The following is a 118062-nucleotide window of genomic DNA, read 5'->3' as shown; positions in this document are numbered from 1 at the left end:
TCTATAGGTAGTAAATAAAGCTGAAGAGTTTGTTTGAACGCGAAACAACTTTTGTGTTGGATAGTCGCATTTATCGAGGAAGGTTATAGACTATAATACATTACGCCAATATCAATAGGAGCCGAGCAGCGAGTAAAAAAACGCGCAGGAGTAGCTAGTATCTGATATTAAATTTGTCAAAAGATCAAGCAATTCTAGTCTCAAATGAGGTGGGCATTTATAATGTGGAGTGGTGCATTTTTTAAAATGTTTTCTGTCCATCATGTTTTACATATGTATTACTTACCACATTAGTAATATCTTACAAACCCAGTGTTGTGACGCAAACCCTTTCTTTAAAACAAATATCCTTGAACGGGACATGTTCTTACATCAGTCAATGGAGTTAGTAATTGTTTTTAGTTTACACTTAAATGGAAGTGGGAAGTATAATTGTATGTGAAAAGCATTGAATACTTTAGCTTATATAAATTAAGACATTTTTATTGTTCAGTTATTTCATTTCTAGAATTCAAAGATCTTCAAGGCTCATTCTTCAGTGATTATAGCTCTGTAACTTTTTTGAGTATTTTCAAAGAAAAACAATACTCTGCTCACTCTGGTTGCTTACAAAAGAAGGTAAAACAAATAGAAATAAAAAATAATGATAGTTTCAACAATATTTATTAGGTAGTTTCTACAATATCCTATACTAACACAGTACTTTATTATTCTACAAATAGGGGCGATTCATTTCCGTTTTCTTGGCTTTCTTGTCTCTGGCTCTAGGGAACCACCTATGTGGTGTAGTTAGGGTCAATGAAGACAGCTGTTTCCTTGCTATCTCAGGCTTTAGGTCCCTGAATACTCTGTACACTTCTTGAGTATCATTCATTCTTAAAATTGATTTGTCTGAAACTGTTTCTGTTGGTAGAGGTCTTGAGAATTCATAAGGAAATTCTTGATCTTTATGAAGTGCAACTATTGTCGATCCATCGTCAGTTATTACGATTTTATTATAAGATCTGGTCAATATATCTCGTGGTTTAAATGCTATTGCGCGAATAATATGCGCCATTTTAGTAATAAATCTTATGAAAATGCTTTTATTTACCAAAATTCCGTACTCAAATCATAACACACATAACCTCAAATATTTTGGATTTTGACATTAATCAAAAATGTTACCAGATATCTAAAATTGTAAAGTGTAGAAAAATTATGTAACGTTTTTGTTTTCACTTGGTGAGATGCCGTGCCCCCATAAATATTTTATAATTACAAACTGATAAATAATACATTTTGTCTTATATTACTCGATTTCATAATAATTTTGAAAAATCGACTAAACTTAGAGTGGTGTGCTGATTACTCATAAATAGTCTATGGCAATGACATGACAGTTGACTTATTGACATTATACGTTTCTTTGTTTGACAAATTGACAAAAAAAAGTCAAAACGAATGATTTCGTAATTTGTTATTATTTATAGTTACTGTTTAACGTGCAAAAAGTAAATAATGGATTTCCCTGCAACGCCCTCAAATGCATCAGACAGCAACGAATACCCTAGCACTACACGGTCTCCATATAATAACGTGCCAGACGATAATAAAAGACGCAGGTACTCCTAACTAGACTTTGTAAATTCATTTTAGTATCCCATTTGAATGTTATTTGATAATACGGGTGGTTTACATAATTTTCAGTTCATCGAGATCAATAAAACGAAGGCGATTTGACGATGAATTGGTGGAATATAGTGGATTGCCCGGATCTTCGCTTGGTAAAGGTGACAAGAGAATGCGAACACAATCGTATACGAGTCAAGTTTCGGAGATTCCAATGACTAGTGTGCCTACTCCTCCCGTTCACCAGCCTGCGGAGCGTCGTAGGGCTTCAAGTAAAGTGTCTGGTGGTGGCAGCATGGGTCGCAAAATCCGCCGTAAAGGGCAATTGAGTCACCTCTCTACAAAAGATCTAGGACGTTGGAAACCCACAGATGATCTGGCTTTGATATTAGGTGTACAACAGGTATGAATATAACTTGCTAATGCATTTGAGATTATGATAGGTTTACAAAACTGTTTTAATGAATTTAACTAATGATGTTTTTGCAATATCTATTAATAACGGAAGTGCAAGCCATATTCCTTATTTATAATTAACAGGAAAAGTAAAAATAGAACCATATGCTATTATATAATAATTGTTGTAATTAAAACCACATTACTAATGCCTATTTATTCAACAAAATAATAACAAATAATTCTCCTACATTTTCAGACAAATGACTTGCGCATCGTACATAGAGGTGTGAAGTTCTCTTGCCGTTTCACAGTCAGTGAGCTACAGTCTCGGTGGTACGCCTTACTGTACAACGCAGAGATATCACGAGTAGCTATAGCGGCTATGCGCAACCTACATCCGGACTTAGTAGCTTTGATTCAACAACAAGCTCTGTATTCTACTGCAGAAGAAGAACTACTTGCGACTATACCTGCTGTTCCTGTAAGTTATTAGGCATCAAGTAATTATTGGAAATGTCTATAAGAATATTCTTGAGGCCCTATTCATGAATGTATCATTTTATTACACTTAATACTTGTTTGAATGATTCCTAAACTGATATTTACCTTTATAAGTACAAAATACATAAGTGAAAAGCACTACTACCACAAAGTATTGCTGGAGTTGACTGGCAGTCTTGTTATTATACAACCTTCATGATTAAATTCTGATTAAAACTTCACACATATCACAGCAAGTACCAAAGTGACTTTTTCCGACTTATAAATATTTTCTAAGATTATTTAGACACCACTGATTGCCAACCCGCATTAAGTAAGTGTGGTGATTAATCAAAACCTTTTCTCTGATAAAAACTTAATTTACTGCAATTGTGTATTATGGTGGTAATTAAATAACACAATACTCATAATGTATTTTTTCTCAATTCCAGTCATCACTGCCGCCACTGGAGAGATTCCAAGAGTTACTAGACCAGAATCCACATGTGTTCTACCCGTCACGGAATGCAAAGACTTTGTTGGCACACTGGCAACTACTGAAGCAGTATCATCTGTTGCCGGATCAGACTGTACAACCATTACCGAAAAGTAAGTAAATTATCTCCTGAAGTAAGATAACTCCTAGGTGTATACATAATTTATTTTCTTAGAAGCGAATAATTAGTTGTATTTATGACCACAGAATAATGAGAAAGTTATAAGAGAGAAGTAATGCTTTTTCCATTCAAGAAAAGATAAGCACAGAAACTATTGAGTCCCATGTTATGTTATTTACTTATAATGGCATATTCCAGACGCATTTCTTGACTCCGTTTTATTATTACTAGAAAAAAACCGAATAGGTCTAATAACACTTTACCCGACTCTGAAATCAATTGTCTTGCTCGGTAGGCGCACTTGCGACCAACTAAGAAGTTCATAAATGGTATAACTACTCCATAGCAGTTGCTACATAATTTTATTCTAATTATTTCCAGATCCAACTGACCCAATATTAACATTCTCTGATGCTGAAGACACTATGAATGATAACGAATTACCAGATTACAAGGAAGATGGCATGGACTCGGAAATGCAAATGGCTGACAGGTATGTTTAAATTTATTATCGTTTTTATTTATTTACAACACCATTCAAATCTGCTATCAGCCATAATCAGATGTTGTTGAATTAATTCTTGCATCAACTTTTATTATCTCAATGACTCTTAAAACTTGGCTTATTTACTTTAAGAATGTGATGTTTTGCTGAACTTTGATAAGTGAATTCAAAATATTTTGTATGACACGTAATGAGGTGTGTTGTAATTTGATAAAATGAGTCAGTAACAATCATGACTTTGTAACTCTTTTGGCGTTGGGTGTATGAGCCATGAGCAGCGTAGATTACTTACCATCTGGTGATCCGTCTGCCTACCTATTTTATACACAAAATTTACCTGAAGTCAAATATTAAACAATTCTCCCTTATTTTTATAATAACTATCGTGAGACATATTAAATTAACTAAAAATCATGGTTTACTCACGTATATTAATGGACAAAAGCTCTACTAGTTTCGAGTCACAGAGGGACTCGCCATTACGAGTAGCGTGCGGAGACGCGGCGACTTCGCGCAGCCTGACGATGCGCGTGACTTTTAGATAACCAATCCTCCCTTGATGTATTATTACAGCTACTATATGTAGAAGCACACGCACATTTGATAACTCTGATAAGTTTTCAGTGACAAATACACTTGCCAAGCAATTTTAAACCTTAAATACCATATTAAAACACCTATAACATGTTACAGGGTGGACAAGAAGGACATTCGTCTCCTGGAGACTTCATTATCACGTTGGCAAGTGCTAGTACAGTCCCTATCAGGGACGTCAGTAGAGCTGGACAAGAATACACTCGCTGTACTGCGTGGCAGGCTCGTACGATTCCTCATGCGATCCAGAGAGGTAAGCTACTTTATTTTTTAACAGGTAACAAGAATAAAAGAACGTTGACGGTCAAACTGCGCATTGTCTTTATATCTTTAATCTCTATATATAAAAATCAATTGCTGTTCGTTAGTCTCGCTAAAACTCGAGATTGGCTGGACCGGTTTGGCTAATTTTGGTCTTGAATGATTTGTGGAAGTCCAGGGAAGGTTTAAAAAGTGGGAACAAAATGTTTGAGGCGGTACGAAGTTTGCCAGGTCAGCTAGTTAATAATAAAATGCTTTTTAGTTTGAAAATTAAACAGTCGCTTGTGATAAAGGATTTAATCTTAGTATAGGTAAATAACTTAGTAAGAGCTACTATGCGTAATTACATTTAACTTATGATGATTATTTAATACTGAGTAAAGATTAAAGTAAGCCTAGTACTCTCGTACGCGAATGTACTCATGCGCAAACAGTCCCTGACCACTCTCCTCCAGCGACTTTTTTACATGATGCAAACTATACTCCCAGAGTCGTTTCATCTATCCGAAGCTGCGGACTACCTAGCAGGTTCACTGGGGCTCCGTACGAAAAGCAGGAGTAGGAACGGGGTGGTTTTTAGTCAGTAAGAGTCTGACACTCCCTCTCGCTTCGCCTAAGACGGGAGAAGCAATTGGATGATTTTCCTCCCTTAAAAAAAGAGTCGTTTCATCTGCTACTCGGCTCCTGTTGATCGTAGATAAATAGACAAAACATTTTTTTCAATTTGCACCTGTTATTCTGGGGATTAGTTCGTTCTCTCTAAGAACCGAAGCCACTAGAAGTTTACTTGAAATAAATAATTTTGACTTTGACATTGAACACATTTTATTAAAATTTTATTTCCATGATACTTTACCCCACTCGATATTCGAACTCGAGACCTAACTCAACAGTCAATTACAAATTGAATAAACAAAGTCATTGCAGAAAAATTATTGATAATATAATTGCACATGCTTAACACATTTTAATTTAAAATTGATTATAATGATCAATTAATCTAAATAGCCACCTATAATGAACTTAATCATTGAAAGTGGAATAAAATTAATATTTATTGCTTTATGAACACACAAACAACATGTCTCCGATGACATTGATAAATTAAAAAGAAATTATATATATATTTTTTACATTACACCAAGTACTTTTTCTATGTACCTATATCTTTGTTATTTATATTTCAAGGTAATATAAATAGCTTTTTGTTACGTGTCCGATCGAAGCGATTAATCATGCATAATGTCAATAGTTCAATATTTATGTGTTTATATGTATTTTTTTTAGTATAATTTAACATTAACCGCCGTACTCAGAGTCATTTAATGATTACTTAAACTTTTCCTTAAAAACAGATTTTGAACCGAAAACGATTGCTAAGGACTGGGTTAAGTAACTATTAATGACTCTGAGTACGGCAATAAGATTGAAAATAACACAATACAATTCAATATATGATTATATTAATTTAAAAAAACGAGCGTTAAAAGGTTGCCAATGCACTTTTAAGCTTCTCTGGAGTTGAGAGTGTCCAGGGGCCGTGTTGATCATTGCCATCGAGGCTGACTCGTTTGCTCGTTTAAAAATACATAACAAAAAGTAGGCGTTTCTTTACGACGTATCTTTTATCTTCGATCTCCGGGATAAAAAAAATACCCGTTTAATAGCAGTTTTAGATAATTCTACTTATCACCAGTTCCTTCTCACAGTTTGGCTAGCGTACCCAAAATAGATTATGGTATGAGCTATCTGTATGCAAAGCTTTATACAAATCCGTTCAGCCGTTTCTGTGATTCTGTAACGAGCATAAAAATTACATTGGCACATTTTTTTGTAGTCAGATAATAAGATTGCTACAATATCATAGTGATATTAGCTTATGTTGTTATCAGGATGCTTAAATGTTCGTCATAGTTGACCAGGTTATGTGTTACTCTATCTTTATAAATAGCATAAGTACTATAGATAGATAGATCAATGTGCTAGATAAGATTTCATAGATACTAGAATATTAGGCGTAGCTTATCTAGTGATATGATTTGTATTTCATCAAAACTTGTCTGATTCGACGAGAGAATTATGACGCCAATTTTTTATCAGTAAGGTCAGGGTGGCATACTCCGTCTATGGGGCGTAACCGTCTACTTGAAATAACGCTCCTTACAGTCGAGTTACAGCGTTTGTAATACGGTCGGTAAAACAACATTACTTTTAACTATAAATAAAATTCATCAGATTGGCGTTAGGCGCTATAAAAACGGGTAAAACAGTCTACAAAGTTTACTTACGTTTTTAAAGTGAAATGCAAGTGCCCTACGCTCCTGTATTTTTGAAGATAAGTTTAAAATTATGTTATTTACAGTGTCGAATGAATTCAATATATATAGTGTAGGGTCGTTTTTTATCATCAGTGTATTTCTTTTCAAGAAGATAACGCTACCAATGATCAGATTATTTAACGTAACAAATTTGTAACCTCGAAATGATTAAGTGCATAATTCCGTCTATTTTGAATGGGGCAAAATCATCATACGACGAATTTGCCCCATTACAGAGATCGTAAATCTTTTTTGTGTGTAACATTTACAGAATAATTGCCACCACAATATTGTTTTAAAATACCATTTGATTTTGATAGGTTTTAAGTTTTTGATTGAATTAAAACGATTTGTGAATTAAAACGACCTTAACAAGACAATTACATATTTTTCTGTGTACGTTTATCTTAAGTTTAGTTTACTTCATCTGCGCCGTCTTCATCATTAATATGTTTATTTTACAAGAATATGTTACTTTGGGATGTTTTTAAATGTATATGTGTATATAAGTGTATACTCAAAAATCGAATCACCCAATGTTTTGTACTGTAGTATAAGGAGTAAAATCATAATTTTCGTAAATAGCGGTACTTATTTAACAAGTACCTATTTAACAAATGAGATGATAACGCTCCACTAAAATATGTTGACCACCCCTGTTGGCTTAAACATGCCGAAATAGCCCCTAAAAATGATTTTTACGTATTTAACCAGAACGAAACGTTATTTTAAAGATTGTGAAACACAGAATTCATTGTCACTTACAGAAGTATATTACAAATACGTATTTTATTAAAACAATTAAAGATTTCAATAAATTCTTCGATTATGACGGATTTTTCCGATTTTAGAAGGGAAAATCCGTCTACTGCTCAAATTTTAAAAAACAGTTAATATCCTGGCACTGGCGACAATTTAATTAAAAAAGGTCCCGGCATTTCAAAGCTTAATAGATTCTCATTTTGATGAGACCATATCATTGATCATACATCAACACGTTCATCCGATACGGAGACTCAAATGTGAGTAAAAAAATATGCCGGCATTAGCCCCCTGAACTTAAGTTTTTTTTTGCTATTGAAGTTCCTCCTGATACTTGAGGGGAACCAGATATGTATGTCTTAAAACCATGACGAAGCTGCCGTAATTGTCCCTTGAATCGCTAACCTAACTGCGATCCGCAATCCGTTGGATAAGCCTAGGTAGCTTTTTATTGAGCTCAGCAGTGTATGTACAGCTATAAGCCTCTATAAGTACGAAATCTACTTAATTCTGAGATCTCAAGAGGCTTACAAAAACTTCCTGAAGAGTGAAACAACGCTTGCGTTGTGTGAGTGAGTTTATCGGAGGCCCAATTACCCCCTCTTCCCAATCCTTGATTCCCTAACAACCCTTAAATTCCTAACCCCTTAAAGGCCGGCAACGCACTTGTAACACCACTGGTGTTTCAGGTGTCCATGAGCGGCGGTGATTGCTTATCATCAGGTGATCCGTCAGCTCATTTACAGGCTTGACCATAAAAAACACTTGTATTTTTGTGACGACCCTAAGTCAAGGACATAGAGTACGCTAAGTGCTACAGATTGCATGACAAGCGAAATAACTTCGTTACTTACCTTATAAGGCTTTGGGGAGCCTTTAAATACTCATAATATCATGATTACTTATCCAATGACCGATTGGACGAGACCTAGAATTGTCAGCAAACATTTTTATCATTAGAACTTGAGACGGGATATTTACCATGTCTATTTATGTCTATGAGTTTATCCGTGATCATGGCGCTTGCAAAAGTGCCGAAATATCGGAAACTCAATGTTAAAAATGGTAAATATCCCGTCTCAAGTTCTAATGAGAGTGTTAGTGACCATGTCAGTTTAAAAACTTAAACATTTTTATGTTACCGACGATTCTATTGCTCATTATTATTCATTATTAATATCCTTACAACAATAGTCGTAGATTATTCTTGTAATTAAAATTAATTTTTACATATTTATATTTTACTGTCATGTTTTTTTCATTTATCATACAAATCATATTTTAATTGAGTGTGTGTGATTCTTCTATAGTTGTTGTTTTATGTTGATGTAGTTGATGCTCGATGTTGTGTTGTGTAGATAGAGGGGAAAGCTATGTGTAAATGTCAATGGTAAGGTATGAAGTGATTTTTATATAAAACCTCTGCCAAAAGTGCTCCAAAATCTACAAAGGATGAACTTTTTTCTATCTGTTAGGGATTTCTTTTATTTGTTATCAGGGTAAAAAATACAACATTATTTATTTAACATAAATATATTCTGCAATAAACTTCACATACACATCGTGTAACAGCCTTAATAAAGTCACCATTGCTGACCAAAGGCCTATTTTCACACGGAGAAGGTTTGAGCATTAATCATCACGATTGCTCAATGCGGGTTGGCGATTTCAAACTTATAATTAGAAATTATAAGCCCAGGTTTCCTTACGATGTTTTCCTTCACCGCTTGTCAGTGGTGTCTAAATAATCTTAGAAAGTACATACAACTCGGAAAAACCTACTTTTATTTAATAAAAATTAGAAAATCTCAAAGCGGCTTGTCATTTGTACATACGTAAATAAGGTATTACCATACGTGATTACTGAGATTTTCACTCTTGATGTAGACGCTGTTTCATCACGTCTTTGCAGTGGTTCTGTGTAAATATAATTGTATAAATGAAATAATCAACCATTTAGAGATAGTGCAAACCCTACTTACACGTAACATCGAATCTTACAAAAAAGTGCCCGTAAAATAGACACAGGTTTGTCATATAATAAGCCCCAAGCCAAGCCACTTGTACAGCCTAGTACATATCAGTGAAAATGATCACATATTACATTTTCTTAGCACAGCTACATAACACATCTCTGGTGGAAAAGCACCCTTACTCCTCTGGTATTGGGAATATACCGGCGTCGATTGTTTACCATTAGATGATCCATTGAAATATACCTAATATTTAAAACAATGTTTTATTTGACATCTCGACATTACACGATACATTTTACTTTATAATCACTTACCACCAAAATTAAAAATTGCACCACTTACAGTAACTTCTTACATTTCATTCATAGACCATTAAGATAACTGAATCTGGAACACTTCACTTATTCCTTTAATGATTGCTCCATCAAAAAATCCACACCAATGAAAACACTGGGCGAAATTAGAAAAAAAAAACTGTCAATAATATAAAAAAAAAAACATACATAAAGTAAATGTAGTTGGAAATTAAAGTCTGTAATGGAAAAAAAAACAACATATTAATTAATTTCACTTGCATGTCCACTATGTCCACAAAATAGAAAACTAATTAGTTTTATGCACCGTAATTACGTATTTCCATAGCGCATTTCACATTTCCCCTTCGTCCGTCAATATCGGGGGCAATCATAACAAACCGACACGGGTATTCGTGTATTGTAGACCCTGAGTACAGTTTCAAGGACACCTCCCACCCCTAATGACACGGTCACCACCCGACGGCCAACATAAAAAATATCTATTCATTTCACTATCTAGCCCACATATCGTCATATTGTATCGATTGCCCTCGTTTCAATAACTTCATGCCGCCCATTTTAAACTACACATTTTCAGCTTTATCTTCAGAAGGAAGCTTGAGATTATGTTATCTTTCATTAACGTCTAAATACCTTTATCACCCGTTATGGTTCCGTATTTTTCCTTCCACTGCATAATATCTTGGTATTTCACCACCATTTGAAACTATGCAAATTTTTAATAATTGCATGCGCCATGTTTAATCATTAGCGGTATTTATATTCCAGACAAAACGGACGACGCAATTAATTCTACTATATTTGAATATCTATATAGGTATGAAAATTCTCACTCGTATATAACACTGCCCAGACAGCGATACGTACCGCTAATAACATTTATAATACGTACAAATAAATTAATTTCGTTATCTTAGTTTATTGTTTTCTCCGTGGGCCAGTTAACAATTCACTTGTGAGTTGGCAAATAATTACGTAGAGAATAAAAATCTTACTGTGGCATTTGTTTTGAGAAATGGCCGGTGGTCGCCGTCGACGTGTTTACATAACATTCTTTAAAACACTGCGATTGTTTGGCCACTGCCAGTGAATTGGATATTCAAAACAATGAGTGTCAATAGATGATCGAACGGTAAACTTGTGGAACTTGTCAATGTCCGGTGAATCTACTGAGCGAAGTTTCTGATACCTGACCATCTCGGTGTAAATATATTTTGTTCTACATATACCTATACTTATTTATAGTTGAATATAGATAGTGTCCAAGTGAAGAACATACCGTGTAAGCGTGATTTTACTTTACGTTCTTTTTATTTCTAGATTTTATTATAGAAGCTGCTGTTCTTTTTGCTAGACCTTATCGGTTTCGGGTGGGTTAGGTCCAGAGATCATACGCGTAGATCTGTCTATTCGTTTGTGTATAAACTTGATAGAGTATGAGAAGCCATTACTGTTCTTTCTATTTTTGCAATTATCAACTGCAACATACATCAAGGCCTTTCTTTTGGGTCATCTCCTATTAAGTGGTTCACTCCTGCCTACCTATTCGGACAAAAATACTTTATGTTATCTGATTTTGTATAGTTTCAAAAGAGTAGTAATTTATTTACTAAAGTGATCCCTTGAGACTTAGTCCGAACTGCCGTTGATCCTTCAAAGGCAGCCATTTTGTGTACGTCGCGTAGTGGAAGTGGGGAACAGGCCGATGTTGTCATCGTACTGCTTTGTGAGAAACTGAGAGAGTAGCTCTCTGGCCGTTTTATCAAGACATTCGCGTTTGCTAAAACAAAAAAAAAAGTAAAAAAAAGAAAAGAAGATAAGATTGTTTTTTTTGCACTTCGCGTTTTTTTCCTTCCTTCTTTTTTGCTAGTTTGCGTTGGTACTGCCTTAACGCTTTAACTCTTCATACATCTCCGAATTCTGATATGGCAAAAGAGGTCTAAAATATTACGAACGGTATCCTGCCCTTTACATTAATCTTTGCAGAATTTGAGTGCGGTTAATCTGCGTCACCCGTGAAGGCTATATTTTTTTATGATAGCACCACTTCGACGTTAATGCTACCTTTTTTTATTACGGGGGGCAATTTTCAAAAGGTGCCTTGCTTTTTGGGGATATAGACTAGGAAGTGTGGAAACTTTTAACTCACTAAAACGGGTGGTTTTAGTGAGGTGGCCACATTCAGCAGTGATAAGGGGTACTGAGTCCTCTAATTAGATCTGCTCCGGAGCCCATGGTGCAACGCCTGTTGCAGCCCATCCCTAGGGACGTTAGCCCTACCTGCTGAATAACTGTTATGTAGATTTTCAGATATTTTTGCAATCTGCAAAATTGGACGTAGAATGCAAGCCACCAGCAGAACTGGGGCTAGTTCAGTTCGAAACCAAAATAGAAGCATATGCGATTGCTAAAACATTTTATTTAAAAACAGATCAGAACATGCTCTTTTTGAGGTCAATGTATATAAAATAAGTAGACATTATAATAATTGATCACGGCTAAATTATTCAAACATGGTTGTCATTTTGTTTGATGGCCGTCGTGTTATCGTGACATTTATTTATATTGCTTTTCAATTATAAACGAATAGACTATGGCTCTATTTTCTTTGCAATTAGGCACTATATTTGACAGCTAGTAAAATCCCTCAAATTGGGGTGATGTGTAAGGTTTTGATGGATTTGTACCCCATTTTATCGAGTAGGTACTGTATTACTTTATTTCTGATTCTTCATAATTGTGATCCAATTTCAAAGTTCCATAAATAACCTGGACGTGATTACCCTTTTCCAGACTTCATTCAGACTTCTATAATTAGCAGAAACCATTTTTATTAGAGTACGACATTTCTGGTCTCGTCTAATGCACATCATAATTATAAGATAGCTAAACGATATGAATATGCAGAATGCTCGTCGTTTAGTTAGCTCACTACACTACATTCATATGGGTATCAGCATGGGTGCTGTTACCTCGGTGACAACGAAGAGCTCAAATAAGCGACCTAAGGTCATTGATCGGCTCTCAGCGCCCGGACCTTAAGCAATAGTTGTCAACGGATGGGTGCCCAACAGGAGCATTATTGAAGCATTTGCTTTAGATGTAGGTAGACTCTCGTTCCGCATATGCGTTCAGTCAGACGTCCAAAAATGTAAAGGTTAAATGACCTACTAGAGTACTTTAGCTTAAAACACCATTATAAAATTATCTAGTACATAAACGAAGGCTAGGTTTCTCTCTGGTACCTAGAAAACCATTTTAATTTAAGTGTTCTGGGAATAGTTTACCCGAAATTCGTGTTCAATCAACGGTAACTACGATACTGTCTATCACTAAGGAGGGCATTTAAGCTAATGAGGTATTACAATGACCTTGGATCACAATTTTATTCTAAGGGTAACTTTAATAATACGTGAACATCTTCTCAAGATGTATATTTATTTACCCAACGTCCTTTCGTTCAGTTTAGCACGTGTACCATCACTTATCTATGAGGTCACAGTTTAAAAAACCAATCGAGATTATCTAACTATTGGTAAAGCCCATAATACCATGCTTTGGGCAACCATTTCACCATAGCTCATGTCGAATAACGATAACACAGGAAACAGATGATATCAATGATTGTTTACGTTTAAAAATAACTGCCCTGACCCCGCTTTTGGAAGGCTAATCAGTAAGATGATTTTAATGTAATGTCAAAGCTAATGGCTTATTAAACAGATGTGATAGAGCATTTTTGCGCTGATACATGAAAGGTGATTGCGTTGTGTGCGGATTACTTGAGAAGGTAGCTAAGATCTCCTTACAAAATCTTTACATTGTGACCGACTTTTGATTAGTTCTTTAGGGAATAGAGAGTAAAGTTCCTTAAGAAAAGGAGGATCCTCCGACCAAGGGTTGGTGATTTTCTATCCATGTTTATTCGCATGTAAACTGTATATGTGCGATGTAGGATTTACGACGTTATCCGTTGATTTATTCGTGGTTGTCTATGTGCGACTGTCATCTATAATTTGTCATGTGTCATCACAGTTCTATTATAGTTTCTATATATCCCGAGATTTAGGATTAAGATCATGTATTGCTATTGAAATCGATAGTTTACCTATAAGTGCTGACTGAGTCTAATCGAAGGGCGAAGCGGCAACATCTTTCTTCAACAGGGCCCATAACTAGGTCACACAGGTCACATAGACGTACACAAGATCATTAATTATTCATGTAAAGTTTCGGAGTAGAAATACAAATTCTATTTTGTTACTTACTAGCTTTTTGTTGCATGTGTGTATCATTGGAACGGATATGAATTCGGTTTAATTCAGAATGATTACCTACTTATGTAAATTAAACGTATTTTAAAATTGTTTGTGTGCGTTTTGCACGTAAATAAGATTGTTTTTTTTTGTGTATGTCTAGCAAAATAGACGGTGATACTGATTTATATTTTACAAAATAATATAAACAGGAAGACTTACGATGTTAATGCTATGCATTTGACGTTACTTTTAAAAATAAATATAATTTTTTCTGATTCTTAATAAGGATTACGTATAATATTTGGCCACTAATTGGTACAAAATACTTGAATTTAAAAAGTGTCTGCAGAAAATAGGCAAAAAATTTATACTTATTTTTTTACCTTATTTGGAATAAATTATAATATATTTTTGAACAAAGAATATAAACAAATATGAGTAACATCCAAAGAGGTCATTACTGATTATGGCAATGCCAAACATGTGAAATAAAACGCGTTATCTGATTTTTTAAATGCATTTTTTTTTTCAATGTCGATTCGATATTATCGCGCCATTTTTGCAGACGTATGTACAGTACATTATAGGTAAATAATAATTTTTAGACGATTATAATCAAGTAGATATTATCCATGCCATTATTTTATCGATGATAATACTTTTTTAACGGCGTCACTCAAAATCTTTTCAATTATCAAAATAAAAGTATCTACAACATTTTCAAAAATACGTAAAGAAACCGGCCTTGAACTTCTATATTTCTTATTTCATGCTAGATAATTTTAAATATTAATTAATATGCATTCCCACTGTCAAATTTAATATGTAAGTAGATAATTGTTATTACGTAGTTAGCTATTACGTATTATTAATAAAAAACTATTGTCCGAAACATGTTTTCCTTGTTTTAAAAATAAATATAATATCTCTAGAACAGTGAAATAAAATGTTGAAATGAACTTACAATAGTAATATTATCTTAATATTCACAGCGACATTCCAAGATTTTCACGGCCCTCCATAACAAAATCACTTGTAGGAATTGTAGGCTACATACAATATACATAGTTACCTAATGTGTGAAACAACATTGAAACAATATAAAGATGATAATTACAAATCTTGTCCAAACATACGTAATTATGATTAAACAAGTTGCTCTATTAGTTCAGTTTCAGATACAACTTACAAGGTTAGAAGTAAATATCTGGCGTTGTTCAGCGTTGGGGGTACCTATATATAGTATATACTTGTTTAGTTATTTTACAAGGTACTCTAAACGTGGCCATTTTTTAACATAGCCAAGGCATCTTTTCGTTTCGGTTGTCTAAATATGTTTTGATTATTTAGTAACATGTAAATAATCTTCGTGAAAAAAATGGAAGTTTATTTAGTCCGTCCATTTTTATCGAATTACAGTTTTGGAGTGAAAATGGACATAGAAGTGACGTCACGCGATATTTAAAATCGATATATCTTCGAAAGTATGTTACTGGAAAAAAAAATATACGTGTCTAATATTTTAAAATAATCTACATAACCAAAAAAATATTTTATTGTGATTACTATGCAAAATACGTGGGAGAAAGAGATGAAAAGATTTACTTATACAATGCAACTAAAAACGTTCTCACTAATCAAGGGAATTAAAAAGACAACACAGTGTTGCACGTTATAAAATCATGTTCTTAAAAAAACTTTTAAAAAATAAAATTATTTTCATATTTCGTTGATATAAGATATGAAGTCAACATTTCTTGGTAAACACTTAGAATATCGCAACTAAGTAGGACTGTGAACTTACTATGAAACAAGTCGTCCAAGCAGGTGTCGTGTAACGGGTGTCGTATTTAGTACAATTTGTGCTATACACGACAGTAGTTACCGTTACCATCTCGCTAACTATGATAAAAGCACTAAGTAATATGTACTGTAAATATGAAACACTGGAAGGAAGGTTTACTCCGAGTTTTCAAGAGTAACTGACAAATTGTACGCCATGTTTTGAATAATATTAATATTTATACGATCCTTATGAATATGGAAATGTAGTTATGAATTTATCATTTTAAATTGGTTGTTGTCAATTTTGTTTGTTATCAGCTGTTTGTAGGGTAGTTGTGAAATTAGGCTCGAGGACACCGGCGCAGGCGCCGACGTGGCGTGTCGTGTTTCATTTCTTCAGGAATTAATGACGTTTTATGTGTAGCGTTAAATACTTTTTTTTTCTATTATTTTTATTAAATACACTGCAGAACACTTGTGACTTATCACAGTTTGTGGACAATGTAAAAACAAACGTCTTTATCATGATATAATTTATATATTTTTATATTTACTTATACTGTATAATTGCATATAATGATATATGTCTAATTACCTCATTTTGATAAGACAAGTAATGTTTTCTCGTAAGTGAATACGTACCTAGAGCAGCCATTGTTCTGTTCTGTTAGCAGTATGTACTAGGCAATCTGGTTATTCAATCATTTAAATGAGATGCTTAGGTATTTCATATTATGTGAATAGTAATTTCGTATTCGATTGTACTTATATAACTGTTCATGTCATCTGTCCAAAGATATTTTTTTAAGGGGGAAAATCATCCAATGTCTTCTCCCGCCTTGGGTGAGGCGAGAGGGAGTATCAAACTCTTACTGACTAAAAACCACCTGTTCCTACTCCTGCTTTTCGAGCCGGAGCTCTGGTAAACCCGCTAGGTAGTCCGCAGCTCCGGATAAAGATATTCTGTGTACGGTTGCTTTTAATAAAAAAAAAAAAGAAATAGTTATCATAGTACCTACCTATATGTAGTATGTATATGTAGGTACTGCTCACTCTTCGAAATTAGGTAAGTACGTATAGTTACATATAAATTAAAATTAACACAATTAATTTATCGAAAAACATTTTCCCTGTAATGATTGCATTTCTGTTGAACAAATAAAAGTATGTGTGGGTGAACTGAGGGACCACACTGGGAATTCGCGAAATGAAAGTTCTAGGATTTAGTAGTAGACCTAAAACAATTGTAGAACGAATCTGGGAATTTGTAAACAAATATATTAAAAACTACGACCCATAAAGTGTGGTCCCTCAGTTCTCAAAGACGATCAGTCAGATCTCGGAAAGTATCTTATAAAAGAAGGTTTTGTGAATACAGACATTTAGTAAATAATTTGTAAAGATATCTATTAAATAACAGACCACAAAGCATTAAAGATAAAAAAAGTATAGCAACTGAACTGTGGTCCCTCAGTCCACATAACAAAGATAAATATTTTAGTGAATATTACTGAATAAAACCGTTATAATTCTACATCAAGTTTTAGTAAAAGTCTTAATACATATTGTAAAAAGAAATGGATTTCAAATATCGAAGCATTTCGAAGATAGCGATGATTAAAAGTGGTCCCTCAATCCTCTCCTCCACTGACATTTAGACACTGCTAGCTGCTAGACGAGAGGAATATCAGCAAGTCTAGTGTACTTAACATTTAGTAATAGTTTTCTACTAAATAATAGGTATATAAAATTTTGGGTTTCTTACCTCTAAGCTGAGAAAATATTAATTTTTTAATCCTATGAAAATAGGTAAACCAGTGTGACCACAAAATCAAACAAAGTGTAGACAGTACTATTATTCGGTCAACGTAACTTGGCGAGTCTGAACGTAGGCTTTGCGAGTCTGAACGTACGGTAGGTTCGTTCGTTCGTTCGTTGGTATGTGAAATTTGAACGCACGTAACGTACGTTCAAATTCGGTACCTATATACATAAATTAAGGTTTCTCTATATACAATACAACAACAACAGACTGACAATAAACAACGTTTCATCTAAATAATGATATATTAAATAAAGAATAATAGTACTGTCTACATTTTGTTTGATTTCGTGGTCACACTGGTCTACCTATTTTCATAGGATTAAAAAATTAATATTTTCTCAGCTTAGAGGTAAGAAACCCAAAATTTTATATACCTATTATTTAGTAGAAAACTATTACTAAATGTTAAGTACACTAGACTTGCTGATATTCCTCTCGTCTAGCAGCTAGCAGTGTCTAAATGTCAGTGGAGGAGAGGATTGAGGGACCACTTTTAATCATCGCTATCTTCGAAATGCTTCGATATTTAAGATCCATTTCTTTTTACAATATGTTTTAAGACTTTTACTAAAACTTTATGTAGAATAATAACGGTTTTATTCAGTAATATTCACTAAAATATTTATCTTTGTTATGTGGACTGAGGGACCACAGTTCAGTTGCTATACTTTTTTTATCTTTAATGCTTTGTGGTCTGTTATTTAATAGATATCTTTACAAATTATTTACTAAATGTCTGTATTCACAAAACCTTCTATTATAAGATACTTTCCGAGATCTGACTGATCGTCTTTGAGAACTGAGGGACCACACTTTATGGGTCGTAGTTTTTAATATATTTGTTTACAAATTCCCAGATTCGTTCTACAATTGTTTTAGGTCTACTACTAAATCCTAGAACTTTCAATTCGCGAATTCCCAGTGTGGTCCCTCAGTTCACCCACACATAATAAAAGTTATTTGCCAACGTGTTCAAACAAACTTCAGCTTTATAATAATTATAAATAAAGATGTTATCGTACCTAAATACATAAAAGTAATAAATGTAACGCAAAAAATGCATTACTTAAGTAGTAGATTACTTCGTTTTATACACTTATCATTAATAATACGTAGGTAATTGTATGTATCTTATCTCATATATCTATTTTACCTAAAATCATATTTTAAGTAGTCACTGTTTTGTAAATTGTAACCAAAACGTCTACCGAACTAGCGTATTTGATAAGTTATTGTGAAATCTATGTCCTTGTTACTTTATCTATTTATATTTCAAATACAAGTTTACTTGTTTTGAGAACTAATTACATACTTGTTATGTTGCGACACACAATTTGTGACATCATGGTTGATGGTACCATTTCTTAGAAAGTAAAAAGAAATTATAACCGTTTTGATTAACGCTTTGTGTTCTTAGCGAAGAAGAAGCGCTCATATTCCATCTTGATGGTAAAATCACCCTTTTATCATGAATTTTCGGAAGAATTTCGTCACACGTTTAGTCATACTATGAAAAGAGTTAAAGTTTTCAGAAAAACAGTCGGGTAATTACAGCATGGAGTTCCTTAAAACAGACCCAAAATAGATATTTAAAGCATTAACTGCCGAAAGAAAACTGTTGAAGGCAAATCCTCCGCTAAGCGTCGGTCACCATTGTCCGACGTGGCGGTTAACGTGTTAAAGGTCGGTAGTCGGTAACACAAGTATCCACTCTATCTGGCGTTGCAGCCATTCATATCCCAAAAAAAGCTGGAACTGCTTTCAACAGGCTGTCAACTAGTAAATTTGACACTTAAAGACAAAGAAGTATTAAATCCACAATATAATATTAATCCACCAAACTCCAAATACCAAAAGAAAATACAAAAGACCACAGAAAATTCTTTCACATACAAGTACGAAACAGTTTTGTTAGTGTTGCACTAAGTTTATCAGTTTACTAAGAATGGTAGTACTTCGACTTCGACTGAATGCAAGCGAATGGAAATTCGAGTAACGACCGGTGCGCGGTGTCGAGTTTCCACATCGCCATTACAAGTCTTTCCGTTTGTTTTTGTGCTAATTCGCGAATTTAATTAGCTTTGATAGTGGTATTTAATTATTTTTTCCTTTATTATGTACATTAGGTACTTATTATGTATCTATTTGTTTTGAATTTATGTGTTGGTGTAGGAAATCGGAATTAAATGAAACAATAAATATCGCGACTGGGTGTTGTGCGTTGTCTGGTTTGCCGATTCTAAGCCGAAGATTTTTATTCTTTAATATCAGCTTTTATTCTTCTTTCATCATCATCATCATCAGACGAGAGATGTCCACTGATGAACAAAGGTCTCCCTCTTAGTCCTCGAAAAAAGGAACGACAAGCCGCCACCTGCATCCACTGGTTTTGTATTCTTCTTTAGGGACACATGAATTGATAGACAAATGTTAATGAGGAAATTATAATAGAAATTTTATCCACCCGTGGATCTCGTGGTCAACATTGTTATTAATGATGCCTAATATTGGTTTAGACCAAATACCCATATTATGACCAAATTCTTAGTCCACATTAATACTTACGATAGGCATCTATGCCTTGACTGTCCATTATAAAAACAGCGTGACGTGTCGTTTTTCTTTTACTTCTCTTGTCTATTACTTAGTAATGTTGTTACTAATTTTGTGTCACAATATATCATCCATATGTTGATTCATGTTTACAAATAAGAATGAATAAGAAAAGCAGTATTTTACCAATTGCCGGTAGTTCGAACCCCATGAAATAGGGGCAAGCCTAAAGTACCTGCGCTTGCGAATATCCCCATCTGCAGTGCAAAAACCTGCATGCTATCTTTTTCAGTAATATTGTGACCATTTTTTCAAAACACCTAAGTCTAATGCGTCTCACCATCCATCGTAAATAATTGTTGTTCTTGCAAAGGGGATTTGCAATTCAGGTGGACATATTTTATACAATCTTTTGATTTATTTAGTACCAAAACTTTAATGCTGCGAAAGCACGATATTGCTAAATGCTAATTTATAGAAACTTCAAGACAAGACTAACGCATTTACGTGTTTGGAGTTCGTTACCTTTGTAGAAATATTAATATTGGGGTAGGTATTTGGATAGCGTTTCCAATATTTGGAATGGACGAGCCCGCGGTATTTGCAATATTAATGATAACTGCAGTTCGTGTCGTGTTGTCATCTTAAAAATAAAAATAGAAATGTGGAGACTGGTTGAAATGTCAGACTTATTGTTAGTCGCTGAAAGGAAATGCGAAGTCATGGTTGAGGGTTCAAAAGAAGCATTATTATAAAGAAAGATACTTTTGATTTGTTCATTTCTGTTACTTTTTTCGCAATTAACACGTTAACCGCCACCTCTTAGGATTTGCCTTCAACAGTTTTCTTTTGTCAGTTAATGCTTTAAGTTTCCAATTGTCACGATAATTAACCAGATTCGTCTGTCTTGTTTTATATTTTACATAGAACGACCTTCTAACTTTTACAAACGATCAGAGGTGATGCGACATTTTTGGTTTGACCCAATTGCAGACTTCCGTGCTTGTGACTAACCCGTAACGACTTTAAATGTGAATATGGACCGTTGGATTTAAGTATATCCACTCCAGATGATATAATAGAGCCTTGTGTTAAAATTGGTCACTCATCCACTAATCGATGTTTCATGACTTAATAATAATAAGCACGTAATTTTTTTATGCTTCTCATAGGTAATTGCTATTCGATTTGTCTAAATTGCAAATGGTACTGAACATACCACATTCAAATTATCATTTTTTTGTACAGAATGTGCCAAAAATAACAACAGTTGATTAACCTATAGGTACCTACGTAGTTTACGGATAGGCGGATGCGGGCGTGGGCACCCATCTAAATCTACATATACATACCTACATTGGTATAGGTACTGTCACAATGACGTTTCACCCAATAATAAACAATGCTGTTCCTTCTACCGTTAGTTATTTAATTTATTTCTTTATTCTAATCGCATACGTTTTCTTGAGGTACTTATTTATTTTTCTTTTTCGATGGTGAAACTTATTGCCAATATTTTCGGTCTTCGAATTACTAAATCCAACCCCCTTTTAATGAAGTAGAACCCTTTTAATTCAGTGTTTAATAGGTGCCCAGTTGCCCACCTATAGTGGTTCATTCATAAATAAATAAATAATCAAACAATTTCTTCCTAATAACATTACTTTCAAAGAAAAAACAATGTTAACACTAAACAGATTAAGAAATAACATGGTTAACCACGAAGCTCATTACGTGTAATGACTTTCCCGCCCATTCGCAGTTATAAAGCCATGACAGAAATTGTCACGCCATCTTGCCTTTTAATTCTATATTTGAAGACTGCTGCGTTGTTTGGTGATTATAAGGAGTCTATTGTGATGTTTTGGAATCCAGCAGAAACGCATTGCTGAAATCCATATTCAATTCTACGTAGTGGTTTTTGTTATGCTTCCTTAGACAACTACTGAGTATCAGATATGTCAAGAAATTGTATTTTTTACAAATTAAGTGAAATTCTGAGGTTTTATTAGTTTTTCTTCATTTTGAACACTTATAGGCAGATTTTTATAGGTGCCTTTACCTTAGTAATTTAAAGATAACCTAGAAATGTCTGTCATTTCAGTCTTACCAGGTTTGAACGTAACGGTGCCACAGGTAATGAAAGTGCACATCTGTGTCACTGAACCGCCGCTACTGTCATTTAATGGGTTACCTACTGCAGATTTCTTAAAACAATACATTACTTTTACACAGATGGCAAGGAATTCACCTGTAATAACTTTTCTGTGACAATTTGAGACACAGTCTATAATAATGTTTACGAGATAAAACTATTACCTACACATCAAGTTAGGTTTAAATTGCTCAGTTTAATTATTGAATTTTCCGGAGGATGTGAAACCTAAACCGGTCGTGAATACCCATAAAATCTAACTATAGATTTACAATTACACATTAAAGGCAATACAATATTAAACTCACTGTGTATTAAAATAAAAATACGGCTCATTTGAGTAAGCAACCGTAACGAGCCTAAATGTTACCATGGTAATAAATATAAAAACGTAGAAAAACAAACCACCGTTCCACTTGCATATTTTGTGTTTAAGAAAAAAAACTGAAGTAGAACAATTTAGTATATTTTACACTTTAAAATAATTCAGCACTGCTATCAAGTAAAAGGAAAAAAATAGAAGTCACATATATACAGTAACGAACACAGCGAGGTACTTGCACATAATCAGCTTTACGAATAACTAGTTACTTGATAACCTTATCTGTTCAATTAGTATGTCAACAGCTCTATCTGCTTTGTTAATAACACAATACTAATGAACACAATCATTAAACAGTACAGTCGCACAAAAAGTTTAAATCGACCACGTCCACACCATTCTCTCTCCGACTGTGCTTTAAAAATTTTGCATAATAAATCTCATTAGTTTTTCTTTACTATAATTTATTTAAATATGAAAATACCGGTGACGCTATCTAAGATATTTCATATTTAATAGATTGTAAACATATTTAGTAGTTTTATAGTCACGGAATGTAGATAAGACGTGTGATTTCAATGTATTAATTTGTCAGCAAGCGATTGTCCGTCCTTATTACAAATTATTATAAGCAGGTATTGTTTTAAACGACTATTATCAACACCATTCGTTTCATAGTGCATTCGTTAATTAGTTTCCGATTTCGATTGTGTTTTAATTGCTAGCGTGCGTGTTTAATAAACGTCGATTTTACGCAAAACTTGTTGAGTGGTTTCAGTATTTTGATGGCTTTTGTTACGAACATGCGAAGAAGGATATCGTTGCGCATTATTACGACACGTGGGTAAACTATGTGAACAGTTTATTTATGGGGAAAACGTGAATTTTTATTGATAGCCGTCTACCCACCCACGCAGGTACCTACACTACGCAAACTGAAAGTAGTTTTAAGTCGATGTCTCACAAAAATTATGTCCAATTTGACAAAGCCTGCTTGGAAAGTTTTCTATCATTTAATTTAAATTCACCGTATTAATTAGTAACTGCACTGTAATTCACGGTCTGCGGTAATAATTAGCTCAGTAGATATACTGCGTAGTGGCGACGTGAAACGTATTGTTGTATAAATTAATTTCATAGGTTTTTATACTATCAGACTTTTAACAAACCAAGTATGATAATTAATTATCATCAACTTGATATTTTAGGTACACCTTACATGAAAAGTTAATTAAAAATACGATTAGATTTAAAGGCATTGTATGCAGATTATGTGCTACGTCAGAACACAATTTAAAAGTATAAAACTCCAATAACATTTGTATGGAATGAAGATTTGAATTAATGTTTTTACGTTTTTGTTTACTAGATCGCAGTTGGCCGTAGTACGCGGGACAACAATATCGATGTGGATCTGACTTTGGAAGGGCCGGCGGCGAAGGTGTCTCGGAAGCAGGCGACCATTCGGCTGCGGAACAGCGGGGACTTCTTTATGTCGTCGGAGGGCAAACGGCCCATATTCGTGGACGGGCGGCCAGTGCTGCCAGGCAACAAAGTGAAGCTCAATCACAACACCGTCATCGAGGTACCTACTTATATGCTCGTAATGTTTTGCGTGTCATTAGTCTTACCGATTATATCATGCCATTGTTGTACAACCCATGATTTCGGACGTCACCATTACTGCTGGATTATGGCAATTTTGGCATAATGAATGTTATGAGACCACTCAATAGTTTGCCCATGTTTAAAACTTAATTCAGCTTAATGCTTTTTCAACAAGCAGAATTTAGGTTGAATTCTTGGATCCGTATATTGATTGCAGTTATTGGAAATTATGTTGAAGTTAGTGGGCATTAGATATATTGATTGCAAAGCTATTAGATCAATAGTTAAGTTTTATTTTTTGTACCCAGATTGCCGGACTTCGCTTCGTATTTCTGGTGAACCAAGAGCTGATCAGCGCCATACGGCAAGAAGCTGTGAAAGTTAATATACCTGTGTAATAATGAATTTAATTGTAATAAGTAATAAACGTATATTTACTGCGAACACATTTATTTTGGTCAATTATAGAACAATTTCAAAACTAGGTACCACTCGAAAACGTAATACATAATAACATCCCATTAATTAACAGTATAATGTGTCACACTTGAGTTTATAAACCACTCAGTTTTAGAGCAAGTGTGTCCAATATTACGTCTATCACCATACATTATCACGTGCGTTACTGGCATAAGAAGATATGCATTAACATTTAAACGACAAACAAATATCTAATTATTAAATCATCAATAATAACTAATCCATAACCCTTAATTAAATAATTTAACCACAATAGAATATACCATTAATTAACTTAGTTATAACAATGGCCAACAAGTGCAGGAAAAAAAACAACAATCCACTCAATAGTGCATAACAAACATACAAGGTATCGAAAGTTACGATGAAATAAATTCTATGATAGGACTCTATGTGAACGTGAAGTAATCAGTCATCAGTCTGCGAGACTGCGCGCCACCCCCGGGCACCGCCTGCAGGCAGGCAGGCGCAGGCGCAGGCAGCGCGCCGCGTCTCACCATTACATGCACGTGTACCAGCAAACTGTCATTTTGGTAAATATCCAGCCTCAACGCTACTGAGGTTATGTGCCCAAATAAATCCAGGGCGCAAATCAACACATCTCTTAACTTTACCTTTGTACATTTATTATCCATAAAACTTACGACTATTACTTAAAACTACCATTTCTCATACAATATATTATGATCTATAAATAAATTAAACTGTATAACCGACCATCTTATACGGAATTTCAACACATTTAAAATATTATTTCAATTACTTGTTACACAATAACACTATGATGTATTTCTAAAATATTTTATCTACGAAGGCAACACTTTGCAAATACATGTATGCAGGACTTAAAAGCACATATATTTGGTATATTTATTGAACACCCTGTACATGATATCAAAATAGTGTATTTTAATAATAAAATATATTTATAGGCACGATAAGGCAAAACATGAATCGGTGAGTGCCTTTATGAGATCAACAGATATTTCCAAAATATTTAAAATGGCCAAAACGTATGTAGTAACAATTGTCCTAAGACATAGGTACACGAAGGTACTGCTTGTATAATATCAGCACTATGTAGAAGGCACTGTCAGCGTATCCTATCGCTGCTTACCACGTAAAACATGGACCTGTATTGGAACAATGTGTAGTAAAACTTCGCAACCTAGGTACGTATATGAAAATATGCCCAATAAATATTCTGGGTGCAATTTGTATAAATTATATTGATATTTTACATAGATTATTATGATACATCTACCTCTCCAATACGAGACGTATCGCATCCGGCAGCTATTTCGCCGTGTAGGTATACATTCAGTAGGTACCTACGTACGTACACACTTTCTCAACATCTATTATTTCTGAGTATTGGCTTTGGTTATTTCACGCTTTAATTTTATTACCTACCTACACTATGTTGTTTCACTGCAACATCATTACAAACAAAATTATTGAATGATATTGAACGAACATATTCTTACAAAATACACGTTACATTATAAGGTATTAACAATTAAAGTGTGCAAATTTTGTACTTCGCCTACACAGTAACATAGATACATGTTGCAGTCAAATCAATATCTATCAGACATGATTACACATGTGCTTAATATTTACTATACGTGAGCAATCTGGACAGTACCGAAGGCACTGGTCGTACTAACACTAATATATAACATCTTGTCAAAACCACACAGTGATTATTTCATTGCCAAGGTACATAAATATCATCAAAATTAGTCCACTATCTTTGTATCGACCGCTAGAACAAGCTGTACAGCGCTCTATCGGCTCTATGGACATTGTATAAGTATAATCAGGATATTTGCAAGCTGCGTTCATCACGGACGATATAACGATAATGAACCTAGCCGTGTACACATGGTGTACACTCGGGTTTCAGATTGAAGCACCACATTTATACATTACAGCGACGCTCTCAACTTTGGCGACGGAAGACAGAAAGAGGTTTACGACATGTTTCATCAAATGGAGTGGATCGATTTATCGATAGATTACAAATAAATTCTTTAAATAGGCACACAAAAATATGATTATCTATATCGGACTATTACCAATTATTATCATAGACTAGGTATAAGTACATTTTTATGTTAGGTGACCTTGATTGCACACACCACTTCACACATCAACTATATTTACAAAACATTTACTTAGGCATGGACTCCGCCGCCAATACGAATAAATCAACTTACAGAAAACTCATCTAAACATTATTCAAACATAAACATATTTATTAGAAATATCAGTATTATTTGGAATCAAATATTTAACGGAGATAATACTCATAAATTATGGCTAAATAAATAACTAAAATCTTGAAGGTGCAATTCTAAGAAATAAATAGTACTAATCAATAACACTAATAAAAATGGAATGACAGGCACAGCAGGTAAAAACGATTATAATAAAATTTGAAACTCTAACAAATTACAGATCAGATCAAATTGCACTATCAAACAATAACAATTCTTTTCTTTTATATCACACTTAGTATTGAATTTGGCTTCGTTATATAAACTATATAGTAAACTAACATGGGTAACTACTAAAAAACTAAAATGGAATCGTAGGAATGATAACACGAGACCTTCATTGGGGTGGGATCCATTAACACAGAAGCCAATATGGCTGTTAATTATTATACATAGACCCAAGGAACTGCGACACTCAACACAAACTACACTCAGTAATTATGTTTTAATCTTATCGTGTATTTAAGTCCCGAGGAAGAGGAGTTGTCAGATATCGGTGGCGATATCACAAACTTAGCACTGCTTGCAGACTTATACTTCTGAAACTTTTCAGCTAACACATAAGTCCTCTTCCTGTGGCTATATATAGCCTTGGTTTTGTTTCTAGTTGCCATTTTGTCAATAAAATGGTTTTTCTCTATAAACACCCATGGTTGCCACTTTCTACCTGTCAAATCCGGGTTGAAATCGTCTTTATTTGAAGTACTCGCGTAATGAGAACCGTTTTGATTTTTCTTAATAACTACTTTAGGAATAGATTTTTTTGGTTTTTTGGTCTTTTCCTTATGCATTTTAAATTGCATTTCATCTATACTTTTAAGGACATCTTCAAATTTAGGCTTTGGTTTCTTAGGAATGCGAGGAGTTGAAACATTTTGTTTACTCAGCTTTGGTTCATCTTTGGACATTTTTAATTGCTTTAGCTTCATAAGACTATGTTGAGGTAAAGAAAGTTTGACTTTAAGATCACGGATGGATTCTTTTAAAGGGGGAATATATTTTTGAGCTGCTTTAGTCAAAAGTGGTCGATGTGAGGAAAAATTTGCGTGAGAATGTAAATATTCCTTTTCTTCTGTAAACTTGCAACTAGATCTCTTATTAACACTACTAATATCATTAATTTGTGATATTCTAGAACCTTTATAGTTTGTTATTTTTAATAATATGCCGGAATTTTTCTCTTCCGAAGTGGTAGAGGATACTTCAGGTGAACTGGACGTATAAACTGCATCGTCGTCTTTCTGATTATACGTAAATACATCATCGACACTGGATTCACATGAATGCACGGCATCTTCTTGAGTTTTCGCAAAAAATTCTATGGAATGTCGATTTTCACGTTCATTTTTATCAACGTTAATATCTACAACAATGTCTAAAGCATTACTCTTATTTTGGAATGGAGATGAAGTTCCTTCACTAACATTCTCCTTGTCTTCTGGCGTTTCTTTAGGATTTAATTTCCCAGAATTTAAAATTTTGTCAATATATGGTGGAACGTAAGGAGACAATGGTGGCTCATTAGATTCTGATAACATTTTTTCTAAAGAATAGTTATCATAATATCTGTCATATTCTTCAGAAACACGAGTTTCTCTACTATACAAAGTTTTATTTACATCCATTTGTGGAGTATTATACAGAGTTTCAACGAATAGAGCATCATCGCTACACATTTTATCACCATATATTGACTTCACTTTATCGGTGTGTTCGCTGCTACTAAAAACACCAGACTCTTCATTATCAGACAAAATAACGTCTTTTGGGGACGAAGGTTCGCAAATTTCGATGTCTTCGGCAACATCGTCATCAATAATCGTTTCTTCACAACCCACATCTTCCACCCATGACTCTTCTAAGGCCTTTTCTTCTTCACAATCCACTACAACTGAATCTGAATAATCACAAGTGTGTTCTGGTTGTGGAGTTGATATATCTTCTGATAAAGTCTCAGTATTTAAGTCATCGTGTAGACAATCTTCCGCAAGTTCTGTATAACAAACTTTCTCTGTTTCTTCATTTTCTTCTTCAGTTATAATGCAACTATTGTCTATAAAAATACAAAATGAAACATTTTCTTCATTATAAAAAGAAGACACTGAATTACGTCTATTATTATGAATTATATTGCATAAATTTTGAGCTATAAATTCATTGTTTACTTTATTGACCTTTCTACGTTTAAATGGCCAAATAAACTGTACATTATCTTCATTTTCCTGTTTTGTCTGTTCTTCATTGTTGTACATGTTTAATGCAGAATCTGATAGGGATCTTTTAAGGCGGTTACACTTTTTATACGGGATTTCATTGGAAGGAAAACGTACATTCTCAGAGTCATTCGTTTCTAACGTTGTATTCTGTTTTCTATCATCATTCTGATCATTACATTGATCTGGTGGACATTGAATCGATTCATAGGCGACTTCTTCTTCTTTAGATGTATCTAATTCACTTACTTCAGATGCAACCTCACATTGATTATCAACATCACTATTAATCTGATCTTCGTAACTAGCGTTTACATTTTCGTCTGCGAGGGTATTTTCCTCAATATCGGACTCTATACAAGATTCAGTTACATCATTATTGTTGAGGCATGGCTCATCATCGGCAACAACTTCAGGAGCTACAGAATTTTCTTCCATTTTAAAATTATCCTCAGAGTCGATTTGGCTATTTAAATCGACTTGATTCGTAACTGACTCGTCGATGTAGTCGTCTAAAACAGGAGAATTTATAACACTAGCATTATCTGTTTCCATTTCTATATCACTATGGTTATCTTGATCCAGGTCTTCTGTTACACTTTTGGACATGTCATCTTCCAATGGTGGTGTCTCATCTTTAAATGATGGATTGTCATCTTCAAATGTTGGTTTGTCTTCTTCAAATAGTGGATTGTCATCTTTAGATGGTGAGTTGTTATCTTCAAATGATGGGGTTCTATCTTCAAATGCTGGTTGGTCATCTTGAAATGGTGGTTTGTCATCTTGAAATGATGGTTTGTCATCTTGAAATGATGGTTTGTCATCTTGAAATGATGGTTTGTCATCTTGAAATGATGGTTTGTCATCTTCAAATAATGGGGTGTTATCTTCAAATGGTGGTGTGTCATCTTCGACTGGTGGTTTATCATCTTCAAATGGCGGATTGTCATCTTCAATTGGTGAATTGTTATCTTCAATTAGTGGATTGTTATCTTCAAATGGTGGATTGTTATCTTCAAATGGTGGATTGTTATCTTCAAATGGTGAATTGTAACCTTCAAAGGATGGTTTGTCATCTTTATATGGTGGTTTATCATCTTCACATGGTGGTTTATCATTTTCAAATGGTGGTTTGTCATCTTCAAATAGTGGATTGTCATCTTCTAACGGTGGTTTGTCATCTTTATATGGTGGTATATCATCTTCACATGGTAGTTTATCATTTTCAAATGGTGGTTTGTCATCATCAAATGGTGGTTCATCATCTTCAGACATTGGTTCATCATCTTTAAATGGTGATTTACTCATATCTAAATCACAGTCATTTTGTTTTACTACAGCCACTGTTGAAGTATTTAAGGATTCCATCGAGTCATATAAAAAGTCATCACTGCTGTCGACAACATTTTCTGGTGTTACATTGTTACAATTTCCTTCGGAAAATGTGAGTAATTTTTGAATCCAAGGCGAATACAATTCTTTGTTGAAATACAAAAAGTCTCGTGGGATTGGCTTATACAGTTTGTCTCCTAAATCTCCATTAATTGTTTGGTCACAGTCATAAAGGTCCGATTGTTTTGTACAGGTTGGTGTATCTAGAAAGACTTCATTATTTGTTTTGTTTAAATCCTCTTCTAGATCTGATGACGATGATGAAAGTTTAGTCGGTAAGTGTGAGGAGTTATCATTTTCGATTTTGTCATCCTTCAGTAACTGTAAGGAGTTATCATTTTCGATGTTACCATCAGTATGATCTATCTCATAATCTTTGGGAATCTCTTCTGTAATCATCTCTTTTGTTTGTTCTTTATTTTCAGAGCGATCATGACATAAATCTTCATTTAACTGAAATTGTTTGTTATCAATTTGGTGTAACGGTGAGGTGTAAGGTGTTTTTTCTCTGATTTCTGGATAAGTTCTAGTATCTGATATTTCATTAAGTTCATTATTTAGTGAAGTGTCCAAACCAAGTTCTGTTTCATTAGGTATGGAATTACTTAATTCATCAATTAAATCATCATGATTTTCACAATTTTCCATTATCTCATCATGTTCATCTTTAGCAGCGATTTTATCATTAGTGTTTAATTCATAAATTTCATTTGAGTTTTGTGTAAGGTTTTCTGTATATTCTGAATGTATTTCTGGAAACATGTAGTCTGATTCTTTTGACAATTCACTGGGAGTATCTCCGGTGTCTAAATCGTTTCTAATTTCTTTTGTGTTATGATCACTAATTAGAACAGTCGAATTATCACTATCTGGCATTTCCGTTTCGGGTAGATTTGGTGACTCATTTTCATCTGGACTTTTATGTTCTGTAACAGGATCGTTTACTTTGTTTTCGTCTAAATCATTTAAAAGAATTTTATGGTCATCATCGCTAGTTGAAGTTTTCTCTTTTCTTTCACTGTTTTCATTATTCGTGATGGATATATTATCATTTCCTTCACTGTTGCTTAAATCACAACCTCTATCTCCCTTATCATCCTTTACGACATCATCATGTTGCTCAGTCAATGCAGGTAATAAGCTAATGGGATCAGATGAAACTTCTCTGTTTATAAATGTGTTTAAACAGGTTTCTTCTACATGTGTGGGTGCAATAACTGGTGATTCCATTTTTGTTTCTATGGATTCAGTATTATTTAGGTTATCTGCTTTATTTAAACTGAAGTCTATTGCAATTTCAGTAGGCAGAAGAGTATTTCTTTCTGCTTCAATAGAATGTATGTTTTGGGATGTATTAACAATAATTGAAAGATTTTCTTGTGCTGTTAAATTTATTGGAGCTTGCTGAACATCCACTACGTTTTTATCTGAACATTTTAATGAAATGTCTAAATTATCTTCGTATTTTTTTATATTCTCGGGATTTTTTATTATAACACTATCCGTTCTGATGGCATTAACATTGTGTTGTATTAGGATTTCTTTGGGTTCTGAGGAATTTATTTTAGTTTTACGGTATTTACTCAATTTAGAAAATTCTGTTTCAGATTCCATAATGCACGGCGATTTTGCAACATCATTTTCTGCCCTGGACGAATTAGTATGATCATATTTGTCTTTCATTTGGTTCTCTGGTGGATCTAATACCTCTAATGTTGGCAAATCTCTCATTGATGATGATAAAATATTGTTATCTCCTTTATTTGCGTTAATGAATTGTTGATTTACTTCAGGAAAGTTTAATTCAATGTCATTGTCAAGTCGAGGTAGTGAAGCTAGACATAGGCCTGAATTACTTTCGAGGTCCTGTAAACTGTAACTGCTTTTAATAGGGTCCATAGGATTAGTATTTGAAAATTGTGTATTGTTAATCATTTTGCAGCTGGGAATTCTTATGTTTTCATTCATATTCATTCGATGATCACCTCTTTTCATTATGTTGCAATCAATATTTTCATTAATTCCATTTAACATAGGAGACTTATTTATCACTGGATTTGCCACTTTCTCTATTGACCTTTCAGCCAAAATATTTTGAACAGGTGCAGCTACTTCTACATTGAGCATTTTCGGACTACAAGGCTTTATTTCAAAATTACAGCCAACCTCCTTGTGAATGACGGACTGACTTATTTTAGCTTCAACATCTAAAGGTGAAACAGGTCTAGGTGGTATCACTCCTGTCACCTGTTTCTGGTGAACTTTCATGGCCATGTGATAGTCTTTGGAGGCTGGTGTCTTGTAGTTACTCATATTCGATGATTCTATCACCTCTTCAAATTGATTGAGTAATTCAATACTGTTATATCCTTTGATATTCTCAGGTAACTTAGAGACTTTTTGAATATGTTCATATTTAGCAAGTTCTTCGCTAGGAACATTTACAAGACCAAGTACATACAGTTGTTCTTGGTTATTCATTCCGTCATTTGTCTTGTTGAAGTTGGTTTTCTCGCTAGATCCTGTCTGGATGATTATTTCTTTAGAGCCATTTTCTTCTTGCTCCTCATCTCCTTCATTCCACATTTGCAGGAACTGCCTAACATCTATTTGTTTTTTGTCTTTGGACATATTATTATTAGAATTTAATTGCGACTTTGACATCATAGGCGATGTTCTGACCATAGGTCCATACCTATTGTCATAATATTTCCTAAGGTATTCATTTGGTATTCTGTTGACACCAGAATCAATACTTCTAACACTTGCCGTAGATGATTGACTCACATAACCACAATCTTCTTGAGAGGTCCCAAGAGTTTGGGTTGTATCATTACTAGTATTAGAATCTGTGGGGGAAATTGCTAGTGTGTTTGGTGAAAACACAGGAGCGTGTCTGGACATAGGGTTGTGTACATTAATGTTAGGGTCCATGTTTCTAAAATGAGCCATATGCTCATAATTTTTCAATTGTTGGGTGTCTTTTTTGTAATATGGATTTGGAGGTAGGTTATGTACATTTATCGTGGAATAATTAGGCATTATAACTTGGCTCTTCATAGGCATCCTAGGCATTTCATTGACAAAATAGCTTTCAGTTGTAGGATAAATTTTGGGTCTATTATTATCATATTCAATATATGCTTTAGTACTGTTATCATAAGGTAGTTTGTTTGACGGTATTGTTTTCATATGAGCATCAGGTGGGTATGAATGCATTTTATTTTGGGGACAGTTACTTATTACTGGTCCGTAGTTTGGATGGATTACTTGATTACGATATTGGATGTTGTAGTTACCTTGGGGAGTTCTTTGGTATCCTTCCATGACAGGTTCTGCCACTCGGCTATCCAAATACTTGATTGGAGGATATGGAGGATAGGGATGTGGCGGTATAGACTTCTGTAACTCATATTTATGAGCTGGAAAACCAGGTGGTGGATGGAATGGATTAGAATAATTACCAATGTACTCATACCTTTGCTGGGGATATCTTTCCTTCACACTTGGATAAGGCTTGAAGCGAATGTTTCCCTCTTGATAGTAAGGGTCAGCATACACATAGCCCTGTTCTTCTGGAACAGTTCTATGAGGTCTGGGCACTACTGGTCGAGGGCCCGCACAGCTGGGGTATTCTTGATATTGGTACAGTTCAGGAGCACTATACATCCTTGTGGATCGTAAATTAACACTGCCTGGAGGCCATCCATGTGGAGCAGTCCGTGTCACAGTGGGATTCACATTGGGTAAACACATTTCAGAGTTCCTAACATTTTTAAGTTCACTGCTAGTAGGATTAACAGCATAAGGCACATCACAGAACTTTGCCTCTGGCGGCATGTTTAACTTGATATTTTTAGGTACACTGTTGTTTCTATCTGATATTTGAGCATAGTTGGTGTCATCATTTATTTTGATTGAGTTGTATGTGGGTGGCACCATAATACGCTGCATGTTTTCTTGGAATGTTTGTCTTGGTGATATGTTTCTTGTTGGATTCTGGAAATTGGCTAACTTATGGGGGTATTCGGGTAGACGTCTGTACGCGTTGTCCATGCATGGCCATGGCTCGGCAGGACCTTTCTTTATGTGATACGCGTCGCTGACGGCTGGCGGAGGCACGACTCGGTCGGGCCCGATGACGGCGCATGGCCGCGCGTTCTGTACCTCCACTTTACCCAATGAGTTAGATCCGATATCTTGATACGACTTATTTCTGTCACAGTGGAGCGCGATACCGCTGCTTTGACTGTATTTGCTGCCGTCATTATTGCGTTCACTCACACCAGACTCGGTCCTCAAGTCTTTAGCATCCATTGCCACGGTAACTTGGACACATATTCGTACTCGGTGTTCTCATTTTTCAATACTGGGTAAGCTTGAACTCCTTGAAATAACTTAATAACCAGAGGTGGCACAAAACCATTTCCATTCTGAAATATAAACAAAATATCAGATAGATAAAGTGACAACTGTCAAAACAATATGCCACATAGGCCCCTATTTATTTGGTACGTATAGTTAAACACTTCATGTAATCCTTAACTTAAATGATTTAATATACCTTTGGTAATTCTTCTAAATTTGTGAAACATCAATATTATTTCCAAGGAAACACCGATTTATTACGTTTTGAAGTCGTCCATGAGTTATGATGTTACCAAAACAAAAAATAAATAATACAAGAGAAAAGGGTTCGTTCCGTCACGCGCATTGGTGTCGGAAAGTGATTACATTTTTAGTACTTAAACATTTTCTTATTTAATTAATTAACATACATTTGCTCAGTTTGCATGTTCAAAATAGATTTGCCCAGTTTTATACTGAAAAATATTACATTATCCCAAATACGTAATAAAAGTTACTAAAGACAATTAGTCGAATAAAAATGAAAGTTCGTTAAACCGATTATTTGGCGGGCAACATTAAAAATATTTTGTTTTGAATTGACACTCTTGACAGATCTTGCTGTCATGTTCAGATTGACTGCTGTTGAGTGCGTGCACAATCGTGATTTTTTTACGAACATTTAATTATTTTATTTCATTAGAAGTAGTAAACGATCGTTCGTAATGAAATATATATCTGTTAGTTTAATATTGTCTTTAATTTTTGCTGTATATGTTGTCAATACTATTTGGACATTAGCTGAAATATTCATACCGCCAGAATGTAGTCGTGGCGAGAGATGTTTTTCATCTTATTTAGCTTCAAAACCTGTACAGCATCTAGTTTTGTATACTTCTGTAAAGGAACGTCCGCACCTGGAAGGTTCAACAGCGGATAGTGTTTCAAAAGTGCATACTTCTCTCAAGTTTGACTATTTAAATCCGGCGACTTTGTAAGTATAGTTACTTCTAAACGGATTCTGATGGATGTAAGACAATAGCTACTATTTCTTGGAGATGACATATTATGGTTTAATTTTCAGCGATATAAAGTTGAAAGTGCCTCGGAAGACTCGCAATAATGGGACATTGTTCATGCATGCTGTTTTGTTGGACGACAGTCGCTTGTACAGAGAGTTTGACGAGATCATTCGGACTGAATCTATACACACACTCCCCTTAGTGACACACACTGAGCCACAAGCGGCGACTTTCAATCTTCTTCAGCAAAACGTAAGTTATTCATGATATAAGGCACTCAGCCATGTATGTGGTTATGGTCTATTTATTTTCTCAACAGTATAAAGTGATGTTATCTGTGCATGCATTGTACTGCACATACTATTTTATTTACAACAATATTGTCCATGATTAGGCTTTGTATACACTTTGGCTTACTGAGATAAAGTGTGAGATAAACTCTGTGATATTCTAATCAGACACTAAAATTAATTAATGCTAATTGATTCCATCAATACTTTGTCATAAAAGAGAAATAAGTATATACCTACATTCTCATTTATAGTATGAGGAGGATAATATATGTAATAGTTTTTATACTTCTTGCTAAAGATGAAATGCTTAGTAAATTATAATTTATTTTCATTACAGAATGAAGGACAAAAAGTGCCAGAAAAGAAATCAGTTCATCCATATGCTCACATCACAACAGTGGCTCCACTATCAATTCTCACTGATGATCTCAAGTTGCCTAGCAATAAAATACCTGGGGAATTGTATCCTTATATTAGGTAATTAATGTTACATATTATTTATGTCTAAGTATCTTATTCTTATTATAAAAACTGGATAGATTCTTATTGGACTTATAGAGAGGTTGCGAGTCTGACTGATTGGTCAACTGAACTTTAAATCTCAGGTTAAAATCCTGAGTTAGTTAAGTATTATTGTTTTGTTTTGAGAAATTTTAATTGAACTTTTATATTAAAAATATACAGTTATAGTCTAAGCCTGTGTAATGAAAAAAGTAATTTCTTACACATTTGATTTCGTAATGTTTTTATCGAAACTTCGTTAAAACAGTTATCACTAAATTACTTCTTGTACTGTAAATACTAGAATATCAATTTAATTTACATTCACATTTTCTTTCAGAGTGCGGAGTGGTAAATTCCTACCGATACTACAACACAATGTCTTGAAGTCAAGACTATCACACTTTCAACTCTTGAACAGCAGTTCTACGGAAGTGAATATTACAGTCAATGTGGCTCCCACATCATATGGTTCCTTGCGGTTGTCTCTACATGTCCGTTTAGCATTGGAGCAGCTTTTTGCTCTTGGTTTCAGTGAGAAAGACGTAGATGATGTCAAAGGAATATTTGCGGACACCAATTTGTATTTGTTATCAGCTACCGTGTTGATTGCTAGTTGCCATGTAAGTTTATTTGTATTATCTTAGTGATAATTTATATTAAAATGTCAAAGGTTTATGTAGATATTTTTATAAAACGTCTTAGGGCCTATGCATACCACGTCTTTTAAACGCGCCGTCGACACACGAGCGATACAGGCGCGCGTTTGTATTGATACACACATTTAAAAAACGTGGTGTTCATAGGCCCTAAATCATTTGCTAGTATGCCTGCAGTTATACGAGTTGAGCTTAGTGTTCATGCTATGGAGTAAACTCAGTAGGGAGAATGAATTTTTATATTTAAAATAAAAAAAAATACTGAAGTATTTTTTATCCAACATGTTTGTTTTTTCAGCTGCTGTTTGACTTCTTGGCCTTTAAGAATGACGTATCTTTTTGGCGACGCAAGCGCTCCCTGGCGGGTTTATCCGCTCGCACTGTGCTGTGGAGGGCATTCTCACAACTCGTCATATTCTTCTATTTGCTGGATGAGATGACCTCACTTCTTGTTCTAATACCGGCTGGCATTAGTGCGATTATTGAGGTAATTATCGCTGATGTTATGGACAAAGTTTAGACTGAAAAAATTAAATAAAATTTCGCACAAATTCGACGTGTAACACGCGCTTGCGTTGTGTTTCGCTGTGTACGTGAGGTTACCGGAGGCTCAATAACACCTTCCTTGTAATGCTCTGGTGTTTAAGTTGTCAGTGTGTGGCGACGATTGCTTAACATCAGGTGATTATATCATGAACAAATGTTCTTTACAGTTATGGAAGGTGACAAAAGTCCTACATTTGCGGGTGTCATTCTCTGGATGGAGGTTACGTGTGTGGCGGGACTCGAGCGCTGACGCCGGAGAGAAGAGCACGGCCAAAGCTGATGCTGAAGCCATGAAGTATTTGTCTATGTTGCTGTACCCACTCTGCATCGCCGGAGCTATATACTCGCTGGTTTATGAGCCACATAAGAGGTAAATCTGCTTTCTGACGAAATTGTCAAGTAGAGTTTTAATCTTAATCTTATTGGGACGAAGATAAGGTTCAAAATCTATCAAAGGCTAGCTCTTGCCACGCGGTTTCATTTGTTGCTTGGCGCCCATTGATCGTAATGTGATGTGTTATAGCTTAAAACCTTCGATAAATTGACAATCCAACACAAATAATTTATTCAATTCGAACCAGTGGCTCTGGAGATTAGTGCATTCATATTGATAAAAAAAATGAAGGCTTGTTACCAGTCCATTTTTAAGCTTTCCTACATTTCTTCTGAGATTTTTGACTTGACAACCGATTTCTAAGTCATTGAGGGAGGCCTATATTCAGCAGTGGACGTCTTGTGGCTGATATGATGATGAATCGATTCCTGTCACACCTATTATGGCTATAGTAGCATTAAAACCTAAAATAAATTAACACATACAATTTCAATTCACAGCTGGTACTCCTGGGCGCTGCACAGCATAGTGAACGGCGTGTACGCGTTCGGTTTCCTGTTCATGTTGCCGCAGCTGTTCGTGAACTACCGCCTGCGCTCCGTGGCGGCGCTGCCGTGGCGCGCCTTCATGTACAAGGCCTTCAACACCTTCATCGACGACATCTTCGCCTTCATCATCACCATGCCCACTGCTCACCGCGTCGCCTGCTTCCGAGATGATCTCGTCTTCCTAGTTTATTTGTATCAGAGATGGTGAGTTTGTTTTTTTTTTTATTTTTATGATATAATTGCCGGTTAATGACGGATCACCTTATGGTCAGCAATCGCCGCCGCTCATGGGCACCCGAAACGCCAGAAGCTTTACAAATGCGTTGCCGGCCTTTTGGAGGTTAGGAATTTAAGGGTTGTCGAGCTGTTTTGTAATAAACATTATATTCTTATAATTGTTCTAACACAACAGTGATACAAGTTTAGTGCAAATTCAATTTTGCACATAACTTAAACATAGATGGCGTTAGTGTCTTAAGCGTTTATTATGCGTGCCGATAAAGGTCTGTATGCAGATATGAATCTTATAAATATATTTTTTAAATTTTACTAATGCTATGGATGAAGGTGAGCAGGTCGATGTCGTTTATACCGACTATAGCAAAGCCTTTGATCGAATCGACCATGGAATCCTGATCAACAAGCTAAACAATATGGGAATTCGTGGAGACCTCCTGAGGTGGTTTTCATCTTATATAGAAAATAGGTCGCAAGCAGTAGTGCTTAACAATTATATGTCCAGCTGGGTATCTGTTCCCAGTGGAGTGCCTCAAGGCTCGTTGCTCGGTCCTTTATTATTTGTGATCTATGTAAACGACATCGACCTGTGCCTGAAATCGTCTAAATTATTATGTTTTGCCGACGACATGAAAATCTTTGCTAAGATTTCGTCACTTGAGGATGGGGTGGCACTTCAGGCTGACCTGTTCAGTCTTGAGGAGTACTGTCAGGTCAATAAACTTGACTTGAATCCATCAAAGTGCTCAATAATTACCTACACTAGGAAAAGGGCAGTACTAGCGACAACTTACACTTTGTCAGGCCAGACCTTGCCAAGGTGTGACATTATTCGTGACTTGGGCGTTCATCACGACAATAAGCTTATCTTTGAAGCGCATATTGATAGCATTGTGAAAAAAGCCTATAAACTGCTCGGATTTATAATGCGTCTTTCAAAGTGCTTTAAAAACGTCAAGACACTTAAAATTTTGTACTGCACCTTTGTGAGAAGCCAACTGGAGTATGCATCTCAGATATGGAACCCGCGTTACAGCAAGTACATCGACCGCATCGAAAACATACAAAAACGATTTATCAAATTTCTCTGTTTTCATCAAAAGGTTCCATACCATTCAAACGATTATTTGGGACTCTGTAAAAAATACCATCTTTTGCCACTCGAATACCGGCGTAAAATTGCTGATTGCCTGTTTCTGTTAAAAATACTGAGTGATAACATCGACAGCCCCGAATTATTATCAAAATTTTATTTTAATGTACCAGATAAATTACTTCGTTTCAACCCGCCCTTACGTGTACCTCATACCTATACGAACTATAGGCAAAATAGTTATATTGTGCGAGCGAGTAAGCAGTTCAATATGATATGTAAGCAGCATGATTTGGATCCTTTCGCAACGAGTGTGACATCAGCCAGAAGGTGTTTGAGCCTCAAATTTTTCGAATAGCCTGCGAACTGTGCTTCAACCCTTTTTTCATAACTATATTTTTTTTTTTTTTCTAGTTTGCTGTAGACTTAGTATATATTTGTTGTTCTTTTTATAGCTTTGTGTGGAAAACTGTCTTTGTTAAAAGCTCAAAGATATCATATAAAAAAAAAAAACTGCGTGTGTTCACATTTTACTAATTTCTACTCTATATCTATAAGTGAGGACTTGTAATTGGCTTTCTGTTGTCTATAAAATATCTCCTTTGTTAAGTTTTTATATAGCTGTAAGTCTTCCATATTGTAATAAATAAATAAAATAAAAATAAATAAATAAATAAATTCATTTCAGGTTGTACCCTGTAGACAAGTCTCGCACGGACACTGCGTCCAGTATGGATGAGAACCCTGAGGAGTTGGAGCCAATCAAACAGAAAGAAGAGTAGGGTAACAAACCATTTTGAACTTTCTATAGTACCTTATAGAGGCTGTTTTACGGTGCTACTTGATTTAGCGCTACGACTGGATTATTGAAGAATTTTCTATGTGTGTTTAATCGTAAATAATGTTTGCATACTAGACTGTGTTATAACTACGTTTATTTAGGAAAATTTTTGTTTTCACAATTGGTGAAAATTGGATTATTTATACACTACCATTAGCGAATGATGAGTGATGCATTTACAAATGAACTAAAGTCTATAAAAACATTATGACATCACATCTATGTAACCTCGTTAAATAGTTAGAGTAGAACATGTTTCCTATTAATTTATTATGAAACGGTAATAAATAAATACTTGCTCATTTTGTGTTCATATAGCTGAAAGTCTCGACAGTGATTTAATTAAAAGATTTACAACTTTGTGACAAAAGAATAAGGTTAAAAATGTATAAAAAAATTTCACGACTCAGCTATCGTATTTTTAGTCAATGTCGGGACTGTCGGTTTCTGTATTTGTTTTCATACATATTGTTAGCAATAATTTATTGATTTACAATTTTTATTATGGCAACTTGCTGCAGCAATTAGTATCATGTAGGATTTTTCAAAATGTTTTTTTTTATGCAGTCTGGGGAAATGATTTGATTAAATGTTTTCATATCGCTCTAGATAGACATGGTCGTGAGGTGTCTTAAATTTATAGTATATTTTGCTCGAAGAGAAGAACAACGCAAACTTTTATGAGCAGTTGTGGCACAAGACGCCCAAGTGTTAGCCCATGTATTGTTACACACGGGCTAGGGATGGGACATGAGATCTTCCGGAATTCTAAACTCAATTTAAAAAGTCGAATGAGTTTGATATGTTGCGGATTAGAAGAGATGTTATTCCATAGCATTTTTGTAATCCTAATTTATTGATGAATTAATTTGTGATAAACGTTAAAATCGTAAACAATGAAATTATGTTGGATCGAAAGTTTTGTGTATTGTGTGTGTATGTATATTTGGACTATTTTGCGATTATTGATTTTTTTTAGTGTTTTTGTGAATTCAATGGAATTTATTTCTTATTTTTAATATTAGGTGATGAATATTCAGGGTATGCAATATTTGTCATTGGGTGACAGGTTTGTCTATGACCCAAATTGGCGCGATAGTGGCGACCTCTCCACTGAAAGTAGTGACAGCATAGGAAAATTTAATTTACTGGTTGTAAAATAAAAGACATTAAAATAACAAAAAAAAAACATAAGAAGAAGAATTCATACAATAAGAATAAATTGGAGATATTGGAAATAAATTGGAGAGAGAGAGGATTAGAGGTAATAAAAATTGATTGCATAATTTTAGTTTTGTTTTGCCTATAATAAAATACTCCGTGTGTTGCAAAATTAATAATAATTTTAGGTGAAATTAATTGGTATTTAGTCAAATGTGAAAATGTGTGAATTTTTAATCAATTTGGAAAAAAAAGATTGAGTTTTGATTCAAATTGAAATTTTGGTTCATATTTTTTACTGTCATAACATTTATTGAGGACACTGTGTATAAAAAAATACTTGATTGCAAATGTGTAAAACTTATATTTTTACCGATTCTACCTACGGTTCGTTCCTAATGAGACCACCTTACAACAAATCTACCACTTGAAAATATAAAAAAAATAAGTTTACTATAATTTAAAAGACAATAATTGTTATTATTATTTATTCTACCAATATTTAAATGTGTACGAACTTAAATGTAAATGTTTAGACTGTGTGTATGTGTATAAACAAATTGTAGTAAAGAAAATTTATTAGCAACATTATTATGAAACGTTTTACCAAACACTCGCTTCTTCGTCGACTTGTGAAAGCTGGAAGTCTCATTAATAGATTTTAAATTCTATGACAAAAGGATAGGGTTGAAAGTCTATTGAAGTAAATCACAATCTGGCGATCACCTCTTGTCGTAATCACGTAAGACTGTGTCTTAAAGCTGTTGAAATAAGGTTAAAATTTCTTTGCAAAGCGTAGTTATCAATGTTTACTCCTTTATTGTGTTTTGCTGTCGTATTGTTTATTTAGTTAATTATTCTGTATTACTTTCTCATCATCACAATTAGCTTTATATTATTGTGTAGACAGCAAAGTAATTAGAAAAGTTGGGCCATTACAAACATGCGAACTGTCATTAGAACTTGAGACGGGATATTTACCCAATTCAGACAAGTCAACAGACAATTCAGTTTTAAGTATCTGTTCGTACTCAATAATAATTATAAATATTTACTTTTTTAATTTGGTTTATTAATTTTTGTGTTCAACTGATGCGAGAAGCGAGTGTGTTGGTAGTTGATACTGTAACCAGTTTGATGCATTTTTCAATGATAGCTTATTTTGGTGACTGTATTTTTGTACACAAACTTATATTGTGCTAATGCCTGGAACTAAATGTAAAGATAAGTTTAGCTGCGACGCATTTTCTTAGGAAAATGTTCTGCGATAGTCAGCAAAATTCGTTTTCAATGCTTCTTGATACTTTAAATGTAAATAACTAAAACGTACGCACTCATAGTTCGTCGCATTTTTGCGCTTAGTAGATGGCACCACTGGCGAATAAAGTCCTATCTGTTTGTTTGAATTGACTACATTATTTGACCGTAAAGTCCTTTTTTTTCAGAGAGACCTATTCGTCTTTATACTTCTATAATAAATAAATTAGCTGAAATCGAATTTTGCTGGTTATAAAGATACCATCCTTATATAAAGTATACCTTGTACTAGTACATAAAGTGTAAAGGTTATTTTGTCGATTGCTGTTGAGAAACTATTCAACAATAGTTGTAATAGGATAATGTGATTAGGATAATTATTTATTGTTTGTTTATAAAGTAAATCAATTTATTATTTACCGATGTGAATGTTATATTGCGCTATTAAATGATGTTCGAATTACATTTCTTTTTTGTTTCATTTGCCATACCTTTTAGCTACTATATTTGAAGGTAAGGGAAAAATGTCGTGATTTTCGTCGTCAGTCCACCTTGATAGCTATTGAGTACCTACAAACCCACTAGGTACAGTATCTGGGTTATATAAATAAATAAAATACGTAGTTGCTATAAAAATGTTTTAGATAATACATAATCCTGCCTATTATTAGTTACATGAGTTGACAAATATTTTTCTGATGCAACGTCTAGATGGTAACTATAGTTTATCACGTATCAAACACGCAAAGATCAGATTGGCTGTTTTAAAATAGTATTATGAATCACAATAAGGTAAAACCATATAAATTGTAAATCAATAAGATTATAGTAAAATACGCAGTTTGCTGGTTTAGCTGAAGTCTCTTTATATTTGTTTTTTGAGGGGGAAAATCACCATTGGCTTCTCCCGCCATGGATGAGGCTTACTTCTAACTCTTACTAAAAACCACCCCGTTCCTTCTCTTGCTTTGAGCCGGAGCCTCAGTAACCGGTTACGTTGTTCGCAGCTCCAGAATAATTGTTTTATTCAGGTTATAAATACTTAAGCATATAAGATAATGGAGAAATGGCATAGGAAGAGATAATCTATATCAACAGACAACACGCTCATTATTCTCGAATGTGGGACGTTGAACTACTTGAACTTATATTCAGTTAAATGTTTATGTAGGTACTTACTCGTAGCATAATAAAGACGTAACCTATCGAAGTAAAATGAATTCGTCGCAAAATAATTACGTACGTTCCCGGTCTGGTTTACCAGACTGGTAGTCATGCCATACACTTTTTCAGGCGCGAACAGTGCCGGCGTAAGGCCACTGATATCCCGGGCGAAAATATTGTGGCGCTCACTTGAGGGAAGCAATATCAAGTGTTCGTTTTTTAAGTTCTGAGGGTTTGCACCAGATACTCCAACTTCAGACCTTGGCGCCCCCAGAATTTGTCGCCCTAGGCCTCATCACCTCCCCTAACGCACTGGGCGCGAATATCTTCAAATGGCATCTCTCGCCCCGTGATGCGTGAGGAAGTGTCAAACTCTTACTGACTAAAATCTACCCCTTCCTACTCCTGCTTCGAGCCGTAGCCCCGGTAACCCTTGCGGTTCTCCGCAGCCTCGGTGGGCGTGGTGCGTTACGTCTATCAACGCAAAGTCTGCATTCTAGGATAAATCAGTTCCATCGGTTGTCGGTTCTTTACAGTTATGGCTAGCCAGCCCTTTACGAATCCAGCTTACGGAGCCTAAGTACAATGTTTGAGTATTCTAGTGATTGGATGCGTGGCGCATCAAAAAGGCTTACCTACATTCAGTAGTAAATTGGCTAAAAATGTACCTACCTGCTCAAGTTGGTGTAGAAATTAGAAGTGTCTACGTCATCATTTACAATTTTATAGCATTCGATAGGTAGGTATTACTACGACTTTTCCCTGTACAATCCAGATCTGTATTTCATATCAATCTGTATCAACCTATTTATAAAGATTGCAAGTCACTCTCTCTTCGTATAAAGATTAACATTTCAATATTTTGTATATAAACCATGAGCAGGCTATATTCAGTATCTAGATTTAACTAAGATTTATTCGATTTACCACCTGTAGAAGTAAAATGGAGTTTTTAACATCTGCATTGTTATTATCAGTTGGAACTCTATCGATTTATTTTATACTAGCTTTTGCCCGCGACTTCGTTCGCGTGGAATAGTGACTTCCGGCAAATTTTTGGTTTTAACCACATAGTTCCCGATCTCGCGGGATCTCTTCAAAAATGAGATGTGGAAGATATTCCAGGGAACTCTTCAAAAATCAACATAATGAGCTCTGCGTTTGAATTTAATAGATGTATACTCACTTAGGGCATTGAAAAAATAGTTTAAAAACGGACTTAAACTAACTTAAAACTAAAGAAAGCTACGAATTACGAATTTATAACAATTAAAAAAGAAACTATATTACAACCTATCCTCTATGCTATAATAACCAAGCTTAAACTAAATAATTTAAAAGAAACGACTTAAATCTAATCTAATTAAAAAAAAAATTAGACTTACAATTTTATTAAAAAAACTAACTACAGTAACTACTAATAATCGATATCAAACTAAACCTACGTTAAATAGTTTAACCAAAAAACCAGGAAAACCCAACAAATAAACTTATTAATTGACAAATACAACGAAACCAATTTAGAATATACGAAACAGCAGGACCACTACAGACAAATAATCATACGACTGATAATACACTTTTTCTACGATAGTACCGAAGCGCTCGGCCGATACCCAACCAAATGAATGTAACGAAACCATAGCGCGATCTATTTCGATCCCAACGCCATCTATCGAGGATAAAGACAACTTGGATTATTTATTTATACTCCGTTCGGGCATTTTCTTTGTACTAAAAGTTTAATTATATTGATATTATTTTTTTCATACCTTTTTACTATTTATTAAAACAATAACATGAACCGAAGTCGTGTAACGATCGACATAGAATTATTTATAAATAATTTATTTCTTATTTTTATTTTTTGATTTTTGAAATAAAAATATATCTATGTCCTTTCTAAGGTTCTAAACTATATCTGTACCAAATTTCAACCAAATCCGTCAAATAGTTGCGGAGATTAATGGTATAAGCATAGAATGTTCGACGTGATTCTTTAATTTGACATAACTTTTTTATTTATGAACCGATTGACATGAAACAAACACTAAATGTAAATTTAAGCATCCCACAATATATTCGTGAAAACCGCATCCAACTCGGATCAGCCGTTTCTGAGATTAGCGCGCACAGACGAACAGACAAACAGACAAACAGACAAACAGACAAACAGACATACAGACAAACAGACAAAAAAAAAGTTAATTACATTTTTGGGTTCGACATCGACATAACAATAACCCCTGCTATTTTTTTTATTTTTATTTTCAATGTACAGACAGCACTTTTCTACGATTTTATTATATGTATAGATTTTATTTTTTGATTTTTGAAATAAAAATATATCTATGTCCTTTCTAAGGTTCTAAACTATATCTGTACCAAATTTCAACCAAATCCGTCAAATAGTTGCGGAGATTAATGGTATAAGCATAGAATGTTCGACGTGATTCTTTAATTTGACATAACTTTTTTATTTATGAACCGATTGACATGAAACAAACACTAAATGTAAATTTAAGCATCCCACAATATATTCGTGAAAACCGCATCCAACTCGGATCAGCCGTTTCTGAGATTAGCGCGCACAGACGAACAGACAAACAGACAAACAGACAAACAGACAAACAGACAAACAGACAAACAGACAAACAGACAAAAAAAAAGTTAATTACATTTTTGGGTTCGACATCGACATAACAATGACCCCTGCTATTTTTTTTATTTTTATTTTCAATGTACAGACAGCACTTTTCTACGATTTTATTATATGTATAGATTTTTAAAGAAACCTGCATCGAATAAAGGGAACAGGAACAATGTTGGTAAGTAGACATTTGTAGCACTTATTTACCGATTTACGTGAACAGCATAACATATACTTAGGCATAACTTCACGCCTGTCTCCCATGGAGGTAGGTAGAGACAATGGGATGCCAATTGCTACGAATCTTACATCTTTCATCAGTCATCAGTCTTTTCATGCATGCTCGTCGGCCCTTCTTTAATATATCGCCAATCTGGTCTATATAAGTCCATTTACATAGACATAATATCATAACTTTGCACTGTAAATCTTTGAAATCGTTAGCTAACCCGTTGTTTAATTGTCCCTGGAAATGGTCAACAATGTTTAAAGTTTGATACAATGAACAGCAATGCATTTGTGATGCCTCTGGAGTTGCAAGTGTACTTAGGCTACGGTCCTGTATTGACTGCTTACAACCAGGCAGTGCGTAATCTTTGCTACTACCACTAACACTATCAATAAAATTGTCGTAAATATTTATCTTGTCTAGACTCCCTACTCTGACTAGACGGCAAATTTCAGTATCTACCAATATTTTTACCAATAGTTTCGAGATTATAATTTGGAAACTGCAATTGTAATACCTCGCTGGTGAAGAGATCGCACACGTATTTGCTAAGCGACATTAGTACAGAGTCTGACTTTGGATTAGGGTTTCTAGGGCATGGAAACAGGTTTTAATCTGCTACAGCATGAGTAATTCTATACTTAGCAATAAAACTAGCGAAATGGGGGCTTAGAAATTCAAGGCAAACCTTTTTAATAATTAATTTTATGTTATGTATTTACTATTACTATGCCTACTTTCTTATTAACCGATACAAAAAGGATTTTTTACTGTTGGCATATTTTCAATGCCTTGCTAGGTTATTTAAAATCTTGTGAATGTACCATAACCATAACGCGATGTCCTCAAATTATCAACACATGCTCGAACAATCTAGGAGGGAGAAGTTAGTAAATTATAAATAGACGACAACATGTCATTTTAAATAGATAATTACTTTCTGCCCTGTTTAAGTATATGGGTCACTTTTCAGACATGACTTGTTCTTTGTCGTTGCTTGCTTATCGTTGTTGCGAATCTCTTAATCTCATTCATTGTAAACTTTTTTATACCACGACGGTGGCACGCACTGCTTTACCCACCTGATGGTAAGTGGTTAATATTGCCTATGGCCGCTTGCAACACTTGTGGCATTACATGCGCCTTGCCGATCCTTGAAAAACCTAGACGAACCTAAAAATAACCATCAAGCATCAACCAATTTATTCCATAAAACATAGGTAGGTTCCTGTTAATATTTTGTCATATTATAAGGATACATATATTTAATAAGAAACGTAATTACGACCTTATATAATTGGGTAAAGGGCAGTCAATCGATAATGAAATACATATTATAAAACGTTCAGGTGTCTATCAATATTTTCGGATAATCATATCTTTAATCGGTTATCAAGAACATACTTGTACCTGATTCATACGTCATCTGATTAGGTACTGTGTACTGTGGTTTCAGGATATTACTATGTTGCATGTTGTCGATATAATTAGCCTTGAAGAGTTATTAGACAACTAAATTGATTACAACCTTTCATCTTTCCTTTAAGCAATTCATTACAAGTATTAAAATAAATTCAGAACCAATTTTGTCTTCATAAAATATTGTAAAAAAAAAATGTTTTTAAAAGAATGACGAATTAATTATTATCGACACATAGGTAGGTATTACAATTTACCTAATTATTCAAGATAATAATATGATTATTTGGACGTCTATTTTTATCTACGACTAGTAACTGCAGCTGTTCAATTGTTACTTAGCAGAGATTAATTTATAATATCAGTGATTAGGGAGATTGCTGTATCAAATAGATGTCAATAGCAGCACTCTACGCTTGATACTCTTGGGAATCGGTCGCGCGTTCCACCAAGGTCTTTGTAACAAGTTCTGACATTGAACAAACGTCATCTATAATTTGTTTGTTTACCAATGTAAATCGCACATCGCACACAAACATGGATCTCTACGATGTGCTCTTACAGTCTGGACTGATAACCGGTGCGATAGTGTTCTATCTGGTTTTTATCAAGAAACAAGCACCGAATAAAGGGAATTATAAAGAAGTCGGTATGTATTTTTGTATAAATATTATTTATTTAATGTTTATTAGTTATGTAGCTTAGTAGCTATTCTATTTTTATTTTGTTCATCGTAACGTAAAATGTAAGTTGGGTTTGAGATTTCGTATGTATATTTTATTAGGTACTTATTAAGCGATTAAATCATAGGACTATATTATTTGACATTGTTAATGAATTCGGCATGCCGACAACTGTAGGTACGATAGGTACAAAATCCGTGACATGAGATAATTAGCGAATTAATTTGATTAGATATTATTGTTTGAATGTGTATCTAAACTTGTAGTCTTACCTATTTGCATGTGTATTGTTTGTTATCAGCCTCTTAGAGTAAGTTACAATCAGATTTATACGTAATATGCTTCGGAATGTTGTCGCTAAGGCGCTAACGATATTTTTTTTTTAAATTCAAATGTATTTATTTGTGAGCATAGGTAAATACAGAAAGGTCTTAGAATTAAACACGTCAGAGCTCTATGTTCTACCAAATGGAATTGGTGTACAAATAATTGTACACATGTTTAATCGACCTACTCTCCACTAACTTCACACAATAGTTATTTTTTATATCCGTTTGTGATTAAAACAATGTTGTCAACACGCTTGTTTTCATCCAGATATCCACGGTACGAATATCTCTCTCGCTCAATGGTTATGAAACATTACGAGTATTGTGATATAAATAAAACTTCGGCGAACTGATGTCAGTTTTTTCAAACACACTGTTTATTTGTGACATCACGTCGACTGTTAGCGTGATTTAGTTATGTAACTATATATAAAACCTGCCTTATACAGTTGGAACTTATTTATTTATTAGCAATATTAACATTTGCTATGACTTTGATAGCTTTATACAAATCGTTCATTCATAGGTCATTCAACTTGCTATAGTTTTTATAAACTTCATTATTTGGCGGTCAATTTACGGCGCTTTACTCATTATATTTAGGTACTTCTTATATCCTTTGCGTTTCATTTTGCTTTATTGTAAGCAACATAAGTGATTTATAATTACAGTCACGTGCATATGGCTATGGCCAACATAAAATACATAATTACTTAACACTGTTTGCATAGCAATTAGATTAAGTACTAAACATAGATTAAGCACACATAAAACAAACTCATTTTTAGGATTATCGTTTACATTGTTCTGAATTCTCTTCCCCAAGGATGGAACTACCACTTGCGGCTGTTGTTCGCCCGATATGCTGTACGGCGATGGAAGTCACAACTGAAGCCCACCAAGCTGCACGAGGTTCCCTTGCCAGACCTTTTCACGGGATGGGACAGCATCGCATTACGGACGAGCGGGCCCGACGGCTCTGCCATACTCCTGAGTATACGCAAGCTGTGTGGCCCACAACCACTGGCCGAAATTGTCGTACATGTCAAGTTACCTGATGGAACTGTTTATAAGTTACCGCGTAAGTAACATGTGTGCAGATGCTTCCCCTTGCTTCTCCATGCCATGCTTCTCCCGCCTTGGGCGAGGCGAGAGGGATGGTCAGACTCTTACTGACAAAAACCACCCCGTTCCTTCTCCTGCTTTTCGAGCCGGAACCCCGGTAAACCCGCTAGGTAGTCCGCAGCTCCGGATCAAATCACCAAGCCACTGCGCTAACCATACACACGCCAATTCAGTCAAGTAACTATTATAAATCTACTTCCCGTCCCGTTTCCAGAACATCCAGACACAGCAGTATGCGCATGGCAAAGCGTCGAGGATGGCTGGAGTGCAGAAGGCCTTAAAATTCAGGTCACTGAAGAACAGGCTCGATACAGATTCTTGTACAATGGACTTCTGACAAGGGTCGGAGATGGCGTCACGCAGCATGTGAAACTTAACTTGGTGTAAGATCCTATTAGTTATTTATACCTACACTTATTAAAAAAAAACTCAACTTAGCGTAGTACATAGAAATGTACGACGGATGACACTAACAACGCACTTCTACAACTCCTTATTCAATTCAATTCAGTTCAATTATGATGTCAGAGCGTGCATATCGTAATATCGGGAGCATCTGGAATGAACTACTAACACACATTCATTTTAAATAAGCGTAACAACTTACAATAATTATGAATACGACCCGAGCCGGGACAAGATAACAATGAATTACGTAGTGGTATTCAGTAAAAGTTTCCTAATTTCGAAAAGAATAGACAGATGAATGTGATGGAAGCTGAAGAAATAGAAATAGATAGAATAGGTGGAGCTCTATCTGTAGTGTCAGTCCATTTCGATGGGATAAATGTATGATTCTGATTAGGTAATGTATGTATGTATGACATGATTTCTTCATTCACTTAAAATTATATGTTTCAGCTGGTCTTCAGCCAATAAGCCGATCAGATATCCTGACGAATGGAGCAACGCGCTAGCAGCAGAAGCATTAGCCCTTGAACCATGGCGTGATGACAAATGGCCGTACATGTTGTAAGTCAAAAACTAGAAACTAGATTCTACCCGATTACCACCATCAACCTAGTGGAAAAAATATTGAACGGATCTTCGGTTGGGTGGATATGTATGTTACACAATTTTCGAAATTGTTACCCATGTTAAACGTTGTTAATAATGAAACTAGTCGAAAGGTCGTAGAAGTCCTACACTACGAGGAATCAATAAGATGGTTCAATATTTTATAGACTTAATCCAGTAGTACGCTTTATAGTCGTTGTATTTAAAAGATCTCCGCTTATATACAACCTATTTTCTCCAGGAGCAAAATGGAAGACGGTGGGTGGTTTCTATGGGGAACTGCACAAGGTCGTTTCGAGTCATTCGATGAGGAAGGAATTGTGGACAAGAGTGTATTCCTGCGAACTCGAGGAATAAAGGAAAGGAGATGGGCACCGCGTGGATATGAGGGGCTGAGACGATCAGTTGAAATTATGGCGCTTGCACGAGACGGAACGACAGTGCAAATCCGATGCTTGTCGTATAAAAATGAATTGACTCAGTGAGTTATAAGGGCTTTTTTGTACTAATGATTATTAATTAAGAAAATCTGTTAGTACTTACTACTTAGTTAAGTTTATTGTCAGATCCTTATGGTCCATTTTTTTTTTTTTTGCAGTTGCGTATCTGGCAGTGTCCGTTTACCGAACTTTACTTGCGAGGCAATTACATACACTGATATCGTGATGGCGGATTTCTGTGAAAGATCTGATGTGATACCTGATGTCTACACAATTAATGTGAACAGTAAGTTTACCTATTAGATATCTCTTGTATATGTATTTTATCTAAGGCGTTGACTTAAATTTTAAGGTATTTTTTTACTATTACAGCCGCAAATCGTGAACTAAAGTTAGTGCTGAGAATTAATAAAGATGGCGGTAAAGTATTTAGTGGAGTCCCTTACCAATTTGAAGAAATTTTTCGCACTATGCACGTTAACATCAACTGTGAGCCAGGTACAGGCATATTGCAACTTGGATATGAACAATCAGGTATGTGATGAACACAGTTTTACACCAAAATGTTTTAACAGACAACGCTTTGACAGCTTGTAATTTTCCATATGATCTTTTTCCAGTTGAATCAGAACCAGTTTCCCGTATTGCTCCACCAAGACAGCTGAAGTGGCTGACGGAGAAACAAGCTGGTGAGGTTGGATACTGCGTAGCATTTGAAGATCGCGCCGCTGCCTGTCCTATGTATGTAGGAGGAAAAGGAGCTTCTTTAGCTCTACTGGCTTCAGTGCAAAAGGAAAAGGTACAGTTCGCTCCTTTTTGTACATATTTTCAAGTGTTTGTGAAATATTTTAATACATGTGCGCTTTCCAGGGTTACCGTGTCCCACCTGGTTTCTGTTTGACCACACGAGCTTTGGAAAAACACTTAAAAGTAAATCCTGAATTGAAAGCCGCTATAGACGAAATTGAAGCAGCCAACGAAGATTATAATGAGGCAATATTCAAGGAGAAATGCCAGAAGTACCTAGTTTTAGTATTAAAAGATTGTGGAATAATAATTATAATTGAAAGAAATATTTAACTAAACAGTTTCTTTATTTTCTAGAGCTTCAGATCTCTTCGTTGGTACTAAAATAAAGGACGATGTACGAGATGAAATATTGATCAACATGAAAGAACTAAGGGAAAAGGCTGTAGAGCAGAAATTAGGATCGGAATTGCGTTTTGCGGTTCGGTCATCAGGTACGTTCATACTGAATCCTATTTTTTATTACCAACGTGATTGTTTTTTAATAACTTGGACAATTTCTGTGCAGCCGTTGGAGAAGACAGTGAGGAGTTGTCTGCTGCTGGTCAAAATGAAACAATTCTTGGGTGCATTAGCGACGATGACATTTTAAAAGGAGTTCAGAAATGCTGGGCGTCAATGTTTGCGTTTACCAGTACTTACTATCGCAGGTAATTTAGTGATGAGTTTTTTTGTTTTTGTTTTTTGAAAAACGTTGTCCCACACTACGATTTTCTCCTGTGTCGTGGGTGCGTTTATAAACATACAAATTCACATACACATAACACCCAGATCCGAAACAACAATTTATGGATCACACAAAGAGTTGCTCCGTGCGGGAATTGAACCCGCTACACATTGCGCGGCAGGCTGGTTGCGCGGCAGCCGGTTACCCAGCCACCGCGCCAACCGTGCAGTCATATATAGTTTCTGATCTATCGTTCTTCTTAGTGTCTATAACCCAAGTAACCCAACTTGGGTTATAGACTTTTATCTTTTAAGGACTAGTGCAATCAATAAGAGCTTTGATTTTCAGGCAGAATGGACAACCCTGTCTATGTGGTGGTGGCGTTGTGGTGCAAGCTCTGGTGACACCACGAGCGGCAGGTGTGATGTTCACGCGACACCCAGCTCACGGAGACCCGTCCAAACTGCTCATTACCGCTAACTATGGGCTTGGAGAGGTAAACACAAAATTAAAATTTTATTCAAATCCCAAAAGTTTATATTTTTCAAGCTTATTGTTATTATTACAATGTACAAATGTTTGTATAATCTGTACAGAGTGTGGTTTCTGGTGCCGTGGAACCCGATACAATAATAGTGAAGCGATCAGACAAGGACCTTAGTATTTGGAAGAAGGAGTTGGGGTCCAAAATTAAGCGTGTTAGAACAGAGGGTAGTGGTATCGCGATGGAGGACGTACCAGATGATGAGAGAAATATCGCTTGCATTACTGATGCTGAAGCTTTAAAACTAGCAAGTATTGGAGTATCTCAAGAAGAATTATGGGGCGCTGGTAGAGATATAGAATGGGCTGTTACAGAGGTGAGTGAAATCCTAATGAATAAATGAATGCTGCATACACACAAAGTTCGTGATATATTTTACCAAACAATGTTATTTTGTTATAGAACGAGATATTCCTCTTACAAGCTCGACCCATCACCTCTCTGGACCGCTGGACTGAAGAAGAGTTGCTCTTTGAGTTGGATTCCGCGATCATGGCTGATGATGAACTGATCTCATTTGGAAATTGTGGCGAGGTGAGAGATTTGGATACAGATATTAATAAATTAGTATCCTAACGTCTAAATGATATAATAAGCTATAGTTTAGAAGTGACAAGTGATCCCTTTCCCTCAAATACTTTTTGATCTTTGTTAGATGTTTGTTATTTCTTGTTTCTATTGACAGGTCCTTCCAAAACCATTATCAGCAATGAATTACGACGTAGTGTGCAAGGTATTGACGTCTGGTATGGACCAAATGGTTGGTGCTAACAACAGTGGCTTTGACAATTGCATATACTTTACTCACAATAGGTGTGCTATGGCGCTGTACAATGTAAGTAAAGCTCCTATATCTTTTCTTTGCTTTATATTTAAATTAATTTTGTATTTGAAGGAAGATACATTAAAACATCAACCGCCTTTAATTTATCTTTATTCAATAGATTTGTCTTTAACATTGAAAATCCCTTAAAAATATTTATAGATTGCTTGGCTTGGTAGGTTTTGCTGGCTGAATTTCTAGCGCTTGTAATTTATAGGCGTTTGTTGGAAAATTATTTTGTTGAGAATTTATACGTTTATTTTAGCAATATAATAAGCTTTTTCTTCGTCATAATACCACTGTGGATTAATTTTTGAATTGCGATTTTATACTTACAGACCTTATACAGAAGGGTTACTGAAAAAATTGATATGCCAATTCGGGTGTCAGAAATGGCAATACATGGTCATACAGTAGCGGATCAACAAATATTGAAGACAGCGTGTCACAGGCGACCCCCATACAGGACTCAAACTCTTGAAGGCATACTGTTTATGTTGAGGGTAGATATTTTTTTTTTAATTCTTTCAAAGTTACTGCAGAATATGGCTTTTACTCTTCTAATTAAATTTAAAAATTGGGGTAAGCTAAAGGTTTTTAGCTGACGGCTCACTATTGAAAATAAGGGTTCTCAGTTTGAATCCGTTTTTTTATACTTGGCTGATGGCATTTGGCCACCATTTCACCTGGTGGTAAGCAATGATGTGACCGACAGTGGAGCACGCCCACCTATGAGCAACCTGTTCATTTAGGACTTGAAGACATCCAAGTTGTATTTTGCTTTTGAAACTTTCAGTAACAGTGCAATGTTTGCCAGACATGTTATTAATTAGTTAATAAATATAACATTACAGGTATTATTGACATCGAAGCGAGCTCTGAAAGACTCAATGAAGGCAAGTAAAGTGAGCTACGAAATTAAAAGCGATGACCCAGAGGAATTATTGAAGGAAATATTGAAGTCTCGCGATACTATGGAACGCGTTGCGTACAACCACTGTGTAACTAGCTCTGCAAGTACTAGTAGCCAAGTTTTAGCTATGTCTATTTACATGGAGGGTAAAATGGGTAAGTTCAAGTTTTATGACTTGGGTTAAGCTCCAAAACGGGCGTATTCGTGTGATCATTCTGGCGCTTTTCAGATATACATATTTAATGGTAATTATGTATCTCATTGAAAATAATTCAAATAGTATAATTTTGTCATATTCAATAAGATACATAATTACCATTAAATATTTATATTCAAAAAGCGCCAGAGGGATCATAGGAATACGCCCATTTGGAGGTTGACCCACTTCTAGATCAGGCAATGAGAAGCAATCTGTATCCAGCGACTCTTTGCGACTTCTACCAAAGATTTTCTTACCAGCCCTAAATCTGATTGAGGTTTAATTTCTATCTATCATCATAAAAAAGAGAAAAGTATTTAAAGCATTATGTAAAAAAAATGTTTCAGACTTTACTGCTGAAGTTTGCAGTGAAATAAGCACATTGTTTAGCTCCGGTGACGTACTGTCTGCAGAAGTGCCTACTGCTTTGGCAAATATAGTGCGCAAGTTAGAAAAATCAGGGCTAGCTGACGAATTTAGAGCTCAAGACCCAAAGACAGCGTTGCAGTGGTTGAAGAATAATGCTCATGATGATGTTTATATTGATGTTCGTGCATTTTTGGAAGAACACGGATACAGAGCTGTTATGGAGGTATGTAACTGAACTCTGTTTTGCTTTATTTGAAATGCTACTTTCAAAGTCAAAGTTAAAGTTAAAAATATTTATTTCAAAGGCACTTTTGAATGTCAAAACAAATATTACAATTACAATATTATAATAAAATGTCTATCTGTTGGTCAGTCCTCTAGTGAAGCTATTTGCTAATTCCAAAGTGTAGATTCATATGGGGAAGTACGAGCAAGAATCTCCATAGATTACTATGAGGTACAATTACTCCATAGGTGCTATGGACTAATTAGACCAGTATCGGAGCAGTATCAGTAGATACTGCTAGTCTCGAGTTTCAAAATTCCACTATACTAAGGACGTACAATCCTCGCCTTGTATTAATATGCTTTTATATTTTGTTTTCAGTTCGATATCGTAACTAAACCATGGGTGTTGGTACCAGAGGAGATGATGGTTGTCCTCCAAAACTTGCGCGTTACGAACGACGGAGCAGTGAAGGAAAATAAGAGCAACCAGGAGATAATTGATGCTTTGACCATTCCTCAAAAATCTGCCACTAAGTACGCTCTCCGTATTTAATTTTTATTTAATTCTAATTAACACATTGAACGCCGTGGTGGTCAACGGTGACCGACGTTAGCGGAGGATTTGCCTTCAACAGTTTTCTATTGGCAGTTAAAGACTTAATCACTATACTAAATTAAATAAAAGTCACGGTTTACTCACGCAATCACGGTTTACTCGCTGCGTATGCGTGCTCTATGAACTCGAAACTGCTATTCTCCAATAATGTACGTAACACGTGATTTTTAGTTAATTTAGTATGTCTCACGTATAGTTATTATAAAAAATCACTATATTGTTATGTAGTCTGTATGATTTCAGTGCAAAAAACTAAAACGTTTGCATTATCATACGCGGACATGATTAAAATGTGATTTATTTTCTAGGAAAATTCTTCGCTGGGTTCTACCTTTATGCCACAGCACTGTGCGACACAGAGAGGGTACGAAAGCTCACATGGTGCTAGTTATACATAAAGTGCGGCTCGCTTTTCTGCGATTAGGACGTCTGTTGGTCAAGAAGTGGTACATCCCTAATGAGGACCTCGTGTTTTTCTTCAGAATACATGAGCTACAAAAATATCTTGCTACTAGAGATCCTGCTTTATTGAAAAAGTAAGGACAAATATTGATATACATACGATGATTTAGTGTAATGAGATATTTTATTGAACATAATATATTTTTGATCTCATATAAAGGATTTTATCTCGTGTCATGTGAATAAAATATATTTTTTCAGAGCTATGCTACGTCAGCAATATCATCCAGGTTGGTGCAAGCTAAAGTTTGAAGAGTTAAACGTTGGGTGGGTAAACAAGTTGGAGCCTAGAGCACCCAATGTAATGGCTGGAGATGTCAAAATAAAGGCAACGTCAGTCTGTGGAGGTGAAGTGGTGGCCAGGGCTTGTGTCATCAAGGATCTTGCAGAGGTAATGTAACTACCGATACCCGAAGTAGGTAGGTAATGCAATTTTGCCTGTTTCATAACTGTCAAGAAACTTCTTTTGATTGGCCATGAAGGATAATTACATGCAAGGCGATGATTAGCTTCCTTGCCGATGCTTTATACCTCTACAATATCCGTAGCAACAGAAAAACTCTTTTAGGATTACTCTTTTTCTCTTCTGAATCAAAACATATACAACATAACTAATAAATAAGTTTTATGTCTACCTGATATCTAACTGCGGTTTTAGAGTCAGTAAGTGTATTTAGAATATGATTGTGATTTAAATGTTCTATCACCAGATTGATCAACTACGCCGTGGTGATGTGTTAATAACGCACGCGACTGACATCGGCTGGTCGCCTTACTTCCCACTCCTGACTGGCATCGTCACAGAACTTGGTGGACTTATATCACATGGTTTGTACCAATACCATTAAACAATCTTTTTTTTTTTAGATATCCTTGATTGAAAGATGTATTTGTACAAAACTGTTGTATAACCAACTCCACCATGGAAATTCTATATTACATCCAATGTGGATCTTGGCTTTCTATACGAGATTTCGCCATTGCTACAGTCTATTTTTTTGCCATTGCTAGCGATTTTTGGTAGATTGTAACTCTTAGCTTAATAAATTCAAGTTGACTTTAATTCGATTTTGTTTCGTAGGTGCTGTTATCGCTCGAGAGTATGGTTTGCCATGCATCGTGGGTGCAGCCTATGCTACAGATATGTTCAAAACTGGAGACTTAGTGAGACTGTCCGGATCTAAAGGAACAATAGAAAAAGTCGAAGTAGCCGAAGATAGTCAAGAAACTAGTGTTGAGAGCTAAACCATTGTAATGTATTGTGTAAATATGTGAATTAAGGTGCAATGCAATAATATAGACATACCTATAATGAAACAATATAATTTCATTTAATAAAATGTGTATAAAAACAACATGATACAAAACATTCTCGCTAGCACATCGATGACCAAAATAAAACACATAACAATAGCACCTACTGTCACGATTTGCTGAGATCAATCTAGTCTAACCAGTGTCACTTCCATATACTGGAAGACCACTACTTTTCGATTAGACAGAACATTGATCCCAAGAATTATAACGTCACTTCATATCCTTGAAAACCTTTAACCTTCGCACAGCAATCGGCGACAGTTTTGTCTATTATTTACAAAGAAATTTCATAAAAATGTGATAAAAAAAGAACGGAATCTTTTCCGTATTCTAATTCTAAAGTCCGTAACCTGTCACTTACTTGCTGTACTTGGTCTACTACTTCATGGGAGTGTTTCTTCTACGCTTCGTCCTACTAGCATGAGGAGTTCGTAGTTGTTAAAGGCGAAGGGCCTCCCGAAGAAGACGACGTGGCAGCGATAGTGTGGAGCATGCACGGCCCCCAAGAGGTGGTTACCACGGTGTTGCACTCTCCCTACATACACTCCTGGTGCCACTTCAACTGCCCGTGCACCCACTGAACCACCGCGCCATGCCACCCAACGCACTTCCGCGTTGCACATTACCTGAGAAAAAAAATTTAATTATATTGCGACAGACAAGTGATGGGGGACACAATGTTGGTCGCATACATCAATGACAATCCACCACGATATAAAGACATTCGCAATCATGTTTTGTTATACATAGTAAGTGTTTGTTTAACTCACCTGATATTTTGTGTACTTGTGTACTATGCCATCAGCATATACCAAGCAGCAATGTTTTGAAGGATACAGAGCTGCTGGAAGCACCTTACACCTGTGGACATCAGCAAACCTTTATAATGCAAGTTTTTAGTTCAAGCTATAACATTGGATGAGTGATTGAAAACGTAATTGAGTCTTTATTTTGGTTTAACCTATTAATTAGGACTCTATAACAAAATTGGAGTAAAATTAGTATCTTCTAGATAAGTAGGGAGTAGATGTTAGGTACTTGTGCGTGGTCCTGGCGACCCAGGTGACTTCTCCGTCAAACACGCCCGCAGCGACTGCACCACTGGGTACTGCACCACAAGCGCTCACCACCCACACTGCTTCTGATTTCTTCCATTCTGGCAAGTAGTCTATTGAACAAAATTCAATTAGGATATCTTTGGGTTCCGTCCTCAAGTTGTTAAGGTGTATTGCTTTTGTATTCATTTTCTTAATAATTTAAAAAACTAAAAAGCCCGACTGCGTTTCTTTATAATATGGAAATGAAAAAACCCTAAAACAAGAAAGTCATCATAGATTGAAGCAGTCGGGACCCATTCTAAATAGGAAGACTTAGTAAGGGCACATACGGCTGGCTTTCTAGAATACAGTAATCTCTGTATCATCTAAATGTACACATGAATGAAAAAAAAAACTAGCGGTTTCGATTCCCGTACGGAGCAATTCCCGCACGGAACAATTCCCGCACGGAACAATTCCCGCACGGAACAATTCCCGCACGGAACAATTCCCGCACGGCGCAATTCCCGCACGAAAAAGTTCCCGCACGGAAAAATTCCCGCACGGAGCAATTCCCGCACGGAACAATTCCCGCACGGAGCAATTCCCGCACGGATCAATTCCCGCACGGAACCATTCCCGCACGAAAAAGTTCCCGCACGGAACAATTCCCGTCAATTCCCGCACGGAACAATTCCCGCACGGAACAATTCCCGCACGGAGCAATTCCCGCACGGATAAAATTCCCGCACGGTGCAATTCCCGCACGGAGCAATTCCCGCACGGCGCAATTCCCGCACCGACCCTAAACCCGACTGCTTCAATTTTACGATGACTTTCTTATTTTAGGCTTTTTTCATTTTCATATTATAAATAGAAGAAACGCCGTCGGGGTTTTAGTTTGGGCTGTAGAGCGTGCCAAACAGTTATACAAACATACATACTCTCGAAAAAAAAAAACCATAGCCCTCCTTCTGGCGCAGTCGGGTAAAAATAATGTAGACACACTTTCTGATGGTTTGTATAACAACTGTAGGTATAGATTAACCATTCCTTCCTACAATAACAGAGCTGCAAACATACCTTCAATGACAGAGCTGTACTTTTTCTCCCAAGATCCCTTCAGAAACATATTGTATTTAGACCAATCTTTAGCATAACCTTCTAGCTTTATCTTCAAGTGCGTCCAGCGTCTATTTTACAGACAAAACATTGTTATAGTACCTAGTTTAAATACGTACCTACCCATTAACTTGTCTTGCAGTTAAAATATAAAGCACTTACGTTTGGTGTAAAGGGACATCTGCTCCAGACATTTCTTGCAATGTATTGGTTTCTTTTACCTGATTTACGAGAATATTTTAATAATTCTGTAGTAAAGGATTGTGTCTCTTACCTCTACAGGTATAATAGAAATACTCACAACCAAAGTCAGCCATTTTGTCCATTTGTTGAACATTTCGATAATTTTTAACATTTCCTCTTGACAAGCTATATAAGTTTTTGTTTGGACTGTGGTGCGCGTTGGAGACACAAACTAAAACAAAGGTACATAAAGGAGTTAAGGTTAATATTTTTTTTTGGTTTCCTTAATATTTCTGTACCTACAGCATTTTTCTCTGTCGAGAACATTTTTTATAGTTTAAGCTGGTAAACGTACAGACGGATCACCTAGTAAGCTAGGAGCGTTACAAGTGCGTTGCCGTTTTAGGGGTTAGGAGTTTAAGGGCTGTTAGGGAATCGGGGATTGGGAAGATTGCGAAAGGTGGGGTTATTGGGCCTCCGGTAAGTGGATTGAGGTCGCACAAAATGGAGGAGCCAACTTTGTCAGTAGGTACTTATGTTTTTTTCTAAGAAGACATAAGTTTACTATATCTTACTTCTCTATCCTTGTACCGTATGTGAAGACGCGTCGTAAGTTGGTGACAGAACATACTATACTGACGCCATTGGAGAGCTTCAGTCGTGATCCTTCTTTGAAATGATGACCAAGTATCTGGTACGAAAAAAAACCATCAACAGCCTGAGTATCAGTTTACTCAAAGTAAAGTAATAAAGTCAAGGCGTTACAGTACCTCGTGTGCTCGGAGTATTGTGGTAAGATAAGGCATGTTCAAATATCTCCTGTATCCAATCCCGCCATGCTTGCATGTTCCACATCAGACTGACCATCATGGCATGCCAGTCAGCCATCTGATCAGTCGATATTATTGGAGTTCCTATCGAGTATAGATTAAATAATTAATGTCTGGTCTGTTACTCCAGACCATAATCTACCCCTGTTCCAAATTTCATCTCGATCCCTTCAGCCGTTTTGACGTAAACATACAAACTTTGGCATTTATAATATTAGTAGGATACATAGTTAATTAAAACTGTAATTAAAATGAATGAATTATGTTACTCACTTGAGCTGTATGTACTCTTAGCTTGTGTAATTTTAGACGTGTCGGATATATGAAAGTTGCTAATCATCGGGGAAGGATACTCCGGAGAGAGACAAGTGTCCACTGGCGATTCTGATCTGGGTGATTCTCCGAAATTGTAGTTGCTAGCTGAAGAGAAGTATGAAACTGACGGGTCGCTGCGTAGTCGGTTCTGACTTTCAGCTTCGTACGTCTGCATTTGTTCTTGTTGTTGTTGATAGAAGTTTACATTGCTGGAGTGAATATCTTGCAAGAGAGACTTTACCGGAGAGGATCTTCCCGAAAGTTGCAACGGACTGAAGGACATTTGTGTTAGAGGTAGTGAATTACTAGAGCCCGCTGATGCCTGCAGGGAATCATAACCAAATCGTTTCTGTGAAGTGGAATACATGGCGTAGGAAGTAGTTGGAGTTCGGCTCTGGCAGCCAGAAGAAGGGGAAACAGTCGGACATGGTCTGGGGGCCGCGGGGCTGTCATCTCGTTTGTGTTTAGCCATTCTTGGGCAAGGGTGGATGGTTATATCCACGCCAGGTGCGAAGATGCGGGAGCCGTCTGATGTAGCGAGCAGGATCTCCCCGGGTACGAGGTCCTGCAACGCCTGCACCGACACGTGTCGCGGGCAGGTGCAGCCCGGCCGCCCCACGCGCCGCAGTATCTCTTCACACCCCAGCTCGCACTGCACGAACACGTTCTTGTAACACTTGCACACCTGGATCACCTCTATAAACAGAACACAAAATATCATACTTAAGTATTGTAATAACGTTATTACTAAGTTTACTATGGTTCATATTATCTTACGAGGTTCGAGGAGATGTACAGCCAGGTACATCGTTGCCTCTTCGATGACATCTGTAAAGCAATTAAAATCATAATTAAAATGTACAATTGTAATGTGTTGCTAAAATATAAATTTATAATTATTTTAATCATTTTCAGAATTTTACCTTTCATATCATCCACAATACATCCACAACCGATTTCCATCAAATTGCCTAGTTTTATTTGAATTTTTCTTGCGACCACAGGGTCTGGATTAGAAACGACCAGTTCATCTATTTTCTTTCCTCGCAATCTGAAATGTAAGTTTACTTCGGAGTTTAGTTTGAATTCTAAAATGAAACCATTGCAGTTTTGTTATAGTATACTAACAATTCAGCGCCCTCTTTGAAAGATTTGCGAACAGGTCCATGTCTCAACAGTGCACTATCGCCTGCCTGTTTCATGTCTAGCACAAGATCTTTTAATGCTGCTGTTTTTGCTCCTACATAAACGAAAAGTTTAATTATTTCCTCAATATAATAGTTTAAACAAAAGATTTAGTCAGATGGCTACTAAATACTAACCATGGAGCATTATGTATGAAGTCAAAAGACCTGCTGTTTCTGCAATAACGCCTAGAATGAAAATATTACATTATAAAGTCAGATTGACTAGTAAAACACGAAAATTAAACATAAATAATCCTATTTTCAAGTTTTCAATGATTATTCATATTGATTTGCATTACATTTGATGTGCATCTCTGCCTACCCCTTCGGGGATTAAAGGCGTGACGATATGTATGGATGTATGTATTCATATTGACAAACTAATCAATATTATCAAATAGTTATCAAATGAACGATTACGGATTGAACTTTCCAACTTACAGTTCATAACCACTGGGCTATAACCACTAGGTGGAACATGGTCCAGTAGTTTTTTGAGATTGTTCTGAATTTCTGTTTGCATAGAAGGGTTGGGACGATTAATCTTATCTGTAGTAGACGTCAGCTGCCGAAGACTGAGGGAGATAGAAAAATATCATGTTTATGATTCATCCATCATCATCTTCAAATACAGATTTCGTCAAATGACTTAGTGAACTTACTAGTCGGCAGCCTCTTTATGTGTTTTAGGATTAGCTCCTTCTACTAGATTGGAATCTCCTACCGCTTCCATTTCATCTAACAATGCGACGTATGCCTCGATTGCGTCATCTGGAAATAACGTTAATGTTTGATTGTAGGAAAGTGCTTAGGTTTTTAGAAATTTGAGATTTATAAAAATATACGTTCTCAGTATAGTGTCCTATAATTGTCTTTATGGACTGACCGAAGAATGATAGTTTTGAAGTTGAAGGGTCATCAAATGTACTCACCGGGCTTCGTAACCATTGCAGATAAAAAGTTGGAAGCATCTTTGTTGTGATCTGTAAATAGAGATAAGTTTGTATACATTTTACCTTTTAAATATAGTTACATACATTCGATTCAGTCTTCCTACAAAATGTAACTGTGTGAGTTTATCTATAATTTAAAAATAAGTCGGGTTTTCCTTCCCGACGCTATAACTAGAGAACGCAACAACCTATTTCCACGGTTTTGCATTCGTTCGAAAGGTCCGGGCTCTGTGAGGTTTATAGCAAAGAAAATTCTGGAAAAATTCAAGAGAAAAGCAGGAAAACAGGGAAAATCATTGGTGGCGAAATGGAGTTCGCCGGGTTTGCTAGTAATCTCATAAACTTATGAAATCTAATAATTAAAAGTTCCTTCTACATTATTCTGGATTACAAAAGCATTACCTTTCATTATCAGATTCAGCTTCCGTGGCAAAGGACGAGCTTTGATCATGTCGTCCAACTTCTTATTGATATCACTGGCGACCCTATAGCAAGGTTCTCGTACCTCCAATGTATCTGCTTTCTTTAATCTACAGCAAATGTTATGGTGATAGAAGTTACCCGTCCCAAGTTCGCGCTATTGGGATGCTATTTCCCAAATTAATAAAATACACAACAAAATAAAGAATTATTCAATTTGGTCCAATAGTTGGGGACTTATGCCCTTAATATAGTTCTGTGATTATTTTTTATTTATTAGAAAAGAGGATATTTTGGCCATTTATACAATGAAACACAATTTTGAAATAGATATAATGCAATTTTCAACCTTTGAGCTGCAAAGAAATATGTTTCCGCAGCGCCATCGACTTCTGAAAGTATTTCGTTGCCCCGCTTTTGCATTTCTGATATAAGCGTATCTTTGACAAGCGCGTTGTAACCTGCCAGGAAACAAGTTTATTATATTTTTAATAGGTTTTGTACCTTTTTGTTAATTGAACTAAATTCAATTTTCACTCACTCTTCGAGATAAAGTATTCAGACAGCCTTCGAGCACCCTCAATGACGACATCTGTGTGGAAATAATTGATAAAATACCAAAATTAAACACTTTGTTAATGGAAACAGAATGTCTGGTTAAAAAAGGTAATGGCACTCCAATCCTTAACAAAATTCTATTGTTCTATAGATCTCACTTCCAGTATGATCGACTAGTAAATAATTACCTTGCATGCAGTCAATCAAGTCTGGTGGTGTGACGTCAATGACGAGTGCATTTAGTTTCTTTTCGATTTTTTTATGTAGGCGTGCAGTGTCTCCAGCGTCTTTCACTAACTTATCCACTTTTACCGGCACAGGACAAGAAAGCCTACACATTAAAATAGATATTATTTTATCGTAATAATGATTGCTACCTAAATTATACCTACACTAGTAAGTTTGTTCATTACAATAGTAGGTAATAAAAAATGAGATTGCTACTTAGCAGTAGTAGTAGTAGCAGATGATGTAGCTGTTACGGTAAGAGTGAATAATTGAAAATTATTAATAATTATCTATGATTATTAATAATTACTGAAACTCAAGGTAAAAGTGATAAATTAATCACATTTGTCGGTTATTATTAATAATTTTACCCTAGTAGTGATAAATGTAATAAATGGCCAAGATGTTATTTTTATTTCAATTTAAACGGCAATATATTGTACTTGCACAAGAAATATTTGTTGAATTCTATGATCTTACTTTTAAAATTTTAATTTGTTACATTTATAGGTGCTACAAAAGATTTACAGGCAAACCAAATATGATTGTTGATAATTTAGGATTCGTGTTGATTTTGTTAATAAAACAATATTATCTTTAATTTTGTGATAAATGTGCCCCTTTTGGCGAGGCGTGAGGGTGTGTCAGAATTTTACTGACTAAAAACCATCCCGTTCCTACTCCTGCTATTCGAGCCGGAGCCCCGATAAATCCGCTAGGTAGTCCGCATTCTTTTCGATTTAAGCTACTTATATAGTTTAGATTTATAATTATTCCTACCTACTTAATTCTATGAAATTTTAAATAAAATCAAAATTATTTTAGTAATAATAGTTGTAATCTAAAGCTACTTATTATTTTCTAATTTTACCACTATTTATGTAAGTACTCATGCTGAAATCTTTAAATTACAAAACTTAAGGGTATAGTTTTCATAGTTCAGAATGAGTGAATTTGTTGTCCTTTCGTTTTAAAGCAAGTACAAGTAATCTTGTTTGTGTGATTTCTAATTAATATAATCGTAAGACTGTGTTTAACATTACAAATAAATACCGGCTGATCAAAAAACATTAGGTTTATATTTATTTTATTACTTTCACCAATATGTTTCGTGAATTATTAATAATTACTACTAAAAGTAATAAATTTCGATCGATTATTCACATTTACCAAAACGTGTGATTATTATTAATAATTTTGTGAAATTATTAATAATTTTCAGTTAATCAGATTTACCGTAACATAGCCATCATCTTGTTTTGCAAAAATCTTTTACATTAATTTATACTCGTTTCATTTTGAACTTACCATTCTGAAGCCTGAGCATGTGTGAGAACAGTTTGTGGTTGTTGATACAATAATTCGGGTCCATGTGCTTGTAATTGTTCATGAAGAATGTCCAGTGCCGATTCATGTTCCTTGTCATAATCTGTTTAAAAAATGTCGGTTAAAGAAATGAGCGGTGAACTTGAGACCAAAGAGAAAAGGTAGAAGAGATCTCGAGATCAAGATAAAGATACATATATTATGTAGATTATCTATGTTTAAATGTATTGATTAACACTTACCAGCACCCAATGCTCCGCCTCGATATTTTCCTGCAAGCACAAAAGTCACATTTTTAAATGTTCTTGATTGCTAATTGCTACTTAATTCAAATAATTAAGAAAAGCATAAGGCATCTAAGGCAACGATTTCTTACCTGACCCATCACCTCCCATTTCTCGTCTCAATCTTTCTTCTTGTCGTCTAAAGTACTCTTTATCACCCAGCCTCCTTCTTTCATTTTCTTCATACTTTCTGTGTGCTTCTGCCTCAGCTAAGCGTCGTTGTCGTTGCTGCTCAGTTTCACCAGGTGGTCCTAATAGCATACCATCAGGGCCGTAAATCTTGCCATCAGGGCCAATTACGATACCAGTGGGGAAATACAATTTACCATCAGGACCATATAATTTTCCATCTGGGCCCACTGTTACACCAGCAGGAGTATGTGGCAAATCGCCTGGGTCTATTACTTTGCCATCAGGGCCGTAAATCTTGCCATCAGGGCCAATTACGTTACCAGTAGGGAAATACAATTTGCCATCAGGACCATATAATTTTCCATCTGGGCCCACTGTTACACCAGCAGGAGTACGTGGCATATCGCCAGGGCCTATTACTTTGCCATCAGGGCCGTAAATCTTGCCATCAGGGCCAATTACGTTACCAGTAGGGAAATACAATTTGCCATCAGGACCATATAATTTTCCATCTGGGCCCACTGTTACACCAGCAGGAGTATGTGGCATATCGCCAGGGCCTATTACTTTGCCATCAGGGCCGTAAATCTTGCCATCAGGGCCAATTACGTTACCAGTAGGGAAATACAATTTGCCATCAGGACCATATAATTTTCCATCTGGGCCCACTGTTACACCAGCAGGAGTATGTGGCATATCGGCAGGGCCGATTAATTTGCCATCAGGGCCGTAAATATTGCCATCAGGGCCAATTACGTTACCAGTAGGGAAATACAATTTGCCATCAGGACCGTATAATTTTCCATCTGGGCCCACTGTTACACCAGCAGGAGTACGTGGCATATCGCCAGGGCCGATTACTTTGCCATCAGGGCCGTAAATCTTGCCATCAGGGCCAATTACGTTACCAGTAGGGAAGTACAATTTGCCATCAGGACCATATAATTTTCCATCAGGGCCCACTGTTACACCAGCAGGAGTATGTGGCATATCGCCAGGGCCGATTACTTTGCCATCAGGGCCGTAAATTTTGCCATCAGGGCCAATTACGTTACCGGTAGGGAAATACAATTTGCCATCAGGACCATATAATTTTCCATCTGGGCCCACTGTTACACCAGCAGGAGTATGTGGCATATCGGCAGGGCCGATTAATTTGCCATCAGGGCCGTAAATATTGCCATCAGGGCCAATTACGTTACCGGTAGGGAAATACAATTTGCCATCAGGACCATATAATCTTCCATCTGGGCCCACTGTTACACCAGCAGGAGTATGTGGAAAATCGCCAGGTGTATATATTTTGCCGTCTACACCTTCTAGTTTCACAAACTTTTCTTGCGCAGCTCTTCGTTGTGCTGCGTAAAATTGATTGATTGATATCTTATATCGGGATACTGAAGTTCAATTACGTTACCATTAGCGGACCCGACAGACGTTGCCTGTCTACACGTTAATTTGAAAATATAATTCTTTTTTTAATAAGCCATCTGGGCCCACTGTTACACCAGCAGGAGTATGTGGAAAATCGCCAGGTGTATATATTTTGCCGTCTACACCTTCTAGTTTCACAAACTTTTCTTGCGCAGCTCTTCGTTGTGCTGCACTGCAAATAAAATTGATTGATTGATATCTTATATCTAGGGATACTGAAGTTCAATTTTATTACTGTTAATAGGAGTAAAAAAATGTCATACGATGCGGCTTTGGCTTCATCATTGAATCCAGCTTTATGCAGTTCTGCTAGTTCTTGGGCTCCTAAACCGCCTTGAATTAAAGATTTCATTAATTGAGTGCTCTCATATGTATACTTTGAGGTAAAAATATACTCTAAACTTACTTTCCGCCGTAGCTTTAGATGCGATATATTGTGCAGCGAGTTGAGTAGTATCTGGAAATGTTATATTTTAAAATGAAAACTTCTAGTTAGTTTGAACGCGATGGTTGGAAAACTATGAATTTTGGAAAAATAGACAATTTTAAACCTATTGAAGCTTTGTGTTTTATTAGTGTCTAATATTTGTTTTTCTAACCTTTCATATGTTGGTTAGCTAGTGGTTTATCTGCTGGCACCTGTTTGGACAGTACGTCGAGTTTGTATTCAACGTTTTCCAACAAAACCGGTGAAGCTTTTGCACCTTGTAAATTTGGTGCGTTTTTCAACCTGGTGAAGTACACAGAAGTCTTACGTTATTAAAAATAAAGTACAACCTAAAGCATCATGTGCGAACTGCTAGGGAGTGGAACTCCTTGCCGGAGTCTGTGTTTCCTGATGGGTATAACCTGGGTGTCTTCAAAGCTCGAGTGAATAGGTTGCTTATGGGCAGATGTGCTCCATCGTAGGCCGCATCATCACTTACCATCAGGCGAGATAGCGGCCAAACGTCGACCCATTTAATATAAAAAAAAAAATCAAGAAGCAGTTCGACCTTATTATTAAAAATAGATTTCTGACGATTAAATATGCAGGTTGAGTAATTATTATTGGATACAGTCGGATTTTGGATTAGATGTTTTGTTGTATTGGGGCTATTGCCAATTGAAGAAAAAAAATGGCCAAAAATTTGATTTTTCGTAGTCCCATTAAAATATGACAAAAATTATGAAAGGATACCTAAAATCCTGGAATCCTGTTACTAAATGTTGATGACATTGATTATTGTCTTAATAAGAGTGATAAAACTATTATACTAAAAAAAAAACATACATTTCCGCTACTTCTCCTTGATTTTTCTTGAAATCTCCAACATCAAGAAACCTTTTATCCTTTTCTTTCTTCAAACTATCTTGTAATACTTCCATTGCTTGGCCTTAAATTTAAAGTCCATGATTTTTTGCATCGATTTTTCATTAACTGAAGATATAATAGATTTATAAATAATACTACCTCTTCCAGTAACGATGTTAGCCAGATGTACTGCACCCTCTCTGATTGGCTCTAAAATTATAAGTAAAATAATTAAAAGGAGCATAAAGTTTAAATAGTGAATTTCTTTCAAAGTAGGAGGAATTATTCTCCCATTACGTACGGCGTACATTATCATTACTACAATGGTAATGTTGCTACCTACGTATCGTCTGGTATGGTAAGTAAGGTCCAATTAAAATGTAAGTATTCGTTCTGTTGTCTACATATGACCATGGTGTCCCAAGGTACACAACAAGGTAACAGTTTTTACCTTCGAATGCGGCAGCCATATTTTTATTTGGTAAGACAGATTCAATTTTCTGCAACATTTCTTTTTCCTTCTGCTCATTATGAGCTTTACTGGCACCAGCTGGAGCATGCATAAGCCTGAGTTAGAGAAACATATTTTTATTTACATATAATGTAACTTATACTAATTCTTAAGCACCATACACGAATATAACTCACTCTTGTCCACCTTCTTGATAAGTCATTTTATAAGGACCCTCCTGATCTAATATTTGATCTTTTTTTACGGCTAGTAAATCAGCCAATACTTTTTTCTTTTCAGCGTTCGCTAAAAATATAAATTACTTTTAAAATTACAGTATAAGTTAGTAGCACGATTATAAATATATACTTTTATCATACTCACTCTCAGGTGGTGGTGCTGCTAGAAATTTCGAGCTCTCTTCGATGATACCTGCACATAATTTTATTTAATAGTACCACCAAGTACCACTGTCTAAAAGTGATTTGCCATATTATGAACTTTAAATTGTATAATATATTTAGCATCTCATACTTGCCTGGTATATATTTTGCAACCTTTTCATCAGCTGGTTTGCCCTTAGTCAAGTTGGTGAGTTTAGCTTTCACGGCTTCGTAAGCTATTTTGTCGACCTTTTCATTATCTAAAGTTGGAGCATACTCCAATCTAAAACAAAATGGTTTCTCTATTGCTATACTTTATTATTCATTGTTACCAGTTACTGTTATTGTTATTTTGCGATTACAACAAACCTTTTTGCTGCATCAGTGTAAGTCTGATTGTATCCTTGCAATGTGGCAAGGGTTTCGTTTCCCTTCGTTTTCATTAGACCCGTCAAATGTTCCAGTGCTTTTCCTATTAAACACATTATTGTGATTATTTGTTATAAATTATAAGATTAACTTACTTTTGACATATACATTTATAGTTAACAAGAACGGATTTAAGGATTGGGGATTTAGACATTTGCATAATAAGATTAATTTTACTTTACCTTGTCCAGTCGCGTGTTTCGCTAATTGCGTAGCAGCTTTGTCAATTGTATCTGTGTAAAATAAATTATTTTATAATACGAGTTATTATGCGCAAGATTGAAATTAAAACTCATTATAAGTTCCTACAGACGCGTAGTAAAAAAATAACTGGGAACTACCTATTTCTTAAGCGATTTAGAATTTATTTCGAAAGCAAATGTTTACCTTCCAATCCTTCAGCAACATTTGGAGCTATTTGCTTTGGTAAGGTTCTCTTCATTTCGGAAGCAATTTCATGACCTAACTCTTTGGTTGATTTTGTTGGATGTATTTCATTTATAGACACTCCTTGCGATAACGCGAACGCCGTTTTGGATTCTGAGAGAGGTTGTTGAACCACATTTGACGCTGGTGCTGGCTGTTGTACGGATGCTGGCTGTTGCGCGGATGCTGGCTGTTGCGCGGATGGTGGCTGTTGCGCGGATGCTGCCTGTTGCGCGGATGCTGGTTGTTGCACGGATGCTGGTTGCTGTTGCATTGAAGCTGGCTGTTGCGCGGATGCTGGCTGTTGCGCGGATGCTGGCTGTTGCGCGGATGCTGGTTGTTGCACGGATGCTGGCTGCTGTTGCACTGATGCTGGCTGTTGCGCGGATGCTGGCTGTTGCGCGGATGCTGGTTGTTGCACCGATGCTGGCTGCTGTTGCACTGATGCTGGCTGTTGCGCGGATGCTGGCTGTTGCACGGATGCTGGCTGTTGCACAGATGCTGGCTGTTGCACAGATGCTGGCTGTTGCTTAGATCCTGGCTGCTGCACCGGTGCTGGCTGTTGCATCAACCCTGGTTGTAGCAGTGACTCTGGCGTAAATGCGGGGCCCTCGTGTTGCAAACTGTTGTACATATTATTTTGTAAATAACCTATTAGGATATAAAATGTATGTAACTACCACTATTAAAGTACTTACACATCTGCCGCTTCACCGTAACTTTGTCCGAAAGACTTGTACTTGTAAAGCGGTTTACTTCCCATAGTTTTTTTCATAGAAGCCAACAAATGTTTTGGATATCTATCGCCGGCTATTCCACCTACAGAAATTGATCATGGATTAAAATTATAAGCACAAAAGTAGGTAAAATAGGTAGGTAAGTTAAGTTTTTATCTTACTTCGCAAGGCCACCATCTGGGAAAGATATTTGGAGACGTCTTTCACCAATGCTGGAATAAAAATATTTCAATTTAATACTTTACATATTATCTTCTGCTGTCATTGCAATTTGCTGTACACTTACCTGTCATTGGTTCCTGCAATGCAGCTGGAGTTTCATTTTGAATGTCTTTCATTAAATTAGCTTTGCCTTCGTCAGCAATATCCTTTATGTGCAAATGTGTGACGAGGTCTGGTGCTTCTTGAATACTGAAATAAATACCTTATTAATATAGATTTTCAATTCATTTTACTATATAAAATCCTATTATGCGTATTATCTATGATCTACTAGGAAATTAAGTGTGGGAGAGCCATGCTTTGGCACGAATGGGCCGGCTCGACCGGAGTGATACCACGGCCTCACAGAAAACCGACGTGAAACAACGCTTGCGTTGTGTTTCGTTGTGTGAGTGAGGTTACCGGAGGCCCAATTCCCCCTTCCCAATCTTCCCCATCCCCATTTCCGAACAACAACCCTTAAATTCCTAACTCCCAAAAAGCCGGTAACGCACTTGTAAAGCCTCTGGTGTTTCAAGTGTCCATGGGCGGCGGCGATTGCTTACCATCAGGTAATACGTCTGCTCGATGTCTCATAAAAAAAAAACGGCGAACTCCGTTTCACCACCAATGATTTTCCCTATTTTCCAATTCTCTTGATTTTTTTCCTAAATTTTCTTTGCTGTAAACCTCACGGAGCTCGAGACCTTTCCAACGAATGCAAAATCATGGAAATTGGTTCGTGCGTTCTGGAAGGAAAAGCTGACTTATTTTTATATTATAGAAGAAGATGATCCATCGACTTACTCCTGTGCTGCTTGCCCATAGTTCAACGTATAATTATTTCTTGTTGAAAACACTTTTGTTGGTTTTTTCTTCATCATATCTAATAATAGGTCCATCGCGGAACCTATTGGCAACAAAAACTTAAGACATTACAATTGTATTTGGGAGGAAATAATGGTTTAGTAAAACATCTTCACATGCACTATTTGCGTACGTAAACTACGGAACTAACCTCTATCACGAACGAAAGCGGACAAGTAATTAGCACTTTGTTCAATTACACCTGTAAAAATGTCATAATTAGGTCATTTTAGTTTTAAGCTAAAGCCTATTAGACTTTAGTTTTAAGGCTAACTAAAAAATTTCGCCTTCAGCATGCTATACATCTATGTCTCCGATCTCGAAGATAGTAAAATTGATTGAATGAATTGTTTTATATAATATGAATTAAAAAAAAAATATGTATATATATATATATATATATATATACAATGTGATAGGGGCGAGACTTCTAACCCGTTAAGGCTGAGTTCTACACCTAATTTTATCGACAAAAGTCGGGGGTCGAAGTGGTCGAATCCCCTCCCCCTAAAAGTTATGGCTATTTTAATATTTTTTTTACTTTTTTTGATTTCAAAGGTTGTATGCGTCGTAGAAACAAAAAAAAAACGACAAACGGTAGCTAATAACCTTGGCTAACTAATTCATTACTTTTTTCATATGTTTGATAATGTTTTGGTGAGAAAAAAAATCATTTGTGAATTATTTTTACCGAAAAAATCACTATTTTTCAATATTTTCAATTAGGGGTTCAACCCCCATATTATTTTTTTATCGATAAAATTAGATGTAGTACTCAGCCTTAACGGGTTAGAAGTCCCACGCCTATCACATTGTATATATGTATATGAAGAGTGGTGACGAACGGTTCACATCTTCAACCATCTGATTGGGTGTGTTTGGGTCTACAGCATTGTGCAGTGCTACTTTTATTTTATCCACAGTCGCAGGATCAGGTTTCGCGTTCCAAAGTTCGGGTGCTGTTTGCAAGCTGCAAGAAGGTTAGAATTCGTTTACGTGAGACGTTATTTCTGCCAATAAAATAATAAAACAAAATTAAATCCTTTATGATAGCCTAAATGACTTTTCCATAAATTTTACGTTGGACAAGTTGTTCAATGGATGATTAGAATAATGAGAGAAAATTTAGAAACGAGCTTGTTATGATCAAATCTCATTGACTTCTACCGTATTGTCCTTATGATGTTTGGACAATAACATCTGACACCCTCTCAATAGTTGAACAAAAACTTTTAATAAATAACGTGATATTCTAAATTAAGTAGGTATTTAAAATAACTTAAACTTACATATGTCCAGTTGCACTCCTCGTAGTGAGAGGAAAAATATCAGTGAAAGGCTGATCTCCATGTTTATTCAGAGTTTTGACTATATAGTCAAATGCTGGACCACGTTCGTCTAAAAGGAGCAATTAATGAATGATAAATAACTTAAATAAATAATTTAATTTAAAAAAATGCTTTTTATTGTACGACTTACTATCATCGACGACTTTCTGAGATAAATATTTTGAAGACATGTCCACCGTTTCTGAGGAAGAATATTATATTTTATTAATTTATTTTTATTGTGGTTACTTCACTGAAGACGCCACGCGATTTATTTACCCTCCATCTCCTTTTTCATAGCTTCTGGAATCTGGCCCTGTACCAACTCTGTCATTTTCGCATGTATCTCCTGCGATAGGTTGGGATCATCGTGATCTGTTTCCAGACCTTTAGCTCGTTCAAGTCTAACAAAAGTGTGAAAATAAGCGAAATAGTAAGGAAATTCGAGATTGACTACACGATAGGTTACTTAAAACGTATTTTTACCAACAAGCGTGTTTTAAGTGTGGGAGAGCCATGCTTCGGCACGAATGGGCCGGCTCGACCGGAGTAATACCACGGCCTCACAGAAAACCGACGTGAAACAACGCTTGCGTTGTGTTTCGTTGTGTGAGTGAGGTTACCGGAGGCGTAATTCCCCCTTCCCAATCTTCCCCATCCCCATTCCCGAACAACAACCCTTAAATTCCTAACTCCCAAAAAGCCGGTAACGCACTTGTAAAGCCTCTGGTGTTTCAAGTGTCCATGGGCGGCGGCGATTGCTTACCATCAGGTAATACGTCTGCTCGATTATGTTATGATGTCTCATAAAAAAGCAATCCATTTTAAATGTGAAAGTTTGTAAAGTAAGGATGTTCATTAATGTATCTAAGGTAGTAGGATAGGATAGTTTTAGGTTTTATATTTTAACCCTATATGTATGTACGTATGTATATCTAAGGCCAGTCGAACACGGAGTGCTCAAGCACCGAATTGAGACGGAGAACTGAAGTCGATGAGAGTGCGGTGAACTATAGTCATTCAGTCGCTGCCTTAGACAAGACTGCTCAAGCAGTGGCGACCGCTTCAAACAACCAACTACATGATGAAATTCCATCGTGCCGTCGCGCAGTTCATGTACGGCTGGCCTAAGGCCCCGGCCGCAGCGCAACAGACAAGTGGCTTATTAATAGGACAAGCCTCCCACAAGCCCCAAACCGCTGCAACTCCCGTAAAGGGAGTACAATACCTAATGTAGGGGAGAGCGGGGCTGAAAGTGCCGGGGTAAATTGTGCCGATGCGAATATCTCGAAAACAGAAAGCGATAGTTATACGATCGTATTGCATCGTGCGTGTGCCCGACTGTTAGGCATGACGCTAATCTACGACTTACTGTTGAGCTGCTTGAGCGTAAGTACGGTTAATTGGACCCCTGCTATACATTATATTATTTCCTTTGTTCTTCATGGCATCTTTTAGTTTTTGAAAGGCTGTGCCTTTTTTCTCTGAAATATAACTTTTACTAATGTAAAAATATTAACACTTATAACATAAACTAGTTCACCGTTTCTGTACAAAATCCTTCAATAAAATTAATGGAATGAATTACTGTAGGTATTTGTGAACGGACTTTGTCAAATACATACAAAAGAAAAAAAATAAGATGTTAAAAAGCAAACATGGATATTTATCACCATACTATTAAATTCTGCATCTTGTGCTAAGTAATTCGAGGAGATTTCAATCACATCTGTAAAGTAAACATTAAGGCACATTATCATCCCTAGATTCGTTAAACATGGTTATGACTATCAAAGGTGTTTCAAAACGTGTTATATTCTCTTTAATGTTATGTGGCACAACCATATAGCTACAAATTATGTTCTGGTCATTTATAGGACACAATTACGTTCAACGTTGTCGGTCTTTGTTGCAGTCACATAATACTGACTGGTTGAATCACTTTTAAAGAATACCATTAATCGAGTGTTAAGATCTAGTAAGGTGTTAAATTAACCTTTCATAGACCTGGCGAGTTTAGGTGGAGTGACGTTCTTTACAAGTTCTGTCAGTTTGCCATTAATTTCTTTTGCAACACTTACAATGTATTCAGTAGCTCTAAAATTGTTAGTTGCTTTTAACCTGGAAAAATAAATATTATTTACTTGGACATTCTCAAATAAACTCAAATATTCGTTTAAGAAACAATTTCTTATTACGCTTTAGCCGCCTCTTGGTAAGTGAAGTCTTTTCCATGTGAAATCAGTTTCGTATTGCCTTTCCGTTCCATTTCATTTGTCAGTGTATCGAAGGCGTCCCTCATTTTTCCTAGATATATTATTATTAATTAATAATTATTTAACAATAGTATAGTATGAATAACTAGAAGATACACATTTGTTCCTGATTCTACTTCAGAAGATATAGATCAAAGGATTGTCTACAGAAAATCGTGAGCCTTACACAAATTTTCAATACATACCGACACTAAGTTTTTAATATTTAAAAACAAGTACCTAGATTGTAGATACATATAATAAGATGGTAAGCGCAAGCCTTTTCACTCGTGTACCTGAAAATTTTGTATGCGCAGGACGATCTACAACAAAAAGAGACAGAATTACAATTAAAGCAAAATCTTTCTGTTTCTCAAACCTTGTATTTCGGTTGTACTCACCCAAGTTTAGAAAGCGGCCGCCTTCACCCTAAAAACATAAACCTTGTTACAGTTCCATAAAAATACAAAAAAAAAATAAAGCGATATAAAATCTTCATTCTCCATCTGATACAAATGAACACAACGGATACTTTTTCAAAGACAATTAAATGATTATAAGTAAGAAGGGATCAGTAATGGAAAATGAAGATTTAAGCAATTTAAATTTAAAAATTTCGTAAATCTAATTACCTCGTTCCGCCGTGTTCACTTGTAAAATATGGGAATTGGGATAATTTAAAAACGATTTTCTAAATATATTTTACTTTATTTTTTACATTTTTAAATTACTTAGGTAGTTATTAGTTACACTTGTAGTGTAGCATTAGTTATAGGTATTATTGTGTATGTAGGTATATTCAAGATTTCCATGAATCAGTTTCACATTCATATCCATTTTAATTCACATTTTTATGTATCAAGTTGGGGCGGTGGAGTCCGGTCTATATACATAAGCTATTTCAAGGACTGTTTCTTTATGTCCGTTACAGAAATCCTGTCTTTGCTTGTAGAAAACAAAATCGGGCGTGGTGATCAAATCCTATTAAAGGCACATCGACTTAGTAACCGACTAAAAGCTATTTTAAACAGATTTAGAAATAAAACAGAATACTTACAAAACCCATCATATCGAGGAAATCATCCGTAAAACCATCACCATCTCCTTTCGAACGTAGTACGTCTGTCAACAAAAAAGTAACCGCAATAAAGATATGGTGCCTTAATGTATTACAAAAGTCAAACGGGGTAATTTTACTTACTCTATTTTTTCATACTGGTACCAGAAATCTTAGGTGTAGCAGCTGCCGACGTAGCTGCCGACGTAGCTGCCGACGTAGCGGTACTTATTGGACTTTGATCACCAGGTGTAGTTGCGGAGGTTAGTGGCGTGGTTGACTGTGGCGTGGTCGGGAGCGAGGCGCCCGGGGGCACTGGTAAGACCGAGCCGCCCGGTAGCGTCCCAGGTAAAGGCCCCAGCCCAGGATCAGGCGTAGCATCGCCTTCAGTCGGCGTAGCGATCACCGGCGACTTATCCTTCTCATGGGGCTCCCCTTCTGGTCTAACTTCATCCTCGTAGAATCTTTCCACTTCTTCTCGTACAAAATAATATGAAAATATTACTTAACGTACCTTCAGCCACAACAGATATATTCATGTGCTTCCGAGAAAATTGGCTGACCAAAAGATAACAAACCGAGTAATTTGAATTTGTAAACAATTGTTCAATACCGTTTATGTTTCATTTATTGTAAATTCACCATTTTCTCGGAACTTATTAAAATAACATCAAAATGAACGAGCACGCTAATGAACGATTGTCACAATTTCAAACGGCACGGCTTACCTTAGTTGCTGGGATGTGTAAATACCGCGGGCTCCGTACAAAATGTTGACAATAGTTCCTTAAAACGCTATTCTCAAAGTACGTATGCTACAGCTCACTTACCGTCGTCTTCATCGAAGTCCATCATTAGCATCCTATCATCTGATTCTGATAGAATTTCGTCTATCCAAACGGCTACCTGTCTCGAAAACATATTAGGTACACAGATACTAATTAAATATATTATAACATAAATTACATAAGTGAACTAACGTCTACTGTCGGTAATATTGCATACCTTGTCAGATATCTCCATCATGAACTTCGCTTTAGGATGCGTATTTCGCCGTGAAGGAGTTTTCATGTGCATATAACCGCAAATTTCATCCAGGATAATGTTGGACAATCTTAACATTCTGCAGTAAAAATAAAACAGGTTATTTCTGGAGTGTTAGTGTGGTGCCCTATGTAAAATCAGATATTATAATAATAGCTTTACCACGCGGCTTCACTCGCGCTGTTTTAAGGGGTTGTGGAAATATTAACAAAAAACTACCACTAATATTTTAGATTTCGAGTAACGGTCAAAAGTAATCGAGTAACGCTCGAAAGTCACTGAGGATGTTTGATTGTTTTAGAGGACGAGCGATCGTTTACGAGTAACGGTCAAACGTTATCGAGTAATGCTCAAAAGAGATCGAATACGCTGAAAAGTGATCAAGACGCCCAATCTTTTCTAAGAACGCTCGGTTGTTTCTGAAAACGCTCGATCGTTGGCATAGGCGTAGTACGCAGCATAACAAAATTAAATGGTTTTCCAATATTTATTGTGAATAGCCATTGTTGAAAACACTTACCCATCAGCGAGTGCATACCGCCCAGGTCTGGACAATCGTTGTTGGATGCCTCTAGCAAATGCCACAGTAGCGTTTTTTGCCCAAACGAATCTTTTTTCACCGACCATAGCCAACATATCTTTCTTAATGTCATTGACGTGTGATGTGCTATAATAAAAATTAAGTTAGTCATTGCATTATAAGAAACTCGTGTAATAACGAAATAAAACCATTTTTTCCTTTTGATAAGATTCTACTATTACATTTTCTTAGTGCCTAATATTGATAAATCAATCATTATTTAAAGCTAATATCTAAGTTAAGTTATACTTACGCAGCAATTCTCTTCTGAGTTTTTCTCAAGTTGATAAAATATTCATACGCCTGATCCGGCTTGAATGGTTCGTCTGCGTCTAACATTGATCGTAGACGAGCAATCTGGACAAACACAAATACCAGTTTATGACATTAGATTTAGATTTTAAATGTATTTAGGATTTTTATTACGAGTCAAATCCGTCGTCAGACGGCTAGATAACGTAGATAGATTTTGTAAGTATGTTAGGTAGATTTTTTTTTAATGAATTTAAGGCTTAAATCTAAATCTTGGTTTGAATATCGCATGTTATCACCATTGTGTACATTTTATACTCAACGATGACGTATGTAGGTAGATGTGTAATGAAATTTTAATTAATTTTATCTAGTTTATCCTTTTGTTACCGTTTCGGGAGGCAGCGTGTGAGCGTGTTCCCGCCACAGGTATATGATGGTGCGTCGGGCCGGCTTCGACATGCGCTCGAGTCGGTCCGTGAGGATCGCGCCATGTTTGCGTAGACAGCGGGCGTGTGCTCGAAATTCAGCTTTCGTCATCTTCACATCCGTTGCTTTGGGACCTCTGTGATAAAAATGTTTTACATACAATTCGTGATCACTACACAAAAGAGACTGAACAAAGGCTTTCCTTGCTGCTCTTTTTTGGGCGTTTGTACGCCTAGGATACTATATTATGTACGCCTAGGATTTAGAAAACATGGTTACTTAGGCCACCAAAGATTTGGAGGATGCTGCTACCCCTCTCAGGATATAATTATACCTCACATGGTTTAGTTACTGCCTCATACATCGAGTGGTCGCAAGTGCGACGACGGCGGTCCGGCGAAGTATTGCTGGGCTGGAACTTTGCCCAGTATATGGCAATAGGCTCACCTCCTATTACATGGGACTTATAACACAAATGATGAAAGGTGGGTGTGCATTGTACAGTGGCATTACGTGCCTTAATGTGCACCTCTGCCCTTCTGTTCGGAGATAAAAGGTGTGACGATACAAGTAATTAGTTACAAGCAATACCGATTATGTAGCAATAAATATTATCGCGTTGGTAATACGAGGCAATTGTAATAATATTTTATCAAAGACTTTGTCTAAATTTTTCATACTCACTTCGTATTACATATAACTCATTTCATAACTGGTTCATTTCATAAATGTGGGCGTTAGGTAGTCTGCTATTACAATTGTGTAGGTTGTATAGCTCCATCCCTCTTGCACTGCTCAGTGATCGACCATTCTGACACAATTGTAATAGCAGACTAAGGCCCGGTTGACTTGTTCTGGTACCTGGGTCTAGCTGGCTTCGGAAGAGGTTTTATAGATTTGCGTGGGATGGACTTGTGTTGCACCCTCAGGCCATGGCCAGCGATGATTGCCTCTGCCACTGACGGTGGTGCTACCTCCGTCGCATACGGCGGGTATGGAGGGAACGATGGTATTTTCTCTGGCTCAGCTGTGTAATTGAATTAAACATTAATTGTAATATTCCCGTGATTATCTTTTATAGTTCTACCGTATGGGGAAACCTCTTATGACTTAATTCATCTTGGTTAGTTATAATCGTAAAAATGAACGAAATAAGACCCAGTCGTTAAGCAAAAAGTGCATCATTCTCTGTGCTAATTTGCTAATTTGAACACTCTTTACAAATACAGCATTATAATAACCGCGCTGAATGTCCGTAACATTCCTAGACAACCTCCAACATTACAGTCTCTTATGTAATCAAGGTACCTACATGAGAACTGTTCGCATAGAATTTAATACTTGATTAATTCAATAATTTTTTTGTTTGAAAATTTCAATTAATAATTTTCGGTGTTCGTTGAAATATTTAGTTTACATATTCTGCTTTTGTGGACGAGTAGGTACCTACTACTTGTAGAAGTCATATGAGTGATCTCCATACTGTAGGTATGTTAGGGAATGTAAATATTTAGTTTCATGTAAGAAACTATAAATTTTCTTACAATTAGCTCAAGTTTATAAATACATAAGTAGGTATAAATGTAAGTATATAAATAATATTATCAATTTACCCTCTCCTCCCTCCGCGTCGGGCTCGGAGACCGGCATTTCGCTGGTAGCAAGTTCTGACGGTGTGCCCGTGCCTGCTGCCTCAGACATTGTGAATTGCTTTGTTCTCTTCTATCTGATCCTAGAAACAGTCCTTATCTTTGCTATAGTTATTAATAATATTGAGCGTTTAACATCAGGTTCTTTCGATTTGCTTGCATTTTCAAGAATGACATTTATTTCAAGCGTCTAATCTGATTACTCTTTCAGTTCAGTTATTTTCAGCCAGTATTTCATGTTTATATATTAAGTCTGCAAAAAGTCGACATATCGTAATGTGGTTGTCTATGGTAGAATTTATCGAAGAAAATAAAGGATTAAAAAAATATCTAAGTATTTTTTAAAAACGTGGCCCCACAATACCATTGTCTCTTGCATCGTGGATGCGTTTACAAACATACAATTTTATATACAAACACTCGGACCCGGAACAACAATTTGTGTATTACACAAAAAGTTGTTCCATACGGGAATCGAACCAAAGGGTGCCAACTGAAAATCAGTGCTGGGTACTTTCGGTGCCCAGCTCATACTGAGGTGGCAGCCCTTTTGGCTTGGGCACGTTGCCACATTGTTTTTTTTTTTTTTACCTGTTGTGTGTTTGTATGTGTTTTTTTTTCTATATAATTTAAATAGTGCATTTTTGTGTTTTTTAATTGTATTAATTAATTTTACTATTTTTTTTTCTTCTATTTTGTGTTTTGTTTTGGTGCATCGTGCCCGGTGCCGAATAAATGATTTTTCTTTCTTTCTTTCTTTCTTAACCCGTGACCCGATGCATGGCAGCCGGTTCTCCAGTTACCGCGGCAACCGTACTTACCAATTGAATAATTCTCTTTGTGTTGACTAGTCCATTTATCAAATAAAATAAAGTAGGCTAAAACATAACAATATGATAATATTAGGAGCCGAGCAGAGTGAGCCCTGTGGAAGTACCTATAAGGTATATTTACTTTTAAAAAAATTCAAAAGGGAAGTCAAATTTTTTTCGCAGTGGGATTGTAAGAAGAAGTAAGGGTACTTAAACATGTGGACCACCAGATCCACGGAAGACCTGGTGATCCACATGTTTATTTTGAGATATTGCTTAACTGGTTACCTGACACTGCCCGGCCTGACAGACTTCAATAGCTATAGAATTGAGTCTAATCACGCGCCTTCAGTTAACAGGCGAGTCTAAGCTTTGTTTTACAGAGCGATAGAATAAATGCTGTAAAGGCAGTGGACTTCGTGTAGCTCCACGCCTAAACTACTTTCCTGCGAAAAAACGGACTCCCCACCTCTATTTGATAATCACTGAGGTCTAAGCTAACAGAACCGAAAACTTTAATAGCGCGATTTAGGATTGCATCATTTTAACTCCCGCAAACCGCAAAGGTATGATATAAAAGTTTTGAAGTGTTGGCGAATGGTATATACTTTGGACGGTAACGCCGTCCTCTATTGTAATTTAAAAAAGCTTTAAAAAAAATTGTAATCTTGGTCTGGCTTTATTAAACTAAGAAAAAAAACAACCAAAAATGTATAATACCTATGAGTCTGTTGGAGAAACATTAGGATAAAAACAAAACATTTTTCTTAAAAATCTAGATATGTTATTTACTGAGATCTTACTGATACTTAATCTTACTCTTTCTACATTAGTTATTATAATTAATATAAAAGTTTGTGAAGTACCTACATTTTCATTTATATTTTTGTTTAAGTATTTACGCTTCCACGCAAAAACTATTGAATAAGTTTCAATGTTTTGTTCAGATATTATACAGGTTATAAAGTCTGGAATAAGTTATAAGTTACTTATAAATTTTTATGTCGGGTATGTGGGCGAAGTGGCTGGCAGAAGCTAGCTATATTGCTTTGTAAATAAGAATTCGAAGCAAGCCGCGCTGTTTTGTTCGTTCACTGTATGAGTTTCTGTAAAGTGTCTAAATACAATTTCATTTATTATGGGCACGGAATAAAAAAAACTAGATTATTGGGTTGCTTTGTTGCTAGGTTTTCAAAACAAGCCGTGCTTTTTTCGACTCGATTCCTTATAAGGATTATGGCAACATTGATCCGAATGTCATTTCACGACCAATGAAACGTCATATAAAAAATGTCAACAACTATTTAATTGTCAAAACGGTATGATTTGATACCCGCGATAAACAAAAATAAGTAATATTTAATGAATTGCACAATGTTAAGTATATCTCATTCACAGCACATAAATTGCTGCAGTTGTTTGTGTTTGTTCTCTTATAATTTACCTTTTACCTGAATATTATTATAAATAATACAACCATGTGCGATTACAAAGGTAAACAATTTTATTATTTTTCTTTTACAAGGCATCCAATTATCTACAATTTATTATTTATTTTAATTTGATTGGATAATTATAAAACCTTCAAAACTGTCTTATCTTTTCCTTACGTAGTCTAGTCTGATATTTACAAGACTTTTTTCATACCGTTTACATAGATTTTTTTTCCTGAAAATGAGTCACAAAATATTATTAGCATAATTTCGATAAACTTTAAATATGTCGGGTATTATCTTGCCAGCATCGGGTACTTCAACGTGTAACGTCAATTAACTAATCAATTTGAATAGTATCTTCCAATAGCATGTAATCATATCATTGTTGATATGTTTCTCTACAACAATTATTATTTAGGATACTAGGATATTTGCTACTTTGTAAGCAAAAATATTTTAAAAGTAATTCCATTTCTTTTATTACCCTCTTTTTTATTCATAATTAAAACAAACACTTTATTTTTATTATGCTTTTTTTATATTAAGGATCAATTTAACCATCTCAATGATCCTTATATTTATTTAGTAACTTGTAAACTTTTTAATGCAAGTCGTAGGCAGATGGTCAGGAAATAGTAGCTTGCTTCTATTGAAAAATGAGGGTGAATTTCTAGTAAATTAACCTTATTATTAGTGCAGGAATTCCAAACTTACTGTTGTTGGAGCTGCCGACATAATTTTCCCCCTTAAAAAAAAGCATACTGTTGTTAATATTTTATTGTATTTGTTTAATTGCCAGTATTAACAAAAGATGACCGCCAAACAATGTACCGGGCTACTGGTGGTTGTGTAAGATTCAAAATGAGGACCACTGGAACTTCTGCAGAAATTAAACTGATAGCATACCAAGATTTTAACCTTGGCCTTTATAAGGTTTGTGAATAAAAAGTTTAACACTTTGCTTTTTGTTCCCTGAAGTTTACCTATGTATATCAAACAACACCAACTATGTAGTAATCTGTGAGCCTATGGCCTTATACAGGACACAAGTGACTGCATACTACTATGAAAATGTTCAAACATTCCAATAGTATTTTACTTGACCCAGGAGTGGAACCAGACTCATTGCAACACAAGCATAATTCCTGATGAATGCGATACCATTACATAAAATTTTGAAAACTCCCATCTTTTGCACCACCAGTTGCACTTACAACCACTCATCAGATAACTTAATCAAGTAAAAATGCTTATAATTATGATTTCAGATTACAATTGGAGAACCAACCAAAGTCACTAGTTTACTTGATAACAATGAACAGAGTTTTCCCAGTGGCATCGAAAATTTTACCGAGTACCATGAATTTTGTGTCACTTGGCATAGTAACAAAGTTACAATAAGTTTACTAGGGCAAGAACCCTTTGTTAAATTTAATGATTTATACAATCGTCCTGTTGTGGGATATATTTTGTACAAAACTCAAAGTACACCAGAACACCCTGTGGATTGGATTATTGAAAGTAAGTTGCTTTATACACCTATTCACAATTTTTGGTCGTAAACAACATGTAACTTTAGTCTATTCCTATTATAATAAGATTAAAAACACATGCTTTTGTTTAATACATTTATTGATCGTTTAATTTATATGCAGATTAATAATCTCACACACAATACAATATGTTCTCTTAATAAAAAATACTTAAAATACATTTTCTTTGCAGTTTCACCAGTATCACTGAAGCCAATTGGTGAAAAATTATTTCCTGGTGAAAGACTTCGTTGGGCTTCTATGGTTGATGGTGTATTGCCACCAGATGCAATGGTTGGTGGCTTTGAATCAGAACCCACTTACATAGCCAGAGCTGAACATAATAATTCCATATGCCCTGGAAAATATGTACCGTCAAGGCGTAGAGCATTTGTTCCTTGGGGACACATGGAGCATCCGAAAGAAAACTTTCAGGTATAAAAGTTTAAATAAATACCTAAACACTTAGTTACTATTACTAACTTATACATTCTAAAAATATCACTGAAATGTTAGTACTTAAATTAAAATAGTTTTGAACTGTATTGACAGTAAAGGGTAAAATTTGAATATTATGAAATAGTCATTTTATTTACAGATATTATGTGGATTTAATGCAAAATGGATGAAAACAAGAGCCGATCACATTCCAAGAAATGCTTTTGTTGCTGGATTTTCTGAAGTTGATAATGAACCTTTGTACATTGGCAGGGCCATGTTAGGATGCAATCTTGTACCAGGAAAAGTCCATGTTCTTTACAAGTTGTGCTATTTACCATTTTATGGCCAAGAAATTGAAGTAGATATCTATGAAATTTTAGTGACGCCAGGCGAAGAATCAGAGTTTCCAATACCTCGTCATCCTCCTAGGGTCATGTTTTAATTTATTTTATTGAATTTAATTTATTAATGCAATTTATCTTTTATAAAAATATTATTATAATTTATTATTAGCAACAAGTCTTTTATTTTCCTAACTTTGCTCTTTTAAAACTTCTCAAACCATAGTCTACAGATAGTTGTTGGTAAGAAGTAGTTATTAAGTACATTTTTTCTTTTTTATAAAACATTGCTCCACATTAGGATTATCTCCTGTGTCGCGTTTACAAACATAAAAGTTCACATACACACACCCAGACCCGAAAAAAGAGATAAAGAGTTGTTCTGTGCGGGAATCGAACCCGCTACAGGTCATGTCACAGATGAAGAGTGCTTCAAATTAAACAAAAACCAATATTACAAAATAATATTATTTTTTTATTGATTAGCTATCAATAATTTGATGTTCGAGTATTAGGCATAGCAGTAAAAAAACATAAAAAAATACCAAAAAGGTAAAATATATAAGAATATGTCCTTAATTACTATAAGTAGGAACCTACATTACATTACTCGTAATATTAAATACCCATATGGCCTTCAACCATCAACTTCAGGATTTAAAAACCCAGCATACTCTTCGAAGTTGACAGCATGCTCAATGTCCATGTTCATCTGCTCTTCTTCACGAAAAACAATACGATGGTCGATCAAAGCCCCGGGGATCAGGAACTTGTTAACGCATCTCTTACCATCGTCAGGCACAACCAGTATTTCAAACTTGTCCAAGCCTATTTCTCTTCCTTCATATGGTATGTAACAGACTTTGTGTGATGGTTGAATTTTGCCCGGAATTAAGTGCTCTAAATACTTGCTTCTTCCAATGTACAGTTTCTCCTTTCCTGGGTCCTCTGAGTAACCACCAACTACAGCTCCAACCGGAATAGTATCTGTGCTTTTACATGGTATCCAAGTAAAATTAAATCCACATAGCACCTAAAACAAAGTATACATATTATTACACACTTATATTAGACTCTATTTTTAAAATAACTATCATGAGACATACTAAATTAACTTCCCTACCGTACTGTACCGGTTTGCTATATTTGTATAATAACTGTTGTGAGACTAAATTAACATAATTTAGAATGTCTTATAAATAACTATAAGTTTTCAAGATTAAGATCAATACATTGGTCAGATTCTCACTGCAGTGGACTGAATACAATTATTTTATATGTGGGAAGCGAACCACCAATAACTGACTTAATGGTACTGTTACTAAATCAAAATATACATTTTAATATTATATAGTTACAATGAAACACTAAAAATAATATCTTACCTCAAATGTAAGTTTGGAATTAGCTTCTCCTCCCCATGGAATGTAGCCCATTCCTTTTGAGGTCATATACTTTCCAGGTGTCAAGGACCCATTGTGCTCAGCCCTTATTATGTATAAGTTTTCATTTTCATGTCCACCAATGTAAGCATTGTCTGGGAAGTCTGTTGTTCGATCATATGGCACCCAATATGGGTCACCTCCGCTAATAGGTCTCATAACATACGTTTTTTCTATGTATGGTGGCACTGAAATAGATTTTTTGTTGTATTATTATAAAATACATTTAAGTTGTAGCATTCTTATAATATGTTCAAATCAACAATAAGGAAAAATTGGGCATCCTATGAAATACCTATAGATATAGCAGCCCCGGATCTACATTTTTTTTCACCCGGGGCAAAATTTGAGAAATGCCGCCCCCACCTACCTTTTTTTTTTTTTTCATTAGGATTTTGTCCTGTGTCGTGGGTGCGTTTACAAACATACAAGTTCACATGATGCACACAGACCCGAAACAACAATTTGTGGATCACACAAAGAGTTGCTCCGTGCGGGAATCGAACCCGGTACCCGTTGCACGGTAGCCAGTTGCCCAGTCACCGCACCAACCGTGCAGTCAAATCGTGTTTATTTTCACCTTTTTCACCCATATAATTGCAACAAACAGATGTCCACAAATTGTTTGAAATTTGGACAAAGCCTATATACTAATCTACCTTCCGGAAATAATGCATCCATTATTGTTCATTCTGTGTTGTGTATTATTTACAGATAAATAGACCTAAACCTAGGATATATATGTATTTAACAGGGTAGGGTTTAAAATAAAAATATGCATTATAAAATTAAAAATATATTATATACTAAACTTTGTTAACAGAAATTACAATGTTACTCTTCTAGGTTTTTGTTCAGCAAATAAGTCTATAGCCTTGTCGTAATTTATCTCGTGTGCAATACGATTTTCTATGGCTAAGATTGCAAGACCCGATAAGCGTTCCTGGCTTGAAATTTGGACAAAGCCTACATACTAACCTACCTTCCGGAAATAATACATCCACACAGGCCTACATTTTCTTTTTCACGAAAAAGTGTTTCAAGTTTAATAGGTCTCCTATAGTAAATGGGGTGTGCTGATCACGAATCTGTGCTTAGTTTTTTTCTAGCAAGTCAGGTTTTTAGGAAAAGTGTGAATAAAATTTTTCATAGAAACTGCCAAAAAAATCTTAGAAAATATTTATTAAAGATATATTTAAAAGAAAATTACACTGCAAAATTGAGCTGCTCATAAAAAAAATAACCTACGTTAGACAGACGTTGGTTTTTTTTAATGAAATCGTTCTCTTTTTCCCTGAAAACTGCGCCCTGTTCAAGGCCCAACTTCCTTGGTTACGTCTCTCCATCTCCTATATGTTTTGATGGAACCTCTCTCCCTGTTCCTCGCTGACAACTCCAAGATTTTCGGGAAAATAGTCAACATGGGAATTCAGAAAATGAAGTTTAACGCTCATATTGCATCCCAGTTTTTTATAATTTTGGAGCATCTTAGCTACAATTTCTTTGTACTTAATTTGGAGACTTATTATTTCCAAGGAAATCTTCTATGACTTCTACGAATGAACTCCATACTTCAGATTCGTCCTGGGTCATTGTATTCTAGAACAATCTATCCGATTTTAAATTTCGAATTTGAGGGCCTACAAAAGTTCTTCTTTAAGTTAAGCTTAAGAAAGTGCAGGAAATTTGTCGCATATGTATTAGCAGTCACCTTGTTTATTTTAAGCTTTGACAAAACTGCTACATCTGTCCTAACTGTATGTGAAGGGGAGGTGAAAGAACTGATTTTGGGTTGGTGCACATTTTTTTGTCCCAGTACAAGTCTTTCTCTGAAAGACCATTCTTTCTTAATGTAATGTAAATTTCGTGCTCGACTGTCCCACTCGCACAAAAATCATGGATACTTTGTAAATCCAGACTGCTGACCCAAAAGCATAGATATTATTTTGAGGTCTCCACAGAGTTGCCAACAATATTCGCTATACTTTATTTTATTTAGCAACAGCTCAAGACTCTCGTTCGTTTCTTTGAGATGCACGGAGTGAGCAACAGGCACCGAACCATAGGTATTACCATTGTACAACAAGACACCCTTCAGACTTCTCTTAGAAGAATCAATAAATAACCTCCATAATGTGGAATCGTAATTATCAGCTTCCAGTTTCATTACTACTTCCTGGTCCATGAGGTACAGGTCGTTTAGCAGACGGTAAATTAGGATACTGAATTGTATGTTTGTTTTTCGAATGGACACCCTTTACATCACAAGAGCAAAAGTAACAATCGACGAGTGCTAAATAGTAAATATACAAACTATGTACTCACATTTTTAAAACAAAACACTGTCGTGGGGACAAATCGACGAGGAAGTTTTCGAACATAGCTTCATCTCACGGTAATCAAACGCATGCTGCCCCGATCTGCGATTCCTGCAGGCGAGCAAGAGCCGGGCGCGTATTTCTAATCGACTTTATGTACTTTTTTTTCTGATGTCGGGTGGAAACCTTTAAAAGGCGCCTAGCTTTTTGGGGAGAAAGACTAGGGAGTGTGGGATTTTTACCTCACTAAAACCACCCCGGTGGCCACCTTCAGCACCGATAAGGGGCACCCAGACCTCTAACTAGACCTGCTCCGGAGCCCCTATGGTGCAACGCCTGTTACGGCACATCCCTAGGGAGACATGTACCTCCCATTAGCCTCATTGTGCAAGTTGCACGTGACCACTGTGCCACCGTCTTCCCTGAGGTCGCTAGATGGGCACCTAGAGTCCCCACTCTAGGTACCCGCGACCCCAAAGGTCTACCTGCAGTTGACGCAGGCGGGATTAGGCGTCAAGACTGTTGCCACCTCGACGCCTTCTATAAGCAGGATCAGCCCTCTCACGATCCCGCTCAGCAGCCTCCTTTTGAGACATTACAGTCTCACAAAAGGAGGCCACCTCCCTCCAGTTTTCTGTATCTGCCAGCATAGCCTCTACTACTGCTGGCAGAGACAGGTCTCGCCCGATCTTGGTAACCAGGACCCGCCGCTCCGAGACCCACGCCGGACACTCTTCGAGCATGTGCTGTGCGGAATCCAGGTTACCTCCGCAGTGGTGGCAATTTGCCGTGGTCTCTCGCCCAATCTTGTTCAGGTACTCACCGAAGCAGCCATGTCCGGTCAGTACCTGAGTGAGCCTGAAGGAGATGCGCTCCTCTCTTTTCAGCCAGGCTTCGAAATGCGGCAAAATGGCTTCGACAACGCGCTTGCGTAAGATCTCTGGCTGTTGTAGCCGCTCACGCTACCGCTCGAGCGCGTGTCGCCTTTCTTGCCGCCTCAGCCTAACGAACGCCGCTCCTGGCACTCTACCACCGCCGTTTTGACGGACGGAACGGATTTGGTCGTAGACCTTCGCGTCCATATCCGCCAGGATATCCAACGACGGAAAGCGAGCCAGGAGCGTTGCCGCCTCGAAGGACACCGTTCAGTATCCTCGTGTGATCTAGATGGCCATTTTCCACTGCAGACGATAGATTTTCGTTCTGCAACGTCAGACGCCTGACAGTCGAGCTGACCAAACAGGCGCCCCGTAAAGGACCATCTATCGCACGACACCCGCGTAGAAGCGGCGAACTTCTTCTCTTATGGACTATGCCTACGCGCCTAGCGAATAATAAAATGTTCGGGCAGCACGTCTCACTCCGCGCTCAGGGTATCGGTCAAGTTGATATGGCCATGAAATTCCTGTACTTGTAGATACTATATTTATTCCGTGGTCAAAATTAAATAAATGATGAGCTGTCCACTGGTCCGTGAAGTGTGAATTTTGCCGCCCCCTGAATTTGCCGCCCGGGGCATGGGCCCCGGCTTGCCCCCTAGATCCGGGGCTGAGATATAGTCAATACATTTATAGTAAAAGAGACCTTTGCAAATGGTTGAGTTACATACAATCCATTATACAATTGATGCCTTCCAGCCAAAACAGGGTAAGTGAGGGTATTGAGTTATGCACATCATTTGATGGAGAAAAATTTGCTGATTCTGGGTATGTTTTGGCCGGATATAAAAATTGTTGACCAGAAATTTCACTCACCTTCAATCCTCCAGTGCACAGTGTTCCTGACATCATCAAGAGCCAAGAAAGTAACATATTTTAATTCCGCAGTTCTGCTGCTAAATGTAACTATAGGCTTGCTATTACCGTTCACTCCCAAACGTATAATGTCTCCATACCAGGAAACCCAAAACCGTCTGTACTCTGTGGCGGATAAAATATTTGGAGTATCTATAGTTTCCCTGTACACTCCTCTTCCTCTAACTTTCTTTATCCATGTCCTGTTGTTGTGGCCTATACCAATCTGTGAATATATAGAATAGAGTCAGGCATTACTTTGTGGAAATCCATGCTACACTCACAATACATTAGATTTTTAGTTTTAATTTCGCTTATAGACTAAGTATCTAATGTATTGTTAGTGTCCAATCTGTGAAGTATATTTATAAATGTTGAAGTATGAAGACTGATTCTATCAGTTAGTGTATGAGATGATAAAATAATACATTGTTGTTGTTGCTTAGATTTTTATTGTGGCATTACATTTCAAAATAAGAATTGTTTAAGTCCAGAACCACAATTAAACAATTCTTATTTTGAAATGTGTAATATATTATATCTAATTGAATTCGCTCAATAATTTAAATAGTTACTAGAAAACCCACCAAAAATTCACAGTTCTGTTCTGGTTTATTAGATATTCCAAGTGCTGCATTGCCCTCGGCTTTAATTTCAAAGTTGATTGCATTGGCTGTGAATTTGTAGAAAACATGGTGATGCCGCGGCCGTGTCGTAATTTCTGTAAATATATGACGCATACTTAAACAAAATAATATGGTGCAATTCTAGGACTTGTTCATGATTTATTTATACTAATTATTCATTTTAGTTAAACCTTGGATATTATTGTATAACTTACCTAGTATATCACCCATGATTTTGTCGCTAAAGCCGGTAAACAAAACTAAATATCAAACTGCACACTGCACAGTAGTTTTAACTCATTACTCATTAGCACTGACCGGTCAAAATAGAATTGTAATCGCTAACTATTAGAATGACTGAAATCAACTCGAATAGACAGCCCGAACCCGAAGCGACGCGATCTAAGATTTTTTTATAGTAAAATGGACGCCGGGACCGGGACGCGACACTTTTTTATTGAGTATTTTACAATATTTACCAAACAGATGTTTTGTTTTGGTTTAGTCCGTATTCCACTATGATTCCTCATTCCACTCTACTCTATTAGTATCTTTGTCTATGTGCGATACAGTCTCGGTGAAAACTTCAAAATTGTCTATGGTAATTTAAGTAATTTACTTCGACAGGTGACCGTGAATCCAATTTATTTATCGGTGTATTACGTTACCTTATAAATAATAATTTATAATAATATATTATAGAACTGAAACATCAGCTATAAAGTCGAATTGATTTTGCAAATATAGGAATTTTAATGACGGCACAAAATCAGTCAAGACCGAATCGTTGTTTAGCTGCCGCAACGACGCACAGAAAATTATTAAACTTGGAGCTTTTTGTTTTGTATTTAATTATTCGTATCATTTTTTCACGTAGTTGAATCCGGGGTAGGCAAAGGTGCACATTACGGCATGTAATGCCAATGTATGATGCAGGTACACCCACTTTTCATCACATGGGTTATAAATTCCATATAGCCTTACCTATAGTGGGCAAAATTTCAGACTGCTATTACTGAGAAATTTTTGTAAACCGAAAAATGCCTAGTAACACTTTGCCAGACCCGGGGACCGAAGTCAAGACCCTTTGCCCGGAAATCGCACTTGTGCTTTTATACTTCGTAATTCGTAGATATTAAATAGGTAATTAATATTTTCTGGTGACCAATTTTCGTTGTCAATCGAGTGATCACAAGCACGATAGTACCGGGTCTCTTTAACACGGGGGTATAGTAGAGTAGAGTAGATTAAGGTACTCTTTTTTAAGGTAATCATTCCTAATGTCGTGAAGCGCGTACTTCATGACAGTCACTTCACGAAACATACCTTCTAGGTTCAACTGAGTTCAAATTATATAGTTCACAGAGAAAGGAAAATTAGGTGATAGGTTAGTATTATTACTTATTACTTATATGTATAAATTAGTGTGACAGTACTGTACAAATCGGGAATATTACATTAGAGGGTATGGATAAAACAAATAATTAATATCTTTATTTTTTTAAATACAAAGCTCCAAATTTTAATCTCCTGTGCCTATATCTCCTGTTTATACAAACATACGACTCCACACTAGAACTGGATCAATAATTTCTGGATCGACACCTTCAGGAACAGCCGGTCACTTAGCCATGGCACCAAGCATGCCTCCGTCGATATGCAATTTTACATACATACTGCCAGTTACCTACTTAATATGTAAAAGGCAAAGCTTGTGGTACTTCATTCTCCGGTATAACTAATATTTCATACTCAACTACTTCAACCTCCCTGCCGTTGTACGGTAAATAGCAGAGATGGTAACGAGTGTATACTTTCCAGATATTAGATTGTTATCAATCATAGCTCTTCCTATATACAGAGGTTCGTCCATTACTTCTGAAGTTCCACCAACAAATGCGTTCGGTGGGATAAGGTTAGATCTTGTTTTAACCCACATAGCATTAAATCCGCATAAAATCTGGAACATGTATAGAAATAATTTGTGGTTGAAATTAGGAGAAAAACAGGAAGCTTTACTGCCTATGACAATGATGATTATGTATGTGTATGTACCTATACTATCTAATACAGTGGTTCCCAAAGTTGTCTGGACTACGACCTATCTAAATTAAGTTCCTAAACTCAGGAACTCTGTAGGGAATTAAGGCCTTACCAATATGAAAAATAAAATACAGAACGGTTGGTTAGTGTGTCTTTCTACAGACAAGGCTCACTAGAAATTTGCTTGCGATGCACCAATGGGGAGCGACCCATAGTTTGGGAAACCCTGATTTAATAGTACGTTCGTAATCTGTTCGGTTTGGTTTAAAAATCATGTCAGTGGGTCGTTTAGACATAATATTCATTAAAGAAATGACGTTCTGTAGTTACCTCAAACTGCCGTTTTTTATGTGCTCTTCCGCCCCAGGGAACAAAACACCTTCCAGTGGAGGGAACATATCGTCCAGGGCATATTGACCTATTGTGGTAAGCCCTGGCTATGTATGTGAGTTCGTTTTCGAAGCCGCCAATCATTGCGTCTGGAGGTAACTGGCCATTGGTCATTGGAACCCAGTGAAGTGTACCCTCACCAGGGAACATTTTACGGGGTACTGGTTCCAGTTTTACTGGGGAAACTGCAAACAAACATCAATATATTGTTTTGTTTTATTGGTAGGTTAACCTACCTATAGTTTACAGACAGACGTGGGCAGACGTCTTGTTGCGGACATGATCAATATCCTTTTCAGAGTTTAGCAGTGAAACAGAGAATAAGGCTCTAGACAGACGGACTGCATTTCAACTGCAAATTGCAGTTCAAGGGCAGTTTGGCTGCAGTTGACACGACTGCAAATCAAAGGTGCAGTCCGACTGCACGCAGATTGAAATTCAACTGCAATCGGACTGCACGTCTATTTAGAGCCTAATTGTTTTTTTTTTACCAAAATCTATTCTTAAATCTTGTACTCTGTTATGATAAGTATAAGTTCTAATTTTCAGATTAATCTGAAACACGACTTTGTAAGTAAGTATATAATTGAGGATTTATGAAATAAAACAATACAAAATAATTAATTGGTAAATATTATATAATAATTTAACAAAAATATTACATATTATAGTTATCGTTATTTATGCGTTTCACAACACAATAACTTCAAACGAATAATATTATGCAGTGCATTACAACAATTAACATACAACGTACGAACAGGCACAGCGTGACTTGACTTTTATTTCTAGGCACAATTTAAATGCACCAATTAATTGCTCGTATAGATTGTGGAAGCAGTATTCCTAAGTTACACGTACGGACAAATCCTGAGATTCTTACATAATTACTGGTGGTATAATCTAGGGCATGAGGATTTCGTATTCGGGGAAGCCGAGCTCCTGTCCACCGAAGGAGATGTAGCACACTCCGTGCGACTGTTGCACCTTGCCGGTGGTGAGGCTGCCCTCATGGTTCACGCGGCCCACGAACAGGGGCTCGCCATCTTCAGACTGACCGCCGGGGAACGCGCCGGGAGGCACGTTGGAGCCACTAGTGCGCACCCAGTTGTTGGGGCCGCCAACCAGCACCTAGAAAACAAAATAATAGGTAATTAATCACCGAATCAAATTAATCAATCAGTTGCAATAGTAAGATGATCATGTGACCCAGTTAAAAAACATAATAATCTGTCCACAAACTACAAAAGTAGTAGTGAAACCTACCTGGTATTGGGGTTTGCCGTGCTCCAAACCGCCCCATGGAACGAAGGCACATCCGTGTGAAGCGCAAAGTTTTCCGGGAATCACGGCTCCTTCGTGCTGTGCCCTGGCGACGTAGAGAGGCTCGCCGCTGCAGTCCTGGCCACCGACGACGGCACCAGGGGGAACTTGACCAGCACTGGCATCAACCCAGTTGCCAGGTCCAGCCATTACAGGGGCACTGAAGCCTCCCATAGCGCCGGGGTAGCCGGGGGGCGCAGCGTACAGGGGTGCAGCCACTGGCGCCGATGGCCCAACTACAAAATAATGCAATCAATCGTAAACCAGTTTAAAACAATCTTGCAAGGTAAGACAAGCGGAATACAATACTTAATTTAGTACAATAACAACTTAGTTCCGCCCTTGTTTCATTGCAATAGTGAAGAATTTTTATGATCGTCCTTCTTCCGCAATGAAACAATGGATGTAAAACCCACATGGGTAATGAAAGTATAGCAAGAATGAGACATTATCCATCTAAAGGCAGGCAATCAGGCGATAATCATTAATGGGATGCAATTAGAGAAAATGTACCAGCCAGTTATACAAATGGTACCTATATACAAATATTATATTACAGCTTTACTTACTTAAACCAGCAAGTATTGAACACTGACTTATTACAACTAGTGTCTAGTTTCCACCCATTAGTACCTATTAACTGTTATTTTGTGGGTTACAGAAGTTTAGTAGTTCATGACAGTTATCAGTGCATAGTGTCTTGATTGCACTATAGAATTAGAGTACGAATTAAGTTGGTGCGTCGTTGTGGTGCACCAGTCAACCAGTGATCATACATGCACGTTATTTTATAGGCATGAGTGGCAATAGTAAAGTTGAGAGAAATAGAAGATTTAATTTTGTTCGTTTTAAAATTTTCGTTTGTTCAATTTGTTTAGAGGAAGCGACTTACCGTAGGTAGTGGAGATAGTGGATTAATTTAAAATGCTGACTAAAGTGCTAGGTGTAATAAGTATCAAATAAGAAGAAAATGCGTGGGCGAGGAAAAGAAAAAACATAATAAAAAAGGCTTAATCACAAAATGTACCCAACGTACCAAACACCAATCCGAGACAAACATCCCGATGCAGACGTCAACAACAAGTTTACCATACGACAGGATTCCAAACACGCAGTTTTCTTACAACACAATATTTATTTTTGTTAGTTTAACGGTGGTGACAGCGATTAAAAATTTAGTTCATCTATCGAAAAAATATCAGAAATAAAACGCACTATAATGCGGATTAATTGACAGCAATTAACATCCAAAGCATTCCCTCTATTAAAATTTTACTCAACGAGGCTGTGCGTGGGCATTGCCGAAATGGGTAATACGCCACTGTCCACGGGCACCCCAACCAGTGCGCACACCGAAGTGGGTGATGCCGAATGGCGAGGGGTCTACCCACTCCATAATAACCATGCCCGTCTCGCCGTCGCGAACAATCACTCTGCCACATTTCCATTCGATTAAGAATTTCCTGAACTCGTTAGGATTCATAATTCCTGGCGTCGGGACCTCAACCTACGGGCCAACAGTAAGTTTTAACGGAATGTTCCAACAAGCAATACACCGACGGTCACGACATTCTATCCTACCTTATCAGGTTTCTGCCTGCAGTATCTAATAACCGACTTGGTATTTTCCCAACCACCAAGCATAATTTCATACATAGGGTCCACTTCAGCAGGTGCTGGCGTCAAAGCTACATGGCAGTTGTGGGGACCGCGATATTCAAATCTCAGAGAACCTGAGAGGACGGGTCCGAATCTATACTCTAACTGGTCCGGAGTATTGAATTCACCCCCATCTGTGCCGATAATAAAGGGGAATTTATTTGGTTGGGTACATTTTATGTCATAACGATGGTTAAGGGTAATTTGCAAATATTACCTTCGATTTTCCAGGAGCCGGTCGCTCCCCAACCGGTGCACACTCCAAAGAAGGCAATGGGGAATGGTTCAGGGTCAGCCCATGAGAGGAAGGGAATGGCCTCGCCCTCCCGGCCAGCGGAGATGATGCCACTGTCCCAACGGACCCAGAAGCCACGGAACTCGCCGCCATTCAAGATGTTAGGGGTTTCGATTTCAACTTTGTCGGGTTTGGTTCTGTTCTTCCTGATCACGCTCTTTGTGTTACCCCAACCTCCAAGGAAAATCTGCCGAAATGAAATAAATTAAATATGTTTTGCTTTTTAGATGGCACTGGCAGAAAAAATAGTAAGTTTGATCGTCTTTAAATACGATTAAATAAGATAGAATAGACCAAAATTATGTTTAAACATTTACCTCAACCATTGGGTCGCTGGGTTGAGGCCCCATGGTAAGGGCAATGTGGGCATCATTGGAGGTCCTGACTTTGAACGACACGGAGCCGCTCGACACGGGGAAGAAGTGGTATTCGAGTTTATCCTCGGTAGATAAATCTGTAATCAACAAGAAACATATTTAATGTGAAAATTGTTCTTTGAACAAGTTGAATAATAATGATATAATGTTCGCTATACATATACATGATTATTATTAGATTTGATTTATGTAATGTGTAGAGTTATTTTCACTTTCGTTTAATTTATAAAACATGCTCCGCAGTCGGTCTAGTCTTATACCAATTAATATTATGAAGTTAGATATTAATACATTACATATGTTTGAGTAGGTACATTTGAGTTTCTCGATACTAAAGCTATTTTCACAACCTTGCATTCCAATAAAGGTTCAATGGCTTATGAGCTATTTAAAATTCTGTAAACCGTTCTTAGTGCTTTCCTCGATTCCTATTTAGTCTAATGATATACGGCCATCGGCTTCCATTCGAGGCATGTCTCTTACACGGGTCTAAATATAGGCGGGTGTGTTGGTATGCGAGCTATAACGTCCCGCTCTGCACCTACGAATTCATAACTTGATTATGTCATTGGAAGTTGTTCATTGCTGCGTATATAGAGCTTGTTTTTGTGTTAGATTGAAGGAACGCGTCCATGGCGCCTGCGCGCTAGGACAGTCGCGTTTGTTTCGCTTATTATGAAAGTAGTCCGGGCCGATGATGTCATTCTATCAAATCAATTCTGTAACCTCTACCTATCTGTAGGAGTGTATCTGAACACCGAGTTATCTTGGTGTGTCTGTTTGTAGTTTCAAATACGGAACGCAAAGACTTGAATAAACACCTACAGACGAAGTGCTTGCCTTCTAAGGACATCGTGTGTTTCAGCTATTAAAAAACGTTAACGTTTACCTTTTTATTTTATGTTTATAAAAGTTTTGTTCCCAGCTCCGTTCACAGTATGATATTTATAGGATACTTGGTGGTTTTTAAAACAAACAGTTAACGTGTTTGTATTGGAAAAACCCTCCTTACCTGAGTAGAATGTTAGTAATCCGATCATGCTAGATTTAGACACACCCTGTCTATTAGCAAGCTAGTCACGATCTAGTGCAGAACAAAATGGGTAACTGCGGGAATTAACACCGTAATTTTATCATGTTTATAATTCATGTCAGGGATATTTTTACTGCAATTGAGAAGAATACGGATTGCTGTCTAGCTTTTTATTATAGTACCTATTTCTACCAGCATTTTCGCCTGCATTTTCATAATAACAAATAGTCAAAAATTCCAGTAGTTTTTGCTTGTAATATTCTATTATTATACGTACACCCCTACACATTTTCTTGTGTATTATATTAATAAGGTAACATATAATATACGATAGTAATCAATAGTCACGTTCTAAGGACTTTTGCCAATAAAAATATGAAATGAACCTAAGGCCATTACCGTCAATTAAATACTAAAAATAATAACCATGCTATGGGAATGTTTATAAAGTTTTGTAATCATAATTTTCCTGGTCATTTCAATGGCAAACTACTAAAGGTAAAACCAATGCTAACAATTAGCTAGACTTCAATAAAAGTCTAGAACAGACACGGCTCGTTGTTAATTGGCTATTAACGATTAATTTGCCATGACTACAGTCAGCAAGCAAGCTATCTTCACTTGTTTACTTTGCCACAAGAAAGATTTGGCGAAAGTACCTTTATGGCAAAGACATAGTGATGATTTTTGCATGTCAAATCTTTACATAACAATAACAATGAGTTTTTGTTCGTTTACATAGATTAGCGTGGAAGTGATGAATTATATTGTCATAATGTTTACTTGTTAAAACTTTGTTTGTAATTTGTTATCAGTCTTGTCGTCGGGTCGTGTCTACCTACAGTTTCACTATGCGGAGGTATATTAGGTCAATTAGATCAATCTATCGTTATGACCTAACACATTACCTATTTGATTACTTTGTTTACTATGTCTAGAAGTTCATAGATTTCATCTCGAAATACAGAACCCGTCTTTAATGCGTTAGTCATTGAATATTCTGGACTTGATTCTCGGGTTGGACATTTAAAATATCCAAGTTATCAGTAGTCTTAAGTCAATCGTTGTATCTGTTGACTTAAATATAAGGTGTGATGTTATGTATTTATAGGGAAGTTCACAAGTACCTTCTATGTTTAATTAGCACGTTTATGCGACATATATGTTGAAATATCTGTTTTATTTAATTTACATTTATGCAGGAAAACAACTGAGTAAGTACTTATATAAACAGGCTAAATCATCTAGAACCAGTATAGTAGGTAGCCTTCGATGGTGACGGAATTGAGGATGATCTCATACTGCAGCGGTTACTAGGTTCGTAAGTACTATCCAACAATGTAAATGCAAACATAAGTAATAAAAAACCAGTTAATTGTGGGAGCCAGTTTCCTTAGCCGTCACATTCTTTTAAAATACGCCTTATATTTTAATTAGTAAAGCGTCATTTCCTACATCACGCTTGATGAAGATGTATGGTTTGTTTCATAATTTATTATTCATGACTTTTTCGAAGAACCGGTGTATAAGTGTTTATATTGATTGTTTCTAACGAAATTTCTATCCGCATCACCACGCCCGAAGTTGGCCTTGTGCCAACGAAATGCCGGTCTTAGGTAGCCGGGTGCCGGTTACTCAAAAACAACACTAGATTATTAAATATGTGAGACTAGAAATATCACTAAAAATCTGTCGCTGTATTGTCCACAATATACCTATTTACGTGTTAAAAGTTTCAAGGTCAAATAAAAAGACCGGCCGCAAAGATGCGGTGAGAAAAAATAACTCAATTTGACACATTATTTTTGTGATATTTTTGGTCACTTGATTAGGTATAGGATATACACTTACCCACTATGTTAGCCATGATTTAAGGAGCGTTTGACGTTTTTTTCACACTGAATTTGTAACGTACGTGGTGTTCACCGCGCGCGTTATTTCAAACTGGGACCTGCCTGGTGCAAAGCAATCGAGTCTTGTGGCCTCGACGCCTCGACGCCGCCGCGTAACACAGATGATGTCATCTTATACTATAACTAGGTAGTACACAATTTTCAAATAAAACTTCTCTCATAAAAGCTTTAAGACTCATTTCTACAGCCCTTTATTAATAAACTTGTTACCTTTTCAATACTGGGTCAGGTTTTCAGACACGGTTATGCAATACTATGATTTTTATTAAGTTATTGGGTCATGTATGTAGGTAGGGAGCAATATATGAAGAATACCAATGTTTTTATTATGACAAGGTATGACATCAATGAAACAATGTAGATATGACCTTCGTGGGCCCTTGCTTTGATGGTCAAGGTTAGTAGCACGCGCGCACGATGTACGTTGAGCTCACAGAGAGACGCAACCATACCGACACTGTACGAAATACAGACATATTACACATTTTTTTGGATTACTCGAGCAGCTATCTACGTAGATCGCATTTAAATAAGAAGCAGTCGAAGATATTTTAGTTCTTCCTAGAATTACGACCACTTATTTTGTACATTCTTTTAGTTCATACTTATAATATTGTGACTAGTATTTAATTCAACACGTTACACTAAAACTTCAGTTGGCATAGAAATAGCGTAAGAATATATTTACATGCAAGATATGCTAATAATTAGGCAACAATTACTTTTGAAAAATTAATTTAAGTACTTGTGTTTTATTTCAGGTTTAAAAATGGATTAAATTTTGAGTAGGAGTTTAAGAGGTCGTCTGGTTTGTCAATCAGTCAATTTATCATACAAATGGCATTTAAACTATCTGTTTTATTATGAATCATACATGACTTGTCCAGTTGACCCCTACTTACTGCTATTTGTGTGTGTAATGTTTTTTTATACGTGTACGTGTAGTACTTAAATAGGTACTGGCTAATATATACCTATATATATTTTTAGGGTTATTCATAAGTCACGTAAGTTTCGTCTTTAACCTATTTGTATTATTCAAATGCAATTTTTAGAAAATTGTTCCAAGATACATTACGTTAATTTATGCTAATCTTGAAATAGAAGTTTTTACGAAACTTTTCTAAATCAATATAAAGTTAAGTTTATTTTATTAATAACTAACTTTTGGCAGCGGCTTCGTCCGCATTCCCGTGGGATAAAAAGTATCCTATCACCAAAGTCAGCTAGTTGACAGCTGACACGGTAGTTTCAGCGTGATTGACGGACAAACATCCATACAAACAAACTTTCACATTTATAATATTAGAGTGAAACACGATGTTAATGACTCTTCAACTAAAAACATTTGATAAGTAACAAACAAAACTTCGTAATACAAAAGAAACAGAAATATAAAATTGTTTTCGACATAAAAACGGACGAAAAAGTTATAATCATCGCCATAAAAAGTTCAACTTGATGTTTCGATCACTTAATGACATCATCAATGTGACGTCACAAGCACTTATTATCATGACTCAGAGTATCGTCATGGTTATAAGCAGACTAATGACGAAAGAGGTTTCGAACTATAATTTTTTACTACCTACCCAGTTTAAGATGACCTATTCATTGTAAGAACGACTTTTGGGTACGAAGCTCTAAGTTAAATTGATGGTTAAAACTTGTACTATTAGTGATACATCGTTCTTAATATAGTATAGCATGAATGTGATTGTGATACATGTCACGATGTCCTTAATGATTAAATTATTACTAACATATAGTGGGCGTAAATATATCTAGAAAAATCGTATAACACTATATCACACTATATGTTGTTGTTTGTTTGGATGTTTGTCCGTCAATCACGCTGACTGACAACTGATTAAATTTTGATGAAATCTGGTATACAGACAGCATAGTTGACTTGGGTGATAGGATACTTTTTATTTCACGGGAACGCGGGCGAAGCTGCTTGCAGAAACTAATGTACATATTATAAAATTGAAAAAATATCTTCTAAAGATCATCTTTCAGACCGGCAAGGTCTGAAAGAAATCGTCCTCTTTAATAAGACCAACTTATATCATAGTACAAACGTACATACAATAGTAAATTTATCAATGCACAAATAAAATTATCAAAAAAAAAAAATGGTACAAGACGAAAATAAACTTACAACAGATTTTTTCATTAAATCAGAAATATATAAACCAAATAAAACCATTACATTACATAACTAGGTGCTTAAGCTTTTAGGCATCGTTTCAGCTTATCCAGATAGCATCGAGGTCACACAATATATTACCTAGGCTAGGTTATATATGAGCGAGACTTATATTGAAAGGCCAAGGTTTCAGCAGTATGACGCAATCCTGAAACACAGGTCCGTTCAATATTTCAGCTGACCGACAGGTTTGCCTTAGCGTTGCTTAGGGTAACAAAACTACTTATTATTAGATTAGGAGAAGAATAAGACGTAAGCACGCAGACGGATCACCTGACGGTAAGCAATCGCCACGGCTCACGGACACCCGAAACACTAGAGGCGTTACAAATACGTTGACGGAGGACGTTACGCTTTTGGGGGTTAGGAATTTAAGGGTTATTGGGAAATCGGGGATTGGGAAGAGGGTAATTGGGCCTCCGCTCTTATTTAACATGAATTTTAATTAAATATTTCTAAAACAATTACGTATTTACAGTTTATTTAAAATTAAACGTAACTAAATTAACAATAGGTTTACTTTACGTTGCTGAAGTCATGCAAGAAACAATTTTACTATATACTTTTATTAGATAGCAATAAGTAACTAACTGAATATCTACTAACTCAAAATTAATACATAAAACAGTTAATTTAGTCAAAGTAGACTATATCATGTCTACATATGGTACACACATTTAAGTCAGAAGTTAAGTCACTAGTTGTAGTAATACGAATGGGACCAATAGCAAATTATGTACTTCATACCCAATACCTATATATAGATAAAACAAAAGAAAAAATACATCTCTATATTTTTAAAAGCTTTAAACAGAGAGGAGTGGAAGTCCCCCACTGACGGCCTCCCTGCCCTCGTAGGGAGGCCCTGTGCACTGCAGTTGGACGATTATGGCTGAAGTTTAAATCTAAATCTAATCAATCTTTTTGTGAATTCCGAGTGAAATCTTTCAGGAGTCGTTGTGGTTTATTATATGTATACTTGTAGTAGTTGCAGAATTCAAAAGTTTCGTTCTACTACAGTGAACATCGAAATGTTTTAACCTCTTTTACACCTTGGGCATCGAACCCAAATATTTGTGTTCGAAACATATTTAAGTTATGACGTAAGTTACCACCGAGGCAGTCAACTTATGTATGTGTCATGTACATTCCGTATTTATTCATGTTCATTCGTATGTGTGTACAATTATGAGCCTTATTTACTCAATGTGGTATTTTATTTACCTAATTAATTTTATCCTCTACCTATAATTACTTGGAATTTTCAAATATAATTAGGTACCGTACTTATTTATTGTACTTAACAACATACCTACTACATATTTGGAAATAATATGTTTGTATTAAGTTGTTTTGGTAATTCTGAAATCGCTAGAAATTCAGTTCTCTATTCTGTTGTGGCCAGTCAATAGGCGCACACCTTATTATGAACACATTATTGATGAACAATAATAATTACATTGTTTATCTGTCCCCTTGCCTACCCTTACGGAGATTGGAACTTTGAAAGTTGTGAAGTTATAGTATGCTATAAATCTATATAACTCAAAGGTGACTGACTAACTAACAGACATAGTGACCTATCAACGCACAACCCAAACCATTGGACGGATCGAGCTGAAATTTGGCATACAGGTAGATGTTATGACGTAGGCATCTGTTAAGAAAGGATTTTGATCAATTTTACCCCCAAGGGGATAAAATAGGGGATGAAACTTTGTCAATTTTAAACCGATCTGGCTGAGACTTTGCATGCATAAAGCTACTATGACGTAGGCATTCTTTCAGAAAGGATTTTGATAAATTTCATGAATAATAATACTTTTTAACGCGAGTGAAGCCGCGGGCAAAAACTAGTGTAATAATAAGACGTGTTTTTCTTGGTGATGATAACAGTGTGCAGGCGACAGACAGGCGTCTCGACTGGCAATTAAATACGTAACTACGTGGAACTTATGGGTGTACCCATAAAATATGGATGAAGTTTTTCAGTACCTCGTAGATCGCGTGTTCTTGTATTACGAAAACATAGACAATATAAATATGTATTTTATGCGATTCTGGATAGAACATTTGCTCACAGTCGCAGTTTTGATTAATAGAATAGTTGTAACTTAAAATGTTTATTCACTTAATCATGTTTCAAATGCGTCATTTTTTATGTATAATGATTTATCAAACCGTTTTATGTGCATGCTGTGTTAGCCAGTAAGTAGTGATTACACTCACCGAAGTATTGTTAGAAATGATATAACAAGTGTATAAGTGTAAATAGCTGTTGGTTAACCTAATAAATAAATAAATAAAATGAAGAAATGCAGTGTACATAACTTAAAATTTAAGATATCACAATTATAGTGTCTCCATTTTGATACATTTGCACTTGCACGCACTTGGCAGAAATCAAATGCAGTCTGTGAATGTCTGTTAGATTTTAAATAATTTTATGAATAAGTTGATCCGTCTGAGTCGAAAGATTAATTTGTTTTATCGATATGTTGACGACATAAACCTGTCGTCGTAAACACTAAAATTTTTAGCTGATTTAAATATAAATCTTCTCCTTGAACTCAACGGATTCTCAAGGTTATAAATACTTCGTTATAGCTAGTATTACTACCGCAGCTTCGCTTGGCATATTAAAAAATATTTTTTAATTTTTTTCTGGTGAATTTAAAGAAGATGCTTGACTAGCTGTTCTACTGCTTTTACTACAGACTGCTAAGAAAATTACCATTATTAATTTTATGACTAATGAACATTGGCGTCATAAATTCTTTAATAACTTTAGTAATTATCTTAATCTCTTGAATAATAATAGTTACTAACATCCACGATAGTTCGGTTAATGACCTCTTGTTTTTGTGTCGATTTTGTTTTAGCTTTTTTATGGAATAAGGGGCAAAAGAGCAGACGGATTACCTGAGTGATTACCTGATGGTAAGCGATCAGCGCCGCCCGTGTACTCCCGCAACACCAGAGGAGTCACAGGTGCGTGGCCTGCCTTTTAAAGAGAAATACGTCATTTTCTTGTATGTTCTTCTAATCACTACATAGTATAAAACAAAGTGGCTTTCTCTGTCCCTATGTCCCTTTGTATGCTTTAATCTTTAAAACTACGCAACGGATTTTGATGCGGTTTTTTTAATAGGTAGAGTGATTCAAGAGGAAGGTTTATATTTAAAATAGCTTTTGCCCGCGACTTCGTTCGCGTGGAATAGTGACTTCCGGCAAATTTTTGGTTTTAACCACATAGTTCCCGATCTCGCGGGATCTCTTCAAAAATGAGATGTGGAAGATATTCCAGGGAACTCTTCAAAAATCAACATAATGAGCTCTGCGTTTGAATTTAATAGATGTATACTCACTTAGGGCATTGAAAAAATATTTTAAAAACGGACTTAAACTAACTTAAAACTAAAGAAAGCTACGAATTACGAATTTATAACAATTAAAAAAGAAACTATATTACAACCTATCCTCTATGCTATAATAACCAAGCTTAAACTAAATAATTTAAAAGAAACGACTTAAATCTAATCTAATTAAAAAAAAAATAGACTTACAATTTTATTAAAAAAACTAACTACAGTAACTACTAATAATCGATATCAAACTAAACCTACGTTAAATAGTTTAACCAAAAAACCAGGAAAACCCAACAAATAAACTTATTAATTGACAAATACAACGAAACCAATTTAGAATATACGAAACAGCAGGACCACTACAGACAAAATAATCATACGACTGATAATACACTTTTTCTACGATAGTACCGAAGCGCTCGGCCGATACCCAACCAAATGAATGTAACGAAACCATAGCGCGATCTATTTCGATCCCAACGCCATCTATCGAGGATAAAGACAACTTGGATTATTTATTTATACTCCGTTCGGGCATTTTCTTTGTACTAAAAGTTTAATTATATTGATATTATTTTTTTCATACCTTTTTACTATTTATTTACTTTTTTCGATGAATTAAAACAATAACATGAACCGAAGTCGTGTAACGATCGACATAGAATTATCTATACTCCGTTAGAGCGTTTTCTTTGTACTAAAAGTTTAATTATATTGATATTATTTTTTTCATACCTTTTTACTATTTATTTACTTTTTTCGATGAATTAAAACAATAACATGAACCGAAGTCGTGTAACGATCGACATAGAATTATCTATACTCCGTTAGAGCATTTTCTTTGTACTAAATGTTTTATTATATTGATATTATTTTTTTCATACCTTTTTACTATTTATTTACTTTTTTTCGATAAATTAAAACAATAACATGAACCGAAGTCGTGTAACGATCGACATAGAATTATTTATAAATAATTTATTTCTTATTTTTATTTTTTGATTTTTGAAATAAAAATATATCTATGTCCTTTCTAAGGTTCTAAACTATATCTGTACCAAATTTCAACCAAATCTGTCAAATAGTTGCGGAGATTAATGGTATAAGCATAGAATGTTCGACGTGATTCTCTAATTTGACATAACTTTTTTATTTATGAACCGATTGACATGAAACAAACACTAAATGTAAATTTAAGCATCCCACAATATATTCGTGAAAACCGCATCCAACTCGGATCAGCCGTTTCTGAGATTAGCGCGCACAGACGAACAGACAAACAGACAAACAGACAAACAGACAAAAAAAAGTTAATTACATTTTTGGGTTCGACATCGACATAACAATAACCCCTGCTATTTTTTTTATTTTTATTTTCAATGTACAGACAGCACTTTTCTACGATTTTATTATATGTATAGATGCATGCATAGTATATCACCATTGTACCCATGCGAAGCTGGGGCGAATCGCTAGTTTAAAATAAATAAGGAAGGCATGTTACTTAGTGTTTGTTTCCGCTACCAATGCAGTTTATTATAATATGTGTACATGTAGGTATGCCTATATGTGTTAATTATATTGTCCATTAAATGATTCAATCCATTTTTAAACATACTTATGATATTTAAACACGGAAATTATTTACAAAGTGCTGCTACCACAAATGGAAATCAGGAAAATGATAACAAAAATATACACGTTCGTTATTTTTAATTTATAAAAAAAGTTGTATTGTGGCTGGCGCTCATATAACTACGAACACTGTGTCATGATACTTTGCTGCAGATGCGATTGGCATCCACCAATCATATTCGATTCGCGTACACATAGCTTAGCACTGTTGGAAACGGATTCCATTAAGATATGTTTTTTATATGGAAAGATGTTTGCTATGGATGTGTGCTATGGATGCGGGCTATAGATGTGTGCTATGGTCGCGAGCGGTATAGCTATGTGCAAAGCAGAGTACTAACAGCAGCAACTTTGCGGCAGCGCATCTTCATAGCACATCTTACTCTCACAGTTATATAGCTTAGTATCAGTGGAAACGGTCACATAGTTACACAGCTTAGCTATTATATATATCCTCGCAGCATAGCTACATAGCAAATCTCTGGTGGAAAAGAAAAAATGTTCAAGGTACAAAATTGCAAACAGTGTAAAATGTCACGGGCCTCTGGTTTTTGGGGGCTCTGGGTCACGAGGGACCAAGTACCATTACCTTTTAGTAACTTTATACCAAAGAATGATGGAGATTGTATAAGCAATGTAAAGTTGACTAAGTTATTTAGTATGCAGATAAAGATCGATTCAGCACAGATACAGTAGCTATTATTATAGTAAATTGCATGCTTTTTCAGGAAACCATATAAAAACTGTATTTTAGCTACGGACTAAACTATTTTAAAGATTTTAATGTATTTATTTGAATCCCGCATAGTGTAGCATTGCAGGCTAAACTAGTCACTGCATGAACCGCAGCATTATTTGATCATAGTTCACAAACGACTTCATGATACGTGTGTATGAATATTTAGACTATAAAAACATTTGTTTCAACACATGGGTATGCAGTTATAATGACGATTCTTAGAAAAGACATTGCAATCACAATTCTAGGTCTTGGTGATCGACCAATGAACTGATGTCACTCCTATATAAAACCTATCAAACTCATCCCTAGGTTATCTAAACGTACTAAACGGTTCCGTGACGTCATTAGGGCAGACTATAGAGCTGTTTTATTAGTGTACAATGTAACGTGGTCAGCAGGTCAACATACACGTTGGTGTGAAATCTCTTTATTCAATTTTCAACTTTATTAGTTCAATATAAAGGTCGAAAATTCTATGGAAAAGTTGACAGATTGGTGTAGGTTGACGTGCTGCTCGCTGTATTGTAGGTGCGGGTAGCCTTGATCTAATCGCCTGACTGACTTACTACAATATAGTGAATCAGCCTATTGTGTAGTTAGGACTCGTAATGGCGTGTTATTTTGTTGTCTCCCTTCTGAGACTGTATGATTTATTTGTAAGGTTGTCTGTTTAGTACTAGACTTATAAAGATATCAACAATGAAGTTCTAAAAATGGTTAGATTTTATGCGTTATTTACTGCCTGGAAAATTTGCAAATCGTGCCTAATCTACAATGCTAGGCATTGTCTAGGTATGTTATGTTAATATTCTAATATTAAGGTCTCGTAATCAATATTGATAGTAACCTTAACTGCATTGTAATGTACAAGCGTAACTGTACCGTATCCGCTAGGATGCATAATGCGTTGAATCGTAAACATCATGAATTTGTATGCTACGGAGGTACGTAGCGGCCGCGTAGTTTCTAAGTAGATTGTAGACGCTGCGTAGTCGATTCACTGACACGCGTAGGCGTTGCTACGCAAAGCGTAATCGTTGCTACGCCGAGGCGTATTCGTTGCTACGCCAAAAATAGTGGTTGCTACGTAGAAGCGTAGACGCTTCGTAGACGCAGCGTAGTCGCTTCGCAAAAAATGTGAAGAATTGAAAATAGTATAATTTAATGCTGCATAAAATTCTTGTACATACATATTATCATATTGTATTATATTCTATACGTTATTGTAGTTCCATAGTACTTACTTTCAAAACATGTAGCATATTTTATTTTCATAGGTGTTTTGAATCATATCTAATTAATACTTAGGTACAGACAGGTATTTTAATAAATGCAGTTGTACTGATTATAAAGGCCGTTTACTGCGTGAGAATGATCTCATCTAACCTTATAATTATAATAATTATGAGTTAATCGTTGTTAACATTACTGATTTACAAAACATCATAATTTATTGAAGACTTGAACCTTCATTTGTATTTCCCTGATAATATCACAATTTATTAATACCTTTTTTTAAGGGGGAAAATTCATGCAATGATTTCTCCCACCTTGGGTGAGGCGAGAGGGAGTGTTAGACTCTTACTGGCTAAATACCCCCCCGTTCCTAAGCGGGCTTCTTGAGCCGGAGTCCCGGCAACCCGCTACCCGCGGCAGTCCGCAGCTTCGGGTTTATTAATACCCTACTGGACCGCATCCATTCATGACTTTATCAGTAAACTAGCTACTACCGCGCGGTTCCACCCGCTCTGCTTGGCTCCTATTGGCCATAGCGTGATGTTTTATAGCCTATAGCCTTCCTCGATAAATGCACTACCCAACACAAAAATAATTATTCAAATTAGACAAGTATTTTCGGAGATTAGCGCGTTCAAACAAACAAACTCACTCTACAGCTTTATAATATTAGTATAGATTACACAATAACCTTGTCGTGACAGTAAAGTATACAAAAAAAAAAAAAATAGGTATGCAGAAAAATATTATAGGTAATATATTGGTGCAGCTGTGCAGCCATTCTAGAGTTATATACTCACAGTCATATATTTTGGAGATACATTTTTGTTTGTATGTTTTAGATTAAAATAAAACTCATGTCATGCCATTGTTCTTAGGGTTCCTAGTACAAGATATACTTTTGCCAATTTTTTTAAGGTTTACAAGTCTGTTTACAAGAAGAAGTTCCTGTAGCTGTACGTAATGTTTATTTTAAATAGTGATGTCCTACACGTCAACTTTATTTACGTATTTATGAATGAGTGGTACGACACTTACTACGCAAGGTGGTGCAACGAACTTTTCTGAGAAAAACATCGTCGTAAAACTGTATTTTAATAGATTTTCTGGTTATATGTATACATTCATTACTATCTGGGTATTTGTAACTACGATTACTACTCGTATATGCATATTTACTGGTAACACAATGCTAAATACTTTCGTAAACAGCTAAATCAAAGCTGAAAATGTAGCTTACAGCGCCATCTGTTAGTATTATTGCGAACTAATCAGTGGAGTGTTTTTCCATCACGGAACCATAGAGTGACGCAGAGCAGAGCGACATTTTAGTTGAGGAAGAAAAATCTAGATGGCGGTAAGTGTAGTTTTGTAGTCTGCTATTTAGCTATTAACTCAGTGTGGTGACAGCAGCGTAGCTTTTATCACCATCCGCCAGAAGGGTAGGCCTTCTGGCGGGTGTTATAAGGACGGACTAAACTATACATTTGACATGAACCTTTAAACAGTTATCTCCAACCTCAAACGTCAAGATTATGTTGAATTTTCTTATGTACATAAGGTTCAGCGGCCAGCAGACTGTTACAAGTAGTTGATGATGAATAACCTAATCAACTAAAAGTATCTAAAACTTAAAATAGCATATGTCTACCAGGCTTCCTCTTCTTTTAATACAGGGCGTGATGTTTGTTATGAATAATGTTTAATACGCACTGGCAAGTGATGGGAATGTCGACGCGATCAATAATACATAGAAAATAAAATGTTATGTAATAATGTATGTAAGTCCGGTGTCATTGTGTCTTCGGTAGGCACTAATGAGTTCCCTTGCTACATGAAACACAAAGTTGTTTACTTTTCCCATATTTGTTTTAACTACCATTCATTAATTTGACATGGCGTTTGAGATGTCGTATGTTTTTGGATTATGGCGAAGTTAATAGAAGAAGGGTGATTTGCCACCAAAGATGTACTATGTTACGTTGGGATTACTTAGGATGAATGCGTTTGGCTTCCTTCAATCATATTCATTGGTACACATATAGCTTAATGTTGGGGAAACGGAATCAGCTAAGCTATGTTGTTCATATGGAAAGATGCGTGCTATGGATGCGTCTAGTTTTAGGTAAAAAATAGCATGGAACAACCCTTTTCATGATTTACAAATTGTTGTCCCGGTATGTATATGAATTTGTATCTTTGTAACTGCATCAAGCACGTAACGTATATCGCACAGATTAGAAAATCCTGCCACTAAACTAGTTTCCTGAGGCTGAACTATTTTACTCATTAGTTAATTTGTAAGTTTGATGCAAGATAAGGTAACGATGGAACTAGAGTTACATTTTGTTAAGAGTTTCGAAACAATTAAATAATTAAAGAAAGTGACTAGATTAATCAACAATTAAAGTCAATAGCCATTCGCAATTAGTGCTGAAATAATAGTACAACCTACTCAGCATACAGTCTTGGACAATATCTCGCGAACTAATTTGAGGATAATTCTCAGAAGTATACATAAATCAGTCTGCAAACTGTGTGTTGGTGTACTTAACATTCTTTGGCACAATACCTAACGCTGATTACAGATTTTAGCCTCTAATTAAATTACTATCGATTTCGACGACATACACGTGACGTTACTGACTGATTACTCAGGTTTAACTATAATAAATAGTATCAATGTCTGGTAACGGTAGAGGAGAATTACGTTAAAAGAATACATTAAGGGTGCTTTTCTAGAGATGTACAATGTAACGTTGCTGTGGATGCGTTTGGCTTCCACCAATCATATTCATTATCATCATCAATAACCAAAGTTTTTTGCATGGAAAGAGTGCTGTGGATGTGTACTATGAATGGCTTCCCTACTATCGAAATATTGCATAGTCGAGCTGCACATCTTCCTCGCACAGCTGCGTAGGTTAGTATTTGTGGAAACAGTCACATAGTTTTGCAGCTTAGTTATTACATAGCACATCTCTGGTGGAAAAGCACAAGTGGCATTTGACAAAGCTCAGACATCAGTGTCTTCGGTGAAACCTGAATCTTCAATTGAAATCTTAAATTCAAATACGAGGTCGAAAAATCATCTTTGGAAGCTTGCGACTATACTTAATAATAAGGAACTCATATAGATAGTTGGACAACTCCATTCAATACATCAATTGTCAACCTTATTACTTTATTAATAAATCATCAATTTGTTTTGAAGTAACTGGCAACTGTACTGTACATATAGGTACTGTACTGTACATACAGGTATACTGTACACATAGATTCATAATTACAATTACTTACAACGTATACATAATAAAATATTCAAACTTCATACTGAAGTACATGCCTCATTAAATAAAGTACCTAATAATATTACCCATACCTTTCATATCATACGCTTTTAATCTTATACAACCTTCCACTTCTCTATATTTTTAAACCATATTGAAAGCATTTGTTTATTTCAAAAAGAAGTTACTACTAAGTAATTATTTTTGTGTCCTACTATATCTAGGTGGGTTCATAAATAAATACATAATTTATTTATTATATCACCATTGTATTGAGTGGATATTTATGGAAATAAATTTATTTTATGATGTCCATGACAGACATATTATTATTTGATATTACTTTCTAGTCCCTTCGTGTTGATTGCTTAGTGATAATAATGTATTTTTCTATTAGAAGAGGCTATGTATTTTTATATATATATAATTAAATTAAGTTTATCTAGGTTTATGAGATGTTGTCTACATTCTATAGTACTTATATCTATAACTATACTGCCTCGTTAGCGCAAGGGGTTTGATTCCTGGGTCGGGCAAAGAATTACTGGGTAATTTTTTCGGATTTTCGAAAATTCTCAGTTATATCACGGAGTCTGGAATTGTGCACAGAATATGGCAATAGGCTCACCCCCTATTACATGGGATTTATAACACAAATGCTGAAAAGTGGACTTACCATGTATAGCAGCATTTCATGCCGTAATGTACACCTCTGCCTTATTATTCGGGGATACGAATTATATCTATAACTATACTTATGTATGGTAAATAATAGGTAGGTACAGGTACACTGCTACTAGGTACGCTAGATACAATATGTTGTCAGTTATGTTATAAACAGCAGAATACTTTTTTTATTGTAATTTCCTGCCTGTGGATTACGCTGGTGATATTACTTCAGTCATGATCAAAATATATCAATAAACAATTTTATTCTGATTTAATCCTCGACCTAAACCAGAAATTAACCAATTACCAAAACCATTAATTACAAGTATTTATCAACTCACATAAATAAGTAATAAAACCACACAATTAGTCAATAAAATAAAGCGTATTACAGCTCCTTATATCGTGGGTACACACGTTCGGATTCGGCGTAAGGGTAGTTATCGACCGGCGTGTAATTGACAAGGGAAGTGGGAATACAAAGGGGTGCGTTCGCGCAACGCTTACAGTGAACACTCTCTATTGATTTTACTACAAAAAGAGGATTCGTTTTTTTATCAGATGATGCTGTGAGAAATCTCCTGTGACCATGTTCTCTGGACTTTTAAATAGGAATAAAGACCAAGTTGGATCTGAAACAGGACTATCAAGTTCTTTAGGATGAATGCAATTTTGGTTTGTCTGAATACTGTGTGAATTTTATTCAACGGTCACTTTACAAGTTAAGTTGTAATAATAACGAATTTTATTTAGACCTACATTGACATGGTCCAGGAAATAATTGCTTTAGTTTTCAGTTTCGATGCACTAAATCATTTCTACATTGTGGTGCTTCATCTATCACCAAGTTTATTCACTTAGCACGAATAATAGATATTGTTTGATAGAAAAAATGTTCAATATCTGCCATCTGCCTACCCCGGCGTGGGGCGGCGGGGTGCAGCTGCCGGCGCACGCGCTGCTTCAACAATAGAAGCGATCAATGAACTTGCCACCCCTCACCCTTCAAATCAGGTACCGTACCGTTCCTCGCCAGCCTAGTTTTTGGAACATTTTATTTCTATGTTCGAAAATTAAAAAAAAAACGAACAGCTGATTCCTCAGCTGATGCATCTGCACTCGGATGTCGTCTTTAAATTGAAATCTTTTTTATTGAGATTCTTGTAAGGTAAGATACGTAGTAGGTAGGTACATCAACCTTTACTTTAATAGATGCGACAGTTTAATGTTCGCTTGTAGAACGATTACGTCAAAACGGCTGAACAGACTTGGACGAAATTTGATTTGAAATATAAATTGTTTATATATTCTCGAATAGCACTTACTTTTTTACCGAGAAAATGAACAATGGTCATAGGCTATATCAATGTAGTTATAATTGCAAGTTATAGTTCATACTTGCAAGAGCAACTACTAGCTATTCAAAATGACAAATGACTTAACTTAGAGATGACTTATTAAGATACCTTTAGCGTTACTACTTTGTATTTTCTTTATTTTTACTCACTAAACTGGAAAAAGTTCATTTGTTTTATATTTTTAGACTTTACAACCTTTAACTCTTCACTATGACACTGTAGCGACAATATTTATTCAGAGCAAATTATATTGTGAACGAGAATTGAACCTGTGATTGCGAATGTATTCATACTGTGCTCGGTTCCGAACTCCTCCGAGTTTCCCCTTTTCACGCTTGATGGCGTAATATGACATCTGTCAGATATGCATGCCGTAATAATATACGTTATATCGATATGACGCCAATGATATAGAATGTTTTACGCACAAAAATATTAAAAAAATGTCAAAAATGTCCTAATTGAAAGTGGTATTGTTTCATTTGGTCGAAAAGTTATATTGACAATATCAGAGTATAATATATGTTTTCGGGTTTGACACCAGATAAAATAAATTTCTTGAATTGGAGACTCAGTTGTCAATCAAGAAAAAAATAAATAATATAGATTACAGGAATTATGGTGATTGCGTTAGATTGCTAAGCAAGAGTACTCAGGTTCAGTTTGTGGGTCGGACAAAGTAGTGTATATTAAGTTGGATTTTTCGAAAATTCTTAGTTATTACTATTACCTGGATTTAAGAGTTGTGCCTTAATGTGGCAATGGAATCACTAGCTACTCGTATTATACGATACTTGTAAAATAACAAATGAAAAGTGGATATTCGTACCACA

The 118062-nt window shown here is 35.9% G+C and overlaps 8 protein-coding genes across 9 annotated transcripts; 4 read left to right on the top strand and 4 right to left on the bottom strand.

Moving 5' to 3' along the window:
• The first annotated feature begins 1391 nt into the window (after positions 1–1391).
• LOC118278236 (microspherule protein 1) lies at positions 1392–24791 on the top strand. The gene is made up of 8 exons (XM_035597368.2): positions 1392–1604; positions 1690–2014; positions 2267–2491; positions 2943–3099; positions 3489–3600; positions 4306–4459; positions 24109–24324; positions 24656–24791. Exons 1-8 carry the CDS (start codon positions 1501–1503, stop codon positions 24743–24745), a joined length of 1383 nt encoding a protein of 460 aa, XP_035453261.1. The 5' UTR covers positions 1392–1500; the 3' UTR covers positions 24746–24791.
• On the bottom strand, positions 24781–35437 carry LOC118278227 (uncharacterized). Of its 2 annotated transcripts, XM_050699097.1 has the most exons (3): positions 35279–35437; positions 30378–35147; positions 24781–30335 (listed from the first exon to the last, which is right to left on the bottom strand). In XM_050699097.1, exons 2-3 carry the CDS (start codon positions 35029–35031, stop codon positions 27541–27543), a joined length of 7449 nt encoding a protein of 2482 aa, XP_050555054.1. In that variant the 5' UTR covers positions 35032–35147; positions 35279–35437; the 3' UTR covers positions 24781–27540. The 2 variants fall into 2 exon arrangements, with proteins under 2 accessions (XP_050555054.1, XP_035453250.2); XM_035597357.2 differs by having other exon boundaries at positions 24781–35147.
• A 244-nt stretch (positions 35438–35681) lies between these two features.
• On the top strand, positions 35682–44018 carry LOC118276121 (lipid scramblase CLPTM1L). Its single transcript, XM_035594307.2, has 8 exons — positions 35682–36055; positions 36146–36335; positions 36714–36853; positions 37218–37500; positions 37835–38023; positions 38250–38452; positions 38917–39168; positions 40983–44018. The coding sequence occupies exons 1-8, from the start codon at positions 35787–35789 to the stop codon at positions 41074–41076; spliced, it is 1620 nt and encodes a 539-aa protein (XP_035450200.1). The 5' UTR covers positions 35682–35786; the 3' UTR covers positions 41077–44018.
• Positions 44019–49416: 5398 nt separating this feature from the next.
• On the top strand, positions 49417–59554 carry LOC118275436 (putative phosphoenolpyruvate synthase). The gene is made up of 23 exons (XM_035593391.2): positions 49417–49664; positions 50854–51108; positions 51367–51535; positions 52014–52124; positions 52411–52650; positions 52768–52895; positions 52982–53143; positions 53230–53408; positions 53480–53628; positions 53714–53850; positions 53925–54066; positions 54432–54579; positions 54680–54943; positions 55030–55161; positions 55313–55462; positions 55789–55953; positions 56305–56518; positions 56910–57154; positions 57539–57693; positions 58084–58311; positions 58439–58628; positions 58948–59065; positions 59319–59554. Exons 1-23 carry the CDS (start codon positions 49553–49555, stop codon positions 59480–59482), a joined length of 3957 nt encoding a protein of 1318 aa, XP_035449284.2. The 5' UTR covers positions 49417–49552; the 3' UTR covers positions 59483–59554.
• A 162-nt stretch (positions 59555–59716) lies between these two features.
• LOC118276895 (uncharacterized) lies at positions 59717–70259 on the bottom strand. The gene is made up of 26 exons (XM_050699098.1): positions 70163–70259; positions 69970–70020; positions 69827–69896; positions 68090–69487; positions 67956–67985; positions 67696–67816; positions 66348–66490; positions 66143–66193; positions 65951–66062; positions 65584–65711; positions 65161–65211; positions 64891–64999; positions 64670–64803; positions 64364–64414; positions 64170–64281; positions 63965–64092; positions 63819–63869; positions 63000–63737; positions 62667–62810; positions 62472–62587; positions 62015–62128; positions 61876–61934; positions 61675–61784; positions 60593–60722; positions 60325–60415; positions 59717–60180 (listed from the first exon to the last, which is right to left on the bottom strand). The coding sequence occupies exons 3-26, from the start codon at positions 69846–69848 to the stop codon at positions 59938–59940; spliced, it is 4386 nt and encodes a 1461-aa protein (XP_050555055.1). The 5' UTR covers positions 69849–69896; positions 69970–70020; positions 70163–70259; the 3' UTR covers positions 59717–59937.
• On the bottom strand, positions 70158–83139 carry LOC118271184 (uncharacterized). Its single transcript, XM_050698764.1, has 30 exons — positions 82910–83139; positions 82158–82323; positions 81258–81432; positions 80869–80972; positions 80556–80702; positions 79997–80114; positions 79822–79897; positions 78992–79056; positions 78336–78363; positions 78231–78257; positions 77878–77986; positions 77676–77800; positions 77358–77408; positions 77052–77163; positions 75959–76083; positions 75831–75881; positions 75641–75749; positions 75197–75321; positions 74503–74553; positions 74292–74394; positions 73570–73694; positions 73445–73495; positions 73245–73365; positions 72508–73169; positions 72303–72353; positions 72061–72163; positions 71843–71974; positions 71309–71424; positions 70837–70939; positions 70158–70293 (listed from the first exon to the last, which is right to left on the bottom strand). Exons 1-30 carry the CDS (start codon positions 82995–82997, stop codon positions 70158–70160), a joined length of 3555 nt encoding a protein of 1184 aa, XP_050554721.1. The 5' UTR covers positions 82998–83139.
• Positions 83140–85065: 1926 nt separating this feature from the next.
• Positions 85066–87685, top strand: LOC118275348 (uncharacterized). The gene is made up of 5 exons (XM_050699096.1): positions 85066–85251; positions 85993–86126; positions 86462–86714; positions 86919–87160; positions 87324–87685. Exons 1-5 carry the CDS (start codon positions 85236–85238, stop codon positions 87606–87608), a joined length of 930 nt encoding a protein of 309 aa, XP_050555053.1. The 5' UTR covers positions 85066–85235; the 3' UTR covers positions 87609–87685.
• A 274-nt stretch (positions 87686–87959) lies between these two features.
• Positions 87960–102827, bottom strand: LOC118272002 (uncharacterized). Its single transcript, XM_050698763.1, has 14 exons — positions 102658–102827; positions 99714–99850; positions 99319–99583; positions 99024–99235; positions 98724–98949; positions 97386–97678; positions 97025–97250; positions 96060–96304; positions 95501–95646; positions 93902–93954; positions 93648–93781; positions 93022–93286; positions 88893–89137; positions 87960–88540 (listed from the first exon to the last, which is right to left on the bottom strand). Exons 1-14 carry the CDS (start codon positions 102671–102673, stop codon positions 88145–88147), a joined length of 2859 nt encoding a protein of 952 aa, XP_050554720.1. The 5' UTR covers positions 102674–102827; the 3' UTR covers positions 87960–88144.
• Positions 102828–118062: the final 15235 nt, after the last annotated feature.

Source organism: Spodoptera frugiperda, chromosome 15, assembly GCF_023101765.2.
Source record: "Spodoptera frugiperda isolate SF20-4 chromosome 15, AGI-APGP_CSIRO_Sfru_2.0, whole genome shotgun sequence".
Lineage (NCBI taxonomy): Eukaryota > Metazoa > Arthropoda > Insecta > Lepidoptera > Noctuidae > Spodoptera > Spodoptera frugiperda.
The sequence above is the reverse complement of the archived record's forward strand: the minus strand, read 5'-3'. Positions and strand labels throughout refer to the sequence as shown.

Bases quoted from the DNA above. Each gene is read 5' to 3' on its own strand.
- LOC118275348 (XM_050699096.1), top strand. The intron at 86,715-86,918 runs GTAAGTTGCTTT...TTTTCTTTGCAG, and splicing joins TGTGGATTGGATTATTGAAA to TTTCACCAGTATCACTGAAG. The intron at 87,161-87,323 runs GTATAAAAGTTT...TTTTATTTACAG, and splicing joins ATCCGAAAGAAAACTTTCAG to ATATTATGTGGATTTAATGC.
- LOC118278227 (XM_035597357.2), bottom strand. From the start codon at position 35,031: ATGGATGCTAAAGACTTGAGGACCGAGTCTGGTGTGAGTGAACGCAAT.
- LOC118271184 (XM_050698764.1), bottom strand. From the start codon at position 82,997: ATGTCTGAGGCAGCAGGCACGGGCACACCGTCAGAACTTGCTACCAGC. The intron at 78,258-78,335 runs GTGAGTACAACC...TTTTTGTTGTAG, and splicing joins CGGCCGCTTTCTAAACTTGG to ATCGTCCTGCGCATACAAAA. The intron at 75,322-75,640 runs GTAAGTTTAAGT...ACCTTCTTGCAG, and splicing joins AGGAGTGCAACTGGACATAT to CTTGCAAACAGCACCCGAAC.
- LOC118276121 (XM_035594307.2), top strand. From the start codon at position 35,787: ATGAAATATATATCTGTTAGTTTAATATTGTCTTTAATTTTTGCTGTA. The intron at 36,056-36,145 runs GTAAGTATAGTT...TTTAATTTTCAG, and splicing joins TATTTAAATCCGGCGACTTT to CGATATAAAGTTGAAAGTGC. The intron at 39,169-40,982 runs GTGAGTTTGTTT...AATTCATTTCAG, and splicing joins GTTTATTTGTATCAGAGATG to GTTGTACCCTGTAGACAAGT.
- LOC118278236 (XM_035597368.2), top strand. From the start codon at position 1,501: ATGGATTTCCCTGCAACGCCCTCAAATGCATCAGACAGCAACGAATAC. The intron at 3,100-3,488 runs GTAAGTAAATTA...AATTATTTCCAG, and splicing joins TGTACAACCATTACCGAAAA to ATCCAACTGACCCAATATTA. The intron at 4,460-24,108 runs GTAAGCTACTTT...TTTGTTTACTAG, and splicing joins TCCTCATGCGATCCAGAGAG to ATCGCAGTTGGCCGTAGTAC.
- LOC118276895 (XM_050699098.1), bottom strand. From the start codon at position 69,848: ATGATGAAGCCAAAGCCGCATC. The intron at 64,415-64,669 runs GTAAGTTGGAAA...TTTTCATTCTAG, and splicing joins TAGCCCAGTGGTTATGAACT to GCGTTATTGCAGAAACAGCA. The intron at 64,282-64,363 runs GTTAGTATTTAG...TCGTTTATGTAG, and splicing joins TTCATACATAATGCTCCATG to GAGCAAAAACAGCAGCATTA.
- LOC118272002 (XM_050698763.1), bottom strand. The intron at 99,584-99,713 runs GTAAATGTTTAA...TCATTTCGGCAG, and splicing joins CCAGCGACCCAATGGTTGAG to ATTTTCCTTGGAGGTTGGGG. The intron at 99,236-99,318 runs GTAATATTTGCA...TTATCGGCACAG, and splicing joins CGGCTCCTGGAAAATCGAAG to ATGGGGGTGAATTCAATACT.
- LOC118275436 (XM_035593391.2), top strand. From the start codon at position 49,553: ATGGATCTCTACGATGTGCTCTTACAGTCTGGACTGATAACCGGTGCG. The intron at 52,651-52,767 runs GTGAGTTATAAG...TTTTTTTTGCAG, and splicing joins TATAAAAATGAATTGACTCA to TTGCGTATCTGGCAGTGTCC. The intron at 54,580-54,679 runs GTAAACACAAAA...TAATCTGTACAG, and splicing joins CTAACTATGGGCTTGGAGAG to AGTGTGGTTTCTGGTGCCGT.